The sequence below is a fragment of the Eleutherodactylus coqui genome, chromosome 3 (genome assembly GCF_035609145.1).
Source record: "Eleutherodactylus coqui strain aEleCoq1 chromosome 3, aEleCoq1.hap1, whole genome shotgun sequence".
Lineage (NCBI taxonomy): Eukaryota > Metazoa > Chordata > Amphibia > Anura > Eleutherodactylidae > Eleutherodactylus > Eleutherodactylus coqui.
Genome location: NC_089839.1, coordinates 148,179,794 through 148,323,972, shown reverse-complemented (window position 1 = coordinate 148,323,972; position 144,179 = coordinate 148,179,794). Strand labels below are relative to the sequence as shown.

At 44.5% G+C, this 144,179-nt stretch overlaps 3 protein-coding genes across 5 annotated transcripts; 2 read left to right on the top strand and 1 right to left on the bottom strand.

Annotated features, from left to right (window-relative positions):
• The first annotated feature begins 11,028 nt into the window (after positions 1-11,028).
• Positions 11,029-14,322, top strand: TST (thiosulfate sulfurtransferase). The gene is made up of 2 exons (XM_066596299.1): positions 11,029-11,719; positions 13,195-14,322. The coding sequence occupies exons 1-2, from the start codon at positions 11,131-11,133 to the stop codon at positions 13,488-13,490; spliced, it is 885 nt and encodes a 294-aa protein (XP_066452396.1). The 5' UTR covers positions 11,029-11,130; the 3' UTR covers positions 13,491-14,322.
• A 22,753-nt stretch (positions 14,323-37,075) lies between these two features.
• CIMIP4 (ciliary microtubule inner protein 4) lies at positions 37,076-66,942 on the top strand. 2 transcript variants are annotated; one of them, XM_066596298.1, is made up of 6 exons: positions 37,088-37,162; positions 42,269-42,449; positions 43,241-43,515; positions 43,600-43,750; positions 59,929-60,048; positions 66,076-66,942. In XM_066596298.1, exons 3-6 carry the CDS (start codon positions 43,321-43,323, stop codon positions 66,342-66,344), a joined length of 735 nt encoding a protein of 244 aa, XP_066452395.1. In that variant the 5' UTR covers positions 37,088-37,162; positions 42,269-42,449; positions 43,241-43,320; the 3' UTR covers positions 66,345-66,942. The 2 variants fall into 2 exon arrangements, with proteins under 2 accessions (XP_066452394.1, XP_066452395.1); XM_066596297.1 differs by lacking the exon at positions 42,269-42,449 and having other exon boundaries at positions 37,076-37,162.
• Positions 66,943-68,104: 1,162 nt separating this feature from the next.
• CSF2RB (colony stimulating factor 2 receptor subunit beta) lies at positions 68,105-138,638 on the bottom strand. Of its 2 annotated transcripts, none has more exons than XM_066596295.1 (15): positions 138,541-138,638; positions 130,854-130,885; positions 130,668-130,740; positions 125,049-125,178; positions 121,895-122,064; positions 116,820-116,974; positions 112,659-112,824; positions 107,308-107,464; positions 106,264-106,424; positions 103,937-104,067; positions 101,986-102,178; positions 100,818-100,908; positions 92,555-92,621; positions 91,580-91,665; positions 68,105-71,522 (listed from the first exon to the last, which is right to left on the bottom strand). In XM_066596295.1, exons 3-15 carry the CDS (start codon positions 130,732-130,734, stop codon positions 70,766-70,768), a joined length of 2,331 nt encoding a protein of 776 aa, XP_066452392.1. In that variant the 5' UTR covers positions 130,735-130,740; positions 130,854-130,885; positions 138,541-138,638; the 3' UTR covers positions 68,105-70,765. The 2 variants fall into 2 exon arrangements, with proteins under 2 accessions (XP_066452392.1, XP_066452393.1); XM_066596296.1 differs by having other exon boundaries at positions 130,854-130,882; positions 138,540-138,636.
• Positions 138,639-144,179: the final 5,541 nt, after the last annotated feature.

Genomic DNA, 144,179 nt, shown 5'->3' with positions numbered 1-144,179 from the left:
GCCTACAGTGTAATCCAATTAATTTTTTGCCCACCTGCATAAAAGCTGACGTTACATCAGCTGTGTTGGGCACTGCAATGGGATATATTTATGTACCGCCGGTGGGTTCCAGGGAGCCACCCATGCCGTGGGTCCACACGGAATTCCCATTTCGGAGTTGTACCTGCCTGTGACTTTTTATAAAAAAACGCGGTCTGACTGGGGCATGCAGACACCTTGACAGAATGAATAGTGTGTGGCACATAGGTTCCCCATTGCTATGCCCACGTGTGCAGCTCCTGATGGCGGTGGCACAGGATTATATTTCTCATTGCTTCTGTACAGCATTGTGGGCTATCGCCCTGCCCCCTTTTAAAGAGGGTCGCTGCCTAGCCGTGCCCACCCTCTGCAGTGTGTGCCTGCGGTTCCTCCTCATGGCAGACGCACTTATAAATAGACATGAGTGTGGCGTGGCATGAGGGCAGCTGAAGGCTGCGCAGGGACAGTTTGGTGTGCGCTGTGGAGTCGTGCGGGGGGGGGGTTGGGCAGCATGTAACCCAGGAGAAGTGGCAGCGGAGTGTCATGCAGGCAGTGATTGTGCTTTGTTGGAGGTAGTGTGGTGCTTAGCTAAGGTATGCATTGATAATTAGGGCTTTTCAGAAGTAAAAGTTGTTGGGTGGGGGGGCCCACTCTTGCCGCTATTGTGGCTTAATAGTGGGACCTGGGAACTTGAGATGCAGCCCAATATGTAGCCCCTCGCCTGCTCTATCCGTTGCTGTGTCGTTCCCGTAACTTTCTTGAATTGCCCCGATTTTCACAAATGGAAACCTTAGCGAGCATCGGCGATATACAAAAATGCCCGAGTCGCCCATTGACTTCAATGGGGTTCGTTACTCGAAACGAACCCTCGAGCATCGCGATAGTTTCGTCCCGAGTAACGAGCACCCGAGCATTTTGGTGCTCGCTCATCTCTAGCTGGTACCTTTTGGTTTAGAAGGTTTTGGTATGCAGATATATGGCCACCTGTTGGAATGCTGACATATGGTAATTTGTATGGGCATAAAAAGGTCCTATCTTCTCAAGTTAAGAGGGAGTAGTAGCTTTTGGAAGCTATGAGGAGAAGTCTTGGAATCTCTGATGGAATGATGAGAAGCTCTTGGTAGTCTGGACACTTCAGCGACAGAATGAGGATGTCATCTGTTGAGCCCCTAGAAGTGAGGGAACTTTTGGTGATGGTAATATGCGATCTGTAACCTTTTAGGTAATAATGTAACTTGCTATTTTTATACTTTGTGATGTGACGTCTGCAACCTTTATGTTTTGTATATAGCTATTATCATTTGTTTATAGATATTATTCTTTGTATATAGATCCAATAGTTTACAAACATAGGACCATTATTCACCACTATGCTCAATTATCATTTGGTTTTATTAAATTCTTATTGTTAAACCTTCCAGAGTGTCTTACTCTCTGTAAAGCGTAATCTGAACTAAGTCTTGCTCCTTGCAGCAATACACTCACATAGCCAGGGAAATAAAAATGTTCTGGGTCTTTAATATGTGTTCTGTGTTTTCATTATGCAAAAGTGGAAATAAAATCTGTATAAGCTTGGTATTGTAGTAATTGTACTTAGCCAGATAACAAATTTTTGTTATTTATACCGATTAGATAATGCTGAAAAAACAACCCCCCAAAATAATGGTGGAATTTCTGAGTGGGTTTTACATCTCCAAGCAAAAAAATGTAAGAAAAGAAGTTATACAATACATTATATGTACCCCAGAGTAGTGCCATTAAAAAATACATCTCATCCCTCAAAAAGCAAGGTGTCATATAGCTATGTCAACGAGTTATGGCTCTTGCAAGGTGACTATGAAAATGGCTTGATTCTTATGGCATAAAACAGGCTGGTCACTATGGGTCTAATATGTCTCTGCAATCCTCTCAAATCCTCTTCAATCCCCTGAGATCACCACTTATTAGGGGCAGTTTGGCTTTGGGCTAATCCCAAGGGCATTATCCTGGTGGTTCCCCGTTATTTGCTTTGTACAGGGATCTGGCCTTTGCTGCGGGAACCTGAGCAGGCTGCTACCTCCTGGAATAGTCCCAGTATAGTTGACAGCTGATCGACGGGAGTCAGAGACACCAGTGCAAAACACCACAAAACAGTTCGAACTGCAATCAGAGTTTGGTCCAATGATGGGGCAGGCAGAGTGCAGACTTAATCCAGGTAAAGTCCAAGAATCAAGGAAAACACAGAAGTCAGAAGCTGGAGGCCTTTGCTAGGTGACTACGACAAACTAACATCAATAATCAGGCAAGGAGGAGAATCCCCAGCTCAGCTAAATAGGAGGGTAATAGCCAATTACTCTGCAGCTGGTCTGAGAGCACTGAGAGGATTAACTCTTGCAGTGCTGATGAAAAGTACACAGCTACGAGCCCATTCATACAGGAGGAGCAGAGCAATGCCCGGAACAGCGAGAGGGCGGCAGACACAGGTAGCCGGCCTAACACCACTGAACCGCTCGCATCCTCTCTGATCCCCTGAGACCACCATTGATCCTCTCACATTCTCTCCAATCCAGCAGAGATCACCACTGATGCCCTACCATCTTTTCCGATCCCCTGAGATCACTACACATCCTCGACATGGATACGGCATTTTCATCATGTGTATCTCAATTAATCATCTTCCCTGGCCCTGTCTCCTCCTCTCTCTTGTTCCTAGCCATCATATTGGAGAAGACAAGGCTGAGGAGGCTTTATTGACATGCACATAATGGATGCACAGGATGAAGATGCTGCAGCCGCGCTGGATGGGAGGGGATCAGCAGCACTGAGAATGTAAAGGACATAAACGCAAAACACTCATTACTTTTTAGTGTGGCGAAAGGGGCCTGTGGGTACCCCATGCTTAGGTGCCCAGTCACAACTCCAACTCCTATAGCTATGCTACTGATTGTATTAACTATTGTTTGTTTTCATACCAGCGATGATCTGCTGCATGTAAAGGGCAGTAACAAGTGCCGATCGGCATGTTATATCAGCAGTGTTAGGGATAATCCAGGGACCCCAAATGATATGTTGCCGAGTTCCAAATTATTATTGTATATCCGGCTGGAAGGAATCAATGAGATGCAGATAGTTCTCTGTATTCCAAAGGCAAAAAAGCCTTGCATAGATTCTGTGAAATTGCGATCCTGTCGTTCGTGTTTTATGCGTGATAAAGGTTCACAAGTGCTTCCCATTGATTTCAATGGGAAATATTACATCGCATGGCATGCAAGTGCCATACAATGTCTTTAAAGCTCAAACTGAAAACAATGGGTGATGCATTCCGAGGAACGTGAAAAAATAGGACATGCAGCGATTATTTCCCATGCAACATCACTCATGTGTATGACTTCATTCAAAAGAATGGAGTTCATATTTGCGCACGTTTTGTATGTAGCTTAAAGCTAAATTTCACACAGGTGAGCCCGATATCTGGCTGTGAAACTCTGCCCGATATCTCGCTCTGGATAAGTTTTCAATGGGAAATTTTGTATTGCACTCACGTGCATCTCGCACGCCGTACAATGTTTTTTTCTGGCCGCATTGAAAACAATGGGCGAGGGGTTTCGAAGAAACACCCAAAGATAGGACATGCCGCCATTTTTTACCACACCATGATGTGGGAAAAAGTTGCTCATGTTTATAACCCCAATCAAAAGAATTGAGATCATTTTTGTGTGTTTCGCAACGCACAAATCTTGCTCAATTTTTGCAGCCTAGGGAAGGTAAACTGGGAGCAAAGATCCATTTTGTAAGGTGTAAAATCCTAACATTGGCTATCAGAGTACCAAAAGAGTTAAACATAAACACAGATTTAATGTATTTACATTGATGTGATATGGAAATTGTGCATAAATTGTACTACTTCCCACGTAATTTATACCATCATATGCACTCAGTGCCATATAAAATATGTGGGCTGCACAGAAAGAATGATATGTAAGAGCGTAGTGGAACCCATTTTTGATATTAACAGACTTCAGCGGTCTCTCGTCATTTTATTTCAATACATCAAAGAACTACTGGCAGTTTAATTGTATCCGGTACTGAATATGTTAAAAACCAAAACTACAGAGAGGTGGTGATTGGGGCTGGAAGGGTCCAAGGGAAGCAATCTGGATCCTAACATTGGATACTAGAGTAACGAAATAGTTAAACATTTACACTAATGTATTTATTTTGTTATCTCAGTGCAATAAGGTCCAATGGAAACTAATTGGACAAAACTTGAGTAGATTAAGGCCCGGTGAGAAAGTTATGTGATCATGAGATACTTGGTGCTGGAATATTCAAATTTTTATTAACCCTTTCCAATCCACTGTCTGACGTCTTCCTACATTTTGATTGAAGCTTGTACAGCTCCAATATTAGAAAATGTCCGACAGGGTATTCTTACCGTCTATTGCCAGCCACTCCGCTGTCAGAGCCTCTCTGATTCACACACACTGGTTTTAGCCAGCAGATGGCACGGTTGTGTAACAGCAAAAAGAGAAAGTCTTTTAGGAAACGCTAAATCCAAAATTGGATTGGAAAGGGTTAATAAATTCCTAGAGTATGCATAGTCATAAAAGTCTGCTTGTGGTCTACATTTTCCCCCCTCAATGCATTTACACTCCAAGTCTGTATTGTGACTATAAACCATAGTAGTTTTTACCCCAAGGATTGAAGTTGTATGGCATGGATTCGTACGCACGTTGTTACGAAGCAGTAATTTGTGGGCAGACAATTCAGGACGGAGCAACACACCATCCAGACTGTCTGCAACCTCCGCTTGTTCTTCTGGGCTCTGAATCGACAAGAAGAAGTTGTTTATACTACTTCCATAATAAGTACAGATAGTCCCCTCCGTTCCAGGAGCCTGTTAGCAAGTCCATTTGTTCGCAAGTCCGAACAAATGGTTGTATGGAGAGGATCGCGGGTGGATCCAGCTCCATACAACGTCGGGTGCAGGCTGTTCTTACAGCGGACACCCGGCGGCAGCAGTTCCGACGAGCTGCGCCGCTCGTTGGAACTGTTAACACTTTAAATACTGCTGTCAGAGTGGTATTTAAAGTGTTAACAGTTCTGAAGAGCGGCGCAGCTCGTCGGAACTGCTGCCGCCGGGTGCCCGCTGTAAGAAACAGCCGGCACCCGGCGTTCAGGGGGTCCATACAGTGTCCCGCGATGAGATCGTGGGACGCTGTGCGGTTGCTAGACAGCCGGGGGCCTCCTGAAAGGCCTCAGGGCTGCCTATGCAGAGTGCCCATCAAGTGCACGGCTTGATAGACACTCTGCATAGGCAGCCCTGGGGCCTTTCAGAAGGCCCCCGGCTGGCTAGCAACTGCACAGTGCCCCGTGATCTGACCGGACAGGCTTCTATCAGGCTTGATAGAAGCCTCTCCGGTCCCTGCACAGTATGATGTAATGCCATAGCATTACATCATACTGTGCAGGACAGATTGTTCGTATCTTGCAAAGTTCGTAAATTGAATGTTCGCAAGTCAGGGACTATCTGTAGTCTAAACCAGCCAAGCCGAGAGAGCAGCATCCCATTTCCATTAGTTTCCATTAAACAAGTTTTATTGTGGAAAAGTGGAGAAAAAAAATAATGATTTTGGCATCACCATAATCATACAAGCCCACAGAAAAAACGTCATTAAGGCCCCTTTCACATGGGTTACAAAATCGTGTGATTTTCTCGTGATGTGACAGTGCTACAAATCACATGTATGTGAAGCCCAAGTTTTCCAATGGGTTCCTTCACATTAGCAATGTTTTGTAGGCTGCTACATTGCAAGAATACAGAATCGCGGCAATTGATTTGCTATGTTTTGAAGTCCATCTTTCCCTATGGTGAGTTCTTTTGTGTTGCATCGCACGAAAACACAGTTTTTGTGCGGTGCGATGCAACTTTTACAGTAGGAAGTCTTACTGTTTTAGCTCTAAAATAAACCCTAGCTGAATTTAAAAAACAAACAATAAATTACCTAGCACGCACTGTCTACTCCACCCCACTTCTTGTTTGTAGTCTTCAGCCAGTGCTTCCTGGTCAGGAGTTTCAAAAATCCTGCCTCCAGGAAGCGCTGGCTCTGATTGGTTCTCGAGCACCGCGGCTCAGCCAATCACTGGAGCACTCGATGAACCAATCTCAGCCATTGCATTGAATGGCTGTGATTGATTCAACGAACGCTACAGTGATTGGCTGAGCCGCAGCACTGGAGAACCAATCAAAGGCAGCGCTTCCTGCAATATTGCTGGGGTTTTCTCGCTGCGATATCACTGACGCCCGTGTGAAAGAGGCTTTATGGCCAAAACAGACCTTGTGCTTAAGGGGTTAAACAGTTATGTAAAGCACATTTTTTTAAATTAGTTCTTTGGAAATACTGTGCAAAACTTACCTATTAGGGCGCCTACCCACTTGCCTTGCCGATTTTCGCGCGTGAAAAACGCGGCGTTTTTGCACGTTTTTTGCTGCGTTTTTTGCAGCCCTCCATTGACAATCATGGGTGCATTAAGAGAAAAATAAGGAGACATATGCAACTGACAGTTCCTATGTGAAAAAACCCCACGAAAGGGAAAAAAAACCCCAGATGGACAAGAACACATTCTATACTAATTGCTCTTGAGAAAAACCGCAAAACATCACAGGAGAAAAAATCGCAAGTGGGTAGGCACCCTAAAAGGGAAGTTTCATTCTTCTGCGCCACATGCAAATTCCAGGTGATCGGTTCGGTAAGTGGGCCGGACTGTCTCTGGTGACCTGTGTACCTCCCCAAGCTGCACATTTATCTGTGCCAGTGACATGGAGACGTCCTCCACATCATCACCACTAAGGTCTAAATCTTGCGCGTGCTTCTGCAATAAGATTACTACCTCTCACACCACTGATCGTAGGACTGGAAGACGGGGATTACCAGTGCATTTGCATTTGCCTACAGCAGGGATTATTCCGATTGCCAGATTAGAGTCAGGAAGGAATTTTTCCCCTAAATGGGGAAAATTGGCTTCTACTTCATTCTGGTTTTTTTTTTTGCCATCCTCTGGATCAACATTGGGGGGTAATAGGCTGAAATGGATGGACATATACCTTTTTTCGGCCTTACATACTATGTTAACAGGGATAAATGAAGTGCACATGCAACGGTTCCAGAGTTAATGGCACAAGATTTAGACCACGACATTACTGGCATTGAGTGGAGCAGTGCTTGAAGAGGCACACAGGCCACCAGAGACGGTATAGCCAGCCCACAATGGACTATCTGTCTTGCCCACTGGATTGATCACCTGTAATTTGTATGTGGCTCTGGAGAATTAAAATACTTCCTTTTACAGGTAAGCTTTGCACAGGATTTCCAAAAAAGTGAAAATGTCCATTCTCTGATTATTTAACTGGTGCAGGGGGTTTAGTAGCTGAAAAAGTGATGACAGATTCCCTTTAAGTTTTATGAAGACGTGCTGGATCAGCATGCTTTAATACTAGATTACCTGACTACTGGCAGGAGGCCAGTGTTTTAGAAGGTGGAGCAGCTTGTTGCAACTAGGTAAAATGTTAACTCCTCACAAAAGAAAAAACAAGTTGTGTTGGTTAGGCCGGATTCACATCTATGCTGGAACTGACCGTCGCAGATCCAGCACAAAATACCCAAAGAAATAACACTGCATGTAGGACTTTTTCTTCTGGTACAATGCTGGGCAGCTGAGCCGAATACGAATGGACTGCATTATAGTCAATGGGGTCCATTCGGCACCGTTCGGTTCCACCATAAGATGGATCTGTTCTGTCCAAACGGAGCAGGAAAAGGGAACCCCCAACGCAGATGTGACGGCAGCCTAAGCCCAGGCTTACACAGGGTTTTACTGCTGTGGAGCCGGCGGTAAGGCAGCCTGTCGCCGCGTATGTCAGCGATATTGTACTGCACATGACAATGTATGTCACGCACAGTCTTCCGTTTTTTTCATTGTTTAAGTTTTTGACGCTGTCACTTTGCAACAGCGTGTATATACGCCGCCCATATGCAATATAATTGCGTGTGGGCGGTGTTGATTAGGCGCCCATAGAGAACAATGAGCTTTCTTGCATGTTATATGCGGCAAAATAGAATATGCTGCATTCTTTTCAGCGCTCACGTTTTATGCAATGCATACACACAAATGTAAGTGAAACAGCATAAGGCAATGTATTTGATTGCCTGTTAAATACTGCATATCTCACACATAATATGCGGTAATCTTACGCTTGTGTGAGCCTGCACACATATGCAGAACATAGGTTGGATGTCAGACCTCTGTCTTGCATACTGTAATATATATTAACTAGAGATGAGCGAGCGTACTCGGAAAAGCACTACTCGCTCGAGTAATTTGCTTTATCCGAGTATCGCTGTGCTCATCCCTGAAGATTCGGGTGCCGGCACGGAGCGGGGAGCTGCAGGGGAGAGCGGGGAGGAACGGAGGGGAGATCTTTCTCTCCCTCTCTCCCGCCCGCTCTCCCCTGCTCCCCGCTGCGACTCACCTGTCAGCCGCAGCGGCACCCGAATCTTCAGACCCGAGCACAGCGATACTCGGATAAAGCACATTACTCGAGCGAGTAGTGCTTTTCCGAGTATGCTCGCTCATCTCTAATATTAACTCATCATTTGAGTTCATTTTTATATGTTTCTGTTAAGTAATTCCAAGGAATCCACAACGCGCTTCCCACCCAAAATAAATAAGAAGTTGGATCGGAAAAGGTTAATTGCTAAAAGTGCGACCCTAGCAGAAAGCTAGATACCCTATGCCTCCTTAAAATAAAAGCTTAACATGTGCAGAGTTTATGCCACTAGCCGTAAGTGCTAGTTGCACCTGAGAGACTCCGCCACTACTTGCATCGCACAGCACATGGACCGGTCTGTTATGCTGTCCAATACACGCAGACACAGCACATTCATTGGCGTGCCCTGTTTCTCATACAGGAATAGGACATGCTGTCAGTTTTTTCACGCAGACCATCGGTTCACATACAAAAAAACATCCGTGTGAATATCCCCATAGGCTATAATGGGGCCTTGTGCGGTCCGTGAAATTACATGCTAATATATGCTAGTGTGCTGGAGGCTTTAGACTTGTGTCTGCATGCACAGATCCTCATAAAATCACCAGAAATGGAAAGGCCAAAAATGTGGTTTTAGGGCTCCTTCAGATGTTTGCGCATATTTTTGAGCACGCAAAATCTGCATGCACGAAACCCATTGATTTTAGGGTGGCCTCACACAAGCGCATTTGAGGTTTCCATGTTGGCTACAAAATCTGTGCTTGCAATGCGCAGTATATGGAATCCATTCACTACAATAGGAAAAAATGCAGCATGTTCTATTTTTCTGTGCATGGAAGGCCCCTGTGTGCACTAAATTGTGCAGTTCTCACAGGCTAAATTCAAAGCACCTGTCCCTAGTGTGTCAGTTCATCCACCTCCCAGTTAGCTGCCCTGCTTACTAGTAAGCTGCCATGCCTACTCAATAGGCGGTCTGGCCCACTCCAAAATGGCGCTGTTGTGAACACGCTGATGTAAGCAGTCTCAGTAGCGCAATAAAACTACCTTAGAGGTATATGGCAGGGGCAAAATTATGCAGGAGTTGTGACAACCAGCAAAATGCAGGTAAAGAAGACAGCTGGACCTCTTTTAGACTTTAATAGCCAATCAACTCCACGGAAAGGGAGTGTCACGCGTGCGTAAAAAGTTCAGTAATAAGTGCTGACACGCACACACCATAATTACCTGGCTCTTGAAATATCGTTCATAAGCAAATACACTGCAGCAAGCGTATTTGCACTAATGCTTGTCTGAAGCAGCCTGTAGGGCTCCTTCACACTGGGACGAGGGCGATATCCGGGCGTGAATCACGCCATCCATGTGAAAGCCCCGTGGATGTTTTTTTCATGTGAAAGCAGCCCTGCATCGCTTCGGGGGTGAAGAAAATCCCCGCCGCGGCTGTCACAGCGACACAAGAGGAGCACGGGTTCATCCATTGCTCCAAATGGGGCTGCGATGCAAGATCACGCAGCCCGAAAAAACATACTGCGATTTGTTTCCTGCGTCGCATCGCTGTGCCTTGCAGGAAAACATCCCTAATGTGAATGACCCAATTAAAAAGAATGGGGATCATATTTGTGCGTCTCACAATGCACAAATCTTGCACGATTTTCACGCCAGTGTAAAGGCAACCTCAGGGTACATTCAGACATGTCTGACCATATGGTTTGGCGCAGATTTGCTGTGGATGTCATTCCCTTATTTGAAGGCGTGAAATTTATGCTGAAAATGTTTAGGATGAATTAACATAATGTGGATTTGAATCTGCAGCACTGATCAGTGTATACTGTACGGTATGTAACCTGTACATTATATATGACCCTTATATATTATAAGCGCTGCGGAATAAGTTGGCGCTATACAAATAAAGATTATTATTATTATTATCACTGCAGACCTGTCATGTAGCTGCTTTACTTTTAGAGCCGCAAGCAGCTTTGGGGCTCCTGCACACCTGCGTTTTTCTTGCACAGTTTTTTCACGCGATTGTCAATGGGACTTTCTAATGTTAAAAACGCATTGCACAAAAATCACAAAGCACCAACTTGCAATGCGCTTTTAACATTAGAAAGTCTCATTGACAATCGCGTGAAAGAAATGCAGCGATATCGCAGCGTTACAAAAACGCAAGTGGGTGTGAGCCCTTACTGCGACTTCTGCAGTTACTGTAAAACAAAATGCAACCTCATCGAAAGCCATATTTTTTGTAATGCAGTTTTGACTGCATATCAACCGCACTGCCTGAATACACCATGCATGAAAAAAGTAAGTTATGGCTGGTCACAAAACAGAGGGCAAAAATTCACGAATCAGAGATGAAGTAGTTAATAGAACTTGCATAACACGTAAGGAGGAGTGGTAGGAGGTGCACATTTCCAAACTAGAATGTGTAACTGGTTTCAAAAAAGTTTGAAATAAAGATTGGCAAATCCAGAGCTGAAGTTCAGCCTACAGGAAGTAAACCAAGTGCTCTCCGGACTGTCACACATTCCTCCATGTGCTAGAAGAGCACTGCACACTGCCAAACTGTAGCAAGAGCTGGCAGCATGTCTCAACTTCTCTCCAGAGCTCTGGTGTCCATAAACTGGCTTTCTGAGGCCTTGAAAACCTGCAAACCGGGCCCTGCTCTACGAGTTCTGGATGCGTCCTTCTACTACCCCCCCATCAGAGATGGACGCAAGGAGTATGAAGAAGTACATATACCAGGAGCTTTATATTTTGACATAGATGAATGCAAAGACCTAGGCTCTCCATATGAAGTGATGGTCCCCAGTGAGGCCTACTTTGCCAAATACGTGGGCAATCTTGGCATAAACAACGAGACCCACGTTGTGATTTATGATGCTGACCAAGTGGGTGTTTATTATTCTGCAAGAGCATGGTGGATGTTTAGGGTCTTTGGCCACAGTAAGGTGTCTGTTCTTAATGGGGGTTTCAGAAACTGGGTAAAGCAAGGCCTTCCTGTGACGTCAGAGGTGGTGAAGCCAAAGCCGGAGCTTTTCCAAGCGGTGCTGAACCCTTCGTTGGTGAAGACGTTTGAGGACATTCAGAGGAATAGGAATACTAAAGAATTTCAGTTGGTAGATTCACGTTCTGAAGGGCGATACAAGGGCACCGAGCCAGAGCCCGGAGAAGGTGAGACTTATCTTTTTGTTAAGACCATGTGAGTAGATACATATAGAAGCACAAACTAAAGTTAAGGGCTCATGGTTTTTTCTTTTCAAACTCCACCTCTCTCGCAGAATCCACAGCCTGTCTGCAATATCAATTGCGGACGGGCCGTGGATCGGACGGCTTCCGTTGACTTCAATGGAAGACATCCATTCGGGAACTGCACTAAAATGGAGCATGCTGCAATTTGTTTTCCACATACGGAACCCAGAAAACACATCCGCATGTGTAAATTGAAGTGCAAACGCTCATGGTTCTCTATGGGCGGCTTGAACTGCAGATCAATTCCACAATTCAAGCCCGCCCGTGGACATTGGGCCTTAGACTGTATTTGAACAGGGAGTTTGAGGTGTAGTTAAAAGAGCATTGCAAAGTGCAGCAAAAACACACATTTTTTCTGGTAAGTTTTTGACAAATTTCTTACTGCATCTCTACCACCCTGTGTGAATACAGCCCTACAACTTCTATACTGACCGCATAAGGGGAGAAAGCAATGTTCATTTGAATCTGTCCTTAGAGCAAGTAGCTACTGTGCCGTATATAGGTGATAACTATGTACAGTCCTAAGAAAAACTAAGTACACCCTCTTTGAAGTCTATGGCTTTACATATCTAGACATAATAAAATTGCAGATGAATGTAAACATATATACGCTCGCTAGAGTGTGACGTGATTGTACTGTGATGGGAGCACTGCCTACTGTTCTCTTTTGCGCTACCGGGACTGCTCACATCGCTGCGCCTTCATTGATGTCAATGGAGGTTTCTGACGCGCAGCCCATATGCAATTAACACAAACAAAAACAAAACCTGTACTGTGCATGACTGCCTGCGAGCCTTCGCGGTCACTCGCAATACAGGTTAGTACCGTAAGCAGGGCTCACAGTCGGAATCCGACCCGCTCATGTGAGCCCAGCCTTAGGCCTCATGTCCACTAGCAAAATTGAATTGCGGATTCCGCTGCAGAATCCGCATCCAATTTTGCCCATAGGGATCCATTGGCCATTCGCGGGCAATTAAATTGAAATTTGCACCCGCGGATGGCATTTTATTGGATTTGCGTTTTCTCCCGCACCTGAAAGAAAACGCAGCATGCTCCATTTTTTTACGCATCTCCCGCCGGCTTCCATAAAAGCCGTCCGGTCCCGTGGTACACCCGCAGCTGAATTTCTGCTCTCTGGCGACGGAGAGCAGGAGTTCAAAAAGAAAAAAAAAAGTGCACAGCGCATGCGTGCCGCGACGGACGGGAACCCGTAGCGTCCGGACAACTAAGAAAAATCTATTTTCAGGCCTCATGTTCCCGGGAAAGGAGGGCCCACTGCGGGATTTTGCATGGAGAATCCGCGCGGGTCTGAACTTCCTAGTGGACATGAGGCCTTAATGCCCTGTGGTTTCACAGTTCTACAATATGTTCTCATTATCTCTATTTATTCCTTCTAGTGATATTCCCTGGTCATATTCCTGGATCCTTAAACCTCCCATTTACCAGCTTCTTGACAGAAGAAGGGTTCGAGAAGTCCCCAGATGAGATGATGCAACTTTTTCAGGAAAGGGGAATTGATCTGTCCAAGCCTCTGACAATTACTTGTCGGCGCGGTGTTACCGCGTGCCAGCTGGCATTGGCTTCATTCATTTTGGGCAAGGAGGATACCGCTGTCTATGATGGGTCATGGTTCGAATGGTTCCACAGGGCTAAACCAGAAGATAGAGTCACTTTGTGGAAGGATAAGAAGTGATGAATATATATTTTCTCTACATCTGGTCAAGCCTTGTTCTTGTCCTTTACATCTTCTTCAGTGGTGGTGGACACTGTTCTATTTTATGTTCCAGATTTTGTGTTTTCTATACCTATTGGTCATTGACTCTGTACACAGAAATGGGTGCCTATGTAGATGTGAATGCATATTTGTATGTATACACATATATACATGGATATTGCACATGTACTGTCGGTTAGCCAACAGTTATAGCTTTTTGAGATATGTTTATTGAGTCTCTGTTTAAGGGAGCATTCAGACGACCGTATATCGGCCAGGTATTCACGCCGGCCGATATACTGCGTCTCTCTGCAGGGGGAGAAGGCTAGAAGATCCAGGAGCAGTGCTCTGAGCTCCCGCCCCCCTCTCTGCCTCCTCTCTCACCCCTCTCCGCCCCTCTGCACTATTTGCAATAAGAGGAGGCGGAATGGGGTGGGGCTAAGGTCTGGGAATTAGCTCCGCCCCATCCCGCCTCTCCTCATTGAAAATAGTGCAGGGGGTGGAGAGGAGGCAGAGAGGGGCGGGAGCTCAGAGCACTGCTCCTGGCTCTTCCAGCCTCCTCCCCCTGCAGAGAGAGACGCTGTATATCGGCCTATATACGTTCTTCTGAATGCTCCCTAAGACTCAGGTTATTAGTACTTAAGGCTGGATTCACACAAGCGTATGAGTATTTGCGTTGTGTCTTTGTGCATCAGACATTGCATATTTGCGTTCAAAACTTTTTTTTTCTTTACTGTATTTGTGCCCGCAAAAAAAAAAAAAAAATGTAGTGATGCTTTCAGTCATTAAAATGGCCAATTAGTTTAATGAGTTCAAGATGTGTTCTTTCGTTGCATGAATGGGCATAAAAATAGAGCATACTGTGTATTTTTTTGTGTGTGTGTGATGGAATTACACAAACCGAATATGCGCAAGTGAACAAACCCATTGGGTTCTAATTGCATATTGTGCATGCAAATGTTTCATGTCCAAATACGTTTGTTGTGTGATTGCAGCCTAAAGGCCCAATTACACGGGACAACTGTCGGGCAAATAATGCCTAACACTCGTCCCTGCGTCTCCGCGCTCCCGTGCAAGAGCAGAGCAGGCTGGTCCATGGAGCGGCCAGCAGGGGGTGGTGCAGTGCAGGAGATTTCTCTCCTCTCGCTCCCCCACCCCTCCATTCACATAACAAAGCGGCCGTTCACTACTGAACGGCTGCTGTTTAAACTGCACGATGAGCAATGAGCTTCATCGCTCATCGTTTATGCTGCATGAAAGATCAGCGATGAAGCTCATCGCTCAGTTTAAACAGACGCCGTAATGAATGGCGGCTGTATTATGTGAATGAAGGGGGACGGGGCAGCGAGAGGAGATAAATCTCCTGCACTGCCCCGCCCCCCTGCTGGCCGCTCCGTGTGCGAGCCAGCTGTGCTAGCTCCCGTGCAGGAGCACAGGATTGAGGAAACACAGGGACGAGTGTCGGGCATCGTTTGCTGTGTAAATGGGCCTTAAGTCTGTTAATTACTTTGAAAAAATTTCAATAAAGAAAAATGATTCAAAAAAGAAAGTGATAGATAATACTGTACTATTACAGTGAATGTCGCATGTTCATCTGGTACAGTACGTATCAGTATAACAATGGGGAAAGCAAAAGAAATGGTCAATGAAAGTAAATTTTAAAGGGAGTTGTCAACCTGAACACACGCTGTCCAAACTGCAGGCATCATATTATAGAGCCGAAGGAGCTGAGCAGATGGATAAATAGCTTTACGGGGAAAGATTCAGTAGGACTTGTAATTTATTCATTAATTGGTCTGCTTATTCTGAGCTGAACAGTCCAATGGGCGGAGCTATCAGTGATTGACAGCTATCCCTGTATGTACAACCACTGATAAAACCGCCCACTGGATTGTTCAACTCAGAATGAGCAGAGATCTAAATGAATAAAATACAAGTTATACTGAATTTTTCCCCATATAAGTATATATCTGGCTCTATAACAACAGCTCCTCTGGCTCTATAACATCAAGGCTGCAATTTGGACAACATGTTCATGGCTGACAGATTCACTGACAGAATCACTTTAAAATGGATTTGTACCCAAAGCTTCAGTAAGTCACAAGATAAAGGGGTTGTCCAGGGAGGCGGAATCCTTATCTGGACCTGCAGTATGTGAGTCTCTACATTTGGTCCATATCCAACACTGGTCACATATTATGGTGTGTGCCCATCGTGAGTTCTATGTGGGCTGGCTGTTCCACTCATCTTAATAGCCAAGCCTGCCCCTTTTTCCATTTTGCCCAATGTAGAGACAGAGAAGTGCAGTGTCTAAAGAGCAGGTCTTGGCCGAGGAGACGGTAGGCATTGAAGTAGGGCCTTGTCACGGTGGCACTACTGTCTCCCACCCAGAGGGTAATCAGAGACACGTCCCAGGGGTCGAGGGCAGGCTATTAAATGGGGTTTATAGCTTACTTGTTTCCGTAGTTGTCCTGTGTGACACCACCATTCCTTCCTCTTCGGTGAAACTGAAGGTGTAATAAAGTCCACACACATGGATAGTAGTGAAAACACACAATTGCCTGCAACGGTCAGCAACTGGAACTTTACTTGGATAATCGTGGATAAATACAGGGTATAATAGCTTGACAGAGTTTCAACGAAACACGCCAGTGCAGGCAGAATTGGTGGTGAGGACAAGGAGGCAGACACAGGATGACACCAGGCCCACAGTCCAAGTTATCTGTGCAGCAACGCTCCTGGAAAGTACTCCTTAGCAAAGCACAAACTCTCTACCGGTCACTCACTCACTTCTTACGACTTGAACTCTGTACCACGGACTCCACAATTCAATCACAATTTCGGGGTAGGGGTCCTAGGGAAAACATCTAGGCCCCCCTCTGCTTCTTCCATCTTTACCACATGCAGGTTGAAGGTACCTGCATGTGGCCAGCACTCCACAGCACAATTATCTTGCCACCACTCTACACTAGACTCTCACTAAAAGAAGAACCCCCCCCCCCCCATGATCCACCTTGCAAACACATGTATGAAACACGGTCACATGACTTACAACAGATACATTTCTAGACATGACCCAGACAGTAGCCCATTCAGTACTGCAGCTAGGCAATATACTCCATATTCATCCACATATAACACACTGACAATACACCTAAGCACGAGACTACATATATCAATCAGAACCTTCCAGAAACTTCCATACGTGAACTTCTGTACATTACAGAAGAAGGGGGTTTGCTTACTAATTTGAGCGAAACAGCTCATCTACTCAAAGCACAGGACAGGCACAGAGTTCATATCATGTGACCTGTGTTGGAAATGGGCCTGAAGTAGAGGTTCACTCCCTGAATAAGGCCGCCTGCAGACGGGCGGGTCAGATCCGGCGGCGAGAATTCTCGCCGCGGGACCCGACCCCAGCGCCTGCAGGGACAAGCGCGTACTCACCCACGCTTGGCAGCCCCGGCACTTTCATGTGCCGGCTGCCTGGCAGCCGGCGCATGCGCAGACCGGAGCCGGCGGCCGGGTGTGCGAGCCCCGCACAGAAATAGGACATGCCGCGGTTTGTTTGCCGCGCGACGTTTCGCGCGGCCAAACCGCGGCCGTCTGCATAGGAGTGCGTATTGTAATGCACTCCTATGCAGACTTTCAGTGGCGGAAATCCCGCGAATAATCCCGCCGCGGGAATTCCGCCCGTGTGCAGACGGCCTAACCCTTTTAAAATAATAGCCAAAGTTGGACAATTTATGTTTATTTACAAAGATTTTGGCATGTTTCTATTTAACTATGGCAGCCACATTGCTTGTCACCATTGAGATAAGCTGGAAAATTGTCCACCACAACCTGAATTACAAAAGAGAATATCTTAATTTCTAAAACATAATATTAAACTTTTGGCTTCTGCTCCAAATTCTGATTTACTAGCCTATCACCACTTTTACATTTAGGCTGGGTTCACACAGGGCAGATTTGCTGCGGTTTTGCCGCGGATTGCCGTTGCATATCCGCACTGCGGCAAAACCGCTGCGTTTGCAGTACAATGCAGCACAAATGAGATTTGCCAAAAAGCTGTTCTCACAGGACGGATTTTTTCCGCACAGCCGCAGTGCGGAAATGCAACTGCGTCGCTGTTTTAAAAAATGCAGCATGTTCATTCTTTGGTCTTTTCCGCAGCGCTTTTTTGTCCATAGACCTCTATGGACGCAGCCAAAACCGCACCAAATATGCGACAAAAAGAAAAAAAACGCTGCGGAAAAAAACGCGTGCAGATTTTTCCGCACGAAAATCGGCAGCAAAATCCGCAAGCCCAAATTAACCTTTGAAGCAGTTCTTCTGTGGCAAAACCGCAGCAGAAAAAACACGGCAAAACCGTGACAAATCTGCCCTGTGTGAACCCAGCCTAAGGGTGGAAATCTTTAAATCAATCTATTAGTCTGTAAGTAGTAGTAGATATTTAGTCAACGGTCATTTCTCTGGTGTTGGAGATATTTGGGGTGCTTTATTACTCACATGTATCTTGCCTTCAATACTAATGAGTGATATGAATAAATATACACTTTAGGCCGCCTGCACACGGGCGAAAATCCCGCGGCGGGATTTCCGCCACTGAAAGCCTGCATAGGAGTGCATTACAATACGCACTCCTATGCAGACGGCCACACGAAATCTAGCGCGGCAAACAAACCGCGGCATGTCCTATTTCGAGCCCCGCACAGAAACGTCACTCACCCGGCCGCCGGCTCCGGTCTGCGCATGCGCCGGCTACCCGGCAGCCGGCACATTAAGGGCGCAGGTAAGTACGTGCTCCTCCCTGCAGGCGCTGGGGTCGGGTCCCGCGGCGAGAATGCTCGCCGCCGGATCCGACCCGCCCGTCTGCAGGCGGCCTTATGTGACCCGGGGAAGATGGTTGTTTTGTTTGATTTTTTATTTTTTTTTATACACCATCACCAAGGAGCTTCTTTTCCTCATTTGAAGTGGTTGTCCGGTTACTTTCTTAAAATTTAATGGCAGGTACAGCTGTCAAGAAATAACAAACCCAACAGCATTAACCCGTCCTCGGCCCCAGCGCTGCAGACCCGCTATTCACCCAGTCTCTGATGACAGCCGAAGTCAGATATATTAACAAGTAAGGATTTCGGTACAGCTGGCTTTATTGCACAAACCTCAATAAATCAATGCCAAAACCATAGCGAACACAGGTACTTGTACAGGGATAGATCTCCGTGAAAGACAACCAATATGATCCCATGCTGCACAGATGCAACTACTCCACCTCAGGGCGACACTAGAACTATTAGATCAGCTCAGCACCTCCCAGCAGGTCATGTATACATGAGAAATAACCATCTTTGTGCCCATTATATATATCCCCCCCCCCCCCCCCCCCATTTCCACTGTACATGGTATATATCAGTTCTTCTCAGTATTGGTGTGGGGAGCTGCTGCTATGCTGTGTGTGCTATAGCCTGTTCTTAGAGAACTACAGAGATTCTTGCTTTCTAAATGCTAAATACACACACAGACATAATCTCATCAGGCAGGAATGTACAGAAAGACTTGAGGGCCATTTACATGGGACCATTATCGCTCAGAATCGTTCAAATTCCCACGCTTCTGGGAATTTGAACGCTAATTGTCATTTATAAATGCCTGCAGCGACTAAACGAGAATTGTTCAGTCGTTGAGTTTCGGCATGTAGAAAACTGAACGATGAGCCGTTCATTGTAAACCGCAGTCGCTCAGTATTAAACTATCTGCTTACTGTAAATGAAGGCGGGCAGGGGGAGAACGCTCTCCAACCGCTCCGCTTCCATTGGGGCAGGACGCTCCCCAACCGCTCCGCCTCTATGATGGCAGCGCTTTCAGCGATGCCAGCGATACTCACTCCTGTGTAACAGCATAGGAACGAGCATCACTCGTACGAGTGTCGGCCATCGTTTGTCCAATAGCTTGTCCCATGTGTACCTGTGTATAAGCAGCAGATGATAATAATCTTTATTTGTATAGCGCCAACTGATTCAATGCACAAGGGAAACAGAAACAGTACGACAGTTATATGTTGTGTACAATTATTTAGAGACAGATGGGGTGGGGTGATACAGGAGGTACAGGGGCAGGAGATGAGGCATGGGGGAACACAAACAATACGAAGATTCCAAGTGGCATTTCATTATTCGGAAACAAAACGGAGGGTGTGATAAGGAGGTACAGGGGCATAAAATGTATACAGGGGCAAGAGACGTATTGTGTGGGATTAGATCAGGAGATTTGGTATGCCTCCCTGAAGAGATGCGTTTTTTAAGGCGCGTCTGAAGTTCTGTGTGTCAGGGATTTCCAGATGTGTTGGGGTAGTGCGTTCCAGAGGACCGATGCTGCTCTAGAGAGGTCCTGGAGGTGAGCATGTGAGGATTGAATTAGAGGGGCGTTTAATCTAATGGTGTTGGCTAATCGGAGTTTCACCAATATCTCCACTTGCAGCTCTCCATGAGTGCCTTTCCCTCCCCCTCCTCTTTGCTCCCTACATGCAGCTCAATGAGCACTCATGATTCACCCCCTGCTCTGCTCTCCTAGGGTTCCCACCTGTCAAACAAGAGCTAGCAGACAGTGGACAGCAAGTCAGGGCAGGAGAGAGAATACTTCAGAGGGATTTTTCAGCACAAAAACATCATTTTATGTAAATAAAGTACATAGCCTGTGTGATAATCAGCAAAACTACTATCATATAAACACAAGTAGTTTTAAAAGTTAGTGATCCTTTAAACACAAATTGAGTTACTACAACTACACATAAGGAGTGTCGGGCAAACGATGCCCGACACTCGTTCCCGTGTATCCTCGCTCCCGTGCTGCTGCACAGGAGCGAGCATCTCTGGATCGCTGATAGTGTGGCCAGCAGGGAGGCGGGGGGCTGGAGGAGCATTCTCTCTGGTCTCCCCCCACCCCTTTCCACCCTTTCAGCTCCTGTTTACACCGAATGATGGGTTGTTCAGATTTAAAGCTTCCTAACCCCTTCCCGCTCCAGAACGTACATTTACGTCCTAGAGCATCGTGGTATGTATGAAGAGAGGTCCCAAGGTGTCAGCTGTTTCTTACAGCTGACACCCGCGGGCAATATCCGCGATCGACTGTACGGCCGATCACGGCTATTAAACCTTTAAATGCTGCTGTCAATTCTGACAGCGCCATTTAAATCCCCTGAACGATGTTCGGGAGTCCCATACGCCCCCCCCTCCCCCCCGCCGTGAGATCGGGGAAGCCGTGCAGGTGTAATGGCTGCTGGGGGCCTTCTGAAAGGCCCTAGGACTGCCTTGAGAGACTGCCTATCAAGCTATCCCCTTTGGGTGCCTTGATAGGCTGCCTGTCAGAATGCAGTATGATGTAATGCTACAGCATTTCGTCATACTGCAGCAGCGATCAAAGCATCACTGGTTGTAGTCCCCCATGGACTTAAAAGAAATATCAATAAAGTTTTATTAATTGTAAAAAAAAAAAAAAGTTATACAAGTTTAAATCACCCCACTTTTGCCATATCTATATTTAAAAAAATCAAAATCATAAAAGAAAAATATGTATTTGGTATCACCACATCCGTAAAAGTCCAATCTATCAAAGTAGCACATTATTTACCCCGTACGAGGAACGTCGTCTGAAAAAAAAAAAAGAACCACAAAAATGCCCTTTTCCAGTTACCCTGTCTCACAAAAAAAACGCAATAATAAGTGATCAAAAAGTCAGATCTATTCTGAATTGGTACTAACGGAAACTACAGGACATCCTGCAAAAAATGAGCTCTTGCTCAACCACATCGACAGAAAAATTAAAAAAGTTATTGCGCGTAGAAGATGGGGGCAGAAAATAATTGGAAAAAATTAAATATGTTTGAAAAAAAATAGTAGTACAGCAAAAAAAAACCTATACAAGTTTGGTATCGTAGCAATTGTACTGGCCCATAGAATAAAGTTATCATGTCGTTTTTGTTGCAGTTTGTGTGCCGTAGAAACAAGACGCACTGAAAGATGGCGGAATGTTTTTTCTTTTTCATTGTACTCCACTTAAAATTTCTAAAAAGTTTTTCAGTACATTATGTGGTACATTAAATAGCACCATTGAAAACTACAACTCATCCCGCAAAAAACAAGCCCTCATACAGCGAGGTCGATGGATAAATAAAGGAGTTACGATTTTTTTAAAGGGGGAAGGAAAAAACAAAAATTGGGGTAAAAAAAGGGCCGCGTCATTAAGGGGTTAAAAGTGAGCAACTTGAGTCGTTCAGTTACTGCATGCTGTTACATAAGAAGATTATCGTGTAAAAGGGCCTTAATCGCCTTATGTAAAAGGACCTTAAGATAATGCTGCCTAAGGCCTCATGTCCACCACGGATTCTCCATGCAGAATCTTGCAGCGGGTCCCTCCTTTGCCGCGGACATAAGGCTAAAAAGAAGACTAAACTTACCTGTGCGGAAGCTGCGAATCTTCCCTCCATCACGGCTGGATCTTCTTTCTTCGGCCCGGCGGATGTGCTCGGCATGCCGGCAGCGTGCTGCGCGCATGCGCCGGGCACTCCATTTTTTTTTAAAAACTCCTGCTCACCCGCGCTCCCACGCCGGAGAGCAGGGGTTCAAGTGCGTGTGTGCTACGGATCTGGACGGCTTCCATAGGCTTCATGAAGCCTGTGGAAGCCGTCCCAGCGGGAGACCGCACTAAAAATGGAGCATGCCGCGGGTGTTTTCCCGCACACGCAATCCGCGCCTCAGAGGAAAATGACATCCGCAGGTATTTAACTACCTGTGGGTGTCCAATGCATCCCTATGGGGCGCGGATCACGCTGCGGATTTTAAATGACAATTTAGCCGTGGACATGAGGCCTTAACCCACAATCAATTAAGCAGCCTCCCTTTTATGGAGGCCTATGGGCTCGCCACAGAGTTGCATGTTTTTTATGCTGACTGAAAGAGAGCGATAACACAAAAGTGAACGAATTTTGAGCAATAATCATCCCGTGTAAATGGCTTTTTACTGTGAAGCTTGGGATTTTCAAAGGAGTAATAGACCTTGCTTTGCTGATAACAATATGGTGACACCTATTAGACCAAGAGTAAAGAGCTTAGAAACAAAATACATACTACACCTAAACAAGAATCACAGCCCAGCCAATCATAAAATAACAAGGCAATCTTTATTATCAAACTATTTTAAAAAATAACCAGGAAGGTATAAAGCCATAATGAAAAATCAGACTAAGGGCTTATTCACTGGAGCGTATATCAGACGCCGTTTTCACGAATGGACTATATACGTTACCATCTGAGCTGTCTTTTAGCAAAATGCTGAAACAATCCTGCTGCTGCGATTTTTAATCCTCGCATCGCAGCTTGCCCTTAACCCCTTAGTGACGAAGCCTGTTTGCGCCTTAGTGACGGAGCCAATTTTTGAAATCTGACATGCGTCCTTCAACGTAGGACTTTACTTATCCAAGTGATTCTGACATTGTTTTTTCGCCACATGTTGTACTTCAATTTGGTTGTAAAAGAGACCGATATAATTTGTGTATATTTATTAAAAAGCGCCAAAATTGGGAAAATTTTGAAAAAATTGTCATTTTTTCACATTTTCAACTGTAATATCTCAAATATGTCCAAACATACTGTACAGATTTTTGATAAGCTATATAAATTTTCCATGAAGGCGTTTTAGGCCCCATAGCATTTTTGTAGAGCTCTTGAGAGGCCAAAATCAAAGAGAACCCCCACAAGTGACCCCAGTGAAAACTAGACCCCTTAACGAATTTATCTAGGGGTGTACTGCCCATTTTGACCCCACAGTTTTTGAATGAATTCAAGCAAAGCAAAGGGAAAAAAAATGTGATTTTCGTTTTTTTGGCAATTCAATCATTTTAAAAACTGCTTTTTTTGTACAGCACACACATGAATGAAGACTTGCACCCCAAAATGGATACCCCTGTTTCTCCCGTGTTCAGAGACATACCCGTTGTGGCCCTAATCTTTTGTCTGGATGCACAATGGGGCCCAAAATGTAAGGAGTAGTCGGTCGCTTTCAGAACTGAAATTTAGCATGAAGGTGATTTAGGCCCCATTGCCCAATTGTAGAGCCCTTGAGCGGCCAAAACGACAGAGAACCCCAACAAATGATCCCATTTTGAAAACTAGACCCCTTAACGAATTTATCTAGGGGTGTACTGTGTATTTTTACCCTACAATTTTTGAATAAATCTAAGCAAAGCAGTAGGAAAAAATTACAATTTTCATTTTTTTGGCAGTTGTATCAATTTAAAAACTGTTTTTTTTGTACAGCACACATAGGAATGAAGACTTTCACCCCAAAATGGATACCCCTGTTTGTCCCGTGTTCAGAAACATACCCCTTGTGGCCCTAATCAACTTAAAGGACACATGGCTAGGCCTATAATGGAAGGAGCACCCGTTAGATTTCAGGGTACAACGGAAAATTCCAGGCCCCATTGCCCACTTGTAGAGCCATTGAGCTTCTAAAACGATAAAGAACCCCCTCAAATGACCCCATTTTAAAAGCTAGACCCCTTAACGAATTCATCTAGGGGTGTACTGCGTATTGTGACCCAACAGTATTTGAATGAATCTAAGCAAAGCAGAAGGAAAAAAATTACAATTTTCATTTTTTTAGCAATTTTGTCAATTTAAAAACAGTTTTTTTTGTACAGTGTACAAAGGAATGAAGACATCCACCCCAAAATAGATCCCCAAGTTTGTCCCGTGTTCAGAAACATTCCCGTTGTGGCCCTAATCTAATTATAGGACACATGGCAAGGCCTATAATGGAGGGAACACCCGTTGGATTGCAGGGCACAACTGAATAAATTCCAGGCCCCAATGCCTACTTGTATGGAATAAAAATTGACACCTTAAAAAAATCCCCCCCCCCCCCCACACACACACACACACTCCGCGCCCTTTTCGGCATTCCCCAAATCTTAGATAAAAGTAATAATGTAAACTGTGTAGGAATTCCAGACAGGGGTAATTACGGAGACTGGTTAGGATGGGTACATGGGGCAATAAAACCGGGTATCCCCCCTCCTCATGCTTTTTGGGGGGTATTTCGTGTCCTCAGTGGCGGATATGGGGTGTAAAAAGTGGTGCTCTGTGAGTCTCCGTAAGCTTGCGGAGGTGCGGCGGTCTCACACAGAAGACGCTCAACAAGCTGCTCCTGGAACTGCAGGAAGGCGAGCATTCCCGGGGCTTCTTGTAAATTGTGTATTACAGGTAGCGGTCTGAATAACGCCGGGCTCACACGGCCGTAGGTGGAATCCGCTTGTGGAGGCCCGCAGCGGATCCCAGCTGTGAGCCGGCCGTGAACCTGCGTACGGCCGCGTAATGTACTGCGTATTCACACAGGCGGTCATGTGCAGTACATTTCTTTTTTTGTTTGTATTTCCCGCACCGTCGCTTAGCGATGACATGGGTACCCGCAACCCGTATACAACGTAGTGGCTTATGGGCTGTGGGTATATCCACGACCATGGAGCACAATAGGCTCTATGTTGCGGATATCCCTGGTAAAATAGAATCTGCTGCGTTCTCTTTTCTGCGAGTGGATTACGCAATTCCGACCCGCTAATGTGAGCGGAATTGTGTAATCCAATGCGCTTCATCTGCGTATTACCGCGGGTCAGACGCATGCGGAATCCATAATTCCTATCCGGTCATGTGAGACCGGCCAAAGGTAGATCGCTACTTTTTTATCACGCGACCGGGGACCGCTCAACGAGGCCACCTGTCACTGCTCCAGGCTCTCGGCGACCGTTGGTCGCTGGGAGCAAGGAGATTTTAAATTTCCTGTGCTCCCCGATTCTTGCGCATGTGTCCGGTGTTTTGCCGGCGGTCACATGCGCAGAATCCGGGAAAGTTCACGGAAGAAGATTGCATCGGTGAGGGGAGATGAACCTTCACCTTTTTTTAACTTTTACGTGATCGCCATTATCCATTGGATAACGGCGAACACGTGATCAGGAACCGCTCACCGCGGCTCTCCGTGAAATCTCCAGGCTCTCGGCTAAGTTTTGTAGCCAGGAGCAGGGAGATTTTAAATTACGCTGGCAATCCACAGCTTTTGCGCATGCGTCCACTTTGGCAACGGGCGCGTGCGCAGAAGCTGGGGTAAGGTCCGCGGATAAATCCGCGGGCCTTAGGTACGTCATTTCATCCTCCCTCACGGATATGATCCGTGGGGGGTGATGAGACGTAAGATTTTTTAACTTTTACACTTTTTTTAAAAACTTTTTTACACTTTTTTTTACTATACATGATCACTGTCATCCATTGGATAACAGTGATCATGTCCCTTTGCTCCGGGCTACACATGGCAGCCAGGAGCAGAGGGATTTTAAATTTCCCGGGGCTCGAGCTCCTCTGTGCACGCGCCCGATGTCAATCATCGGGCGCGCATGCGCAGAGGGAGACTTCGGGTCCCGGAACACCGATCCATGAGGGGAGGTGAAACTGACACTTTTTTTTTACTTTTTCGCGATCGCCGCTATCCATTGGATAGCGGCGATCGTGAGCCCGGGGACCGCTCACCGCGGTCCCCGGTAACATTTCCTGGTACCCGGCTACCTTCAGGAGCCAGGAGATTTTAAATTTGCCGGGGGCTCCCGGGCTTCTGCGCATGACGTCATCGTCTGCGCAGAAGGCCGGCGGCGGGTCCGGGAGGACCAGATTCTTCGGGGGCAGCGCGGAGAAGGCAGGTGAGTATTTTCAGCTGCCCTGATGGATCCAATCCATCAGGGCAGCTGAATCTTTACTTTTTTTCACTGTTTTATTTACTTCATTGCCGATCGCAATGCCGGGGGTGACTGCCCGCATCCTGGGATGACAGCTCCATGCTGTCGGCTACCTGCGGGCACCGACAGCATGGAGCTGTCACGTTCTCAGGCAAGTGGGCATTAATCCTAAGAGGATGAATATGTGGGAGATTTCCAATAGATTCACCATTTTGTATGTATTTTCTGTTGTCAACTGTGAATATACTGTATTCTGTCTATGGTCTAATCCTTTGGGGGAAGGGAACATCACCCCCCCCCCTCACCTCCACAAGAATTGGAGGAGCAGTGCGGTGTGTCCAAGAATTGGTCAAACCGGTTCTAACTGGCAGAAACCTATCTAGAAATGTCTTTGTCTTCGACAAGCAGAGAGGAGAAACAGGATGTTCTTCTCATGAGACCAAATTCAAGAATGAACTGAGCATGCTCACCGAAGTTCCTCCCAGATGGATGACCTCACAAGCTACCTCACAAATACCTCCCTCTGAGAATGACCTATCAGCTCACTAAATAATGTAACTGTATCCTAAATTACTTCACTTCCTGTGTTGAGATTTTATTTAAACTTTACGTGCGTGAATAAAGTCAGACTCTTTTGGGACACATGATGTGAGACATGTGGTCTTTGAAAGGCTCTCCAGGCCTTTACATATTATCTAAATTTGAAACACACAGTACATCTGATATAGCGAATTTTGCGCTAACAAATTTGGAGGCACCGCTGGGATAATGAAGATACAGAGATATGAAGATATTTTATCGTTATCCGGACACAAGGGGACTTCGAAGCAGAGACGGACAGATAATGAGCTTAAACAAGGTAATAAGTTATTCTTGTACCTGTACCATCTCTACCTCTCTGCTATGATCCGCCCCAGGCCGGGTGAGTTGAAATATGATAAGTCTGTATCAAAAGAACAATGAAGTAGATATGCTGTGTGGTTTTTATGTTGTCTGTAAAGTAATGTCCTGAGTGTAAAAAGGTGTGAGCTATGGGGGGTTTATATTGTCCCTACAGTAGTGAATGGTGTGAGCAGACTGTGCAGGTTAATAAGGAACAAAGAAAGTAGTATAACTTGTTAAAATAAAGTAAAAAGGAAAGTTGATGTAAGCAATTTTAGCTGAAGGTTATAGTAGTGATTAAAGTTGCTGGTTAAAAACAGAGTAGTGTGTCCATGAGGTGAGCAACATGTGGCTGAAGAGGTCTCCCTTTGTTATGTGGGGGGAGGGGTACACATGGAATGCTTTCATTTGCCATGCTAGTAATCATCAACTCAAAGGATTTTGGCTTGGAGTAATTGGTACCAGACAGCAGAGAGGCCTGTCTGATGGAAGAGTGAGCCGACCGAGATACCTATCCAATTGTATTGGGCCCAACAAATTTTTTGAGGACTAGTGCCAAAAGTAAAAGTTTGTGCTACGAGTTGTGGGATGAGAGAATCTCAATAATAATAGGATTTTTCCAATTACGACATAAAAGAGCAGGGTGGAAACTGTAAGCGCTTATTAGTGAGATAAGCCAAACCTGCGTCGTGAGGTGTGGGAAAAATCAAAGACTCGCAAGCAAATTCAATGAGATGATGTTTAAAAAACAAACAAACAAAAAAAAACAACTAGACACACAAAATGGGGAAAGGAAAAAGCAAGTCAATGAGTTAAGGAAAGGTAGGTGTTTAGAGTTTGTTGGTTTGCATAGACCTCTTTTCATGTTAGTTGGAGGCGTGGCTTGAGAAATAAAAAAATTAAAATAATTTTTAACACGCCAAGAATATGAAAAACATTGTTTTATGAAAGTAATTTTGAATATTTGGATACACCAGAAGTAATAATAATAATGGAGGTAAACATTTTAATAGTCATCTACTCGGCTAGAACCACGCCTGATTGTAAAACTAAGTTGAGTCTCTATGAAGGTTTTGTTTGGGATGGCTGCTGTAATAGGCCTACGCTTATTCAAGGCCAAAAAGGAGGGCCTCACCTCCCATGTGAGTGCCTTACATCAGGAGTTATATCATCTGTCACCCATTAATGTGCATTCTCCTTGTTTCCAGATCAAGAGTTGCATAGTTTGCTTTCAGGTGGTTGGGTTGTCCTAAAAAGACACAAGAAAGAGCTTGGACTGAAGAACAATTAACCCTTTCAAGTGCTGTTAATCACAACAATCTCAGTGAAACTTGAAGAAAGCTAATTTGGGTTCATGTCAGACATTCAATAAAGATTATCAAGGGAGGAGACAAATGTGGCCCATATCCTTCGTTATATGTAGGACCCTTGCGGTCATTGGGCTGTCATTTCTTTTCTTCCTCATAAGGGTAATAGAAGACGTACATCCTACGAAGAGGGTTATTAATGTTTCATATGTAATGTGCAGAGGCGTAACTTGAAGCTCCCGGGCTCCGATGCAAAACTTGGAACAGGACCCTGAACTATAATGCCTTACTTATAGTATTGGGTTCCCTATATGGAGAAGAGAGGCCTTATGGGCCCCCTAAAGGCTCCTGGGCCCGGGTGCAACCGCATCCCCTGTATCCTCTATAGTTACGCCCCTGGTAATGTGTCAGAGATCTGAGAAAATGTCAACAGATACAATTAGGTAGCAGAGATCGGAGAAAATGTCAACAGATACAATTAGGTAGCAGTAAGACTACCAAGGATTCAGCCATATTGTGTAATCAGACAAATGTTAACATGTAACAAACAATATAACCTGAAATCACACCTTGGTAAGCCAATCACAATAGACATGTTATGGCATCTAAACTATGAACAAGGTGGCTTATGCAGAAAATGTGAAATAAAGATCAATCTTTCAGGAGCCATCTACCTAGAATACCGTTGGAAAACTGTAACGTGTTGTGTGGTATTTTCCTTATCCTGGATATCACCCAGCAGTAGGAAGGGATAAGGTAGGAGATAGGGAAAGGGGGGTTGTCACCCTTGCGGGTGGCATTTCCCATGGCGGAGGTGACAGCTAGGGTACCCTGTAGGCGGTAGGGAAAGGCCCGAGAACACAAATAGGAAGGGAAAAAAAACTATCCAGGAGAATGAAAATACGCACAACAAAGGAGGGAATTGTGGGAGATTTCCAATAGGTTCACCATTTTGTATGTATTTTCTGTTGTCAACTGTGAATATACTGTATTCTGTCTATGGTCTAATCCTTTGGGGGAAGGGAACATCACCCCCCCCCCCCCACCTCCACAAGAATTGGAGGAGCAGTGCTGTGTGTCCAAGAACTGGTCAAACCGGTTCCAACTGGCAGAAACCTATCTAGAAATGTCTTTGTCTTCGACAAGCAGAGAGGAGAGACAGAATGTTCTTCTCATGAGACCAAATTCAAAAATGAACTGAGCGTGCTCACCGAAGTTCCTCCCAGATGGATGACCTCACAAGCTACCTCACAAATACCTCCCTCTGAGAATGACCTATCAGCTCACTAAATAATGTAACTGTATCCTAAATTACTTCACTTCCTGTGTTGAGATTTTATTTAAACTTTACGCACGTGAATAAAGTCAGACTCTTTTGGGACACATGATGTGAGACATGTGGTCTTTGAAAGGCTCTCCAGGCCTGTACATATTATCTAAATTTGAAACACACAGTATATCTGATATAGCGAATTTTGCGCTAACACATAAAACTACGTCCTCTAGGATTAAAGCCCACTTGCTGAGGACGTAGTTTCCGATGGGGCCGTCGTTAAGGGGTTAAACATCGCTAGTGGAAAGGTTGTCATAGAACAACATGTGCGGGACTTTCTTGCGAGAGCTCGCACTCTCGCATCGCACTGAAAACGTGTGATTACCTCGCTAGTGGAAAGGAGCCCTTAGGCCCATATATTAAAAGCAAGATCCTTGTCCATCTGGTCCAGACCTCAGGCTCTCAGTTAGGCCTCCTGCAGACGACCGGGTCAGATCCCGCTGCGAGAATTCTCGCAGCGGGATGCAAGTTGTACCCCTGCATTGACCACTGCGGCTGACCTGCTCCGGGCATCTCCCCACTCTGCTTTGTGCCGGCTGCTGCCTGGATGGGGTTGGACCATATATATTATGGATATTGTGGACTGTTTGGTTGACATGCATTGACATGATATATATATGTATATATGTCTCCACTCTATAGTCTTTGTTGGGAATGTGTTACAGATTGTTTGATATATGTGCCACACATGTTGTGGGATACATGTTATTAATAATAATAATCTTTATTTGTATTACCCTATAGAGAATGTCCAAATTCCATTAGGGAAAATCATAAAATTGGAACATATCATCCATATCCAGGTAAGAGTTTTATGATATGGACTATGATTTGTGGGATGTGATCGGTGGAACTAGGTGCTGCGATTCCATATATATGTACCATGGACAACGGACACCCCTGCAATATATCCGTAGTGAGACACAAACATTGCGGCATGTATACGCGTTGAAGAGATTTGGACGTATGCCCGGTGATCTCATGGGGATGTATATGCAGTACTCATATAGAGATGACAAGAAAATGGCGGCACACATGTGCAGTAGAGATCGTCTGATGCATGCGCAGTTGTGATACTTTGGCGCATGCGCAGTGGACTTATGAGGACGCCGAAAATATGGAGCCGTGGAGTGCATGGTGGACACGCGGAACGCCATTCAGCTACACGTTTAGGTTCTCCTGCTGGTAACCAATTATGACATGTGCGGTGGAGGTATTGTAACATTGTGATTGGTCAGTGTGAATAGGAACTATGCTATATATTACCTGTTTTATTATATGTTTGGTGAGCTTGAAGAAGGCTGTTAAGCCAAAGCATTGCTGCTATCTGTGGTGATAGGATACTAAAACATCATTTTTACTGCATCCGGATGTGCTGCCAGTTTTTCTTCTAAAGATTGGACTATCTTCAGGATAGGTCATCAATAGTTGTTTGGTAGGGGTCTACGGCTCAGGATCCCCATGGATCAGCTGATAGTTGGGTCTGTTATCAGTGCTCATAGTGCTGTCCACACTGTAGTGGCCCAGGTTGGTACTGCAGGCACAGCTCCCATTCAATGAGAGCTGGCCCTGTAGTACCAACGATGGCCACAGCACTGTCAAAATTGTAATCTGCTTCTATAGCCATCCTCACTGATAGAGGGCCTGCTGATCAGTGGAGATACCAAGCAGTGGACCCTGCCAATCAACTATTGATGACCTATGGAGAGGATAGGTCATCAAAAGTAAAAGTCCTGGACACACCCTTTAATGTGGTCTTTTACTTAAAGGGGTTGTCTCGCGGCAAACCTCAAAATTTTACCTTACCCCATTCCCCCTGTCACCCCCCTGGCATAAAATAGCAAATTAAAGCGGTTTTTAAACCGCTTGCTACTCACCGATCCGATGAAATAAGGACTTTAAAAATCTTCTCCCAAAGATGGCCGCCGGTCCTTTCCCAGGGATGCACTGCGGTTTTCTCCCATGGTGCACCATGGGCTCTGTGCGTTCCATTGCCGATTCCAGCCTCCTGATTGGCTGGAATCGGCACACGTAACGGGGCGGAGCTACGATGACAACGCGGTGACCAGCTCTCCGGCACGAGCGGCCCCATTCACCAGGCAGAAGACCGCACAGCGCAAGCGCGTCTAAAAACGCCAGAAGACATCAGAATTAGACGGCACCATGGCGACGGGGACGCTAGCAACGGAGCAGGTAAGTGAATAACTTCTGTATGGCTCATATTTAATGCATGATGTATATTACAAAGTGCATTAATATGGCCATACAGAAGTGTATAACCCCACTTGCTTTCGCGAGACAACCCCTTTAATATATATTGTAGTCACCTGAATCTATAAATGTTTTACATTGAGATGTAAATAAGCCGATCGTACAGTGATGGGATGCATGTCTGTAAAAGCCTACATGTCGTAGCCACATGTTTTCATGTAGAAGACTTAAACATGCTTGGGAACAACATATTAACTAATGATGTTGGTGCTTTTCTGGACACTATTCTGTACCCTTCTCTAGAATTCTTGCTAATCTGTTATTTCTTGCCATTAAAGGTAAATGCTTCTTGACATTGTTTTTAACTTAATCGAATTGTGAGCTGCACTGAAGTACCAAATTGGGCTTCACTGGCTTAGTATTCAATTACTTGTTAGCTTCATACAATAATTGCCTCTAGTTTTACTTTGGGCAATATTATAAGCTCAATTTAACATCCATTGTGAATACCTCCTTTGTCTTAGACTATTGCATACAATATCTGACTGTTCATTAAAGTTGGCGCAATTACTGCAGTTCCTCTTTGTCTTAATACGTTCTCATACAGGGATTGATTTAATTGTGTGGAGGGATACTGACGGCTAGCATCTAGCATGTAATATAGTGTTACCTGACAAAGGCTTCCAAAAAGCTAAAGTTTTTAATTACATCTCCCAGACTAGCTGTTAAATGAAGGTCTAGAAACAAAATCATTGACATTTCAAAATTTTAGGTAAAAGCAAAAATAAGAGAATTATCATCTAAATAGTGAATAAACTCTGGTATGGCCACTGCTGTCCATGAATGCGACGAGGAGCCGGGAGATGTATATTTTTTATATTCACTCGGTCCCCTGTTCCTGCAGTGTCTCCCAGCACGCACTTTGACATAGACTTCTATGGGAGAGTGCACACAGCACTGTAAGAAGAGATTTTTGTACCATTTGCGGCCTTTACCAGGGAATGCAGTGGAAACAAGAGCACTTTTCTTCTCCTCCCTGAACAGCACCATAACTTACTTTATGGTACTGTTCAGAAGTTCCACGTTCCCTCTAAACCCCCTTAACATGTTCATGCCCTGTTGATAAATATACGTCAGATCACACAAAAATGTTGCCAAAAATAGTACTAAAAATAATAGGTCCTGAAGACCCTAATTCATTTGGCTGGGGCCTGTCTAGGAGGGGTCTTGTGGGCATTTGATATGAGCACTGGGTGCTAAGGAGTGCTGGTAAGCCACTCTTCCTTACCAAGACTTTTTACATACTATTAAAAGGAGTTGGAACAATACCTCTGCAGCGCCACCTATTGGAAGGCAGCATGTGATATGGGTCAGGAACGCTAACCTTTCTCCTTAGGGAGAGCACCTAGAAGGTGAGTGAGTGAAGAGACTTATCAGGCCATTCATGCTCCTCTGGGTAATATGAAAATAAGGGAGATGGAACAATACCTTTGAAGTGCCACCTATTGGAAGGCAGAATTCCTGCAAGTCAAGGTTAGACTCTTTATACAAGTCTGTGTATGGATTCTGGCTTGCCTTTCCCAAGTCATTGTTACCAGGCTTGTGTAAATAGTCTAACATTGACTTGCAGGAATGCTGCCTTCCAATAGGTGGCACTGCAAAGATATTGTTCTATCTCCCTTATTTGCATATTACCCAAAGGAGCATGCATGGCCTTATAAGTCTCCTCACTCACTCACCTTCTTTTTACATACAGTGATGCCTCAAGTTGCAATGGCCTCTCAGGGTACAATATTTTCAACATATAATGGTCATAAAGCACTGTAACTTGAAACCCCACTTTTCTGTAATCTAAATACAACTAAATACCTTGCAACATTCAACTTGGCATTTTCCATTAAAATATTGCCATTTGCATACTCTTCTCCTCGTCTCCTTCTTTGGTTTTTATGGTCCACATTTATAAATCATTGTATGCCTATTTTTTGGACGGAAACTGTACTGCTAAAATGTTATTAATTATGACTTGCACCATTTTAGAAGTAAAATTTGTGGCATTTTCTCATGCCAGTATGTAAATGTGGGGCAATACTTTCCTGTACTGGTGACTATACATGGAATAGATGCCAATCTCTGTGCTCATCAGTAGTCATGCTAGGTAGTGTAAGCTTGGGGCTGGAGCCCACCTCAAGAAGGCCACTATGAAGAGATGAGCCGCACTGTCACTCTGACTCCGCCATCCCTTCCCTTGCCCTTATGCATTTGATCATTCATGCTGCAGATGCAGTGTCAGACCTGAAGAGCAGCAATGGTACTGTTAAATACACCGGGCACTAGATTATGCCAGTGCATCACCAATGTAAAAGAGGTGGCAATGGCATTGGATGATGAGCAGCTAGCACGAGCATCTGGTGCCTGGTCATTACATGAGTTGGGAGGATAGGCTCTAGGCCTAGGGGCAGGCACTAAACCAAGAGTTTCTGCTCTCTAGTGGCAAAAAGTGTCTAGAGTTAAGCTAAAGTCTATTTTGCTGCATATGAGGAACACGCCACCAGACCTGCTATTTTTCAATATGGTTCCACCCTCATATAAATAAAAGATAAAGAAAATACATTATATGTATGTCAAAGTGGTACCATTAAAAGTTACAACTCGTCCCACATAAAACAAGGCCTCATCTAGCTATGTCAGCGAAAGATTAAAATTCTTATGACTCTTTGCCTAGTCATTAAGGCTCAAAAAAGGCCAGTCACTAAATAGTTAATAATAATTTTTTAAAGCTCTCCGCATGGCTGTGAATCCTCACTGTGAAGTAAATTGTACTAGGATTAATGACTCTAAAAATAAAGATTTCTTTAGCCAAAGTTTTGGATTATTGCCTGATGATTTAGGATATTCTGGCTGCAATATCACGGACGACTTACAGCAATTGAAATTAATAATTTGCAGTGTCATATGATAGTTCTCAGAATTCCACTGATACAAAGGTGAATGGGGTACTGGGTGGTGCTTTGGCCCTCGGGGGTTACCCGATACCTCGATGATCCAATCCGATGCTTTCTGGGCATCTGAGAAATTTGCCAGCTGTTCCAGGAGGCCTGCAGATCGCTTTTTCTGGGAGAGTTGGTAAGAATGGCTTGTAAAGGTTAAACACAGTATTCATGGAGCCCAGGTGCCAATTTTTCCGACTTGTCTAGAAATTTGTGAGGGGCTTGGGAATCATAGTCTGTGCAAACCATGTCTTAAGATTTTCTGATTGGAAAAGTGGTGGCATAGCGGGGCTGTTGAAAACTGCATATCATACTCATTAGCTAAACATGAGTCTCGTCAGAGGTGTTGCTACGGTCTGAAAGATCAAAGGCAGAAGCCCAAAGCACATGTTGTGCTCACCCCTTCCCCCCAAGCAAATATTACCAGCATACATTCATTCAATATTATCTACATATCCATTATTGAACTGTACACACTATATAAAGACCAAAGTTACCACTATACAAGGCCAAAATAATACCGTCACACCATTAACACTACATAGTGACTGAATATTACTCCCATACTGTTATAAAAACCACTGTAGAAAGATTAGCATTACCATAATACAATGACCATATGGTGGTGGCTACTGGTTCTACACAGGCGCTCTGCAGATTGTAAAAGTGATTAAGGGTGACATCCATTCTGACTAGAGTTGTTCACTTTTTCTGACTTTTCTATCCAGCCCAGAGCATCATGATCACTTCTTCCAGCCACAGCTTGTTTCTGCAAGTTTTCACACAGACATCTTTGGCTTTTCCAGCCCCCCAAAAACGTTTACTAACTTACGCCTGGACTCTGGCAGTGCAGGAAGGAGAGAAGAACTACACTCATGGAAAGTTAGGCAAGTTTAACACTTTTTTTTTAAATCTACATTTTGTGTGATTCCCTGGCGACAAAGCATGGAAGAGCAAGGAGCGAGCCTCTGACTCACTGCTCTACAATGGTTATCACCTATATCGGCACTCGCTAGGAGATTCGGGGCACTGCACTAGAAGTCTGTGGCATATACCCCGGATCTCCAGTGTTAGTGATGTCCCTGAGCCCTGTTGATGAATATAGTTCATATCACACAAAAACGTAGCCAAAAGAGTACTGTATTTAAAATTATGACTATAATTTTATAATATTAGATTCCGAAGACCTTAATTGCTGTGTCTGCGGAATATCTGGAAGGAACTGGCAGGGCATTTGATATGAGTGCTGGGTGCCAGGGAGGTGCCCATAAGCCACTCTACCTTAGCTTACGGTTTTCACATATATAGCTAGGGCAGCGAACTGAATCTTTGCTTTAGTTAAGGGCAGGTGCACACATACTGTTACACTCAAGTTGCACTCAAGAGACATCGAACACAACAAGGGCACTTGTCTGTGGGTTGTTTGTATACATGGACTGCCTGCACATTGACGTGCATTTGCATATCCTAAATCTAGTCTGCAATATGGACAAGAATAGGATATACAGTGAGATTTTTGATGCGGACTATTGGTCTGCATACAAAAACCAGCAGTGTGTATAGCCGCATAGACAGTAATGGGTGCATGTGCTGTTTATGAGATAACACGGATAGCACATGTACCGAAATACGCTAGTGTGTTGGAGTCTAAAGATAAGGGAAGCCTGAATCCTGGAGTTGTCGTTGCCCACACGGAGTTTGCAGCAATAGATTTTGACAGTAACTCTTACTGCAGTGTTCAAATACTGGATGCAGATATATGAGCGCCTGTGGGGAAGTAAGTGTTGCTTGAATTCTTTTTTTCTTTAGATTTCTGTCATTTTCCTAATAACGAATAGAGAAAATGGTAACTTTTATTAAAAGCGACTTAACTTTTAATAAACTTTGGGGTTGCAATTCCCAGAACAATCTAGAGATGTACGAACAGCTGATAACAGACTGGGCTTCTTCCTGCTATGAGGCAGCGCCATCTAGAGGTAACTGACAGAATTGTACTCACAGACATTCAGGCCTTTTCTTTCCTTCTTGCCATAACAACCACAACAAAATGGTTCCTTAGCAACAAGTGTAAAGGGTAGAAGAAAATGAATATTGTGTGATTCATTTCTCTGCTGAATGTCCACAGACGTCTTGAATGGAGACTAAAAGCTCAGGTGAGATAAGACTCTGAATGACAATGACCTTCTCCTCTTGTCTTTATATCAAAGTCTGGGTATGATGAGTAAATGGAATAAGTTGCAATTCTGCATATAATATACACAAAGAAATACATTGTGCTAGAAAAAAAATTAAGGCAAAGATTAAATGACTCATCGGATCTCTGTGGACAAAAGGCTCAAGTGGGAAATATTTACTGATATAATATGTCGTTTGTTGAGAACAAAGTCATGTGTCAATGGAAACTCAAATTATGCAAAGAGAACGGGGTGCCGATGGTAGACCGGCCAATTCTGCTGTTCCCTGATAAAGGAGAACTGTTTGATGCTGGGCTGTGGGTACAGGTCCCACTATAGGATGTCATGCCCTCATGCCACCTTCATGATCGCTGTTTCTAACAGTCTGACCAGAAACATGTAGACAGGTAGCCCGTTGGAGGTCATATTGTATGGCTCTTGCAGTGGTCATCCTGTTCCTCCTCGCACAAAGAAGCAGATAGCGGTCCTGCTGTTGGGTTGATGGCATTCAATGGTACAGCCCTCCCAATGTACAGCCCTCCCCGTATAACGGCTCATGTCCTGGTGCCATCCTGGAGCAGAAAGACTACCTATGCAACCGGATTGGGCTGCAGGTATCTCCTCATGCTTCCATTATTGACAAGGACACTACCAAAATGCAAAACTAAAGAAGAATCAGAGAGGAAGGGTTAGGAGAAGGTTACCGTTCTCTTTTTGGGTCTGTGCGGCTGTCGCCCCTCCAGCGCACCTCTTGGCACTTTCATTTGAACCATAGCAGGTGAAATGGATTTACAATGGTTTATGCTTCCTAACTGGACAGAATGATATCCCATGTAAGTTCGGCCTGACGTAGACACAACTTATTGGTCGTGTCCTGTTCACCTGGTTCATTCTCTATAGAACTGCAAGAGATTGCCAAGTGCTTGTTCTTAGCTATCTCCGTCAATACCACAGAGGTAAATGGAGCACGAGCGGGTGTGCTTGACCAGCACTTCATTCACTTGAAGGGACACAGGTAGGATTGCCAACTGGCTGGTAGATGACCAACATGGCCAGTAGTTTTGTGATATGTTGCCATGGCGGGATTCAACTGCTGTAACTCACTATGATGCTCCAGTCGAGACAGGACGTCGCTGCAGCCCAGAAAAGATCATCACTCCTCCCCCAGCACCTGCGTTCGTGTACTAATTGTACGCAGCACAGACACTGGAGTGGAGGAGTCAGGATCTTCTGTAAGCGCTGCAGTGGTGTCTCGTCCCGACTGGAGCTTCACAGTGACTTACGGTGCTTCATGATGATAGGGTTGCTGCTCAGCCAGAGGTTGAGGGTGGGCAGGACATCAAGAGCGGGGCTATTATTACTGGGGACACAAAAAGGGATATTGTTATTACTATTGGGGCCACTAAAGGCAAGATATTACTATTGGTACCACAGAGAGTGAGCAGTATTACTATTGGGGCCAGTAAGAGGAGAACACTATTATTACTAGGGCCACTGAGAGGACACACTATTACTATTGGGGCCAGTGAGAGGGGAGCACTATTATTACTAGGGCCACGGAGAGGACACACTATTACTATTGGGGCAAGTAAGAGGGGGGCACTATTATTACTAGGGCCATTGAGAGGTAGCACTAGTAATACTGGGGCCACTGGAATAATAGACGTAAAATATATGTTGTGATAGGCCATGGCCTTGAACACACCCACAAACCATGGTCCCCTTTACTTTGGCTGGTATTTTTTGGTGACAAACTTGCAACCCTTGACATGGGACCCCAGATCTTGTGATTAGTGGAAGCCCCAGCGGTCAAAACACATGCCCTATCCTTTGGATAGGGGTAAGTTTTAAACTTCGCAAACCCCTTTTGCTGTGACATTGGCACAAATCTCAACATACAGCCCAGCATAGAATGTAAGTGCAGGTTGGGCTCTGGTAACATCTGTGACTGTCACTGTTAGGGGCTATCGGTGGCTTGCACAAATATTAAAGGGTATATGTATGTGTAGGAGGGCACCATCCATGTGGCAAGGTGAGGTCCTAGGGTTGCACCTTTTGTGGCAGTGCCTGGATACATGGTGTTAATCTTTATGTAGCTGGTGCCTGCCATGGCAAAGCACCGAAACAGACTTTAATGCACAGAGCAGCACTTTTGGATGTTAAACCCTTTATAACAATAGAACAAATTGGTATTTTTTTTTTTTTTCAAATCCGAATTTTTATTAAGTTTTAACAATTTTAACATAAGGTACAGACAAAGTACAGGTCGACATGACCTGAGTAGACATCTACTGGCTAATTAGCAGGTGAAATTCACGGTAAATAGCAGTGTAACAATTTAGCTCTTTATACAGCTGCGTGATCATGTCTGGACAGACGGGGAGACAAACAGTGACTTACGTATGGGGGGGGGGGGGAAGGAGGGTCAGGGATGAGTAGGGGAGTAGGGGGGGTGTAGTAAGATTTGTGCAAGCCTGCACTCTCCAAGGGGGAACAAATTGGTATTTGAGAGGCTTCAGCACCATATGTCATCTCATCCACGGTCTAGTGCATTTGTGCATACACGTATCATTACTATAGAACAAATAAACATTCCCCTGAAATATCCCTTTAAGTGCCCTGGGTCAGTAGCTGATGGTCACTAGAAATCACTTAATATATAGGGGGTCAGAAACGCTAGTCTCCTCACTCACCGTATATAGTTCCTCTCCCTAAGGAGAAAAGATAGCGTTTCTGACCCCCATCCCAGGCCTCTCACTAGCAAAGCAAGACTCCTACTGTACACTGATGAAGGGCAAAAACCCTGAAACAGCTGTCTGTGCATGGAGTCTGGCTTTGCTTTTAATTCCTGGTCATTGTAACAAGGCTTGTATAAAAAGTCTGACTTTGGCTTGTAGGAATGCTGCCTTCCAATAGGTGGCACTGTGGAGGATTTATTCCTTCTCCCATACTATATATATATATATATATATATATATATATATATATATATATATATACATAGATAGATAGATAGATAGATATATTTATATATATATATAGGTCGTTACTGATTAACTATGGAATAAAAACTGCATGAAAAGATATGATGGAAACAATGACGTTTTGGTATTCAGTGAAAATTGAATACTGTACGTACAATCTATTAACCCCTTAATTACATGGCTTATTTTAGCCATAAGGATACAAAGATTTTGGGGGGATTTTCATCTCCACTTTTCAAAAGCTATAAGCTTTTTATTTTTCCATCGACGTGGCCGTATGAGGGCTTGTATTTTGCGTTTTGAACTGTAGTTTTTATTGGTACCAATTTTTTTATAGTGTTAGTCATGCAGCATAAATGACATGATTATTTTTTTTTGTGGGTTGGAATGATTACAATGATGCGAAAATTATTATTTTTTTTTTTTTCCACTTGGGGTAATACAAATTCTTTTCAGTGGAGTTTTTTTTTTTAAATTGTTGCATTAAAAGCCCCATAACTTTTTTATTTCTCCATGGACGGTGCACTGGGAGGCCTTGCTTTTGTGCGTAACAAGTTGTAGTTTTCATTTTAGGTTGGTAACATTTTGGGGTACATACAAATTTTTTGATCTCTTTTGTGTTTTTTTGGGGAGGTAAAATTAACAAAATCATTTTCCCTTTGGTTTTTAGGGAGGGGAAGGAGGTTACGGGTTTTGCCCTGCAGTGTAAATAGTGTATTTGATTTATTGTACAGGTTGTAACAGATACAATGACACTAAATATGTGGGGTTTTTTTAGACTATTTTTTTATAAAAAGAGGGGGAAAGCGCGCAAAAAATTTAAAAAAAAAAATTTAGGGGACTTGAACCATAAAAGCTCTGATCGTTATGATAACGCAATGCATTATCGCTCACAATAGCAATCACAGGCTATATTAGGCCCTGATACCAGTGCCTGGTGTTTAGTTGCCAGGGCAACCCATCGTCCCTCCACGACATAGCAGAGGGATGATGGCATCACAGAGGGAGCTAGCTCCCTCTGTTAACTCCTTACATGCCGCGATCTACATTAATCGCAACATGTAAGGGATTAACAGTAGGGATGGGTGTTCTCAGTCACAGTCGTCTCCAACTGCAGGATTGTGCGGGCTTAGCCAATACTGTCCACAGGACGTAAGTTCACATACTGTTGCATTAACTACCACCCTGCCAGGACATAAACTTGCATCCTGTGGCATTAAGGGGTTAAACTAAAGTCAGTTCAGTGCAGAATAGCATTTTATCATTCAGTACATGTTTATCAGCACTCCCATAGCTGTCAAGGAAGTTGCATCGCTTAACAGAGAATGGAGAATGTGCTGCAGCTGTGAGTCTCATTACTCATTACATGACTTTTAGATGCCGATACTTTAAACGCATTGTATTCATAATACTGGGCGCAGCGTTGCCAGATTTCAGTTGTGCCTTAAAGGGGTTTTTTCATTAGAAAAATAAAACTCTATACTTACCTATTCCTCCCCTGTCAGTCTTCTTACTGCATCTTCTTCTCGCTGATCTCCAGTCGCCGGGTCACCTTACCTCCAGCCGGCTGGATCATCTTTTTCTTGTAGTTGAGCGTCCATTCTCTGCATTCTACGTCCGGCAGCTCAGTGTAGGTTACATCACTAGTGATGTAACGTTCACTGCCTAGGAAGGAATGACGATCTATTGCCAAAACTGCCCATGTGCGCTGTCTCACCATGAGAGTTTATATACTATTGCAGAAAGACAGCGCACATGCGCAGACTCGGCACTTCCTACTAGGCTGTGAATGCTTCGTCACTAGTGATGTAGCGTACATTGCCCTGTAGGAAGCAGAATGCTGGCAATGCACGCTTCATCATCACCAGAAGATGAAGAATCGGCCGTCTGGAGGTGAGGTGACCTGGGGGACTGCAGGAGCCAGGAGAAGATCGTCGGTGAGAAGATGCGGTAAGAAGACTGACCGGGAAGGAATAGGTAAGTATAGAATTTTTTTCTAATGACAGAACCTCTTTAATGAATATTTTCTGAGTTAAAATGTAATTTTTTTTCATGCTGTCCATGTTTAAAAAAACAAATAAGCCTACTCTCATCCTTCCAGGTTCTCCCCACAAGCGGTCTGTTTACAGGCTCTATTCTTCATTCTCTGTTCCGCCTGTTGAGCTGAGTTCTGTGATTGGATGCAGCAGCCTCTGACATTCCTTTAACAGGTTGACTCCGCAGCTTGTAAACAGACCCGACAGGGAGAATAGAGGTGTGGTGCTAGAGCTTGAGAGACCCAGGTCAGGTGAGTATATACTCATTTGTTGTTTTTTAACATGAGCAGCATAAAAAAAAGTTATATTTTACCCTGGAAACCTATTCAAAGAATGCATTAAATATTTTATATATTTATTAGACTCCTATTATCCTTTGTAGTGTTGAGTGAACCAAACCAGAAGACCCCTGTTTTAAGTAGAACTTTGCTAAAAGTTGAGCACAAACCCAAACCGAGCTTTTAGTTAAGTTCTAACTAGAGATGAGCGAACATGTCCGTTACGGACACATCCGCACCCGGACACCGGCTTTGCCGAACACTGCAGTGTTCGCGCGTAAAGGTCCGGGTGCCGCCGGGGGGCGGGGAGATGCGCGGCGGCGCGGGCGGCAGTAGCGGGGAACAGGGGGGAGCCCTCTCTCTCTCCCTCTCCCCCCCACTCCCCGCCGCACCCCCCCGCGCTGCCACGGCGGCCCCCGAACTTTTTTCGCCCGAACACTGAAGTGTTCGCAAAGTTCGGTGTTCAGGCGAAAAAGGGGCGGGGCCGAACGTGTTCGCTCATCTCTAGTTCTAACCAAAACAGGGTTGTACTAGTTTGGTTCTCACAACACTAGTCCTGAACATTGGTGCATAACACTGTCTAATGTCTTGTACAACAGTCAGGCTTTTTTGACTCTTAAACAGTATTGTTCACCAACTTTAGGGGTTTTGCTGAACTTGCAGTTCAGTTCAAATGATTTCGGACCAAATAGAAAGTTTCATGAACCGGCTGAACCAAACTTTTCAAAAGTTCACTCATCACTAATCTTTTGCTTTCAGTTATCAAGTACCATCCATCTTTACCTACCCCAAGATCTGCACCCTCTCATACAGTCCATCTTCATATTGCGAAGCGTCAAATGAGTCCAACAGAATTGTCCAATTGGAATCACTGCACTGAGAACCACCAAAATGGAAAGTTTGGTAGAAGACGAAACGCACCTCAGGCACAAATAAATATTCAACAATCAGATAGCAGCAACCTGGAGGCACCAGCTAACAGTAGACATAAGAATAGCAGCTCTGTAGTTGACCAGCTTATAACTCCAGAGCAGGTAAGAAGACGTGTGGTGTAGTAAATTCATATGAGTTCTGCTCCATATCTCATTCAATGAAGCCTTTCTTCTTGTCCCACACAGGTAAGAAGCTGTTTGACGAAAGAGGAGAGAACAGAGTGCCACCAAGGGTATCGCATACCCAAACTGAGAATGAAATCTTGTTTCATAGAGGATTATCCACACCAGATATATTATGATCTAGGATGTTGTCTCCGCAGTAATCTATTCCCAGGTCTTGTTCAGTCTCCTATTGCTTACCTTCTTTAACTTTCTCTTTTCTTGGGGCTTCTTCTAAATATTTTTTACTTTGGAGTGATCTTACAGTTTGTTTGCTTGTACAAAATTATGTAGAGGTAATAGATAGAGATGAGCGAGCATGCTTGTCTGAGCTTAATGCTCGTTCGAGCATAAGCCTGCTCGATGTACTTGTTACTCGATCCGAGCACCACACGGTGCTTGGGTGTTGAAAAAAATTTCACCCTCTCCCCCTGAGAGCAGTGCAGGGAGAAGAGTCGACTGGACGCGGCTGAGGCCCGGCAGCTGAAGAAAGGTGAGTATTCTTTTTGTTTAAATTTTATTCACCATGTAAACTTATGTTTAAAGCCCTTCCCTGAAAAACAATTACCGGGTGCCGGCAGCAGGATCCTCTACCACAGCTGTCATCTGTGACAGCTGTGGTAGGGAATTCTTTAGGGGATGAATAATTTCTTTGCTGCATCTGTCACAGATGTGGCAGGGGCAGCAGGGAATTTTTTTTCCTCGCTGGGATGAAGGAAACATCTGCCGCATGTGGCAGATGTGTTCTTCATCCCCGCGGGGGCATGGCAGCGGCGGACAGGTACGTTTTTTTTTACACTAAAATTATTGTTTTTCAGGGAAGGGCTTAAAGCCCTTCCCTGAAAACCAATGACGAGGGGCCGGTAGCAGGATCCTCTACCGCAGCTGTCATGTGTGACAGCTGCGGTGGAAAATTGAAGAATTCCTTTGCTGCATCTGTCACAGATGTGGCAGGTGCAGCAGCAGGGAATTCTTTTTACTAGCAGAGATGAAGAAGAAAAAACACCTGCCGCATGCATCAGATGTGTTCTTCATCTCCACGGGGGACACGGCCACGGCGGAGAGGTAAGTTTATTTATTTTAATTTTTTTTTTACACTAAAATTATTGTTTTTCAAGGAAGAACTTATATGTAAAGCCCTTCCCTGAAAAACAATTCAGGGGTGCCGGCAGACCATTGTGTTCAATGGAGTCTCCAGCAGCAGCGGCTCCATTGAAAACAATGCAGAGCATGGGTCACCTTGAAAAATGCCTGAGTCTCCCATTGACTTCAATGGGGTTTGTTACTCGAAACAAAAAGCATTACAAAAAGCTCGGCTCGAGTAACGAGCATCGGAGCATTTTGGTGCTCGGTTATCTCTAGTAATAGATCTAATTTTAGGGAACCAGAGGCTAGAATATTCGGTAAGTTTCATTAGGATACTAGCAAAATAAATGGTCAAGGACCATGCAGGGACAGGCTACATGCATGCATGGACCTGTAGTCAGTAATTGGAATAATGAGTAGCAAGTAGAAAAAAAACAAAGTCAAAGTTACCTGCAGGTACAGGGACAAAGATTGTGCAAGTTTTGTTGTAAAGATTAACCCAAAAACATATGAGTATTGGAAATCCAACGCTAGCTAGAAACATGAGAGTTCAGTACTCTACCTTATACAGTAAACGTGTCCTCATCACACATTTCCAACAATAAAGTAAACTATTGTTGGCTGTTCAGTCAACACAAGTTCACTAATTGCTTCATACATGTCTGGATGCTTCCAAAAAGAACTGATTGGCATTTGACATTTTCCTTCCTCCAGTAGGTATGCATGTTCACTTCAGTTATATGCCAAGTTGTTCTCCATGGATACTAAGCAAGAACAGCTGAAGTTGAACCGTGAACAATTTAAAAAAAAAACAAAAAAACCCACCAATTTCATCAAGGGGAGCATCCAGCATTTACTGTAGGTGAAATGCTGCCCTCTCTCCCTAGGACTGTAGTTACACGGGTGAGTGCGATATAGGTGAAAGAAAATTAGACCTATATCGCACTCATGAGCCTGTGATTTTGAGGCTTCTGCAATGCATTTCTGCATTAGAAAAGTGCGATTCACATCACTGTACTATGTGTTTTTCATGTGCGTGAAAATATTACGTTATTCTAATAGATAAAATGTGGAAAAAATGCATCGTACTAACATGCAATTCTCATGGTGTGCAAGTGCAATTTTCTTTCATGCTCCCATAGGAAAGAATGGATAATTCTCGAAGTGGAATTGCTCAAAAATAGAACATGCAGTAACTTTTCGATTTCACACTATTTGTTACGATCGTGTGGGCAAACTAAGCACGGGGTCCACACAATTGTGACCAAGAGAGGACTGGGTACGCACACGGGTTTCATGCAAACTGACTATGTTCTACATGGTAGGATGGCAGTGCCCTACCTAAGCGGGGACATTGCCCCACAAAGGGCAGCCCAGCAGTCTTCGGATCTGGGCCCTAGCTGATCCTAGGAGTCACGCACCAGAACAGGACACATTCACATGCCACATGACAGGGACTGAACCACAGGACACACAGAGCCAGAATACGCAGCATACAGCAGCCACAATCCAAACACTAGTAACAGATGATAAGCTGAATATAAATGTGAGGTGTTAGTTCGTACATTGGCCAATGAACTTAAGCTGCAAGCCCCAGCAAGGCCCCTCGTATCTTGCAGATCCTACACTAGCAAGACACATCTCATAGAGGGCCTTAGGGGCCAACCTAGCGCAGACATAGCAAACAAACTCACCAGACCAAACTGACACAAAATAAACGTACAAACGGACATGAACCACAAGGCACAGATCCCACAGCAAGTTGCAACAAAACAGAGAACAGGTAACAGGACACATGTCACAGATACATCCAAACAGTGCAAAACCAGCTTCAGACTGACCAGGAGCTGGGTTTATATGTGAGCACAGACCCAGGGGATTGGCTAGCAGGAAGTACCACACCCAGCCAGCTCAATCAATTAACCCTGTGAGGGCTGTGCTGCTAGGAAGCTTAGAACTACAGATCCGAGCAGCACACGTAACACTATTGGTATGAGTGAAAAATTGCTCATATAAATGAACCCATTTAAAATAATAGCTTATTTTAATGTGTGAGTTCTGTGCATCTTGTGGTCCTACAGAATTCATGAGTGAACATCGCCGTGTAAATACAGCCTAAATTGGAGATGGGAAACTGCAGTAAGGGTCCTATTACACAGCGATGTTTCTTCTCTGAAAAACACAAGAGGAGAAGCACTCATTTTGGCTGGCACCTGGACCCATCTTAGTGATAGCGAGGGGTTGCCAGTACCAGAAACACAAGCATTTTGTCTTACAGTCGCTTAAATTTGCCATGACTAGGAATATTTTTCTGTTTAATGAGCATGTCTTCCACCAAGATCAGGGGTACCGCAATGGGGAATCTCCGTGCCTTGTTGTATGCTAATTTGTTCCTGGGTGCAAGGGTATGTATATTTTTGTAGAACCAGCAGTGGAGGGTACGGATCACATTGGTCTGTAGTTAAGATATGTAGATGACATCTTTGTACTCTGGCATGGCAATTGAGATGACTTCCTCCTATTTGTAGAGGGATTGAACTACAATAACGTGGGTTCACCAGTGAAATTCACAAGGATAAATTCCCTTTCCTGGATGTCTGTATTACTAAGGTTGGGAATGGTAAACTACACACTACCAATTGTCAGGAAACTTAGCCCCGCCCCGGCCCGCCTCTCCCCATTGCAAGTAGTGCAGAGGGGTGGAGAGGAGGCAGAGAGGGGACGGGAGCTCAGTTTCTGCTCCTGGCTCTTCCATCCTCATCCCCCCTGCACACGAGGACAACGTATATCGGCTCGGCGTGAAAACCGAGCCGATATACGTTCGTCTGAATGCAGCCTAAGGCCCAATGTTCACTGGCGGATTTGATTTGCGGAATCCGCACGGGTCACCCACATGGAAAATCCACAATTCAAAGTGCCAGTAGGGAAGCATTGGCATCCACCACTGAATTTAAGCAGATTTGATTTGTGAACCGTTCGGTGCGGAAAGCAAATCGCAGCATGCTCCATTTCAGTGCGGATTCCATGCAGATGGGCTCAATAGACGTCAATGGGTGCGGACGATCCACAGTGCACCTGTAAATACAATTGCGGATGCACTGCGGATTTGAAGGTTAAAATTAGAGATGAGCGAACACCAAAATGTTCGGGTGTTCGTTATTCGGAACAAACTTCCCGCGATGTTCGAGGGTTCGTTTCGAACAACGAACCCCATTGAAGTCAATGGGCGACCAGAGCATTTTTGTATTTCGCCGATGCTCGCTAAGGTTTTCATGTGTGAAAATCTGGGCAATTCAAGAAAGTGATGGGAACGACACAGCAACGGATAGGGCAGGCGAGGGGCTACATGTTGGGCTGCATCTCAAGTTCACAGGTCCCACTATTAAGCCACAATACCGGCAAGAGTGGGCCCCCCCCCCTCCCAACAACTTTTACTTCTGAAAAGCCCTCATTAGCATGGCATACCTTTGCTAAGCACCACACTACCTCCAACAAAGCACAATCACTGCCTGCATGACACTCCACTGACACTTCTCCTGGGTTACATGCTGCCCAACCACCCCCCTCCCCCCCACAGCGCACACCAAAGTGTCCCTGGGCAGCCTTCAGCTGCCCTCATGCCACACCACGCTCATGTCTATTTAGAATTGCGTCTGCCATGACGAGGGACCGCAGGCACACACTGCAGAGGTTGGCACGGCTAGGCAGCGACCCTCTTTAAAAGTGGCGGAGCGATAGCCCACAATGCTGTACAGAAGCAATGAGAAATAGAATCCTGTGCCACCGCCATCAGGAGCTGCACACGTGGGCATAGCAATGGGGAACCTATGTGCCACACACTATTCATTCTGTCAAGGTGTCTGCATGCCCCAGTCAGACCGGGCTTTTTAATTCATAGACACAGGCAGGTACAACTCCCTATTGTGAAGTCCCTGTCGACCCACAGCATGGGTGGCTCCCTGGAACCCACCGGCGGTACACAGAAATATCCCATTGCATTGCCCAACACAGCTGAGGTAGTAATGTCGTGCTTAATGCAGGTGGGCTTCGGCCCACACTGCATGCCCCAGTCTGACTGGGGTTCTTTATAAGTGTACAGATGTAGTAAAAACTCCGTGTGCACCTACAGCATGGGTGGGTGCCAGGAAGCCACCGGCGGTACATAGAAATATCCCATTGCATTGCCCAACACAGCTGAGGTAGTAATGTTGTGCTTAACCCTTTCCAATCCAATTTGTATATGGTTTTCCTAGGGGGCTTACTCTTTTTCTGCCGTTATACAACGGCGCTATATGCTGGCTAAAGCCAGTACTGCATGAGCTGACACGTAGGATAGGCTCCGACAGTAGAGAGGCTGGCAATATACAGTAAGAGAACCCCGACGGACGTCTACCAACAACGGAGCTGTACAGCCTTAAACCCTAATGTCTTCACAGGTCACACAGTGGACTGGAAAGGGTTAATGCAGGTGGGTTTCGGCCCACACTGCATGCCCCAGTCAGACTGGGTTTCTTTATAAGTGGAAACAGATGCATTTATAATTCCCTGTGGACCCACAGCATGGGTGGGTGCCAGGAAGCCACCGGCGGTACATAGAAATATCCCATTGCATTGCCCAACACAGCTGAGGTAGTAATGTCGTGCGTAATACAGGTGGGCTTCGGCCCACACTGCATGCCCCAGTCAGACCGGGGTTCTTTACAAGTGGACACATGTAGGTTAAACTCCCTGTGGACCCACTGCCTGGGTGGGTGCCAGGAAGCCACCGGCGGTACATAGAAATATCCCATTGCATTGCCCAACACAGCTGAGGTAGTAATGTCGTGCGTAATACAGGTGGGCTTCGGCCCACACTGCATGCCCCAGTCTGACCGGGGTTCTTTACAAGTGGACACATGTAGGTTAAACTCCCTGTGGACCCACTGCCTGGGTGGGTGCCAGGAAGCCACCGGCGGTACATAGAAATATCCCATTGCATTGCCCAACACAGCTGAGGTAGTAATGTCGTGCGTAATACAGGTGGGCTTCGGCCCACACTGCATGCCCCAGTCAGACTGGGGTTCTTTAGAAGTGTACAGATGTATTAAAAACTCCGTGTGCACGTACAGCATGGGTGGCTCCCTGGAACCCACCGGCGGTACATAAAAATATCCCATTGCATTGCCCAACACAGCTGAGGTAACGTCAGCTGTCATGCAGGTGGGCTAAAAATTAATTTGATTACACTGTAGGCGAGGGCCCACAAAAATTGCTGTATCAACAGTACTAATGTACATCCCAAAAATTGGCCATGGCCAGCCAAGAGGGCAGGTGAAACCCATTAATCGCTTTGGTTAATGTGGCTTAAGTGGTAACTAGGCCTGGAGGCAGCCCAGTGTAACGAAAAATTGGTTCAAGTTAAAGTTCCAACGCTTTTAAGCGCATTGAAACTTATAAAAATTGTTCAGAAAAATTATTTGAGTGAGCCTTGTGGCCCTAAGAAAAATTGCCCGTTCAGCGTGATTACGTGAGGTTTCAGGAGGAGGAGCAGGAGGAGGAATATTAGACACAGATTGATGAAGCAGAAATGTCCCCGTTTTGGATGGTGAGAGAGAACGTAGCTTCCATCCGCGGGTGCAGCCTACGTATTGCTTACGTATCGCTGCTGTCCGCTGGTGGAGAACAGAAGTCTGGCGAAATACAGCCTTTGTTCATCTTGATGAGTGTTAGCCTGTCGGCACTGTCGGTTGACAAGCGGCTACGCTTATCTGTGATGATTCCCCCAGCCGCACTAAACACCCTCTCCGACAAGACGCTAGCCGCAGGACAAGCAAGCACCTCCAGGGCATACAGCGCTAGTTCAGGCCACGTGTCCAGCTTCGACACCCAGTAGTTGTAGGGGGCAGAGGCGTCACCAAGGATGGTCGTGCGATCCGCTACGTACTCCCTCACCATCCTTTTACAGTGCTCCCGCCGACTCAGCCGTGACTGGGGAGCGGTGACACAGTCTTGGTGGGGAGCCATAAAGCTGGCCAGGCCCTTAAAGACTGTTGCACTGCCTGGGATGTACATGCTGCTCGATCTACGCACATCCCCTGCTACCTTGCCCTCGGTACTGCGCCTTCTGCCACTAGCGCTGTCGGCTGGGAATTTTACCATCAGCTTGTCCGCAAGGGTCCTGTGGTATAGCAACACTCTCGAACCCCTTTCCTCTTCGGGAATCAGAGTGGGCAGGTTCTCCTTATACCGTGGATCGAGCAGTGTGTACACCCAGTAATCCGTCGTGGCCAGAATGCGTGCAACGCGAGGGTCACGAGAAAGGCATCCTAACATGAAGTCAGCCATGTGTGCCAGGGTACCTGTACGCAACACATGGCTGTCCTCACTAGGAAGATCACTTTCAGGATCCTCCTCCTCCTCCTCCTCCTCAGGCCATACACGCTGAAAGGATGACAGGCAATCAGCCGGTGTACCGTCAGCAGCGGCCCAAGCTGTCTCTTCCCCCTCCTCCTCATCCTCCTCATGCTCCTCCTCCTCCTCCTGTACGCGCTGAGAAATAGACAGGAGGGTGCCCTGACTATCCAGCGGCATACTGTCTTCCCCCGCCCCCGTTTCCGAGCGCAAAGCAGCTGCCTTTATGGTTTGCAGGGAATTTCTCAAGATGCATAGCAGAGGAATGGTGACGCTAATGATTGTAGCATCGCCGCTCACCACCTGGGTAGACTCCTCAAAATTACCAAGGACATGGCAGATGTCTGCCAACCAGGCCCACTCTTCTGAAAGGAATTGAGGAGGCTGACTCCCACTGCGCCGCCCATGTTGGAGTTGGTATTCGACTATAGCTCTACGTTGTTCATAGAGCCTGGCCAACATGTGGAGCGTAGAGTTCCACCGTGTGGGCACGTCGCACAGCAGTCGGTGCACTGGCAGCTTAAAGTGATGTTGCAGGGTGCGCAGGGTGGCAGCGTCCGTGTGGGACTTGCGAAAATGTGCGCAGAGCCGGCGCGCCTTTACGAGCAGGTCTGACAAGCGTGGGTAGCTTTTCAGAAAGCGCTGAACCACCAAATTAAAGACGTGGGCCAGGCATGGCACGTGTGTGAGGCTGCCGAGCTGCAGAGCCGCCACCAGGTTACGGCCGTTGTCACACACGACCATGCCCGGTTGGAGGCTCAGCGGCGCAAACCAGCGGTCGGTCTGCTCTGTCAGACCCTGCAGCAGTTCGTAGGCCGTGTGCCTCTTATCGCCTAAGCTGAGTAGTTTCAGCACGGCCTGCTGACGCTTGCCCACCGCTGTGCTGCCACACCGCGCGACACCGACTGCTGGCGACATGCTGCTGCTAACACATCTTCATTGCGAGACAGAGGAGGAGGAGGAGGAGGGTGCTTTAGTGGAGGAAGCATACACCTCCGCAGATACCACCACCGAGCTGTGGCCCGCAATTCTGGGGGTGGGTAGGACATGAGCGGTCCCAGGCTCTGACTCTGTCCCAGCCTCCACTAAATTCACCCAATGTGCCGTCAGGGAGATGTAGTGGCCCTGCCCGCCTGTGCTTGTCCACGTGTCCGTAGTTAAGTGGACCGTGGCAGTAACCGCGTTGGTGAGGGCGCGTACAATGTTGCGGGAGACGTGGTCGTGCAGGGCTGGGACGGCACATCGGGAAAAGTAGTGGCGACTGGGAACTGAGTAGCGCGGGGCCGCCGCCTCCATGATACTTTTGAAGGACTCCGTTTCCACAACCCTATACGGCAGCATCTCAAGGCTGATGAATTTTGCTATGCGGACAGTTAACGTTTGAGCGTGCGGGTGCGTGGCGGCGTACTTGCGCTTGCGCTCCAACAGTTGCGCAAGCGACGGCTGGACGGTGCGCTGAACTACACTGCTGGATGGGGCCGAGGACAGCGGAGGTGAGGGTGTGGGTGCAGGCCAGGAGACGGTAGTGCCTGTGTCCTGAGAGGGGGGTTGCATCTCAGTGGCAGGTTGGGGCACAGGGGGAGAGGCAGGGGTGCAAACCGGAGGCGCTGAACGGCCTTCGTCCCACCTTGCGGGGTGCTTGGCCATCATATGTCTGCGCATGGTGGTGGTGGTGAGGCTGTTGGTGTTGGCTCCCCGGCTGAGCTTTGCGCGACAAAGGTTGCACACCACTGTTCGTCGGTCGTCAGGCGTCTCTGTGAAAAACTGCCAGACCTTAGAGCACCTCGGCCTCTGCAGGGTGGCATGGCGCGAGGGGGCGCTTTGGGAAACACTTGGTGGATTATTCGGTCTGGCCCTGCCTCTACCCCTGGCCACCGCACTGCCTCTTGCAACCTGCCCTGCTGATGCCCTTGACTCCCCCTCTGAAGACCTGTCCTCCTGAGTAAGCGTTGCACACCAGGTGGGGTCAGTCACCTCATCGTCCTGCTGCTCTTCCTCCGAATCCTCTGTGTGCTGCTCCCTCGGACTTACTGCCCTTACTACTACCTCACTGCAAGACAACTGTGTCTGATCGTCATCGTCCTCCTCACCCACAGAAAGTTGTTGAGACAGTTGGCGGAAGTCCCCAGCCTCTTCCCCCGGACCCCGGGAACTTTCGAATGGTTGGGCATCAGTGACGATAAACTCCTCTGGTGGGAGAGGAACCGCTGCTGCCCAATCTAAGCAGGGGCCCGAGAACAGTTCCTGGGAGTGTTCCCGCTCCTGAGCAGGTGTTATTGTAGTGGAGTGAGGAGGCTGGGAGGAAGGAGGAGCAGCAGACAGAGGATTCGGATTGGCAGCAGTGGACGGCGCAGAACTGCGGGTAGACGATAGGTTGCTCGAAGCACTTTCTGCCATCCAGGACAGGACCTGCTCACACTGCTCATTTTCTAATAACCGTCTCCCGCGTGGACCCATTAATTGGGCGATGAATGTGGGGACACCAGAAACGTGCCTCTCTCCTAATCGCGCAGCAGTCGGCTGCGACACACCTGGATCAGGAGCTTGGCCTGTGCCCACACCCTGACTTGGCCCTCCGCGTCCTCGGCCGCGTCCACGTCCTCTAGGCCTACCCCTACCCCTCAGCATGCTGTATTACCAGTGATTTGATTTCACAGGCAGCTAATAAATTGGCGCAAGACTGCAGGCCAAATATAATTTTTTCCCTTTTTTGAAAACGAAAGGCCCCACTGCCTCTAGTGAATGAATAATCTAAGTTTAATAACTGTGCTGTTTTCCTGCTAATGTGTCACAGAACGTGAGGGTAGCAGAGTTATTAACTGTGGCAGAGCAGGTATTTTTTTTCCCAATTAAGGAAAGCAAATGGCGAAGCCAGGAGTAAAACGTAGCTGGGTGCGTCTGATTTTTACAGGTTGCACACGCAGCCGACACGTGTCCACCGCCCTTAGGACGGACAGAGGCAGGACAAATAGAATTATTTTCCGTTTTTTTGCACCAAAAGGCAGCACTGCGTATATTCTATGAACATGAGAAGTTTAATAACTGTGCTGTTTTCCAGCTAATGTGTCACAGAACGTGAGGGTAGCAGAGTTATTAACTGTGGCAGAGCAGGTATTTTTTTTCCCAATTAAGGAAAGCAAATGGCGAAGCCAGGAGTAAAACGTAGCTGGGTGCGTCTGATTTTTACAGGCTGCACACGCAGCCGACACGTGTCCACCGCCCTTAGGACGGACAGAGGCAGGACAAATAGAATTATTTTCACTTGTTTTACAAGCAAAAGGCAGCACTGCGTATATTCTATGAATAATAACTGTGTTGTGGCCCTGCCTATACAATTCTTTCCCTGCAGTATCAATGGAGGGTGCAATGGTCTGCAGAGGCGATTTTGAGAAGCAAAAAAAAATGCAGCACAGCTAACAGCAGCCTGGACAGTACTGCACACGGTTAAATATGGCCCTAGAAAGGACCGTTGAGGTTCTTGAAGGCTACACTCACTCCTAACACTCTCCCTGCCTATGCAGCACTTCTGTCCCTAATGCCAGGTGCAACGCTCTGCAGAGCCGATTTTGAGGAAAAAAAAAATTGCCACTGCTAACAGCAGCCAACACACAGCTATCAGTGGCCCTAATAAGGACCTTTGGGGGGTCTTGAAGCCTACACTAACTACCAATTCTTTCCCTACAGCAGCTCCGGTACAAACAGCACTGTCCCTCATCTAACTCACACGGCATCTGAGGCGAACCGCGGGAGGAGCCGACTTTTATGTTCGGGTGACACCTGATCTTCCCAGCCACTCACAGCAGGGGGGTGGTATAGGGCTTGAACGTCACAGGGGGAAGTTGTAATGCCTTCCCTGTCTTTCAATTGGCCAGAAAAGCGCGCTAACGTCTCAGGGAAGGAAGTGAAAGTAACCAGAACACCGCATGGTGTTCGTTACGAATAACGAACATCCCGAACACCCTAATATTCGCACGAATATCAAGCTCGGAAGAACACGTTCGCTCATCTCTAGTTAAAATCAATTAGGGAGGTGGGGAAAAGGCTGGGAGGTGGGGTTGAGAATTTTTTTCCATGCGGATGATTTGCAGTGCATCTGTGTACCTCCGTGCGGAAAAACCATTACATCCATGATCTCCCGCAAATGGTTTGCGCAGGTCTCCCACTGTGGAAATCCACATGCAGAATCTGATCTGCCCGTGGGCATGAAGCCTTAGGCCGCCTGCACACGGGCGGAAATCCCGCGGCGGGATTTCCGCCGCTCAAAGCCTGCATAGGAGTGCATTACAATACGCACTCCTATGCAGACGGCCGCGGTTTGGCCGCGTGAAATGTCGCGTGGCAAACAAACCGCGGCATGTCCTATTTTTGTGCAGGGCTCACCTGGCCGCCGGCTCCGGTCTGCGCATGCGCCGGCGGCCTGGCAGCCGGCACATGAAAGAGCCGGGGCCGCCAGGCGCGGGTGAGTACGCGCTCGTCCCTGCAGGCGCTCGGGTCGGGTCCCGCGGCGAGAATTCTCGCCGCCGGATCCGACCCGCTCGTCTGCAGGCGGCCTTAGTCTTCAGGACCTACTAACCACAAAATACTCTCACTCATTCATATAGCAGCAGATCACATGCAATCATCAGCATTGTGATACCAGCTTTAGAGTTGGCGCAGGGAGACATTGGTAACTATGGATGTGTCTCCCTGACACACTAGCATCATCTAATCTTGTCGGAAGTGACATTTTGGGTGATCCGCTGCACAATAGGTAGGTAACTTTACACACACCGTCACACTCTGCTATTGCACTACTCCACCACACTCAACGATGGTGCATAGTCGCTAGGTTATACTGTTGTATGTGACGTCTCTTGTTTGTTGCTATGTGTGTCGCAGCCATGTTCCAGTGATTGGCACGGCCACTATATATAGGAACAGCTATGTGTGGCAGATTTTATCTTTGTATATCCCTATCTACATTACAATCTTCTTGTTCTGACATTTGGGACAACTAGTGACAGCCTATTTATCCCCTGATTAATCCATTTCTGGAGGAAACACATCTGAGTGGCTGGAGGGACCTCTAATACAGGATCATAGCAGGGACCTAACATAGGGATTCTGTGGAGCTGCTCTTTTCAGGGTGATCACCCACTTTACCATCTATAAGGGCATAACTGCTGGTAGGGTTTACCAGGGATAGTGTAACATCGGGGTCCCTTTCCTCTAGCTGCTTTTCTCCTCCCTGTTCTTGGTTATTGGCAACCTTCAATGAGATTACCACACTGATTTACTACAGGAAGCGGTAAGGTTGTATCATTTTCATGTGGCGGTATTTGTTTGATCTCATATAATTATCTAGGCGTAGATGTGTGCACAGGTTTTATTTGTATTTGGCGCCATTTATTTTAAAATATCTACTAAAAGTTATGTTTTAATGGATTCATGATTCGCCTTTTCCTTCCCATACATTATATTGGTGATTTGTGTATAAGGACTGCTGTGATTTAATATATGGGTGTGCCTTTCAGCTTGCCGTCTTAGTGATAGAACTGAGGAGTCCAAGTGCCGACCGCAATCAGCATTTCTTTGCCTGCGTTTGTGTTCTGTCAATCTCTCTCAGGCAGAGATGGTACAGTCTCTAGCTGTTCATGTGAAATTGTGCTAATGTATCATGGGAGTGATTGCTTAGAATAGTGAAAGAGAAAGCAGGGAGGAAACTCAATATCGAGACGGTGCCTGATAAGTATCAGACAGGATGCTGCACTGCATGGAAGTGGCTGCAACATACTTAGTAGAGGTCCAGAGTGTGTCAGACAATCAGCGGGGTAGGGATGTTTTTTTACTGGAGTGGCACTTTAAATAGGTTATACGATCTTTGCAAAAATTAAAATAAAAACAGCTACCATTTTTAAAAACAAAAAAGAACCAGTAATCACCTCTCATTTCTCCAAGCGATCCAGCACTTCATCTGCCAGGTTTTAATTGGTCTTTATTTATAAGCAGGAAACATGTAACAAAGGCTGGCGTCAGCACCCGACAATCCCGGGCAGATGCCAGGGCCAACTGAGCCAGGGAAGCCCACTCCACTTGTTAACCAGAGATGGTTCAGAGGGGACCCGGGCTGCTGGGTCAGGCACAGCAGTTGGGCATCCTTGGTATTACTTAGAAGTGTTCCTAAGTAAAAATAAAACAGCTGACACTGACCTCCTCTATCACTACCTGGCATCTCTAATGAGCACACTGTACACCGCTGACTTCCGCTTTGTGCAATCATATGACAAGCACATGATCACTAACTCGATGTTAGTGAGATCAGGAAATGTCCGCAGCAATCATTTGCATGTCATATGATCACACAATGTGGAAGTCAGCGGGGGACAGCGTGCTCATTACAGCTGCCGAGGAGCAACAAAGCTGGTGAGCATGGATTGTTTTTTATTTTATTACATACAAAAGGACATTGGGAGCATTACTTCTGGAAGGAGGTAAACGGGGGAATTGTTACTAAAGGGGGTATTATAAGTGAATGGGTAACATGGGGTTTTATTACTGAGTGGGGACATAAAAAAGACATTATTGCTAAATGTGGGCACTTTTACTGTATGAGGATCACTAAAAGCTTTACTGACTGTGTGAGGCCTACAGGGGGCACAAAAATTGAGTTAGTACTACTTTGTCGGGTACCACAGGTTTATTACTACCTTAGGTACTATAGAAGGAAGATTGCATAAAAGTGTAGATAACATAGGGAGAGTGATGGAAAAATGAGGAGACAAAGGTGTCTGCATGTCAAGTTCCACAGAGACAAGTTGTGGCCAGGAAAAGTCGTCATGGCGATCTGGACTGGATATGGAAGAAAAGGGAAACTGAACGACTCCAGTCAGAGAGGATGTCACCTCTGATCACTGGATAGAATTGTACTGTAATCACTTTTTTTGGTCTGCAAAGCCCTGTGTGGAGCTGCTATATACTGTTATATGGTCACTATATGCACAGTTACAGATTTACTGTAGTCGTGACACACTGCAAAGGGGGCCATTGAGACTCTGTCGTCCAAAGGGCCTGAATAAACCTGGAGCTGTCCCTGCATGTGTTGCAGCTAATCAATAGCAGTCACCAAAGAACATGGAACATCACTACTGCTCGCAGCAGTAAAGAGAGACTTGTGGAGGACCATTGAAGGTGCAGCGTTGGATTGCCAGGTGAAACAAGAGGTGAGTACTGGATCTTTTTTTGTTTTACACAAATGGCAGCTGTTTTTATTTTTCTAAAGTCAGACAACATCTTTGAGATGACACTGGTGTAATATGTATGGTCGTCTTGGTAGATGACACTGGTGTAATATGTATGGTCGTCTTGGTAGATGACACCGGTGTAATATGTATGGTCATCTTGGTAGATGACACCTGTGTAATATGTATGGTTGTCTTGGTAGATGACACTGGTGTAATATGTATGGTCGTCTTGGTAGATGACACTGGTGTAATATGTATGGTCGTCTTGGTAGATGACACCAGTGTAATATGTATGGTCGTCTTGGTAGATGACACCAGTGTAATATGTATGGTCGTCTTGGTAGATGACACTGGTGTAATATGTATGGTCGTCTTGGTAGATGACACCGGTGTAATATGTATGGTCGTCTTGGTAGATGACACCGATGTAATATGTATGGTCGTCTTGGTAGATGACACTGGTGTAATATGTATGGTCGTCTTGGTAGATCACACCGGTGTAATATGTATGGTCGTCTTGGTAGATGACACCAGTGTAATATGTATGGTCGTCTTGGTAGATGACACCAGTGTAATATGTATGGTCGTCTTGGTAGATGACACTGGTGTAATATGTATGGTCGTCTTGGTAGATGACACCGGTGTAATATGTATGGTCGTCTTGGTAGATGACACCGATGTAATATGTATGGTCGTCTTGGTAGATCACACCGGTGTAATATGTATGGTCGTCTTGGTAGATGACACCAGTGTAATATGTATGGTCGTCTTGGTAGATGACACCGGTGTAATATGTATGGTCGTCTTGGTAGATGACACCAGTGTAATATGTATGGTCGTCTTGGTAGATGACAGCGGTGTAATATGTATGGTCGTCTTGGTAGATGACACCGGTGTAATATGTATGGTCATCTTGGTAGATCACACCGGTGTAATATGTATGGTCGTCTTGGTAGATGACACCAGTGTAATATGTATGGTCGTCTTGGTAGATGACACCGGTGTAATATGTATGGTCGTCTTGGTAGATGACACCAGTGTAATATGTATGGTCGTCTTGGTAGATGACACCGGTGTAATATGTATGGTCGTCTTGGTAGATGACACCGGTGTAATATGTATGGTCGTCTTGGTAGATGACACCGGTGTAATATGTATGGTTGTCTTGGTACATAGGCATCTCAGCCAGGAGTTTGAAAAATCAATGGAGCTGAGCAGAGGTAAGGAGAGGTGAATGTGAAAATCATCAATCTGCAAAAGTGATGAGTGAATAGTTTCATCCCGGGCTCCAGGCCCTCAGTGCAAATTCTGTAGCCTATAATGTACCATTTCTAATACTGGTGGATTCCTATACGGCACTGGAACCTTTGGCGTTTGCCCTAGTAACCAGGTACGACTGCCAGTGTTCTTTAAAACAGGATCAAACTAGTAGGTTACAGATCATTATTGACAATTATGAGGAATTGCTTTTTTTCGCTCAGTTGTCACTTTTTGCTTTGCAGTGTTATTTACTTTCTCTGCCAGTGTATGAAAAGCTGCTGCTTGTCTGACTTGTACTCTCAGATCTTGTAAATCAGCCTCTGTTCTGACTTCCCAATTTGGTCACTATCAACAATCTCGACTCTTGTAATATACGGTGTCTCACCATCTCTTGCAGGGGCGTCTGTAAAACAGAACAGCTTGGTGCGTGATTCCTACACACCAGAAGTGAATGAAAAGGGGAGACTGGACAAACACAATACTCACCAATGGTATGGAAAGAAGACGGACGAGTTAGGTAATTATTATTTATATTTAATAACAATATATTGGAGAATTTACCTGTGTCCGGAGGTATAACCAGAAGCTCCTGGCCTAAATCCGTACCTGTGTGCAGCTGCAACCTTGGATGTCACATAGTTATACCATTATGTTTGACTTTATTATGTCCTCTTTCAGCTTCTCTAATTATATTGATAATACACCTGTGTATAGCTGTCTATTCAGTTTGTGATAATTGAAATGACTGGCTTGATAGCGTGAAAAAAAAAGTAGCCAAAAGAAAATGGCTAGAAAAAGCGGCTATTGTAGAAATAATGGTTACTGCTGTGGTGCACTCATGCCCCTTTGCATATACATATATGTGGCCATACACATTCTTCAGCTGAAAGCTATTTCTACTGACTCATCCCTAAACATGCATGCTCAACGTGGCTCAGTGTATACGTTTGGTTCATTGGGCACATGGAAATAACTTTCCACCAAACCTCAACATACCCAATGGCATTGAGTTGGGTAGCCCTCATACGCATTCAAACATGCCTGATGTTGGCATTGAATTGGGTAGCCCCCATACACATTCAAATGTTGGGCGATCCCATCAAGATCAACTGTATGGGCACTTTAAAGGAGTTGTCTAGTTGTAAACTATTCATGGATTCAGGATAAGTCATTGGTAGTAGATTGGCAGGTGTCCATTGCGCGGGACTTTCACAGATGAGGTGTTTGTCAGGCCAGCATGCTTGTGCACTTAGCTGATTTCTGCAGGAAGCAGACACTCAGTTCTTATCACAGTGGACAAGTTTGGTATTGCAGGCAAAGTTTACATTAATTTCAATGGCAACTTGACCTGCAATGCCAAACCTAGCCACTACAGTAATAACGGAGCTGTCTGCTTTCTGCAAAGTTCAGTACATGAGTGCATAAGCCCGGTGAACAGCTAATCGGCATGGCTCCCGGGCAATAGACCCCAGGCAATTTACTATTGATGACTTATCCCAAGGATAGGCCATCAATAATTTACAATCAGTAAACCCCTTTAGAAGGATAACTATATAAGAGACACAGTGACTTATCATGCTAATTATATCATGAAGTAATCATAATCACACCAAACATATCATTGCTTCATGTTTACATCATACACCAATCATAAATGTAATGTACAACAGCACATGAAGTCATAAACAATGAAGTCGTTGAGCTTTAAGTAAGGCCATATTCACACCACTATGTTCATGCTGCTATGACAAATGGGTGCAAAACACATCAGAAAGCACATGAAATGGGCCCTTTAAACGCTGAATGCCAGTACAGATTTTCAGAAGGAAGACTATGCTGGGGATTGCTTTATCTGCAACACAAAGGTTTTTTTTGGCAAAATTCAATCCTTGAGGAATAAAGTGTGCATATAGGGAGGGTGGTCCACACTGGGGCAAAAATTACATATAGCTCAATCTCAGAGTAGAAAATATCTAGTTTATGGCGGAGGACCACAAACACTCCATGTTCCCTGTATGTAGATTGTTGCTGTTATTTTCAGAACAGCATTAAATGGTGAAATAGCCAATAACTGTTTTTAAATGTGTAGAGAATAAGTGATTTTTTTTTGTTATATGACAAAATCCAGTATTACTAGTTTCACCGCGTCCCTATTCACATAACCTTCGTATAATGGGAGGTATTTTCAGTGAGAACCATAATAAAGCCAACCAGCATTGCATTCTCTACAATGGTCTCACATATTACGGCTGCCTGTTTGTATAGGCCTACGTAGGATGGAAATGCTCTACAGTATAGCAACCACACAGCTGGATGACTGTGTATATGGCAATTATATTGAGGCTGACTAGTGTCCTCTACTTTTCCAGGCAGGTGGCATGAGAGGAACCTTAATTACCTCAACTTAAAGAAGGCTGTAGAGCAGAGAACCAGGGAAACGCAGAAGTGATAAATGACAATAAAAATGCTTTTCTCTCAATCTGACTCTTTTTGTATAATGAAAGCACCAGATTTTAACTTTGAATTAACTTTTCTCCAATATTGTTTTACTTTTGTTTTTGCATCCTAATACACTTCTCATATACAGTCTAGTAGTTTCCTTCATTTTCAAGTTTGATTTTCAGTTTTCCTTGTGGGACTGATCTTTCCCCCTAATCCACAAAGAATACTGTGTTTTCCCCGAAAAAAGGACACTGTCTCATATTAATTTTGGCCCCAAAAGAGGCACAGTGTCTTATTTTTGGGGAATGTCTTAATACTCACCTAGCAGACGGCATTTGGATCCCTCACGCTGGGCTGCGGCGATCCGGCAGTCTTCCGTGTAGTCCTCAGCGTTGGGAGAGCATTCTCTTCTTGGTAACGGGGCTTGAATACCCCACCTCCAGCAAGAGATTGCTGTAATTGGATCACAAACGCCGTGGCTCAGCCAGTCAGAGCCTGTGCTCAATGAACCAATCACAGCTATTCAGTGAATTACATCATTTTTTTTAGGGTTTATTTTCAGGGGATGGTTTTAATTTCAAGCCCCCCCCCCCCCCTGAAAATCAGGGTAGGGGTTATTATCAGGGTAGATCTTATTTTTGGGGAAACACGGTAGATGCAGCCTGGCTGTACAAAGTAAGCCTTTATATGGGATTATAGTAACATCAAATTCCAGTGATAGTCGTTCCATGAACAAGAAGCTGCCCACAGGGCATTGTGCGATAAATCACTCACATGTCAGAGCTGCTTGGATTTTAGCTCAACCAAAAACCAAGCAACTATCGGCCCATGTAAACAGGAGTCACTCAATCTTTGAAAAACTGCCTGTTTACTGTAAATGGAAGAGAAGAGATCTCCGCTCCACCTCCATTCAAGAATGATTATCGATCCTGCGCAAAAACATAGGAATGATAGTCACTGAGACTGCTGTCAGACGCTTATGCACTCAGCAGTCAGCCTATGTAAAGATTAGAGATGAGCGAGCGTACTCGCTAAGGCAAATTACTCGAGCGAGTATTGCCATTTTCGAATACATGCCCGCTCGTGCCAAAAGATTCGGGGGCTGGCGGGGGTGAGCGGTGAGTTGCAAGAGTGAGCAGGGGGAAGCGGGAGGGAGGAAGATTCTTCTCTCTCTACCCCCCGCCAGCCACCTGAATCTTTTGGGATGAGCGGGCATGTACTCGAAAATGGCAATACTCACTCAAGTAATTTGCCTTAGCGAGTGCGCTCGCTCATCTCTAGTAAAGATACCTTAAAGGGGTTTTCCAGTCACAAAATACAAACACTAATAATGCTGAAATCTAGGAGGTACAGCCAAGTAGCAGCAACCTTTTACCTGCCGCTCTGGACCCTCTTTTACCCGCCGATCTGCCGCTGTGTTTACATGCGGCACTTCTGCAGTGAACACAGCAACAGACCATTACCCACAACTCCCAGCTTGCATAGAGCTTGTTTACCGGCCAGCACTGTAGCTCCGTCCACAGCTCACAGGTCCTACAACTTACCAGCACCAACCTCCCAGCTGAAGCAAACAGACAGGAGCTTCCGGGACTCTGAACTGCATATGAGCAATACAGTGCAGTGCTTCCGCTCCTGTACTCCCATCATGCACCGCTCACAGGATGTTGGAGGTTATGGACAGGGGAGGAGGTAGCAAATGTGGACAAGATGTCAGAGGAAGTGGAGATATTTTCAGGCAAAGGGTCATGTTTCATAGATAGGAAATTAAGGAAGTATCTAGACCAGGTACAGTGAGCCTATTACAGGATGACTAATTGTGATGAGGTACACGAGATCTTAAAATGTTAGTCTGTGTCTGGAATACTCTTTTAAAGTTTGGACATGTTGGATGTCAGCTTACTTGATCCTTTGTCCCCCTTTTTGGTTTCCCAGGCTATCAGTACTAGCAGAGGTGTCTGGAAGAGGCTTGTCGCCTTCTCCTTATGGCAGTAAAAATTCAACATTCATGTTTCTTGCAGAATAAGGGACGATAAAAGCTGTAAAAACTATTGAAACTTTGTCAGACAGCTATCATATATGTTACCAGTTTTACATATTACAGGGTCCTTCAGTGGTCCCCTATACAAAGGATGATGCATGACATAACAGTGAGATTGTCATTGTACCAAGGAAGGCAACAGTACAAATCTATGATATTACTGCACTTAGGGGCCCCATGTAAACAACATTTTGGAGAGGAGAGATATAACTTTTAATCAGGCTTTTTAATTTATTGGGGTTGTCCGAGCCCCCTATGTGCTATCAATTAAACTATTCCAGTAACCACTAACATTTTTGTAATATTTTTACAATTACAATGTTGACCTATTCTACACAATCACATGTCCAGCATGAACATGTGACCATCACGCAGATCAATGGATCAGGGCATGTTTTTAAAAATAAATGTATTACAAGTGCCAATGGACACTGTAATAGTTTATTAATAGCATATATAGGTCTTGGATATCCCATTTAAATAAAAGTTTTGCCAAACTTTTTGTCAAGGTCATGGAGGCTGATCACTTTTGTTAATATATTTTTTACAACCAGTATATGTATTTGAGGTTCTGTAGTGTCTACTATATGTAGAAGTTGTGAATTTCCTTCAGAAGTGCAGACAAGTTCTAGCACAACTCCAGTTATAATCACAGGCTCTAGATTTAGGCTGGGGTCACACAGGGCGGGTTTGCCACGGATTGCCGTTGCATATCCGCACTGCGGCAAAACCGCTGCGTTTGCAGTGCAATGCAGCACAAATGAGATTTGCCAAAAAGCTGTTCTCACAGGACGGATTTTTTCCGCACAGCCGCAGTGCGAAAATGCAACTGCGTCGCGGTTTTAAGGCTGGGTTCACACAGCGCTGATTTGTTGCGGTTTTGCTGCGGTTTTTCTGTTGTGGTTTGACGCAGAAGAACTTTTTCCGCAGCGCTTTTTTACTTTTGTCACGTATTTGTCGCGTATTTGGTGCAGTTTTGGCTGCGTCCATAGAGGTCTATGGACAAAAAAGCGCTGCGGAAAAGACCAAAGAATGAACATGCTGCATCTTTTAAAACCGCAACGCAGTTGCATTTCCGCACTGCGGCTGTGCGGAAAAAATCCGTCCTGTGAGAACAGCTTTTTGGCAAATCTCATTTGTGCTGCATTGCACTGCAAACGCAGCGGTTTTGCCGCAGTGCGGGTATGCAACGGCAATCCGCGGCAAAACCGCGGCAAATCCGCCCTGTGTGACCCTAGCCTAAAAGATGCAGCATGTTCATTCTTTGGTCTTTTCCGCAGCGCTTTTATGTCCATAGACGTCTATGGACGCAGCCAAAACCGCACCAAATACGCGACAAAAGTAAAAAAGCGCTGTGGAAAAAAACGCTTGTGGATTTTTCCGCACGAAAATTCGCAGCAAAATCCGCAAGCCCAAATTAACCTTTGAAGCGGTTTTGCCGCAGAAGCAGTTCTTCTGCGTCAAAACCGCAACGGAAAAACCGCAACAAATCCGCCCTGTGTGACCCTAGTCTTAGGCTGCTGTATATGGTGTCTGCATACTGGAGACCCCAAGCAGCAGATCTGATAAGGTAGGTAGTCACCAATAAATATGGTGAACTAAAATCAATATTACTCACTAATCCTGTAAGACTATATATTTCTTAGTGAAAGAAATTCAGTGGTTAAAAATGGACATGGGGGACTGCTAAATCCACCATTGTGCGGGGGCCCTTCATACAGCTGCATAGATCTCTGCTTCCAGTACCTCTGTGTGTATCACTGACCAATGGGTCATATTGAGCTTCTCTCCAGTCAACCCTTAGTTTTTTAGCTGGAGGGTGTTTTAAAATCAGGATATCCTTTGGTTCTGCCAGTTGAGGTTGGTTTGTAGAACTGCCATTTTACATTCTAAAAAAATGATTAAACAGATTTTTAATCGTATGTGATGAAGTTGGTGTATGCGTTAGCACTTCCGATTCCTTCCCTAATTGGTTTTATTTTTCCTGTACACTTCTTCAGTGATCTTGCTACTTATTGTTATCCAATCCCATATTGCTAACTGCTCTTATTCTCATTGTATAAGCCACTTTGTCTGAAATATTAGTGAAGAAAAAGGCCATAGCCAAGACCCTGCAAAACCAGCCTAGGCCACCCCGTGCTCTGGCAGTCCCCATCCAGACTAATGCCCCCGATGATGTTCCTGCTCCTCCTCCACCATTGGAACCACCAAAGAAGCCAAGAATACAGCGCCACCAGGCAAAGAATAAAAAGCCAGAGATGCAGCCTCCTTCAGTCTCATCGCCCAAAGAAAATGATGATTTTTGGAACTTCTATGATAAACTCATTGAGTGATGTCAGACAGCGAAGTATTTTTGGACCCGTTGTCATTAAAGGGATGTTATAATATCAGATTATGATATCAGCGAAGTAATACACTTTTCCAGTGTACTTTCTGTATCAATTCCTTGTGTTTTTCAAGATGTCTGCTAGCTGTCAATCACTGGGATCCATTCTTTACTTCACATGGATAAAAATTTGTCTTGGACATGTAAGTGATACAAAGGTGCCCGACTCATTAGAAGACAGAGTTCTAATAACTGTAATGCTAAGACTCTGTTCACATCACGCTATTGCCTTATATTTGACATATCTCCCAATACGTGTGGAGAATATAAACCCCATAATATGTGCAAATATATGCCATACAGTCAACTTGCATAAATAGTTTATAGGCTTTCATGTGACAGCAGATTTGCTTTATGTAACTGGCAGCATGATGCAGGGACTAACCGGCCCTCCTATTAAACTGAACGGGACAAAAAAAATTATTATGCCATTTGGTGAATAGGAGTGAGAAAGAAAAGGGGTGGAGGAAACCCAATGGTATCAGGGGCTTGGGTCCCAGGTGAATAACCCCGTATATACCGGCGTATAAGACGACTTTTGAACCCCGAAAAATCTCCTCTGAAGTCGGGGGTCGTCTTATACGCCGGTAATACAAAAAAAAAAGTGTCAAAAAAAATCAGTACTCACCTCCCCCGGCGTTCTGTCGCGCTCCGGCAGGCTGTCGCTCCCTCCTGGTCCCCGGCAGAGCATTGCTTTCCGGACGCAGGACTTGAAATCCCCGCCTTCAGAAAGCTAATACTGTGATTGGCTAACTCACACAGCGTCAGCCAATCACAGCCATTCAATGACATCATTGAATGGCTGTGATTGGCTGAAGGCGCACGTGTGTTAGCAATCACACCCATTCAATGATGTCATTGAATAGTGTGATTGGCTGAAGCCACGTGTGTTTTAGCCAATCACAGCCATTCAATGATGCCATTGAATGGCTGTAACTGGCTGACAGCGTGTGTATTAGCTTTCTGGAGGCGGGGATTTCAAGCCCCGCATTCAGAAAGCAATGCTCTGCCGGGGACCAGGAGGGAGCGACAGCCTGCAGCTGCGCCGCAGAACGCTGGGGGAGGTGAGTAATGATTTTTTTTTTCTCCACTGTATTACCGGCGTATAAGGTGACAGTTGGGGGGTCGTCTTATACGCCCCGTCGCCTTATACGCCGGTATATACGGTAAAAGCCAAAAGCCTTAGGGAGGGTTGTGAAAATTAGGTGGGTAATGGAGGCACTACCATCCAGAAGAACCCACCAGCGGTGGGGAAGCCAGATATGTGAGGACCAAAAGGAAAAAAAAAACTGGCAACTAGGCGCAACTCTCCAATAAAGGTTGTAAGACGGTAGGACGTAATATCCAACTTCTCTTTTATTAACTAGATTAAAAACCAGCATAAGAATGGTTTTTAATCTAGTTAATAAAACAGAAGTTGGATATTACGTCCTACCGTCTTACTACCTTTATTAGTCACGACTAATTACCAGTTTTTTTATCTTTTGGTCTTCACATACTTGGTGAATGGTAGCATACAAAGGATAAAGTGGATTTAAGTCCACAGTGTCCATGAGGGGAGCACATCGCCAACCCCCTTGACAGTGCATACTCAGCAGCCAGGAGTTAGCCACTAAATAGACTCATGACTGCGCAATATTTTTTTCTCCCTTGAAAAATGATCTTTTTTCATATTATGACAAACAAAGCATGGAGATCACACACAGAAAAGTTTTTTTTATTGTATTGTACATTGAACTTACTGCTTAAACTGTTCAAAACAGAATGTGAAAAATAGCGCCAATATGCATATAATAGATTACACTGCATGGCTATTTATTAAGGTTGGCACGCCATGACTGACCCTTTATTTTGGTGCATACACATTCATATAGTGAATGGACATTGCTATCATTAGGTTGTAGGAAGAAACCAATGTGCAGGAGCATTATGCAGATTCTGGGTGACATTGGAAGGCTAAGTGATATATTCATTGTGACTATATGTTCATTGCTGATCCATAACTGAATATGATTGGTGAGAATACAATCTGATGAAGTTTCCAAAGTGCCTTTTCTGTCTAATATATGTACATCTTACAGTTGTTTCACACGGGCGAGAAAATCGTGTGATTTCCGCCTGATGCCTGAGTTTGCGTTCTTTTATCTCCCATGTTTTTCTATGGAGCCTCCTTTTTTTGCAACGCAACAAACTTGCGTTGTGATGCGATTTTAACATTAGGAAGTCCTATTACCTTTCGTGTTGAATGCACAATTTTCTCGTGTGATTTTTAACGTGGGCAGCAGCGATGCAAAATTATTTTTTAAAAAAACATCACTGAGGTCAGTAGATCTTTTCTGTTTAAGGAGTTACTGAGTACCTATCAGGGCTGTCCCTATGCTCTGAAGGTCCATTTACACGCAAAGATAATCGTTCAAAAGATAGGTTTTAAGTTATTGTTTTGCATACACTGCTAATGGACACTAATGTCCATTAGCAGCTTATCACCTTCATTTGCATATAAATGAGCCTCCATGACCTGTATGCAGAGAACAGCAGGTGGCCCGTTTTCTGAAATCAGCACCTTTCTTCTGCCAGGGGCTGCTGTGGGCTTTCTGATGAATACCATGTAATCAGCACCTCCAGTGGAGAATACAGCACCATGGACAGCAAGCACAGCATGCGGTCTGTGTTATCTCCTCTCCGGCTGAACTATGGAGTTTATGCTCACCTCAAAATCATCGTTCAGCCAAAGAGTGAAATATGGGAATATTTACACACAACAATTATTGCTCAAACGATGGCTTTTGAGCGAATTTTGAGTGATAATAGTTGCGTGTAAATGGGCCTTTAGTGCCTATTATCTCTATGTAAATTACAGAGATAAGAGGCCAGATTGTAGAGTTGCACCCTCTTTACTCAGCAGCATTTGAGTTGAACAGGACAGATGTAGAAGCCGAAAGCAAACTGAAACAGGTGGGGGAAACAAGGTATTGAACAGCATGGAGGATTGAAGAAGGAGGAATTTGGGAAGGGAAGAAGGCAACAACTAGCATAGTTGGATGAACTGTGCAGGGAGGTTTTTATGGTAACTCCTGCAGCCTATACAAGGGCAGCAGGTGTGTGCACATTCAGGATGTCAATCAGCAGGTGAGGTCTTACACAGAAGCTACAGAGGAGGTAAACAGTAAGATGGGAACACCCCTTTAAGTTCTATAAAATGTCCAGCGAAGAGGAGTGCAAGCAGAGAGAATGAGATAACAAAGGGTCCTCCATGTTGGATTGCTCTGGGTATTTTGTGCATTCCAAATAGCTGATGTCTTTGCATTATAACTATTATTCCTAATTACACTGAATAATTTTCCTGATCCTGTATATATATATATATATATATATATATATATATATATATATATAGATAGATAGATGGATAGATAGCAATCGCCATAGGACGGGCTTTCTACTAGTTTCTTCATACCGGCAATACCTCTACAGCATCATTTGCACCTGAGGGCTTATTTACATGAGTGTATATCAGCCGCTGTTTTCACGGCCGGCCCACATACGATACTATCTGATGCATTGGATTCCAATGCATCAGATTACACAGGTGTATTCCCGCGTCCCACCTCCTTCTATTGCAAACAGCCGGAGGGAAGGAGAGAGGCAAAAAGCTGACAAGGGGGAGGGAAGGGAAAGATGGCTTAGCAGAGCTAAACCATTCCCCTCCACCCAATGGCATTGCGGCCTCAGCATATATGCGCCGGGCCTGTGCCATCTGAATGGGAGCACAAACGTTAGATTTGTGCGCTACTTCATGCGTTTTTTACGGCGTCGGCGGAACACGTAAAAACACCTACGGCCATGTGAAAGAGCCCTATTGTTCATGTTATTAGTGAAATGCATTATTCTTAATGTCCACAGATAATAACTTTGTTAGAAAGGTCCCTTGAGAACAAGCTGATCAGAGGGTGTCCTACTGCTGGATACCATGTGTTTAGCTTAAACTCAGTAGGTTCTGTCAACAAGTGTTCAATTTTGCTACAGCATCACCACAGGGGAAAATAAGTATTTATCACTGTGCATAAATGATAATAGTAATGAATAGGGGAACCCCTTTATCAACTCAAAATTCTTTAATAGGGTGTTTTTAACCAGACAACCCCATTTTACTGTATATTAACTAAATGGTCATTAAATGTGAGTAGTTGCATTTTCCAATGTAACTGCCCATTAAAACACTCATGTAGGAGATAAGTGATATGCCTTTGAGTAATGCCAGCAGTGGCATAAGGTAATTGCCTGGAGCTATACCACTTTATGAAATGCATTACTCATTCTTTGCTGGCTCTGAGCATACAGCACACTATTTTACCATAAAGCAACTTCCTAATTCTGTGGTAAAGCGAGGTAGTCTCTTTGCATCACTTTGAACGCTTGCACAACAGGAATAGGGGCATCTTTCGGCATCTGTGGATTCATTTTGACATTTGCTGTTGCAATCTTCCTTTCTAAATTCTCTTGACTTCCATGAATTCCAGGAAAGAAGCAATATTCCCCCACCTGCTTCAACACAATTGGACCAGTCCCATCAGGATTAATGATCATCAAGGGTCCTTCTTGGGGGACTTGGACGTCAGCAGGTGATGGAATAGTAAAGTAACTACTTTTCTTAGACTCATATTTATTATCATTGTCCTTCAGGGGTGTCTGCAGAGGAGGGCGTTTTTCCATATTCAACACGTAACTCATTTGACTTCCAATGGGTATAGCCTGGCAAGTTGGGATGAACTCCTGGGGAGCACTGAACACGTTACTCTTACATTTAGGCAGCATAAAATAATCTGACAACTTTGATTCTTTGGCAATGAAATCTGACATTGATTGTGCTTGAGTGAAAATGAAGTAAGGGCTTTTGTGACCCATCTTGGCAGAATGTCCTGTAGGCTGTGGTAAGGATGCTCCTTTTAAGTCATGAGTTTCTACAATGCCTGGCAATTTGCAAGAGGCTTGGTGATTCTGGACTTTCTCTGCTGTAGGTGGACTCATTGAGTATGGTCCCAGTGGAGATGCACTAGGGTTTGATGGTATCTCCACTACAAATTCCTCTGAAACATCACATGTAGACTGCGGTGATTTAATTGGACTGTGAAAAATAAGTACAAGATATGTTTTTTAAAATACTTTTGAATTGCAAATACATGGTAATGAGAAAGGAAATTACATGATTACAATTAAAAAGCAATAAGTAATGTAATTATTGGTAACTAATCTTTTTGATGTTTCTATAGTTTACCAAGCAATACATCACCTTTTGCACTATTTCATTGAAATCTCATTAGTGTCAATTTATGTCTTTTATTAGGTCACTCTACTTTTTGCATCTTAAGTAGTATACTACTTGACCAGGCCACGATAAAGTTATAACATAAAGAATATTACAAACTTTGAGCTCATTTTGTGGTTATCGTGAAGCCTTCTCATGTGAAGTGAGGCAGGCATATTATGACAGCACATCCTGCTGAGGGTTACACAGAAAGTGATTGCGTGCCAGAGGTATTCTCGGGTTGCACAGTATGTATGCATGCTTTATGATAGTGAACAATTACATGCTCTTCACGTAAAACATTCTAAAAAAGGCCTAACTTGGGTTCTAGTGAGTGTACACTGCTTTCCCCGCCTTTACAGTGATAAGCAAAGAAGACGCAAAGTTTATAAAAAGATTTGAATGGCTGGCAAGAGGCCATTTTACCTACATAACATGTAGTCAGGGCTTTTCTAAAATTGCAGGTGGTACAGGTACAGCGATTGACTGATGGTAGAAAAGCCTTAAGTGTTTGAACACCATCCTTTTCCCCATTCTATCTTCTAACTTACTTGACACATGTATTCATATATTTTGGCAAACAAATAGGGAAATCAAAAGTTTGCAAGGCCTGAAGAACAAAAGCTGGGATTGACCTTTGCTCACACAAGAGTCTACTTAGGAGAAGAGGGCTGATAAAAAAAATGGACTTTGTCTTCTCCTTCAAGTGACAAAAGGAAGCTGTCTAATGCTTGGGGGTGTTGGTCCCCACAGACCACAATCAATTATTCTCCTTGAATTATCAGACCCTCTTGGAGAGAACACTAAAAGTTTTTCTTTAAATGCAACAAGAGACCTCTCATGGTTTGGGTGGATAAACACCCTTAAAATTGACGTGCTACCCAAATTTTTATACATTTTCCAGGCGGTTCCTATCATGCGACTTACTGCGTTTTTTAGATCATTGAGGTCAGCTGATTAAGTTTGTGCTGGTCCACACAAGACCCCCCTGGGAGTCCAAACCCTTTTCCACTCCAAGACGAGTTGTGGCATTGATCTACCAAACCATAGACTATACCACGCAGCAGCAGTCCTAACAAATTTTCGGGACTGGCACTTTCACTCTGCTCATTAACAATCGGTGGTGTTGGAACAGACTGACTGCTCAATCTCCCTAAAACTCCTTTCCTGGATCTAACCATGCGACAGGGCACGGACCCTTTCCCCAAACTTTCTTCTAAAAGGGACACTGAGGTTATGGGATACAAAAACGTGGAAACAGATCTTATCGAGAGTAGGCGAGACCCAGGAACACTTTATTAAATTGGAGGCAAGAGAGGATCCAAGACACCACAATATCCTTAGTGGTTCTTCAATACCGTCATTCCAGAAACTAAAAATTAGATTCAGCGAACGTAATCTTTCCTGGCTAGAATTCTACCAACTGCATTCTTTCTTTGCTAATCAAAGTGACAGAAACGCTTTTGAATCCTCCTCTATACCCTTTGAGACTCTGTTTACCCAAGAGTCCCCTCGACACATACAGTAGCCCTAATATTCAGCCCTGTTGATTCAAGAGACCTTCATGACAGACCCTAGCTTCAAACAGGCTTGAGAGTAGGAGCTAGGGGACATAATCTCACAAAATGACTGGCAGAAGGCATTTATCTTCATACACAAACTATCCATGGCTTGTGCCGCTCAAAAAACCCCTACAAAATATTGACTAGGTAGTATAGATATCCAACTCGCGTACTTGCCATTTTCACTTCTGTGCCTGAGGTGTGTTGGCACTGTGAAACTGATAAGGGCACTATGATGCATTTCTGGTGGAGTTGCGACCTGTTGCTGCCCTTTTGGGACAAAGTATTTTCTACATGTAGCTGAATAAGCCAGAAAAAAATAGACAATACCCCCCATGTGGCCCTTCTTTTTTATATTGCCTGGATCGATTAGTGTACAGAAAAAAGGCTTACTTCGCTTTTTCCTGGCTGCAGCTAGAACAGTCATCCTGCACCATTGGTAAAGCACCGTTGTTCCCTCGATGTCAGAATGGCAGCAGGAATTGTCCCACATATGCCACATAGAGGAACTGTGCACAGAACACTCCAGATTTACTGATAAATGTCTGTCGGTGTGACAACCATGGATTGACTTCGAGTCACCACCAGAGTTCCGTAACCTATTTTCTTAAAACTCACATAAGACTCAAGGTCATCCAGCATCCTTTGCTAGATGACAGGGGTTCTTATCTTAAACCCCCTGCCTCACCCTCCCCTTCGCCCCCTTCTACTCTACTTATATATCTGTTTTTTTTACCCCCCACTCTCCTACCCCCCGTCCTGTCCCATTCTCTCTCTTTCCCTTCCCATCTTCGATCTTCGTTTTTCCTCATTTATTTTTTTATTTTTTTTTGGATGATACTAAGTTAGCTGCCCATCTCAATGTTGGGATACACTAGCACACCACACCTCTGTAAGAGATCGGTTATGTAGTTAGTTGCTCCATCTTTACATTGCATAGCTCAATACTCTGTGATTGTTAGAAGGAGTTAAGGATGGCACTGGATCCAAGTTTCTCAATAATGTCTTATCCTGTTAGATGTTCTGTTTAAGAGTCCTGCATGACCGACCTTTTAATTTGTACATATTTTTATTTGCTAAAAATCAATAAAAAATGATTAAACATAAAAATGGACTTTGTCTTAGAAATGTACTCTGCTTAGCGAATAGTAAAACAGATGCTAAAACTGTTTTTTTATTTGATCTTCTAGACATGTATTTAACTATGTAAGCATTAACTTTGCTCAGGAATGCTAATAGATTACCAATTAACGATCTCAGACAGTTATCAAACAGCATGTGACTACAGAAGAGTTTTGCCCAGAGACTGACGTCACTGCACATGCTAAGTAATAGTAACCAATAATAAAGAATTGTAACAAGTTATGCATATGTATAAGTCAGATGTCCACTAGCCTTATTTTTAATGTATTTGTCAAAAAGGACTATAAATACTTTGTCTTGTTAACAAATAAATTGAATCATTTGTAATTTACACAAATGCTGTGCGACCTGTGATTCTCCGATCAGCTCGTCCTTAACCCTGGAACACTAGAATATACCTGTAGTGCTCCATGACAGTTATTTTAATGAAAGGGTTAGATGGTACTGGTGTGATAGGGTTACAGGTGTTTCCTTTAACGCTCATGAAGTTATTATTTTTAGCCTTTACTTTAGACACAATGGGTAATATTTATAAAGACTAACATTTCATTGTCTTAATTTTAGTCCAGTCTAAAAAAAACATTGTTGGCGTCGTTTAGGATACTATATTGAAAAACACATGCTTGTTAATAAAAAAAAATCTGGTCCATTTGGGACTGCCTGAAAGTCAGAAGGTGACATACTGTATATGCCTGGTAAAAGCAGCATGGAGGTACACCAAAAGATGCACCATTTACTGGTTTTCAACTTAATAAATTTATCTTAAACATGGAGACTATATTGACTTCATAGTGACCACGCCCACTTTTTCACATAATTTTCAAGATTTGGATGGGTCCAAAAGGAAATTTTTGTGCAGCCAGTAATTTGCAAAAATTGGTGCAGTTTACACCAAAAAACTGTCACAACCTACACGAAGGAGTTGTGATTAAAAGTTTTTCTATATCCAGAGTGGATAACAGGAGTTCAAATTAGGAGTTATTTTAGGAGGATAACAGGAGTCCAACTATCTCTGGTGGTTCCTGTGAAATGAATAGAGCAGCAGCGCGCATGCAGACTGTGCTGCCCTTGCTGCAGGATGCACTAGAGCCCCATTATTAGAATTGTTGGGGATTCTAGCTTTCAGAGCTCCACCGATCTGAAAGTCATCCCTGAGGCTTCTTTCACACAAGCGCATATCTGCCGTCTGTTTTCACAGCCGGCCAATATACGCTACATTGCTTGTAAAAATTCTGGTAAATGGGCGCACAAATCAAACGCTTGTGCGCCCGTTCATATGGCCTGGTGAGGCCAGTGCAAATGTGCCGACCTCACCAGGCTATCTCCCATTTTTCCTCCCTCCTCATTGTAGGCTTACCTGTCTTCCTCCTCTCTTGTTCTGTGCAATGGGAGACGGTGGGGCAGGGGTGGAGCTGAGTGCCGATCCGCCCCGCATCCTCCCATTGATGGCTATGGACAAGGGGCGGGGAAAGGGTGGGCACTTAGCTTCACCTCCATCCCGCCCCTTGTCCATAGCATCAATGGGAGGAGGCGAGGTGGACCGTCGCTTAGCCCCGCCTCCGCCTTGCCCCTCCTATTGCACAGAACAAAGGGGAGGTAGACAGGTAAGCCTGCACGGGTGGGAGGGAGAACTCCATCCCACCTACGGCCACTGCCATGGGCTCCCATAGGAGCCTGTGCAGCGGCTTGACATATTCCGGACAAAGCATAGTTCCAGAACTATGTTTTGGCTCCGACGTAAAAACGCCCGGCACTATATTGGCTTGGCCGGGTGTTTTTACGTCTCACAAATACGCCCATGTGCTCTGATGCATTGGAATTTAATGCATCAGATCACAGTGCATATTGGCCGGCCATGAAAACGCCGGCCGATATGCGCTCATGTGAAAGAAGCCTTATCCTGCGAATAGAGAATAACTTTCAATCACGACACAACCATTTAATTTAATGAGCTTTATTTTTATTTTTTTTACGGAAGACGTATTTCATAATTATTTTCTCTTATGCAAATGAGAAAAGGCACTAATAAAAAAAAATAAAAATAAACACAATCACATTGTGTCAGTGTGAGTCAGAACCCATAGAACATCATGTAGTGATTGCTAATATAACAGCCATGGCTTCCTAGGGAAAGAAGATAGCGAGTCTGGTTATGTTTTGGTCTGTTGCCCCCGTACCCATGCAACTACTGTATATTTTCATGCTTATGTAACCTTGGCAGGGATACATTGGCATTTATGGAAGTTCCATCTGTTTACCCAAGACACTGTGTGCCCTGTGTTTGGGTTCTATGTACAGAACATGTGTAGTTGGCATTCTTCGGCTGGGAGTTCAGCCAGCAACAGGAAATCTGTTCAACAATCTAGATAAACTATAAGCAGTAAGGCTTGGAGAAAACTGAGATCTACAACAATGGCTTAATTTATAACAGATGTTCATTATGCAATGTGGGTAGAGCGTACATCTTTTTCCAAGGATACATCCATAGCTCTCAATAACTCTTTATAGACCTATCCCACATCTAGCCCATAAAGCCACCTGTTCAGATGAGAAGTAAGAAAATAGATAGTTTTCCAAGCAACCAAATTTTAACAGAGTACATTTAAAAAGCGTGAACTCTGAACCCATTGGCATCAAGCTCTAAAAATCCAATTTAAAAGCTATGCGCACATTTATATCTTTTTATTGCTCTGTTTTTGGCTCTTGAGCCCAGTGCCAGTGTGAATATAGTATTTCCTAAGGTGGCATATTTCTAAAGGTTGGAGCAAGAACTGAGCAGGGATGTCTTACTGCATGATAAAAGTTGCAAATGAAATGATTATGAACCCAATGTTTTAGGCCCGGTAAGAAGATGTCAGATTGCAGAAGGCCACGATGAAGCTATAACAAAGAATGTTACAAACTTTGAGCTCCTATTGTAGTTTGATACACTTTTTAGTTTTATTTTTCTACAGCCAAAGCTCCCTGTAGATCCTAAAAAGAGGAAAAGTATAAAGGGAAGAATTGTATTTCTCGTCTTCTTTTAACATACTCTAGTTAATTAGTAGTTTATATTGGAATGTGCTGAATCTATAGATTTTTAGAGAAACCCAAGTAGAATAAGCTGCTTTCTTCCTCAGTCTACTTTAAAGGCCTGCTTATTACAAGCACGTAAACGCAGTCGCAGGGCTCCTTCACACGAGTGTATGCACATTTGCGCATGCCTGGGCGCTGTGTTTTCGCACATTGAACAATTCCTTTTTGTGTGCTCATCGTCATATTTTCTACTGCAGGGCATGTTTATATGCTCAGGGCCAACAAGAACGCACCACTTGAATTGGCCAAGTCGTCTAATGAGTTTCAGATGTGTTCTTTTTCCAGCAGAATTACGCAGCATATTATGCATGTCCTTGCGTATTTCCTGTGTATTTGTGCACCCCCATTGACTTCTATGGGGACCTTTGGTGCGCAAATGCACAGAAAAGTAAAGCAGGATGCATTTTTTTTGTGCGACCGAAATACGGAAATGCGGACAAACCCATTGAAAACAATGGGTGCTATTATCTGCGTATTGCGCATGCAAGTACGCCCTTGTGATGGAACCCTAAACCCATTTCTGTACGAAACCTTGAAAAAGGCGAAACGCACATAAGGGGTACAAAAGGGCGTTTTCACTCCAATTGTCATTGCTTTATTTGTCAATATGCTTTCAAGATTTGATGGGTTTGGTCCTTATTAGAGATGAGCGAACGTACTCGTCCGAGCTTGATACTCGTTCGAGTATTAGCGTGTTCGAGATGCTCGTTACTCGTGACGAGTACCACGCGATGTTCGAGTTACTTTCACTTTCATCTCTGAGACGTTAGCGCGCTTTTCTGGCCAATAGAAAGACAGGGAAGGCATTACAACTTCCCCCTGCGACGTTCAAGTCCTATACCACCCCCCTGCAGTGAGTGGCTGGCGAGATCAGGTGTCACCCGAGTATATAAATTGGCCCCTCCCGCGGCTCGCCTCAGATGCATTCTGACATAGCTCAGGGAAAGTGCTGCTGGTGCCGGAGCTGCTATAGGGAGAGCGTTAGGAGTATTTTAGGCTTCAAGAACCCCAACGGTCCTTCTTAGGGCCACATCTAACCGTGTGCAGTAGTGTGGAGGCTGCTTTTTGCAGTGTTGCCCTTTTTTTCTTTTGTATATCGGCCATGCAGAGCATTGTGCCCTGCAGTAATTTTACATACTCCAGGGCCAGTAGTGGTGAGGCAGGGACAGAAGACATATTTATTGAATATAGGCAGTGGGCCTTTCCAAAAACATTTGGGGAAAAAAATCTATTTGGGCTGCCTGTGACTGTCCTCAGTGTACTGGGTCTGTGCTGGGGGTAGTTGTCCTCCTAATTCATACGCAGCCAGCTAAGTGTTACAGCAGGCTTGCGCAAAATTATTTCCTGGCTCTGTGTTGGCTGTTACATCACCGCTGTATTCCAGTCCACAGTGCAACAGTCTGCAGTTATTTTACATACTCCAGGGCCAGTAGTGGTGAGGCAGGGACAGAAGACATATTTATTGAATATAGGCAGTGGGCCTTTCCAAAAACATTTGGGAAAAAAAATCTATTTGGGCTGCCTGTGACTGTCCTCAGTGTACTGGGTCTGTGCTGGGGGTAGTTGTCCTCCTAATTCATACGCAGCCAGCTAAGTGTTACAGCAGGCTTGCGCAAAATTATTTCCTGGCTCTGCTGTGCGTTCCGTAAGCGAAGTCAGCCTCCAACCACAGGCCAATAAGCGGCACATTTAATTACAGCGTTCTGTTTCTGCACTACTGGTAATACAGCATGCTGAGGGGTAGGGGTAGGCCTAGAGGACGTGGACGCGGGCGAGGACGCGGAGGCCCAAGTCAGGGTGTGGGCACAGGCCGAGCTCCTGATCCAGGTGTATCGCAGCCGACTGCTGCGGAATTAGGAGAGAGGCATGTTTCTGGCGTCCCCACATTCATCTCACAATTAATGGGTCCACGCAGTAGACCTTTATTAGAAAATGAGCAGTGTGAGCAGGTCCTGTCGTGGATGGCAGAAAGTGCATCCAGCAATCTATCGAACACCCAGAGTTCTGCGCCGTCCACTGCTGCAACTCTGAATCCTCTGGCTGCTGCTCCTCCTTCCTCCCAGCCTCCTCACTCCATTACAATGACACATTCTGAGGAGCAGGCAGACTCCCAGGAACTGTTCCCGGGCCCCTGCCCAGAATGGGCAGCAAGGGTTCCGAATCCTCTCCCACTGGAGGAGTTTGTCGTGACTGATGCCCATCCTTTTGAAAGTTCCCGGGGTCCGGGGGATGAGGCTGGGGACTTCCGGCAACTGTCTCAAGACCTTTCAGTGGGTGAGGAGGATGATGACGATGAGACACAGTTGTCTATCAGTGAGGTAGTAGTAAGGGCAGTAAGTCCGAGGGAGGAGCACACAGAGGATTCGGAGGAAGAGCAGCAGGACGATGAGGTGACTGACCCCACCTGGTTTGCTACGCCTACTGAGGACAGGTCTTCAGTGGGGGAGGCAAGGGCAGCAGCAGGGCAGGTTGCAAGAGGCAGTGCGGTGTCCAGGGGTAGAGGCAGGGCCAGACCGAATAATCCACCAACTGTTTCCCAAAGCGCCCCCTCGCGCCATGCCACCCTGCAGAGGCCGAGGTGATCAAAGATCTGGCAGTTTTTCACTGAGAGTGCAGACGACCGACGAACAGTGGTGTGCAACCTGTGTCGCGCCAAGATCAGCCGGGGAGCCTCCACCACCAGCCTCACCACCACCAGCATGCGCAGACATATGATGGCCAAGCACCCCACAAGGTGGGACGAAGGCCGTTCACCGCCTCCGGTTTGCACCGCTGCCTCTCCCCCTGTGCCCCAACCTGCCACTGAGATCCAACCCCCCTCTCAGGGCACAGGCACTACCGTCTCCTGGCCTGCACCCACACCCTCACCTCCGCTGTCCTCGGCCCCATCCACCAATGTCTGTCAGCGCACCGTCCAGCCATCGCTAGCGCAAGTGTTGAAGCGCAAGCGCAAGTACACCACCACGCACTCGCACGCTCAAGCGTTAAACGTGCACATAGCCAAATTTATCAGCCTGGAGATGCTGTCGTATAGGGTTGTGGAAACGGAGGCTTTCAAAACTATGATGGCGGCGGCGGCCCCGCGCTACTCAGTTCCCAGTCGCCACTACTTTTCCCGATGTGCCGTCTCAGCCCTGCACGACCATGTCTCCCGCAACATTGTACGCGCCCTCACCAACGCGGTTACTGCCAAGGTCCACTTAACAACAGACACGTGGACAAGCACAGGCGGGCAGGGCCACTATATCTCCCTGACGGCACATTGGGTGAATTTAGTGGAGGCTGGGACAGAGTCAGAGCCTGGGACCGCTCACGTCCTACCCACCCCCAGAATTGCGGGCCCCAGCTCGGTGGTGGTATCTGCGGCGGTGTATGCTTCCTCCACTAAACCACCCTCCTCCTCCTCCGCAACCTCTGTCTCGCAATCAAGATGTGTCAGCAGCAGCACGTCGGCAGCAGTCGGTGTCGCGCGACATGGCAGCACAGCAGTGGGCAAGCGTCAGCAGGCCGTGCTGAAACTACTCAGCTTAGGAGATAAGAGGCACACGGCCCACGAACTGCTGCAGGGTCTGACAGAGCAGACCGACCGCTGGCTTGCGCCGCTGAGCCTCCAACCGGGCATGGTCGTGTGTGACAACGGCCGTAACCTGGTGGCGGCTCTGCAGCTCGGCAGCCTCACGCACGTGCCATGCCTGGCCCACGTCTTTAATTTGGTGGTTCAGCGCTTTCTGAAAAGCTACCCATGCTTGTCAGATCTGCTCGGAAAGGTGCACCGGCTCTGCGCACATTTCCGCAAGTCCCACACGGACACTGCCACCCTGCGCACCCTGCAACATCGGTTTCATCTGCCAGTGCACCGACTGCTGTGCGACGTGCCCACACGGTGGAACTCTACGCTCCACATGTTGGCCAGGCTCTATGAGCAGCGTAGAGCTATAGTGGAATACCAACTCCAACATGGGCGGCGCAGTGGGAGTCAGCCTCCTCAATTCTTTACAGAAGAGTGGGCCTGGTTGGCAGACATCTGCCAGGTCCTTGGAAACTTTGAGGAGTCTACCCAGATGGTGAGTGGCGATGCTGCAATCATTAGCGTCACCATTCCTCTGCTATGCCTCTTGAGAAGTTCCCTGCAAAGCATAAAGGCAGACGCTTTGCGCTCGGAAACAGAGGCGGGGGAAGACAGTATGTCGCTGGATAGGCAGAGCACCCTCCTGTCTATATCTCAGCGCGTTGAGGAGGAGGAGGATGAGCATGAGGAGGATGAGGAGGAGGGGGAAGAGACAGCTTGGCCCACTGCTGAGGGTACCCATGCTGCTTGCCTGTCATCCTTTCAGCGTGTATGGCCTGAGGAGGAGGAGGAGGAGGATCCTGAAAGTGATCTTCCTAGTGAGGACAGCCATGTGTTGCGTACAGGTATCCTGGCACACATGGCTGACTTCATGTTAGGATGCCTTTCTCGTGACCCTCGCGTTACACGCATTCTGGCCACTACGGATTACTGGGTGTACACACTGCTCGACCCACGGTATAAGGAGAACCTTTCCACTCTCATACCCGAAGAGGAAAGGGGTTCGAGAGTAATGCTATACCACAGGACCCTGGCGGACAAACTGATGGTAAAATTCCCATCCGACAGCGCTAGTGGCCGAAGGCGCAGTTCAGAGGGCCAGGTAGCAGGGGAGGCGCAGAGATCAGGTAGCATGTACAGCACAGGCAGGGGAACACTCTCTAAGGCCTTTGACAGCTTTCTGGCTCCCCAGCAAGACTGTGTCACCGCTCCCCAGTCAAGGCTGAGTCGGCGGGAGCACTGTAAAAGGATGGTGAGGGAGTACTTTGCCGATCGCACGACCGTCCTCCGTGACGCCTCTGCCCCCTACAACTACTGGGTGTCGACGCTGGACACGTGGCCTGAACTCGCGCTGTATGCCCTGGAGGTGCTTGCTTGTCCTGCGGCTAGCGTCTTGTCAGAGAGGGTGTTTAGTGCGGCTGGGGGAATCATCACAGATAAGCGTACCCGCCTGTCAACCGACAGTGCCGACAGGCTTACACTCATCAAGATGAACAAAGCCTGGATTTCCCCAGACTTCTCTTCTCCACCAGCGGACAGCAGCGATACCTAAACAATACGTAGGCTGCACCCGCAGATGGAAGCATTGTTCTCTATCACCATCAAAAACGGGGACCTTTTAGCTTCATCAATCTGTGTATAATAATCATCCTCCTCCTCCTGCTCCTCCTCCTGAAACCTGACGTAATCACGCCGAACGGGCAATTTTTCTTATGCTCACAAGGCTCAGTCATATAATTTTTGTAAACAATTTTTATACGTTTCAATGCTCATTAAAGCGTTGAAACTTTCACCTGAACCAATTTTTCGTTAAACTGGGCTGCCTCCAGGCCTAGTTACAAATTAAGCCACATTAACCAAAGCGATTAATTGGTTTCACCTGCCCTCTTGGTTGGGCATGGGCAATTTTTCTGAGGTACATTAGTACTGTTGGTACACCAATTTTTTGGGGCCCTCGCTCAGCTGTGTTGGGCACTGCAATGGGATATATTTATGTACCGCCGGTGGGTTCCAGGGAGCCACCCATGCTGTGGGTCCACAGGGAGTTGTAACTGCATGTGTCTACTTCTAAAGAACCCCAGTCTAACTGGGGCATGCAGTGTGGGCCGAAGCCCACCTGCATTTAATCGGACGTTACCTCAACTGTGATGGGCACTGCAATGGGATACATTTATGTACAGCCGGTGGGTTCCAGGGAGCCACCCATGCTGTGGGTGCACACGGAATTCCCATTGTGGAGTTGTACCTGCCTGTGACTATTTATAAAAAACCGCGGTCTGACTGGGGCATGCAGACACCTTGACAGAATGAATAGTGTGTGGCACATAGGTTCCCCATTGCTATGCCCACGTGTGCAGCTCCTGATGGCGGTGGCACAGGATTCTATTTCTCATTGCTTCTGTACAGCATTGTGGGCTATCGCCCCACCCCTTTTAAAGAGGGTCGCTGCCTAGCCGTGCCAACCCTCTGCAGTGTGTGCCTGTGGTTCCTCCTCATGGCAGACGCACTTATAAATAGACATGAGTGTGGCGTGGCATGAGTGCAGCTGAAGGCTGCACAGGGACACTTTGGTGTGCGCTGCGGACACTGCATGCGGGGGGGGGGGGGGGTCGGGCAGCATGTAACCCAGGAGAAGTGGCAGCGGAGTGTCATGCAGGCAGTGATTGTGCTTTGTTGGAGGTAGTGTGGTGCTTAGCTAAGGTATGCATTGCTAATGAGGGCTATTCAGAAGTAAAAGTTTTTGGGAGGGGGGGGCCCACTCTTGCCGCTATTGTGGCTTAATAGTGGGACCTGGGAACTTGAGATGCAGCCCAACATGTAGCCCCTCGCCTGCCCTATCCGTTGCTGTGTCGTTCCCATCACTTTCTTGAATTGCCCAGATTTTCACAAATGAAAACCTTAGTGAGCATCAGTGATATACAAAAATGCTCGGATCGCCCATTGACTTCAATGGGGTTCGTTACTCGAAACGAACCCTCGAGCATCGCGATAATTTCGTCCCGAGTAACGAGCACCCGAGCATTTTGGTGCTCGCTCATCTCTAGTCCTTATGGCATATTCCCTTGTAGGTTCATTTTTATTTTTCCTGCCTGCTATTGCATGACCTTCATTTATAGTAGGGACAGCCATTCCTAATATGCGGTGAATGGAAGCTATTTTACGGTTAATTTATATAGGTTAGCCCTTTGGAAACATTTTTTTCTGAGTATATGATAAGTGTACATTGTAGCACCAATTATATTGTCCTTGCAAGTATATGTGGTTGAAATGCATTGGAAAGACAGGGCCATATACAGTAATTTATTGCCACTTTGTGTGTTAGTCCACATGAATGCACTGCAGAGGAAATATCTTGCTGGACACTGCTTCCCCAGGCAACATCAGCTATTGGGGTGCCAGGAGTGGACCCCACATTCTGAAGCATGTTGCACATGTTGGCACAACTTTAATATACTGATACTTCAGGAGCATATGGATGCTTTACCTTTACCTGCGAATCCCAGATAAATAATATTTAGACCAGTTTCACACAGTTTTTAGTTTTAGGCACCCTGCACACTTGCGTTTTTCTTGCATGTTTTTTTCACACGATTGTCAATGGGACTTTCTAATGTTAAAAACGCATCGCACAAAAATCGCAAAGCACAAACTTGCGATGCGTTTTTAACATTAGAAAGTCCCATTGACAATCGCGTGAAAAAAACGCAGCGATATCACGTGAAAAAAACTTGCAAGAAAAGCGGAGCCCTTAAATGAAGACAGGTTGCTACAGTCGCTATATCTCATGCCAATTTATGGAGGCACCAAATAATGACCGATAGAGTGCCTACAGGATAGTAATACATGAGTCATAGTATAGTTTAATGCATTGAGCTTTGCTGTGTGCGTTGATCACAAGACAGGTTCCCCTCTATGAGCCCATAATACAGACAAGTGACCTGGTACAGCCAACAGTCTGCTGACCCAAACTCCAAGTATGATAGATTCCTATGAAGCTCTGAGTTTGGGTCAGTAGATCCATAGTCAAGGTGGGACACTTGTCCATATCATGGGTACATCAATTGGTCAGTAATACACTCATGTCAACCTGGCCTTGTCATCCACGCACACAACGAAGCGCAATGCATTGAACTATACTAAGACTCATGGTTCAAAATCCTGTAGGCACTCTATGTGTCACTGTTTGGTGCCTCCATTTAATGGCATGAGATATAGCAACTTCAGCAACCTCCATATGTCTCCATGTAAAACTGAAGGGAAATGATGGTACAGAATGAGCCTATAGCACTTTATGGATGCCGTATTAGGGAAGAGGAAGCAGGTTTTCTCTTTCTAACTGACTGCTAGGGAAATGCAAGAGGTCCTTGGGGTATCCAAATAACAGAGAAATAATACACCTTTAAAGTGCAGTTAAGAAAACTTAAAATAAATTTATACTGTACTTTCTTGCAGTTTAAAACAAATATTCAATTAAATGAACAGGACTTGTAAAATCATTGCCATTGCTTCACAGTATGTTTGGGAATTGTATGCATTATTCGGCATCTGTCCATCTGCATTGCACCATAGGACATGTTGCTGTTCGCATAGCAGAGAGCCATATGACAAGCTCACTTCTGCATATTACATAGCAGAACATTTTTTAGAATTACTCAGTTTGTAATAGGTCATGCACTGCTGAGTATGCGCTTTCACTTGAGACTAGCAAAAAAGTACAAAATGTCACACGAGAAACGGAGTCGGGGACAAAAAGGGGAACTTTTATAAATTTCTTAAAATGAATCTGAGCTTAACAAGTCCCTAATGAAATGGATGTCAAGTTTCTGCCAAGTCAAGTGCTGTAGTTCGCTTTACTTTATTACATTATGACACAAGCAAGGGGAAGATATAGACTATTAAAAACAGGTGCAGGCGAGATGTTTGCTTTGGAAAAAAAAAATTCCAATTTCAAAGTGAAACTCTACCGATGGGTCATGTTATCGCACAATAAGCACCTACATAAATAGCAATCCCCAAATATAATGGACTTAAATAATTCCTCTGCTCTAGTATCAGAAATCTCAAAAGTACACCAGCTTATAGGCGGTAGATTCTAGATGAAGAATAGGTCACCATTGATGGGTCTAAAGGTCAACCAAAGGAAATTTGAAATTCTCCTCTATTTATACACTGAAAAATCACTGAATTAGGTAAAGCTGGCGTGTGACATCTTAAGATCCATGGTGCGCATCACAATCTGCTTTCAGATAATGGACTGACCTCTCCTGTGCGCAGTAGAAAGCAAAATGTGTCAGTCATGGGTAAATGTGGTGACTTCAGTGACTTTGACCATGGACAGATTGTTGGAGCCCAGAAGTGTGGTGCCAGAATTTCTGGAACAGTCGCACCTGTTGGCTGGTCCAAACCCTTGGGCAGACATCTGACAGAAGATCCCACAGTAGCCACGTGTGGTTGATCCTAGAGGCGATCGTTGGGAAACATGTCTGGTATCTCAGGAAACAAAGAAAAGCGTGCTCCATAGTGCAGAAGCACTTGAATCAGGGCACAGAGGAAATTATTGAAGGAACGTTGGTACCTCTGATGGTTGTGTGACAGCACAACACGTATGTTTGCAAAACACTCTTGGTGCTGCCAGCACCTACCGCATGATAAGCACCTCCATGTGAGAAACAGCAAAGATGATCAGCAGGGGAGTTGGACTGGAGAGCCAGGAAGGTGCTATAAAGAAACTTTATAGTGAAGAGGCTATGGGTTTTTGTGTTGGACCGGCACCTTCCTTTACATATTGTAACAGGATAATAAAAATATTTAAAAGCCATGGGCAATAGCGGGTGGGTGATGTCCAAAGATCGTATGACAGCTGTCACATGATGTAATATGCACAAAACTGAATCCTCCAGGGAATATTCAACTAAAAAAGGCCAGCCAATAAGAAAAAAGGACAACAAATAGTTACATGTACATGGAAAAAATCAATACTCTGTATGGAAATCATGCATGATACATGTTTAAAATATAAACAATGATATACGGTAAAAACAATTATCAATAATTAGTCTGAGACAACTGTCTATTACTAAAATTGATGGATATATAAAACTGACCCACGGACATAATAAAAAAGGGGGTTGATAAATTGATAAGTGAGTAATACATTATCAAAAAAAAAGAATAAAGATAAAGGGATACTGAAACTGCCGGCCAGGACAGGTGATACAGCGCTGAAACAATATAAAACTAATGAACTAAAAAATGCTGGTAATGGGGAAAAACAATGCAAGGCATTATCTGTAAAGCACATGAAAAATCAATATTTAAGTCACAAAAATAATTGATTACTAGTGAAGAATCAAATAATTGATTAATATGTTGATATGACCAATTTGACAACACGAACAGTAATACCAATATGATAATGGGCTCTAAGACCAAACAATACTGTAACAGATGATATCATAATTATAAGCTGAATTTTCACATAACATAATGACTATTAGGTCCTATTTAACCAATTAGTCAAAGATAAATTAATTAGCAGCAGTTCAATAAAAATAATAGTAAAAATAATATTTTTATTGTCATATTTATTTTTATAGACAATGCAGGTAAGGGATGAGATGTGACCAAAGCATGCCACATCAATGGGCAGCGATGCAGAATGATTGTATATATGTACCTATAGGTCTGAAGAGTGAAATGAAAATGTACATAAAGGGAGATGGGAACAATGAATTAATGGAAGAAAATGAAAGTTCAATAATATACATTAATTGAAAGAAGGAAATAGTTGCAACCATGACTAGAGACGAGAGATGAGTGGAGTAAAAATGAATGGATGATGCTTCCGATGGTTAAGAGGTTCTTATGGGAAAGTAATAAATGCTGACATTGGTTAAAAATATATTTTAAATAAATTAAAAAGAGGATCAGGGTACAACCAGAATGCAGATGAGCTATAAGAGCTAGGCAGAGAGGAGGGAGAGGGGAAAAAAAGAGGGATTATATGTGCATATGCATACATACACACACATGTGGCATATGTATACATATGTAGACAACGATTAGGTTTAAAATTTAAAGGATCAGACAGACTCTGTTGTGTTTATTGAGACCATTAGGGGGATAATGTGCATAATTTAAAAATCCAATAGACTTTTCACTGTTTTAGGGCTCTTTCACCTGAGCGTAGCTAATTTAGGTTGGCTGTGTCATGGCCACAACAGCTCTCGGCAAGGGAAGGGGGCCTGTCCCGCCGCCTTCCATTGCAAACAGCCGGCAAGGGGCGGAGAGAAGGAGGGAAGGGGAGGAAGTTTAGCAGACACACTGCAAAACTCCCTCCCACCTCCCTTCTCCAGCAGCTCCTATAGGCTCCCATGAGAGTTTATGGGAACCACCACCGCATTCCAGTCAGAAGATAGTTCAGGAACTATCTCTCCTGCTGGACATAAAAATGCCCAGCCGAATGCGCTATCTTGGCCAACCAGGCCCTTTTACGTTGTGGGAATATGCCCATCTGAACTGGTGCATTGTAAACCAATGCATCAGATGGGCAGCGTATATCAGCCGGATGTAAAAGCACAGTCGATATACGCTATTGTGAATAAGGCCTTAATTGGTGGAACCTATTTGAACAATTGGCAGTACCCTGCTTGATAGGAGTGATAGCAGGCTGAAATCAGACTGATGGGCTAACAGAAAGTGATGGGATACACCATATAATGTAAACGTGTAGACCTAGGTTTATTGAGCTTTATTGAGTCAATTATGTGGGGACTGTATAGTCCAGCCTGCATACTGAAGTTTACATGAGCATTCAATCAACTACGCTACATAACCAGAGTTACAATTCAGAAAAGAAGTAATCTTAAAGGTTTCAGAGGAAACAAAGAATGAAAAAGAATTGCCTTGTGGCAGATGCTATGATAACATAAGCAGTGAGGTTTCTGACACTTGTAGGACCACACTACAGTAGGTAACATACTAATGGGACATGGTTGTTTCTTCCTTAAACAACTGCGGTCAATGATATTTTTCAAAGTGGTACCCCTCCTAAAGGTTGTTTTAGGCAACATCCCTGCTAGCCAAGGATCACTCAATGGGAGAGGCCAGTGTCTAGTAAAGATCTGCTTAAATCAATCGATCATCAGTATTAAAGGTGGTTATGAAATTGTGAGAAAAGGAGTAGCAGCTAGAGATGAGCGAGCACGCTCGGATAAGCCAGTTACTCGAGCGAGCCTCGCTCTCCTCAAGTTAATGCATTCTTGTCCAAACATGCTCGGGGGGGGGGGAGCGAGGGAGAGAGTGAGAGAGATCTCTCTTTCACTCTCCCCCCCAACTACCTCCCGCCGCCCACCGCTCACCCCCGCCCCCCCCCCCCACCGAGCACGCTCGGACAAGAATGCAGTTACTCGAGAAGAGCGAGGCTTGCTCGAGTAACTGGCTTATCCGAGCGTGCTCACTCATCTCTAGTAGTAGCCGTAGGTTTCCTCTTTTGTAGACACTCCATTTAAGAAATGGTGGTGGCCTACAAGAAAGCATTCTTTATGACGGACCTAGGAAAATGCTTCAGCCTAAAGCTGTTAGGGAGTATTATGACTTGCTAATAGAAGACTTTGTGATTAGGACAATTTTTTCTCATCCTTTTCAACAGTCCAGAGGGCACATTTAGCAACCATGGTTTATAATGTTCACATTTGAAGTCAAAGTAACTGTTGACATCCACTTGCTTAAAGTGGGTCTTGGTCTGTATACTATTGTCAGCATCAACATAATCACATAGATCTAGAAAAATCACTTGCACAGTGGACAATTGATAGGAAAAAGACAGGCCAAAATCATTTGAATTGAGCTACGATGGAGGAGTTTAAGAGGGGACTAGACATCTTTTTAGAGCACTATGATATTACAGGCCATAGACATCAAATAAGCAGCGGGGTTATTGATCCAGAGTCAGGTAGGAACTTTCAAACGTTGATCCAGGGAATATTCTGACTGCCATTATGGAGTTGGGAAGAATTTTTTTCCCCTCAAATGGGCTAAATTGGCTTCTGCCTCAATGGTTTTTTTTGCCTTCCCCTGGACCAACAAGGGGGGGGGGGGGGTAGAAACAGGCTGAACTATTTAGACATTGTCTTCATTCAGCCTAACATGCTATGTTACTATGCTATGACACAAAATGTGAGCCTCATCTTTGTCTCCTGGTCACAAGAAAAAAGGTCGTCAGTATATCTTGGAATAACAGACAATTTCCCCTTTAAAATGTGCGTTTATATCAAGGAATTTATATTCAAAATACCGATTTGCGTTTCTGTTATCTCAACAATGATGTGCTACAGTGGTGCAACAGATCCAGCAGTGCAACAGCAGGGAAGTTACACAAATTTTTTAAAATGACCATGTGGTGTACTTTGCATTGATTGGGGTTCAATAGCCAAAGACAAACTAGGGTGCTCTTGATGACCCAGCATCATCACCAACAACGCCTCATACAGGTCCAGGAAACTCTGAATTCTCAATACTGCCTTGGTCCCCAAAGTCACCACACTGTAACCCCATTGAGCATGTTTGAGATATGTTGGAAAGGGCTGTGAAATCTGCTCCCACTTATCCACAAAATGTGCACCAACTGATGGAGCTGCTGGAGTGGGCATGGATCAGAGTTGAGTATGGAGGATGTTTTGACACAGTCTCGGGTGGGGAGTTTACCCCATTTCCATTTACAAAACTTGTATGATATGGAAATATAAGCAATGCAATGGTGAGTTTTTGGCCGGGTGGCAACCCTACATAAATTACAATAGGTAACTTTTAGTTTAGCTTTAGGCTTCTTACCCAAGAGCGTATATCAGCCAGACGTTTTCATGGCCGGCCGATATACGCTGTGATTTGATGCAGTGGATCCCAATGCATCAGATCACATCGCTGTATTCCTGAGATGTAAAAGCGCCCAGCCAGGCCAATATAGCGGCAAGCGTTTTTATGTCAGGCAGAAAAGATAGTCCTGGAACTGTCTTTTGGGCCAGAATACGTCGGCCGCTGCTATATTAGCATACGATGGCATGGCTGCTAAACGCCCTCCCTCTGCTCTCCTCCCCGCTTGGTCTTTGCAATGAGAGGGGGCGAATGGGGCAGAGCTAGGCTCCGCCCACACCATGTCCCTTGTCCGCAGCCAGCAATGGGAGGAGGCGGCACTTAGCTCCGCCCCCGTCCCCTCCGATTACAAAGAGTGAGCAGGGAGGAGAGCAGAGGTGAGCCTGCGAGGGGGAGGTAGGGGAAAGGGAAGGCCAACGGCATGGTGACTTCGGCGTCCATATGTGCCGGGGCCTATGCCGTGTGAATGGGCGCACAAACATTAGATTTGTCAGCCCGTTCATGAGCTTCTACGCCCCAGATGGTAGCGTATATCGTCCGGCTGTGAAAATGCCGGCCGATATACGCTCGTGGAATAGAAGCCTTTTGCTGTATACTGTGAGCCCCAGTGAAAACCATTACTTATAGTATACAGAAACTCCCCAATGTTTGTTTCTTACCTGATTTGCAAAGTTACCAAGGGCCTTTCCATTTCTGTGTAGAACTCTTGACTTATGAATTGAGGAAAATTTGGATCTTGATATCCCTTACAAATATAGAAAAGAAGTGTTATTATCCATACTATGATCCTTTTTTGCTTTTTACTTTACCATTACCATATTTATAGGCTGTTTTAGGACTCTTGCATCTTATGTGCAAGGTGCAGATGCATATGTATTGAAATGTAATTACAAATTTCAAAAACCAATTCTGAAACATCATGAACATGCCTATTAAAATCTATTACACATGGGAGATGACCCGTTATTAGCTGAGACATTACTGTGTCAAATGAGGGACAGGAAGTAAAGTGATTATCCAGGGAAACTTTTCAAAAACTGTCTCAGTCTGCACTAGTAAAATAAAAGAAGATACACTCATCTTCACTGCTCCCCTTCCTCTTTTATTCCACATGTGCCCCGTCCTTATTCATCTTTAATTTTGGGTGCAGAGTGACGACGTCTCAACGCCAAGTTGTGTGACTGCTGCAGCTAATCACTGGGTGAAGAAAACCGGTGATTGGCTGCTCTAGTCCCATGGTCCCAGTGTTGGTGATGTCATGGCTGGCTCCTTGCGCCTGAAGTTGAAGATGAGCAGTGACCGGGCGCATCGGAACAGACTTGTCTGTTTTTAGTAAATTGGTGACACCCACTTTTCAATTATTCATAAATTTCTAGGAGGAATAACGGAGGAAGTTCACAACATTCTAGAATAGAGGATTCAGAATTTTGGGCCCCTCATCGATCAGCTGTATGAAGTGGCCATGGCACATACTAGGCATAGTCCTTGTTTTATAGCAGCTGTGCCTAGTATTGCAGCTCAATTCCATTCACATTAATGGGACTGAGCTGCTCTTACTCCACGTGAGCCATGAATGTGGTGTCACAGGCCTCCCTCCTTTAGGAAGTGCTACTCATCTACCGTCCTATACTTACCAGTGGAAACTTGCTGAGTTTACTTTTTCCAGGGTCAGGGATAGAATTTTCCCACTGCTGCTTCAATCTAAAGAAGAGAAAACCCAGTTAAACCTGGATTATGTAAACCCTCACGCGCCAGTACTTGGATCAGTATTTGTAAGCCACAAACTGGAACGGCTCCAAAACCCAGAAGATGCCCAATTCTTTTCATTATAGTCTTTCTCTGTTTATGCTCAACTCCTGGTTTTGGCTTACAAATATGCAGGCCAAGAATCATTGGATCATTCGAATTTAAATAATAATCATTCAGTGTAAACGCAGCCAATGATTCGCCCGCTTATCATTCATTTCATGCAAGCATGAAAATCTTGGCTCTTTCACTAATCGTTCGGTTTAAATACCAATCGTTCAGTTGTTCTCATACACTGAATGTGAATTACTGAGCAATTTGTGAGCGCATGATTTATCTGCCTGTATAAACAGGCTGCACGAGCAAACTCTGTCATCATTCGACGTGTGAACGATAAATTGCGCTGTCTAAAAGCACCCAAACTGCTGACAGGAATATTGCTATGTAAAAGAAGCCTACAGCACATATAGTTCAGCGACCAGAAGAAAGTGCCATTTAGTGCCCTAACAGTCCAACGCCATACTAACGATTGCAGCCATCTAAACATAAAAATACTTGTACGTGTCTGCTGTGCCGCTGGCAGAATTGCTATCTTTTCTGCTTAGGGAGAGCACCTAGATGGTGAGTGAGGAGACTCAAATGGCCATGCACGCTCCTCTGGGTAATATGGGTACTGGGTACTTAAAAGTTGCTTATGCAAAGCCAAGCAACAGAGATAAGTGAACTTTTAAAAAGTTCTGTTTGGCCAATTTGTTGAATTTGAGAAAAAACTTCGGCTTGATTTATAAACTAAGCTTATGGGCTCATAAGACAGGGAGTGCTGTGTGCAAGATATGACTTTCATACTAACCTGTAATGTTGAGAGAACCGAACGAGTAAAACCCTGTTTTGGGTCAAACTGTGCTAAATGTTCGGTTGAACATCAACTGAGCTTTTAGTAAACTCCTACCTGAAACAGGGTTGTACAGCTTTGATTCGCTCAATACTAGTCCTGAAGAATGGTGTGTAATTGTTACGGCACTCTGCCCCCCGAGCGCCAGATGGGGTGCCCTGAACTTCCCGCACCCCACTGTCCCTGCCTATTTGCCTCGGCCCTGGCTAACCCCAGGCGGACAACTGGGCGGCGATCCCTGTACTGGACAAAAGGTTTCAATAAAGACTTATGGAACACCCTGTGAACCCTCCATGTAGTTGGCAAACCCAGTTCGTAGGCGAGCGGGTTTACCACCTGTGTGATGACAAACGGACCCACGTAACGTGGCGCTAGCTTCAAGGATGGGACCCTCAATTTGAGATTTCTAGAAGACAGGTATACCTTCTGTCCCACCCTGTACGGTTCAGATACAGACAGACTCTTCCCACTACGCAACTGCATACGAGTCCCCGTTGCTTCCAAGTTTTTCTGTACCTCTTCCCATACTCCCCGAAGCGTATCTGTGGCGACATCCGTTGCCGGACAGACCGAAGGAGTAGGTATTGCTGTAAGAAAACGAGGATGCTGACCGTATACACAAAAGAATGGAGATACCCCAGTGGAAGAACAAGGGCGGTTGTTTAGTGCAAACTCTGCCAACGGCAGGAACTCTGCCCACTGATTAGCCTTTTCGCTAGCAAATAACCGTAAATATTGCACTAAATCTTGGTTCTTCCGCTCAGTCTGACCATTAGTTTGCGGGTGGAATGCTGACGAGAAGGAAAGCGACGTTCCCAGGTTTCTACAGAAGGCACGCCAAAACTGCGACACAAACTGAACCCCGCGATCAGATACAATTTTTTGGGGAACCCCATGTAGATGAATTATTTCTGTTACAAAAATCTTGGCAAATTCTTTTGCCGAAGGTAGCTTCTTTAACGCCACAAAATGTGCCATCTTTGAGAACCGGTCGACAACCACTAAGATAGTAGTGCACATCTGGGATTCTGGTAGATCAGTGATAAAGTCTACCGATAACTGCGACCTTGGACTGGAAGGAACCGGTAGCGGTCTCAGGGGACCCTCCGGAGGACGCCGTCGACTCTTGTTGCGAGCACAGACCGAGCATCCCCTAACGAAGTTGCGGATCTCCTGAGCCATGCCTGGCCACCAGAAGTGTCTGGAACAAAGATCCAGGGTCCCCTGAAACCCTGGGTGCCCTGCGAGAACCGACGAGTGAGATTTGTCCATGACTCGAAGACGTAAGGTCTCTGGCACAAACCATCTGCCCTCCGGCACCCCCGAAGGAGCGTCCTGCTGGGCATTCTGTAGTTGGGGGACGAAGTTAGACTCTACAGCTGCCACCACCACGCCAGGTGCCAAGATATTCTCGGGAGTCATAGTCTCACTTTCCGGCACCCCGAAACTCCGTGATAGGGCGTCCGCCTTCACGTTCTTCTCCCTTGGGATATATGTCACGACGAAATTAAACCTGGCGAAGAACAATGCCCATCTGGCTTGACGAGCTGTGAGTCTTTTAGCATTAGCGAGATATACCAGATTCTTATGATCAGTATACACGGTAATTGGGTGTCTAGCACCATCAAGATGGTGTCGCCACTCTTCCAAAGCCCATTTGATAGCCAGTAATTCACGGTTACCTACGTCGTAGTTGCGTTCTGCTGAATTAAACTTCCGCGAGAAGAACGCGCATGGGCTATACCCAGATCTCCCACTGACCTCCTGCGACAATACTGCTCCTGTCCCCACCTCAGATGCGTCTACCTCAATGAAAAAAGGTAGTCGTGCGTCCGGCTGTATTAGCACCGGGGCAGTCGTAAATGCCCTCTTTAGCTGACTAAAGGCCTCAAGGGCTGCCGGCGACCATTTTACCAAGTCGGCCCCCTTCTTAGTCAGGTCGGTCAGGGGTTGAGCAATAACAGAGTAGTTTCTAATGAATTTGCGGTAAAAATTTGCAAAACCTAAAAACCGCTGGAGAGCCTTAAGGTTGTCTGGTCTGACCCAATGGGAGATTGCAGCTACTTTATCAGACTCCATCTGAATCTCCGTGGGTGAAATCACATAACCAAGGAAAGATACTTTTTTAGAACCAAAAGTACATTTCTCGGACTTGACAAAAAGTTGGTACTCGCGCAAACGGGTCAGAACCAACCTCAGGTGCTGCACATGTGTATCCCAGTCAGGAGAATACACCAGAATGTCGTCAAGATAGATGACCATAAATACCCCCAGGAAGTCATGAAAGACAGCGTTCATAAACCCCTGAAACACAGCGGGAGCGTTACAAAGTCCAAACGGTATGACCAGACATTCAAAGTGTCCTAACGCGGTGTTGAACGCCGTTTTCCATTCATCTCCCTCTCTAATCCGAATTAAATTGTAAGCCCCCCGCAAGTCCAGTTTGGAGAACCAGTGGGCCCCTACCACCTGATTCAACAAGTCAGGAATTAGGGGCAAGGAGCACTGGTTCTTCACTGTTATTTTATTCAAGGCCCGATAATCCACACAAGGCCTTAGTGTCCCGTCCTTCTTCTCTACAAAGAAGAGACCTGCCCCAGCAGGGGACCTGGACGGCCGGATATGTCGGTTGGCCAGAGCCTCCGAGATATAGGACTTGAGGGCTTCATGCTCACGGCCTGACAAATTGAAAATGGCTCCCTTAGGGATGGGACTGTCGGAAATCAGATCAATACCACAGTCCCACTCCCTATGAGGAGGCAGAGCCTTAGACAGTTCTCTGGAGAATACATCCTGAAAGTCTGACAAATACTCCGGAATGAGCACAGTATCTGCGGAGCACACAGCTATGGTAGACAGGTGATTATGACAGGATGATCCCCAATGAGTCAATTCTCGGGTGGACCAATCAAATTGGTGGTTGTGCAGTGCCAACCAGGGCATACCAAGCACCACATCAACCAACATTTTTTCCATAACCAGGAAAGACAGTTCTTCCGAGTGGAGAACCCCCATCGTGAACTGTAATCCTGGGGTCCTCCTGTAGAGAGAGGGGTAGCATCAATACTGGTAAAATGAATTGGCGTCTCCAGCGCCACAAATTCTGCCATCAAAGGTTTAACGAAACTCATGCTTATCAGGTTAGCGGCTGCTCCGGAATCAATAAACGCCTTCCCGGGTCGGGAAAAATTCCAGAATCTAACCTGACAAGGTACCAACAGTTTAGGAAGTACCTGAAGTCCTAGGCGATCCTCCCTGTAATCGCCTAGAACTCGGAGCTCTTCCGCCGGTTCGGACTGTGAGCGCTGAAGCCTCAGGGGGCAGGTGATCACCCGATGTCCAGCTTTCCCGCAGTAGAAGCAGAGATGATGTGCCAAACGAATCCGGCGTCGCTCTTTGGGGTCCAGCGGGTCCACCTCCATTGGCTCAGGAACAGAGACAGGTACGGAAGAAGAGGGAACAGGACAAATGACCTCCCTGACCCTACGGGCCTGTCTATTCTGCTTCCTAGACCTGAGCCTCCTATCTGCCTTCACCGCTAGCTCCAAGGCCTCCCTTAAGGACCCAGGAACGGGATGGGAAATCAACAGGTCTTTTACCGCATCCGAGAGGCCCTGCAAAAAGATGTCCTTCAGAGCGCTATCGTTCCATGCAGTATCCCCTGCATAGCGTCTGAAGTTGGAGCAATAATCCTCCACACAAAGCGACCCCTGGTGCAACTCCAGCAACCGCGAAACCGCCAACCCCGCTCGGTCCGGTTCGTCGAAGATACCCCCAAGTTCCTGAAAAAACAAGTCCACGGACTGCAGGCAGGAGGAACCCTCGGGGATGGAACAGGCCCATGTCTGGGCAGAGCCCCGCAGCAGGGACATTATCAGCCCGACCCTCTGAGCCTCCGACCCGGAAGAACGGGGACGCATCCGAAAAAACAGGCGACACGCTTGTCGGAAAACAAAAAACTTGTTCCTCTCCCCAGAAAATACCTCGGGAAGAGGGCACTTGGGTTCTGGGCTGGTTGAGGCGTCCGGCCCCTGCGACACTTCCCGCTGCTCCTGGGCCGCCATGCGGGCGGATAAATCCTGGATCACAGGCCCCAGGGCCTGCAGCTGGTTCGTGAGGGACCTGATCGCCTCCATGACAAACAGTTTTAAAGGGCCAGTTATTATGTTACGGCACTCTGCCCCCTGAGCGCCAGATGGGGTGCCCTGAACTTCCCGCACTCCACTGTCCCTGCCTACTTGCCTCGGCCCTGGATAACCCCAGGCGGACAACTGGGCAGCGGTCCCTGTACTGGCTAGGGACCTGGCGACTACCACGATGGAACTAACGAACGGGGGACAGAGTGCCGACAGAAGAGGCAGGTGTAACAGACCAACAAAACTTACTAGGTAAATCAAGGCTGGAGGTGGAGCTCACAGGCAAACGAAAGGATACTGACAAGCAACTAGGGCAAACTGGAACAGACCTGACTAGAGGCTAGCAGAACCAATAACTGGCAGTGAGCTCAGGTCACTGCCAGCCTTTTAACTTCAAGCCTCCGCCCGGGGGCGGAGAGTGGGAGGAGCCGACTCTCCCACTGTGCATAAGGAAGGTGGGGGGGAGCGGGCAGCACCCTTCGGGCGGACACGCCCACGCCGCCGCACGCTGGCTGCCCCACGCCGCCGGGAGAGCCCCGACTGCAGAGCTCTGGGACGCCAGAGCCAACATCGGAGCGGTGCACGCCGGCCGCAGGACCCAGCGCCGTCCTGCAAGGTAACACTAATACTGTCTAAGAGCCATAAAAGCCCTGTGTAACATTCTACGAGGGTTATACAGGGCTTTTATGGCTCTTAGATGGTATTATGCAGAAGTTTTAGGGATTTGGGTGAACTTCTGGTTCGATTTGAACTGATTCGGCCTGAACAAAACTTTTGCAAAATATCTGTGAATCGGCCGAAGCAAACTTTTTAAAAGTTTGCTCATCACTACTCACCTGCCTCTCCATTTCCTACTCTCTGCCCACAAAGCTGCTGCTCTGTCCACTGAGTTGACTCTCTCTTTACTGTGCACACACTGTCCATAATGAGAATACAGTATGTGTACATGTGTAGTGGCCCAGAGTTGGTAGGACACCTCTATAATGGTCTGTATCTGTCTCGTATCAATGTTTTGTCAGTGTCTTGCTTGAGAATTGAATGGTTGCAGGACTGAAAGGGTTACCTGTCTAGTATGTCCTGTCTTGTCTGGAAAATGTATAGAGTTTGGTGTATCCTTTTATTGAACGGGAGGATGTTAGATATATGTGTCTGCAGAAGTTAGAAAGTGAGTCGGGAGAGTTGAGTATGAATGAGTGAGTCAGCGAGTGGAACAAGTCTGGCAGAAAGTCAGTGAGGTTGTCGCGTGTGTGAATAATATGGAGGAAGCCAAGCGACTTCTTTACGCTTAACCTGGGTATAATCTACCCAAGAGCTCTCAGTTTTTTTACTGAGCACGGAGAGAAGGACGAACCGCTTCACAGTGAGAAGAAAAAGAAGCAACAGTGACCAGTAGAGAGAGAGATACAGTTTGATAGGAGAGGGATTGCACAGATAACTGGGACTGTGGGTTACCCAAATACTCAGAGAATCCTCCCTGTTGCACAACTCTGACTTGTTGCTTCTGTACCAAGAATGTTTGTTTGGATCTGCATTCAAGAGTTTACAGTAAAGGAGCAGAACTGACTGTTCCCGGTTCTTGATCAGAAAGTTACCCTGTGTGTGGACTACTTTATTTCGTCTGAAGGATCTGCCACAGAGGATTGAACGGTGGCATCATGAGTGACAACTGGATTAAAGGTAACCCCCGGTTACAACCCCTGTGATCTCCCCCAGCAGTAACATGCTCGGGTCCCGAGCTACCCCCAGGGGAAGAGATGGTAAAGCCCCGTGACAAAGCCTTTCTCTACCCTGCTTTTTCCTCAGCTGTGGGCCTGCTCCTCGGACATTGAATGTGCATGAAATGAAGAGAACGAGTCTGCTCAACCCACCAAGCACTAACTTTACTAGCAAGCAGCAAGAGAACAGGGAGGCAGGTAAGTATGAAAGTCACATCCTGGACTCATCACTCATTTTTTCCCTTAATTGGGGAAAATTGGCTTCTACCTCATTGTTTTTTTTTTTGCCTTACTCTGGATCAACACTAGGGGGGAAAATAGGCTGAACTGGATGGCCGTATGTCTTTTTTCAGCCTACAATGTTACTTTCACTCAATGTCCTAGGAGCCCATAACCTTAGTTATGGGGCTCACAGGGCGTGACCGTTACCCTTCAAATCCTCAGTGAAAAAGAAAAAAAACTATTTATGATTGACTCTGATGTAGTTTGAGTCATTGTAAACGAAGTGATATTTCCAGTATATGCATATAGTAAATGTTCCTGCTTGCTTTGAATTCCATTTAGAGATTGAATAAATATTGACATATTATTGTAAGTTTTTGCAATGACCACAATGACTCTACTGCTTTTTGTGAGCTCATTACACTTCCAAATTAATAGCTTAGAATTAGTGCTTACAACTGGTTAACCTTTTTATGATCTAAAACCAGGGCTGAAATGGGTTTTATTGCCTGATAAATTCACTTTCAAATGCTTAACTCGCAAATTATAATTGCTCTATATGCCGCCTGATGCACACGATGTGATACGGCTTTGTTCAACCTCAGAGTTGTATGGTGCTGTAATATGACACAAATAGACTTCTATCGCATTTCATATGATTTTGACAGAAATAAATTATAGCATGGTGCAAAAATTGCAATTGCTCCATTGGACACCATGTTACAGAACAGTTCTCTAGAAGCAATTCATTCTATAATGAGGTGCCATACAGAATACCATACAGTAGCACAAGGGTGCTTACAGCTGCAAAGTGTGCAAGTACAAAGACTCTGAGACAAAAGAATATCTTATAAATCAAAACTTTCTTTCATTTTGAATTATTATAAATCCAATCCAGTACAGCAGAAGATGCCATCAGGTCTCAGGATCTAAGGCCTCAACCACTATATGTGGGCACCTATTGGACTAACCACCCAACTTCCCAACTCTGTGGGGGAATCAGAATTACTTGAATTCAGAGTTTCTGCCCAATTGATTTAGGACCACACATAAACCATTCAGTCACAACTCTTTATCATCTAGTGTTAGTCTTATATATGGGTATTTGTTGCTCAAGAGATTAATTCTGCTACATTTTGATTGCCTGTGTCAAAGTACTGATGTCTAGAATACTAACACGACTCACCTTTTGAGACACACAAACCCAAGATATATACAAAGCAAGAATCCCACTGAAGCAATAAATATAGCAATGCTTATGGCAACTCTATCCACACCTGGAAGAAAATAAAAAATGTGATTTTTAAACAAATTGACAAAAAGTTTAAGTCTGCAAGCAATATTAAGATTTGTTCTCGTATCAACAATATTCAGCTGTGTAGCATTACTGGTGCATTATGTCTCTACCGAATGTATGGGTGGAGACATGGGTTGGCCGCTATCAGTGACAGGGAACTCCCAGGGCACGCGGGTTGGCCGGTGTGCCAATGAAAGGGAACATCCAGGGCACGCCCCCTCAGCTCCCGCATCCCCCTGACATGGCCCTGACAGCTCGCGTGGGTCCCCCCAGCACCGCGTTCATACACAAATAAAGGGATTTTAACTGTGGGACACTAAGGGGGCATTGTTATTTTTTGGTGGGCATAATGGAGAAATCAGTAGTATGTGGGAGTGCTATTACTCTGTGGGGCATAAAAGGAATCACTGCTACTGTGTGAGGGGCACTAAGAGGAGCATTAGTAGTGGCAGGATGAGGAAAGTGTTCAGAGATGAGTCATGGCTGGAATACATCAACATGGTGGTCTGCACCCAGATAGAGTAGTAAAATGAAAGTAGATTACACCAATCAGAGGAAACATCATCTGTGATCACTGAAGGTTACTGCATTGTAATCATTATCTATTCTGTTAAAACTCCAGTAACACCCCCAGCTGTATGGAGGGGTCACTTCAGAGACACAGAAATGGTTGTGAACGAGTCAAGCTGGCAGCCTGAAGAGAAGCTGTGGGATGCGCCAAGCTGAAAATGTGCACCATGCCCATGAGCCTTTAGCTACACTCCTTATGTCCTCCAACAGCTTCCATTTGTGGCCAATGTGGGGGCTTTTATACACATTAAATTTAGTATTGGGGATAAAACTGTCTATACACATTAAAAAGGCCACATTTACACTTCTCATTTCCAGTAGGACGTGGCCTGACCTACTGTAGATTTGGCCACCAATGATTTTTTGTGCTGTAGGTAACTCATGTGATAAGAACGCTGACAATTGTTATTTATATTATAATAAGATGCAGAGTTGTGAGAGCATTAACTAGAGGTAAGGAGGAAATTATGACAGAAGATAACTTCACCTTTGTCAGTTTTCCATGAAAAGCTTTGACTCCACTCACTCCATGGCCCATTGTATCCAGAACTATTATCAGGCTTTGCTCGTACCTTCACTGTGTAATTAGTAGAACTCATCAGTTTAGAACTTGGAATGTAATATTCAGCCACATTACCGGACACATTAATCAGTAAGAGATCAGGATATTCTTCGTCACCCTACAGGTATTAAGGCAATAAACAGAGTTACCCTACGGGTATAAAGAGTCAAATTCTAGGTATATTAACAATAGCTAGTCACCCTACAGGTGTATTAACAATAACTAAAATCAGAATACACTATATACACAATATAGGCAGAATGACAATGAAAGGGCTCCAGATGATCCAAATGGTAACCAATGCACTTATAATTTTGCAAATGTTGACAATACTTTTTAGTCTTGTTGCCATTTGCTATCAGCCCTGCGCTAAATAGCTGTAGTAAAAACTCTCCCCCTGTCAACACACGCTGTCTTGCTGTCCTGAAGGAGCTGAAGAGGTAGTAGTGTAAACCCTGCCTGTCCTGCTTTCATTGTGAGGAGTACCTACCTACTGCTGCTGTAGTGATGATAGTGGAGGAGTACCTCTGGCTGCTGCTACTGTAGTGATCGTGGTGGAGGAGTACCAGGCTGCTGCTACTGTAGTGATGGTGGTGGAGGAGTACCTCTGGCTGCTGCTGTAGTGATGGTGGTGGAGGAGTACCTGGCTGCTGCTACTATAGTGATGGTGGTGGAGGAGTACCTGGCTGTTGCTATTATAGCGATGGTGGTGATCACAGCTGTGGCACCAGTCCGTGATGATATCCCATGGCTCTCAATGGGGTCAGCACTACTGCAGCCCCATTGAAAGCAGAGGGTTGCAGGCAACCCCCGCAGCAATGATTTTCGAGGACGGGCCTGAAATATAAGCCCTTCGCTGAAAATCATCCTTAGCTGCAAAAAAAGTTTAAAAAAATTATACTCACCTAGTAGAGCCGTCCGGCTCTTTTCTCCAGCCCCTTCAGTCTTCTTCTGGAGGCTGGGGATTGAAAAATCCCCGCCCGCAGAAAGCGCTGGTGTCATTGGCTGAGCACTCAGCCAATGACAGGCAGTGCTCAACCATTGAATGATAGCTGAGCGCGGCCTGTGATTGGTCACAGCACTCAGCCAATCACAGGCAGTGTTCAGCCATTCATTAAAGTGAATTCAATGAATGGCTGAGCACTGCTTGTGATTGGCTGAGTGCTGTGATCAATCACAGGCAGAGCTCAGCTGTCATTCAATGGCTGAACATTGCCTGTGATTGGCTGAGTGCTCAGCCAATGACACCAGTGCTTTCTGGGGGCAGGGATTTTTCAATCCCTGGCCTCCAGAAGACAGCCGGGGCCGGAGAGAAGAGCTGGATAGCTCTTCTAGGTGAGTATAATTCTTTTTTTTCTTTACAGCTAGGGATGATTTTCAGGGAAGGGCTTATATTTCAAATCCACGCTGCGGGGGTTGCCGGCAACCCACTGCTTTCAATGGGGCCGCAGCAGTACCAACCCCATTGAAAGCAAATGGATAGCATCACAGACTTCTGCCACAACTGTGACAGCTGTTGCAGAGGATTCCTTCATCCCCACGGTCCCCAAGGGGATGAAGGAATCCTCTGCCATAGCTGTGACAGCTGTGGCAGAAGTCCGCGATGTACTTCTTATGTTTTCAATGGGGCTGCCGCTGGACACCATCAGGAGGCATCGGGGTGCCACGGATCAGGTAAATAAAAGTCCCCACCCCCTGAAAATAAGACACTGTGCCCTTTTTGGGGCAAAAAAAATTATAAGACAGTGTCTTATTTTGGGGGAAACACGGTATATAGTGCATGAGTACAGTCACCCTACAGGTATAAAGATAACAACAGTGTCACAACCCCAACTGGTAAGAGAATAGATAACATGATAACAAACGGTAGCATTACTTCCTTCCAATAGCACAACTGGTATGTCAGCTTGATGGTATTATATGGAACTGCTGGTGGTCTCCATCCAAATTTGTATTTATAGTTTAACTGATCCTTTATATGGAGATCTGTTGGAGGGTCAGTCTGAACTGGAACACAAGAAAAAACAATGATTTTTTAAATTAAAATTAAAGAGGTTTTCCAAGTTATTTCTGTTATATAGTTTTGGGCTCCCCATGTCTAAAACTATATAAAAGAAATATACTCAGCACAATGCTAGACCGATGTAACCAGAGACCAGAGGATGAGAGCAGCAGTGGGGGAGCAAGCGGTAAGTATAGAGGTTATGTGATTGGCTGATTCATCAGTGTCATTTACATGTGTTTGTTGCTCCTCTACTTAACATTCTGTCTGTCTGCATGTCAACCCTTTCCAATCCACTGTCTGACGTCTAAAGACATTCTGATTGAAAGCTGTACAGCTCCGATATCAGAAGACGTCCGGCAAGGTATTCTTATGTATATTACTGGCCGCTCTGTTGTCGGGGGCCTCTCCAGCATTCCCCATACCGCAGTACTGGCTCTAGCTAGCAGGTCATACCGTTGTATAATGGCAAAAAGAGAAAGCCCTCTAGGAAACCCTGAATCCAAAATTGGATTGCAAAGGGTTAAGGGATAAGTGGTGTATATACCTGCCCTCTTGTATCAGTATATCAGTAAGTATATGGCTGTTTTCTGTGATTTTTATTATTATAGTGCCATTAACTTTTGGGGTACTGTATACGTACAATAGATAATAAATACATTATATATAAATGCACATATAAAACAGTAAAATAAGAAAATACAACAGATAAAAAAAGAATAAAATAGAGTTGATAGAAAAGGAGAGAGGGCCTGCCCAGACGAGCTTGCAGTCTATAAGGAAAAAGGGGAAAGAGGCAGATTATAGGACAGCAGAACAATATAAGAATTATATATTGAGTTAGTGTAGAGAGGGTTATGGTAGGTTGTAAGTAGCATTTAGTGGACTAAATCAGTAGTTTCTGGTTGAGCTTTGCTAAAAATTTGGTTTGGCTAGTAGAACCTCAGGTGATGCGTTTCTGGCAATCCGAAAGTTCATAAAACCCCTAGAACTAGTATTGAAACAGGGGCGTAACTATAGGGGAAGCAGGGGATGGGGTTGCACTTAAGCCCAGGACCCTTAGGGGGCCCATAAAGCCTATTTTCTCCATATAAGGAGCCTAGTACTATGAATAAAGCATTCTAGCTGGGGGGCCCTGTTATAGATTTTGCATTGAGGCCCTGAATCTTCCAGTTACGCCTCTGTGTTGAAACACTGTCTACGAGTGTAGTATTGGTTCTTTAATAGAAATACTGTTGCCTTGCAAAACTGTGGTCCTAGGTTCAAATCTAATAAGGGACAACAGCTGCATGGACTTTGTAAAATTTCATGCAGATGTTATCCTCGGTCAGATTTCAACCTAGGACTTCAGCACTGCAAGTCAACAGTTCTAAGCACTAAACCACCATGATTTGACTTCCTTCTTCTTTCTCTGGAGGAGGAAAAGAAGAAGAAGCACAAAGAGAACATACAAACTCCATGCAGATGATGTCCCTGGTCAGATTTGAACTTGGGATCTGGCACTGCAAGGCAATAGTGCTAACCACTGAGGGAGGAGGAGATCTTCTCTTTCTTCTTCTCATTCACCTCCTCCTTCTGAACAAGGTAATATCTGGTGACCTGTGGTTTCTGTGAAGTGCCTTGTATGACATTGCGAGAGGTTTGATATATAGTATATTTACTGCCCATTGGGTGATTACCCAGTGCTGAAGGGTGAAGAGGGGTGAAATGAGAGGCAGTAGAGTAGCAATAGGAGAGAGGAATAAGGCTGCCTGTCCACGGGCGTAGCAATATCCCGCGGCAGATCTCTGCCTGGGAGCTGCCACCTGGGAGCAGGTGAAAGCTGACAGCTCTCCACGCTGATAGCTCTCCAGCTATCTGTCAGAGAGGCTGACCGTGGAAAATCGTGACAAATCGCAGCATGCCGCGATTTTGAATCCCGCAATGATCGCTATGATTCTCTGTTCGTGGACTGAGGAGTTGCGCTTTCCATAGCAATGCTATGGAAAGCGTTCACTGCGTTACCCACGGCCGGGTTATCGCCCCGGATAATGCAGTGAACAATCGCCTATGGACAAGCAGCCTTAGTTGAACAGTGGAGATGCAAGTTGTTGTGGTAGTCTAAGCAAGATATGATTAGGGAGAGTACAAGCATATATTATAATATTTCACAGGTTTTCTTTAACTACAGCATAGTAAGACATGAGTGAAATATTACACACCTGTTTTAGAAGCGTTGAATTTTTTCAATTCCTCTTCTGGTCGGACTTGAATGTGGAAAGAGCTGTTTGCTTGAGAAGAGGGGACTTGGAACGTACAGCTGTATAGTACATAAGGTGTCCCATCTATCATTTGACTTGATGGACTATTACATGGCTTCTCACTGCACAAAAACATACACATTCTCTATTAAAGAAAAAAGTACAAGTTTTAACACTCCTAATTTCTAAATCTTTAAATGGGCACTAACGGTTCAAACAGTTCGTGCTTATATGATTGCCAGTGTGATAATTAGCAAAACTGCTACATACTTTATTTGCCTAAAATGACGTTTTTGTGCTAGAAAAATCTCTCTAAAGTGTTGCCTCCCTCCGCCTTGCTTGCTGTCCATTGTCTGCTAGCTCCTGAATGACATAGGAGGGCAGAGCTGAGCGATGAGTAATCAGGTCCACTGAACTGCACTTAGAGTAGAGAGGAGAGAAGAGCTGCAAGTAGAGTTAATGATGAGATCTTTTACAGTTTATACCAATGTACACTGCTAAATCTTTCTGCAGATTCCTGCCTGATGAGGTTATGTCTATGTGTAATAGGATTTAGAAAGTAAGATCTCTATAGTTCTCTCTGTACAGTCTATAGAACACTACACAACAACTGCTCCTTCTGCCAGTCCTGAGAAGATGGAGAATCAGATATACACCATGCACAGGGAAAAATGGGGACAAATGCGGATACAAGTCAAATAATGGCCAGAAATAGTGTTATTCCTCATGTATACACACATGACAACTTATTCTGAAAAGGTAAATGAAAACTTATCAAAAAGGGCAGCACTTATTTACAAAGATGAATAAACTCAAAAGCATGACTCAAAGCTCCTAGGCTGAATACAAAATCTGTATCAGTATTATCCAGCTACAATACACCATTTATACTATTGGCATATACGTATGTAGCAAAGGGGCTCTTGTGCTCCCCTCAAGCACTAAAGCCTAGATGCTACCTCTGCACCCCATTTGGCTACGCACCTGAATAAACTAATTGCTTACCCATGAATAGATGTCTTGGCTGTACCATAAGCTGTGCCATCTTTGTAATACAACATGTAGGACATGGCACTCAGCTCTTTTCTCACTTCCCAGCTGCACTTCATCTGTGTAAACCCATCATATTCACAGCGTAGGTTTAGAGGTAAAGCCGGGTCCTCTGGGGAAACAGATTATGAAGAGCTGTATAGCAACAGATCAGTCATCAGATACATTCATGTTTTAATTTGGGCTATACTTCTAGACGTTGCTATGTGTACTGTATATATTATGTCTTCAGTACTATAAAATAATCCAGCATTTTCTGAATCCAGTTCTTTACATCTAAACCACAAGCATGTTATAAGAAGTATTATTTTTATATTATAGGTTTTATGTAGTGTTGTTAATTGTGATTGGTCGGGTGATAAAATCACCCTGTTTTTCGCTAAACAGGATCAGATGAGTACAACCCTATTTTTAGTGAAAATCATGGGAAAGTTGAATTTTCCAAATGCCTGGTTTCTTCCATCCATCATTAACGCCAGCTATTCTACGTGGATGGTGGAATCAGACATAGGATATGCTTAGGCCTGAGGAAGTCTAACAGAGGAATGGCATAGCAATAACACAAGGTTGGACTGATAGTCACAGGCAGCCTTTATTCATGATGGTCCAAGAGTATATCAGCTCTTACATGGATGTACTCAGACATGGCGTTGGCCCCTTTGACTTGCGGATATCTAAACTAGTTTAGTGGCAGGAGCTTGCACAATGTGCTTGCTTGCTATGCTACCAGGGTGCTATCAAAAAGGGTGTCCAGCACAGCTGGAGGTGTGATAACTAACAGATGCATCTGCCTGTCCACAGACAATGTGGATCACCTGAAGTATATACAAAATGTACCAGCCATAGATTTCACCTGACTTCTGCATCTCCATGGCAGATTCCACTAGTTAGTTAGCACATTACTCACATATGACTGAGCATAGATTTATATCAAAGACCACACTGTGCCCTCAAGGTAAGGTTGGGACATCGAAAACCGATATATCAAAATATCAATATATGGCTAATGCTTTGGCGATACTTTTCATCGATATTGTTATGTCTGATATATCGGTAGTTTAAGGCGATATAATATGGATTTTTGTAAAAAAGAGACGTGTCTTGTGGTCCGGTGACCAGATCTTCCTTCTTTACATTCTGCCCTTTCCTTTGTGTTGTACACGATGTAGTTTTGCTCGCGGCACTAAGGAACTTATAAACAAGTTCTAGAAACTTTTGGAAAGTGTGAGGTGACTCTTTGTCACCAATAAGGTTTGTTCCAGGCAAAACGACTCTCAGAAGAAGTGGGGTCTTAGGCCCCTTCTCCACATGCGTTTGTTCATTGCGTTAGACGCAGGCTCTGAACGCTTGCGTCTAACGCGATGGCTATGGGCAATGCTTTCTAAATGAAAGCCTTTCCACATGCAGATGGAGGGTTGCGGTGAACGCACGAAGGTCGTGTCCAGAAAAGGAGACGCGACATGTCGTGCGTTCAGCGTCTAACGCAAATGCAGTGCCCATAGAAAAGATAGGAGACCCATCTAACACAATTACAATTGTGTCCGGGGCAGTGCGTTTGCATTACCAGGCCCTGCGTTGTTTACAAGTTGATATGGAGACCTTGGTCCCTCAGCAGCAATTTGCAGGACACGCAGCCCCACAGACACACACACACGGAGATCATGCTCACATCCCGTCAGGTCCAGCGTCCATATTCTTGCTTCCTTGTAGCTGGCAGGACCTTGTTTCAGTGTGTTTACCTCCAATCATCTGTCTGCACTCCCGGTCATGTTATATTAATAGTTATAAGTTAATAATAAATTCAACAGTTTAAAGTTATAATTTTTTTTTGTTGATTGTGTTGCTTTATTAACCCTAGACCTGTTTTATTTTTATACAGCGTTTAAAAAATTCAATATATTGAAATATCGATAGTTTTCCACCGATATTTTACAATAATTGATAGCTTGTTCAGCGATTGTCGATACTATCGACTATGGATATTTTTGTGTCGATGTCCTAACCTTACCTCAAGGTGCTGTTACTGGTGGTGCTGCTGCTGCTCTCCTTCTGCTACTGCCATGTTTTCTCCTCCTCCTCATTCCCAAAACCAACATTTTCTAAAGCAGAAGAACCAGCTGTAGCCCTACAGCTGTTCCTTGGAGAAGGCTCGTGCTTGGGTGTTCTGTTCACCTGGTGGAATTTGTCCGTTGCAAAATTTATGACATTGCTTTTAAAACAAGCACCACACCTGTTTTCGTTGGCATAATTTTTGATCGAAGAGACCCTACTTGGACCTTATTTTGTTTTCAGTGACACCCGTGTGCTACAAGTGACCCCCACACTACTGTACACTACTTTTACAAATTTTTGGGAGGAGCACAGTGTTCCCCAGATGTGTGGCTGTATTCACATGCAATTAGGGGGCTTTCCCTGCATTAAGGACCTTCTGGTGGGCAAATTAATTAACCCATTTTTACTCCCATTGACTTTAAGGGGAGTGGGAATTAGTTGTCCCGATTCGCAATGATTTTTGTGAAATTGGTCCAAAGAGATTATTCCATTAGTTGCTTATCACTAATTATATATTATTTTAAACTCAATAATAATATTGTTTATATACTAATTTTAAAATCATATTTCTGGATCATTTACATGCTTTTATTTATTGTTTCCCAGGACTTAAATATTGATGACCCTCCATTGGAGGGAGTCTGAGTGTTCCCTTCATTGTTTGCCTAGGCACAGCGGGAGTGTCTGTGTGGTAATGTAAATGATCTCATTTAACTGAAGGCTTATTTACATGAACATATATCGTCTACTGTTTTCATGGCTGGTCGATATATGCTACAATCTGATGCATTGGTTTCCAATGCATCAGATCACACAGGCGTACTCCCACGGTGTAAAAGCGCCTGGCTGGCCAATATAGCACTTTTACGCCAGGCAGGAGAGATAGTCCTGGAACTATCTTTCTGCCCGGAATACGTCGGGCACTGCATAGACTCCTATGGGAACCTTTGACAGCGGCGGGAGAAGGAACGTGGGAGGGAGTTTAGCAGCATGATTGCTAAACTCCCTCCCCCTTCTCTCCTCCTCTTTCCAATGGCTGTTTGCAATGGGAGGGGGCGGAGCGAAACTCTGCCCCATTCCGCCCACTCCTATTGCTGGCTGTGGACAAGGGGTGAGGAGGGCATGGGAGCTTATCTCCACCCCTGCCCCACCCCCTCTAATTGCAAACTGTCTCCCCATGCCCAACGGCATTGAGGCTTTGGTGCATATGTGCCGAGCCTGTGCTGCCTGAACGGGTGCACAAATGTTAGATTCGTGTGCCCGTTCACGCGTTTTTACAGCGCCGGCGGGCACTCATTAAAATGCATATGCCCGTGTGAATCCAGCCTGAGGTTGCTGCAAACTAATTAAACCTTGAAAGCCTATCTTAAGGATATGTTATCAATGTCGATGTCCTGGAGATCCCCTTTTAACAACTGTTTATACAGAAGTACATAACACTGCCTATACTGTAGTCTATTATTCAAAGTCTAGTTGCTTTAAAAAAGGTTTACTAGGAGGAGCACATAGAACAATTATTCGTGGTTCTCCAAAATCTATGGGCCACTATGTCTCCCAGTCTGGTGGGAAGTGTGGCTGTATTCAATAAATCTTTTTGGCACATTTATTACTGGTGTTGCAGCAGAATTCCAGTGTAAATTGCGGCTCTTTTGGCACAAATCAATTTCAACAAATTTACTCTCGATTTGTGTCTTAAAGAACAGATATTGCACCTCTCACTCCACTTTTGAAAAGTGTCTGGAACAGAGTGGTGGGGTTCGAGTGAGGTGAAGTTTCTAGACAGATATAAGAATTGTAAGTTTTTAAAAAGTCATAAAATTTATCACAATCTCACTCCAGTAGTTAGGTGGCATAAAAAGTGACTGCAAATCTCCAGACGCACTTAAACATGAGACACATTTATAAACATTGTGCAATACTTGATACATTTGTTGCATTTTAAACTGAGAGAAGGGATGGAAAGCTGCCAGAAAACTGGCACCAATAATTCTGCCTATGTGTTTTATGTATTTTGGGCCATTTACTTTTTTTTAAAATCATTTTAATACAAATTATGTTTTAGCAGATACTTTGTGCCCACATTCTCCTCCCAACTGATTTATTTTAATACTGCATCATAAAAAGGATCTGTCAGCTTTCCTGACACATCCGTTTTAGTAAATAACTGTATTTCACATGAAATCACAGTTCTAAGGGCTCCTTCACACGGGCGTTGCGATTTTCAGCCATGACCAAGTCACAGCTGCATCACCTGTTTAAGCGTTCATTTAGACAGCCCAGGTGTGGCGAGTATACGCCACAGCCCAGAATACCGTTGGGCGGGGAGAGAAAGTTTAGCTCTTCCTTCCCTCCTCCTCTCCATCCCTGGCTGACGGCAATGAGAGGGGTGGGGGCTAGTGTGCTAAACTCCCACCACCTCTCCGCCCCTTGCCGGCTACCTGCAATGGCAGGGGGCGGGACAGGGTGGGAGCTAATGTGCTAATCTCCCGCCCCCTCCCACCACCTCCCTTTTCAGACAACCGGCAGGGGGCGCAGTGGGGGCGGGAGTTTAGCAGAGCTGCTACTAAACTCCCTCTCACCTCCCTTTTCCGGCAGTTCTCAAAGACTTCCATAGGAGTCTATTGGACCGGCCGGCGTATTCCGGACGAAAAGATAGGTCCAGCCGGACGTTTTCACATACTGCCATGATAAAAGCTTGTGTGAATAAAGCCTAAAACTGTCAGTACTCTACTATACTCCTTCTAGAAATTACTACGTTGACAACTGGGCATTACTATTCTCTTTGTTAACAAGGTTCATCAATATACACTTTCACTGTTATCACTGATGTTATCACACTGTGTATGGGCAAGCCCTTGGACATGATAATGGTAATACTCACTTGTCCATTTAGCCATATATGTGTGAAGGTATAAGATGCTCTAGAACGAATTCTCCATTGGGAATGCAAAAATTTACTAAAAAAAAACGACATAATGGGGGCTGACAGATTCTACTTAATTTTCCTTAATAGGTCCCTCATTTTCTGTTTCGATGTCTGCAATAACAGCCATATTGCTAGTCTCTCAACATTCCCAGAAGCATATATAACTTAGTACCAGCTGAATAAACTGCTGTTCATGATTGTCTATGTGCTCCAGAATATAAAGGTTCTCATAATAGAGAATAAGGTTAAGAGCAGCAATTAGTTTTCTGCACTCAACATAGTGGTTGAATAAGTTGCCTATCGGTAATTCTGTTTTATCCAAAAATACCTTCTTCAGGCATCGTCCATGCTACATTGTTACTCCAGACACTACGGTACAGATGATCTTTGTCTGGTACAGAGCGGACTCTGAACAGGTAGGTGCTCCCTGGAACAAATAGATGAGGACTGAAGCTGACTTCTGTCTTTCCCATAACGATAAGTACAGCAGCATCCTGAAAAGGAAAGGTAAAAAAATTACATCTATATCCAGCATAAACGTACGTTCCAGCAGGAGGTCGTGGACGGCCTCCATTGAAGTCAATGGGGGCAAGTGTTCTGTTGTCCATACGCAATTAACATTGCGAATGAGCATCGGAAACACTCGTTACTTCATAGGAAAATAGAAAGAATAGCCGCAATGCTGGCTGGAGAGGAGCGAGAGATCTTTCTTCCATGTGGACAATACGCTGTGCATTGTGTACATCCACGTGAAAAAATGATCGCATCCACGGCCATTTGCAATTACTTTCCGCTATGTATCACAGGACTTCCACTGCGGAAATCCGCATGTGCAATCCGACCCGTTCGTGTGCGCCCAGACTTATACTATCTATGCGCTACTCTAGGTCTGGTATTATTATTGCTCTGGTATTATCTATGCATTGTCTCTAGTACTGTTATCTATAACTAGTTAGTACTGTTATACGATCTATATACTATTATCTATGTCTGGTACAATATGTTTACAATCCATAAGCTATGGGGCTTATTTGTTTAAACTGGCGTTTCATACACCAGTCTAAGTAAAGCCAGCGCCTGGCTATAAGCATGAAATATATCAAGATGCGCTAGTACTTCCATATGCCAGCTCAGAGCTGGAGTAGGTTTTATGCTGTAATCTACTACAGTTTATGGCATGGATTATTGTAAATGTGATGGTCTGTGCACAGCCACACCACTATTTAATGCTGGGTCTTGCCCACTTGTTTGAAAAAGTGTCAGAAAGTAGTGCAAAAGCTCTAAAAGTTGCAATTTTGGTGTATACACCAAAATTGTAATTTTTGAACACCAGAATTAAACACTGAGGTAGCAGATAACACCTTTAACCGTTTAGGGATGGGCCCATTTCATGCGCTAATGAACAACTCATTTTTCCATTTTGTTCATGTTGGCATTCCTAGAGCTATAACCTTTTAATTTGTACATTGACTTAGCCTAATTTAGGAGATCTTGTTTTGAGGGACAAGTGGTATTTTTTTATTTGCATCATTTGGGGGGGATGGAAGTTGGGAAAAAAAGAAATTCTACCATTGGTTTTCTTGTCAAATTTCATTTTTACGGCATTCAGCATGCAGAAGAAATAACATGATAACATTATTTTCTGGGTCAGCACATTTCCAGTGGAAGCAAAATCTGCAATTTTGGCTTGGTTTTATAAAGGTGAACAGACATCACAATTTAGGCAGAACCATCCTACTTTGGGACTCTGTGTCCTGCCTTCCGCCAAGACCCCAACGGAACAGCCATTTGTCCCCCTTTCGGCTGACGTCTGGTCACCATTAACCCTTTCCAATCCAATTTCTATCCTGGTTTTCCTAGGGGGCTTACTCTTTTTCTGCTGTTATACAATGGTGCTATATGCTGGCTAAAGCCAGTACTGCATGAGGGGACATGTTGGATAAGCTCCGACAGCAGAGAGGTTGGCAACATACAGTAAGAGAACTTCGACGGATGTCTTCCAACATCGGAGCTGTGCAGCCTTAAATCATAATGTCTTCAGGAGGTCAGACAGTGGATTGCAAAGGGTTAAAGTGATTACAAGCCAAGGTGCCGCAGCTCCCCGTCAGTGTGTGCTTCCGCGATCCTCCTCCCCTCACCTGTCCTCTTTTGTTCTGCCAGAGAGGAGAGGGGAGGAGGTGCTGCTGCGGGTGCACAAACACTACCAGCAGCAGCAGCACTGAGAGGAGCGTTGGCGCTGTTAAGACCAAGAGGGTAAGTATATGGGTCACTGTGCAGGTCACTATTGTTGCTGGGGCTGGTAGAGGGGGCCACTAATACTATAGGGGGCACTATTATTGCTGGGACTAGTATAGGGGAGCACTATTACTATGGGTCACTGTAGGGGCAACTATTTTTGCTGGCTAGTATAGGGGAGCACTAATACTATGGGGCTACTGTGGGGATCACTATTATTGCTGGACTGGTACAGGGGGCGCTAATACTATGGGGCTACTGTGGGGGTCACTATTATTGCTTGGGCTGGTATAGCAGAGCACTAATACTATGGGGTTACTGTGGGGGTCACTTTTTTGCTGGGGCTGGTAGAGGGGAGCACTGATACTATAGGGCGCACTGTTATTGCTGGGGCTAGTATATGGAAGCATTAATACTATGGGGCTACTGTGGGGGGTCACTATTATTTCTGGGGCTAGTATAGGGGAGCACTATTACTATGGGGCTACTGTAGGGGTTACTATTTTTGCTGGGCTGGTATACGGGGAGCGCTAATACTACTGCGGCTACTGTGGGGGTCACTATTACTACTGGGGCCAATATATGGGACACTATTACTACTGAGGCCACTCTGCACGTGGCAGCATACCTCAAGTTGACTTATGAGATGTTTACACATGTGGAAATGCTGCAGAATGTCCGCAGCAAATTCTGCATCTTAAAAAAACTGGTAAAATCTGTACCATTGGTGCGGATTTTGACTGGAAATCAGCCGCGTATCTGCAGCTTATTTCATACTATGCAGCGCTCCCCCTCACCTCCTCCAAAGGTTTCCTGCAGTCAGCTCTGCCCGGCTTCCAGTTCCCAGCGTCCTGGTCAGGTGCGATGCTGCTGGTCAGGTGTGATGCTGCTGGTCAGGTGATGCTTGTCAGGTGAGGCCAGTACATGCCTCTGGAAACCGAAAGCCAGGGAGCACTGACAGCGGGAAACTTTTGGAGGAAGTGAGGGGAAGCGCCACATAGTATGAGATCAGCTATGGATATGCGGCTGATTTCCAGCCAAAATCTGCAGCAATGGTACGTATTATGACAATTTTTTGGATGCAGAAATGCAGCGGAATTTGTTCCCTGTCTCTTTTGAATCGACCCTGTACTTTTTATAACAATGGAGGTAAAATCATATGTCGTGATAAGCCCGACCCTGTCCACACCACTTTGCCCCGCTTTGATCCTGGGAAAATCTGATCACCTTCGTTCTAGGCTTATTCTGTGTTCACCGTGTGGTATAAATAATATGTTAAATTAATTCTGCAGGTCATTACAATTACAATAATACTACATTTCTATAGATTTTTTAATATTTTGCAACCTTTTCACACTTTTTTTTAAAAGATGTTTTTTGTATTGTCGCATTCAAAGACCCCTATTTTTTTCAAATTTTTAATTTTGTGGGCCGAATTCTACTTTTTATCGTTACCATTTGGTGATCCATATGACTTTTTGATTGCTTTCTATTCTGTTTGTTTGTGACGCAGAATATACAAAATTAGCTATTTTTGCAATGTTTTTAGTTGATTTTTTTCTTCATGGCGTCTACTGTATAGTAAAGTGGGAAATGTGGGGTATTAATGTTTTTATTTTTTCTATATTTTCTTTTTTTATTTTAACACTTTTTAAAATGTTTTATTATGTTTTATATCCCTCTTTGACGGTTCTTATAATACACTAAGTGACAGGGGAAACCCCATCCTTCTGTCCCCCTTTAACATACTGTGGTTGCATTGACTGCGACATGTAAAGCGTTGAAGAGTGTGGATCAGAAAGTTTCTTCCGATCCCTGCTGTTACAGCTGTGGTTGAGCTGTCACCAGACAGCCCAATTCACATTACTACCGGCACAGATGATCTATGTCATTATTCTCATGCAGCGCTGTAAAAAGGCGCTGCATCCCAATAAAGCCCATAAGTGACCACAGTCAAAAGGCATATGGGTGGTCACTAAGAGGTTTTGGGAGGACATATCAGTATATCTGATATTGTTGTATCTTTATACTGTTACCAATATTGATGTAAATCTGTCCACCATTACTGTTGCTATTATAATATCTCTGTACTCTGTCTCTTAGTATTACTGCATCTATGTATTTTGCCTGGTAATGTTATTGTATCTTTGAACGGTTTCTAATAATTAGGGGTATACCTCCTATGGTTAGTACTGGTTTAGTTCAGCACCACCTGCTGCCAATTTCCCAGACCCCATAGAAGTTCTAAGTATACCTCCCAAGACTCCCAGTCCTTTCTACAGTATGTGACTTGGAATAGTAGATGTCTAGAGTTGGAAATATTATCAGGCATCCTCCAGCGTAGAGTTATTGAGTCATTCTTTAAACCAGACTTCTGGACCATTAACCCTTCTGGTGGTGGTAGCCGAACTGGAAAATAAATAAAACACTACTCATTACTCATGAACAATATATAAGGGCCTGCTGCTTTTTCTTACAGTGTTCATTTACAGGGGGTGGACAAAAATATGGAAACACCACACGAAATACATGGGATTTTAATCATTAGGAATAAGCTGCCTTTTCGACCCTTGCTTGGCTAAGAGCTTTCCCGTTAAATTTGTGTTCAATTCACATCTTGCCCTGCTCTGGGTGGCTTTGGAAGTTAGCTGGTAACAACAGCTGAGTAGCTCAAACCCCTGACCAACTGAACCTTGTTGCTCGGTTAGATGTTCACTTCTGCCCGCAGCCTCTGTGTCATATTACCTCCACTTAAAATCAGTCTCAACATGTCTTATTGAACTATATTTTATAATCCCACTAGCTTACCCGTCGCGCGTTGCTGCGAAGACAGAGATACATACATACATACATATTCGTTTTTATATATCTAGATAACAACCAATCACAGCGCAGCTTTCATGTTACCTCAGCTTTATAATATACTAGCTTACCCGTCGCGCGTTGCTGCGAAGACAGACAGACATGCATTTGTTTTTATATATCTAGATAACAACCAATCACAGCACAGCTTTTTTAGGTTACCTCAGTGGTATAATAAATAACAACCAATCACAGCGCAGCTTTCATGTTACCTCAGCTTTATAATATATAACACCCAATCACAGTGCAGCTTTCATGTTACGTCAGCAGTAAGAGAAATAACAACCAATCACAGCGCAACTTTTATTCTGCCTCAGCAATATAAAAAATAGCAACGAATCACAGCGCAGCATTCATTTTACCTCAGCGGTATAATATATAGCAACCAATCACAGCACAGCTTTTATTTTACCTCAGCATTCTCAATATCCAGGAATTGTCTTGCAAAACGTTCGGCGGATGCATCATTTTGTAGTTGAACACGCATCCCGTTGCTCGTAATGCCTTTTGCTTTTGTGCTTGAGATGCAAATCAAACGATCTTTGTCTGGGGGGCATAACTGTCGACGACGCTCGCACGCGCGCGCGCCACCTATCGTAGGATAGATGTACTATGCCAGTAATCTTCCCAGGAGTGTACTCAACAACTTCCCATTAACTTTTCCTATTTATGACATAATCAATGCTCGTGCCAAATTTCAAGTTTCTATTACATCGGGAAGCGAGAACATTAGATTCCGTACGTCAAATTTGGACGCTAATTCTTTGGCGCTTAGAATTGAATAATCGAGTTGGGACCGATTAGCTTTTCCTTTTTATGACATATTCAATGCTCGTGCCAAATTTCGAGTTTCTATGACATTGGGAAGCGAGAAAATTCGATTCTGTACGTAAAATTTGGACGCTAATTCTTTTGCGCATAGAATTAAATAATCGAGTTGGGACCGATTAGCTTTTCCTATTTATGACATATTCAATGCTCGTGCCAAATTTCGAGTTTCTATGACATTGGGAAGCGAGAAAATTAGATTCCATACGTAAAATTTGGACGCTAATTCTTTTGCGCATAGAATTGAATAATCAAGTTGGGACCCATTAGCGTTTCCTATTTGTGACATATTCAATGCCCATGCCAAATTCAAGTTTTTATGTGAGAAAATTACATTCCGTACGCAAAAGTTGGACGCTAACTCTTTTGCACATAGAATTGAATAATCGAGTTGGGACCCATTAGCTTTTCCTATTTATGACATAATCAATGCTCCTGCCAAATTTTACGTTTCTATGACACCGGAAAGTGAGAAAATTACATTCCGTACGTAAAATTTGGACGCTAATTGTTTTGCGCATAGAATTGAATAATCAAGTTGAGACCCATTAGCTTTTCCTATTTATGACATAATCAATGCTCGTGCCAAATTTCAAGTTTCTATGACATTGGGAAGCGAGAAAATTAGATTCCGTACGTAAAATTTGGACGCTAATTCTTTTGCGCATAGAATTGAATAATCGAGTTGGGACCCATTAACTTTTCTTATTTATGACATAATCAATGCTCCTGCCAAATTTCACGTTTCTATTACATTGGGAAGCGAGAGAATTCGATTCCGTACGTGAAATTTGGACGCTAATTCTTTGGCGCATAGAATTGAATAATCGAGTTGGGACCGATTAGCGTTTCCTATTTATGACATAATCAATGCTCATGTCAAATTTCATGTTTCTATGACATCGCGAAGTGAGAAAATTAGATTCCGTACGTAAAATTTGGACGCTAATTCTTTGGCGCTTACAATTGAATAATCGAGTTGGGACCGATTAGCGTTTCCTATTTTTGACATAATCAATGCTTGTGCCAAATTTCAAGTTTCTTTGACATTGGGAAGCGAGAAAATTAGATTCCGTACGTAAAATTTGGACACTAATTCTTTTGCGCATAGAATTGAATAATCGAGTTGGGACCCATTAACTTTTCCTATTTATGACATAATCAATGCTCCTGCCAAATTTCACGTTTCTATTACATTGGGAAGCGAGAGAATTCGATTCCGTACGTGAAATTTGGACGCTAATTCTTTGGCGCATAGAATTGAATAATCGAGTTGGGACCGATTAGCGTTTCCTATTTATGACATAATCAATGCTCATGTCAAATTTCATGTTTCTATGACATCGCGAAGTGAGAAAATTAGATTCCGTACATAAAATTTGGACGCTAATTCTTTGGCGCTTACAATTGAATAATCGAGTTGGGACCGATTAGCGTTTCCTATTTTTGACATAATCAATGCTTGTGCCAAATTTCAAGTTTCTTTGACATTGGGAAGCGAGAAAATTAGATTCCGTACGTAAAATTTGGACGCTAATTCTTTGGCGCTTAGAATTGAATAATCGAGTTGGGACCCATTAGCTTTTTCTATTTATGACATAATCAATGCTCGTGCCAAATTTCAAGTTTCTATGACATTGGGAAGCGAGAAAATTAGTGGCAGTGATGGAAATCGAACGATCTACGTGGGGGGGGGGGGGCATAACTGTCGACGACGCTCGCACGTGCGCCATTTATCGTAGGATAGTTGTACTATGCCTATAATTTTCCCAGGAGTGTACTCAACAACTTCCCAAAGTTTCATGGCGATCGGATGAATGGTGTAGTAGCGCATAAAGGACAAACACACAGACACACAGACACGCAGACAGCCACGCATACATTCAATTTTATATATATAGATAACAACCAATCATAGCGCAGCTTTCATGTTACCTCAGCTTTATAATATATAACAACCAATCACAGCGCAACTTTTATTCTTCCTCAGCAATATAAAAAATAGCAACCAATCACAGCGCAGCTTTCATTTTACCTCAGCATTCTCAATATCCAGCAATTGTCTTGCGAAACGTTCGGCGGATGCATCATTTTGTAGTTGAACACGCATCCCGTTGCTCGTAATGCCTTTTGCTTTTGTGCTTGAGATGGAAATCAAATGATCTTTGTCTGGGGGGCATAACTGTCGACGATGCCCGCACGCGCCATCTATTGTAGGATAGATGTAATATGCCAGTAATCTTCCCAGGAGTGTACTCAACAACTTCCCAAAGTTTCATGGCGATCGGATGAATGGTGTAGTAATGCATAAAGGACAGACAGACAGACATACATTCATTTATATATATATAGATGACATCAGGAAGTGAGAGAATTAGATTCCGCATGTAAAATTTGGACGCTAATTCTTTTGCGCTTAGAATTGAATAATCGAGTTGGGACCCATTAGCTTTTCCTATTTATGACATAATCAATGCTCGTGCCAAATTTCAAGTTTCTATGACATTGGGAAGTGAGAGAATTAGATTCCATACGTAAAATTTGGACGCTAATTCGTTTGCGCTTAGAATTGAATAATCGAGTTGGGACCCATTATCTTTTCCTATTTATGACATAATCAATGCTTGTGCCAAATTTCAAGTTACTATGACATTGGGAAGTGAGAAAATTAGATTCCGTACATAAAATTTGGATGCTAATTCTTTGGCTCTTAGAATTGAATAATCGAGTTGGGACCCATTAACTTTATTTATCATAGGATAGTTGTACTATGCCTATAATCTTCCCAGGAGTGCACTCAACAACTTCCCAAAGTTTCATGGCGATCGGATCAATGGTGTAGTAGCGCATAAAGGACAAACAGACAGACAGACAGACACACATACAGACACGCATACATTCAATTTTATATATATATAGATGTAACTTAAGGCATGCATTTCGTATGGTGTTTCCATATTTTTGTCCACCGCCTGTATATCTACAAGCACTAGTGTTTTGTAAACTTTAGCAAGTCACTAACAGTTCTGCAAGTAAGAACAGATAAACTGCTAGGCAGAAGAGACATCAGTGGACCAATCATGCTACCAATTTGGTACAGTTAAAAACGTGGGTAGCATTACAGTTTTTTTTATTAAAGGGAAAGTCTCAGCACAAACACTGAAGGTGTATTGATAAGATATGTCTGATTGGTGGGGTTCAATAGTCAATGCTAAACCATACGGCTTCCTAAATATTCAGAACAGAGCCGACAAGAGAAGGAGTGGCATGTTGCTTTCCTGTCAATTGGTGGAGGCCATTCTGGTTGTCAGAGTTTGTTCTGAGAGTAGTCATTTATGCAAATGGGTTCTGAAGTTTACATTCATGAACTCATTAATTTAAGGTAAACTTTCTACATATAACTATCTCTTTGAGGGCTTTACCTCTGATGTAGACTAGCTTAGTTCCCCTAAATTCTTGTACATTGCCCTTTGAGAGGACTAACCCCCTCCCCCCAAAGACCATTTTACACTTGGTATAACGTAAACTGTTCTCACTGCACTGTTTTAGGCATTGTAGCTCCATTTCTGTAATACAGTACTCTCAATCTTGCAAATCCTATTTGTCGTCAGCCCATTGATTTGTTATCTATTAACTTACTTTTAGAGTTTGGGATGATGTAAGTATTTTTGCTCACATTACGCTTTGCTTGAAAGCTGTATGAGGTAATCATTGAAAAAGTGAACCTATCGTTAAATTGACAGGTCAAATACACTTCTCCATCTTTTATCTTGCCAGAATCGTCTGGTTCGCAAAGTTGACTTCCTCTGCTGCAATTAGAACAAAATATAGCAATTATTATCAAGGTTCAAATAATCTCCCTGATTAACAAATTGTTCATGCTTAAAGGGGTTGTCTCATGAAAGCAAGTGGGGTCATACACTTCTGTATGGCCATATTAATGCACTTTGTAATATACATTGTGCATTAATTATGAGCCATACAGAAGTTATTCACTTACCTGCTCCGTTGCTGGCGTCCTCGTCTCCATGGATCCGTCTAAAATCGCCTCTTCTGGCGATTTTAGACGCGCTTGCGCTGTGCGGTCTTCTGTCTTCTGAATGGGGCCGCTCGTGCCGGAGAGCGGCTCCTCGTAGCTCCGCCCCGTCATGTGTGCCGATTCCAGCCAATCAGGAGGCTGGAATCGGCAATGGACTGCACAGTGAAGATCCCGGCGGCCATCTTACTAAGGTAAGTAAGAAGAAGGAAAAAGTCGCCGCAGCGCAGGGATTCGGGTAAGTACTACCCGTTTTTTTTTTTTTAACACATGCATCGGGTTTGTCTCGCGCCGAACGGGGGGGCCTATTGAATTAAAAAAAAACCCGTTTCGGCATGAGACAACCCCTTTAAATGAAAGTTCCACTCTTTGTCAAAAAAATTCAAGCGCCCAGAAAAAGTTGTCATTTTGCTGCAGAACTCGGCATGCAGTTCCATCTCAAGCAGACATGTAAATGATTAGAGTTTTGGTGTGATTAGATGAACGGTCTTGTCACCTGAGGCCCTAAAAGTGGTTTCCCCCTATAGAAGATTGTCAGAGGCTCCTTGTGTGTAGTGACCTCTTATTCCACTTGTGTAGAGCTTGCTGGCCACTAGATATCTCTACAACATAGAGAAGAGATTTCACCCCGTGACCAGAGTCTGAGAGGGGGCATTATTGGGATGTGAGAAGCTGCATGGTCGTATCACCAAATTGCTTGCCACCTGGGCCGTTCTGACCAGACTGTTAGGAGGTGTTGGGACTGGTGGATATGTGAGGGCACACAAAGCGACTGGGCTCAGACCACCAGTAGAAAAATTATCTAATGGTGCAATAAGCACAATCAGCTCCAACTGTTTTGTTGTCCACCATCCAAAGACAGATCTCACCATTGTTACAGGCTACTGTGTCTGTCAAAACCATTTCTAAGCACTTGGCTGAAGGACACTTGATCTCACGGCGCCTATTATATGTACCTACCCACCGCCACCTCCGTTTGCAGTGGTTGTTGTGAACAATAATACTGGATGCTGCGGAGTAGAATCAGATGAATCCAGGTTTAGGACACTGACCATGGCCATGTTGTGTGTACAGACCTAGAGGTGAGCGCTACAATCCTGCCTTTGCTGTGCAGCGGCACACTGTCCCCACATTGCTACTCCCACAGCCACACTCCCTTATATTTGTTCCCTACTTCTTGCTATTATAAGGGAGTATCTGCTTAACCAAGTAATGCCCCCACTGCTGGTGTGATGGTCTGGAGGTCATTGTATACAACACTACCACCTAGCAGTGGTATGAGGGACAATGACAACTCAGCAATATACCCAGGGCATCCTGCAGCCACATATGTTCCTCTCATGGCGGCTTCCAAGAGGCATTTACCAGCAGGATAATGCTCATTCACAAACACAAGGGGGTCACAGGAATGCCTCCACAACATTGTCACACTTCCATGGCTGCCCAGCCACCACATTTATTACCAACAGAACTTGTATGGGACCATCTGGGACACCAACATTGACAGTCTATGAATTTGCATGATCTAGAGGCTCCGTTACAGCAAATGTGGAGCGATATGCTGCAGGATACCATATAGAACCTGTATGCCTCCATGCCCGCCCAAATGACATCTTGTTTCCATGCCGGTACTTGATATTTTTTCAACAATGAGTGTATTTCTTGCCACACGCTGTGCAACTTGGTGGTGCATTCACACAGAATAGTTTGGAAAAAAGTGTAGATTTTTTTTGCCACAAATGCATGCCATTTCTCCCACATCCAAACCACCTGGTATAAATGCACTCTTAGGCTAATTTCACATAGACGAGTGCGGTATCGGGCCACGAAACATAGCCTGATATCGTACTTACCAACATGCGATTTCCGCATGGATGTGAGGCATTTTTGCATCAAAAATGTCTTGCATCACTTTGAGGAAGTCACGATCCTAGGATCACAGAGGGTCTCCCATTGATTTCAACGGGAAACCCTTCTACCGCACTCGTGTGCACCTAGATGCTTTGCCATCTTCATTGAAAACAATGGGCGATGTGATGCAAGGGCACACCCAAAGATAGGACATACCATGATTTTTTCCCCGAATTGCACCGCTCATGTATATGACCCCATTCAAAAGAATGGAGTTCAAATTCATGTGGGATTTGTGCGCCTCACATACGGACAAATCTCGAGGGGGAATCTCAGCCGCGTGAAACCGGTCTTAGAGTTCCTTCACATGGATGTATTTGAAGGCATAATAATAATAATTATGAAGAAAAAAATTAAGGAAAAAAATTAAGATAATAATTAAGAAAAAAAAGCTTATGTGAATATTCATATTGAAGTCAATGTGTTCTGTTTACCCCGGATTTTTCGGTCTGAAAATTCGTTAGAAAAATGGTTCATATGAATATACCCTCAGTTGTGAGAAATTGTTAGCATAACATAGCTGTCTACAAAGGAATTACTAATTCTCTGACCTCTATAGAATATAAATACAGCCTGCTATTGACAACAGTCTATACTCCGTGAATGGATGGTAGGAATCGCAGAGTTGGATCTTTAACCCTCCCAATGGCTTCTTCTACAGTGAAAGCCCTAGATCCAATACAGTTTATATTTGCTACTATCTAATCATTCCGTCATAGAACAAGGTCATGTTTGCTCAGGGGGATTTTCTGGCACTAAGATATTGATACCCAACCCTCAGTGTAGACCATTAATATCAGATCGGATGGAGAAGTACGCTGGTTGTCTAACCCATCATGGAAGTACCTGGTCACACCACTCCAGTGTATCAGATTCATGGGGAGCAGTTTATGAGCTTCTGCGCTTAATTTCCATTGACATCTCCAACGTGTTTCGTAGTTGTTGACACAGATAAGCGAATCTAGGAGTGCAGAACCTAAAAGAGTAACATACGACAAGTGTGTAAATGAGAACCAATTACAAGATCTGGCTTGTTTTAATCAACAATACATAATGGAGTAGGCAACGTGATGAAGATACAGCATTCACCTAGTGAACTTTGCAGAATAACCCATATAAATCAAGAATCTCATTGATATACATTTCCAAGGAACTGTTCCAAATATTAGGCATCAGAATGGACAAGATGAGCAAAGTACATAGTACATGGTCCAAAATATGACATACAGATTTAGAATGTCCATTATTTGGTTATGTTGAGTGTATATTAATGATAGGATTGCTTCGTCTTCCGTTTTCTGGACAAAATAGATTAACTATTGGAAGGAAAACACTCTGGTCCAGGTCCTACACCTCTATAGGGAGGTCGATCCACTATGTATTATTCCTCTATGGGAAACCTACATATTTAGTGCAAAGGTGATTCATTAGAATCTGTCGGACTCCCTAATGTACTATTACAGTAGGAAAGTATGAACATTACTGGGGTCTCGCTTTCCTTTCATGTCCTCTCCCTAACATTTCTATAGTTCATGTGAACAACTATTATCTTCTTATACTGTAACCAAGAAAGGACTGTCAGAAAGACTACAGACAAATCATAAAGCTTAGGTTTTATTCACACGAGCGTATAACGGCCGCGCTTTCATGCCCGGCCGATATACGCTCCCCATCTGGTGCATTGGTTTACAATGCATCAGTTCAGATGGGCGTATTCCCGTGGTATAAAAGTGCCTGGCCAGCCAAGATAGCGCATAGGAGTGCATTTCGGCCGGGCTCTTTTACACTGGCCAGGAAAGATAGTTCAGGAGCTATCTTCTGGCCAGAATATGGCAACGGCTCCCATAGACTCCTATGGGAGCCTACGGTAGCTGCCGGAGAAGGGAGCGTAGCAGTGTGTCTGCTAAATTCTCACCCCTTCCCTCCTTCTCTCCGCCCCATTGTCGGCAGCCAGCAATGGGAGGGGATGGGAGCTTAGCACACTAGCTCCCAACCCTTCCCCTTGCCAAGAGCTGGTGAAGGGGCAGATAGGGGGAGGCAGTTTAACAGAGCTAAACTGTCTCCCCCGCCCAACGGTATCAAGGGGTTGGCATATATGTAACGGACCCGGGCCGTCTGAACAGGCGTTAAAATTGGAGTTTTAACGCCCGTTCATGTGATTTTTGGCTGCTCTGTGACGGTGTCATGGCCAGCCGAAAATCGTCACACCCATGTGAAAGAGCCCTCAGTTGCAGGTTAAGAGTAAAGCTGGCTATACACCTGCTCAGCTGAACAGTACTTCTGGCTAGCAGCTATCTCCTCCATCCTCCCCATAAACATGCTTAATCGGTTCAACCAAACCTTTATGATTAATCCAATGTGTAGAGGAAGATAAGGCTTTGTTTGACACTTTTGGCAGTGGCTTATTTATAAGCAAAGTAAAGAAACGTGCCTTTAAAAATTTATTGTGTACAAAGGCGGCAACAAAAGTAATAAATGGAATGGGCGGACTACAATGCCCAGAGAGGTTATCAAAATTGGGATTATTTAGTTTAGAAAAAAGCCGGATGAAGGGGCGACCTAATAACTATGTATAAATACATCAGGGGACAATACAAGGATCTCTCCCATCATCTATTTATACCCAGGACTGTAACAAGGGGGCGCTCTAATAACTATGTATAGATATATCAGGGGACAATACAAGGATCTCTCCCATCATCTATTTATACCCAGGACTGTAACAAGGGGGCGCTCTAATAACTATGTATAGATATATCAGGGGGCAATACAAAGATCTCTCTCATCATCTATTTATACCCAGGACTGTAACAAGGGGGCGCTCTAATAGCTATGTTTAAATATATCAGGGGACAATGCAGAGATGTCTCCCATCCTCTATTTATACCCAGGACTGTAACAAGGGGGCGCTCTAATAACTATGTATAGATATATCAGTGGACCTATACAGAGATCTCTCCCATCATCTATTAATACCCAGGACTGTGACTGTAGCGAGGGGGCGCTCTAATAACTATGTATAAATATATCAGGGGACAATACAGAGATCTCTGCCATCATCTATTTATACCCAGGACTGTAACAAGGGGGTGCTCTACTAACTATGTATAGATATATCAGGGGACAATACAGAGATCTCTGCCATCATCTATTTATACCCAGGACTGTAACAAGGGGGCGCTCTAATAACTATGTATAAATATATCAGGGGACAATACAGAGATCTCTCCCATCATCTATTCATACCCAGGACTGTAACAAGGGGGCGCTCTAATAACTATGTCTAGATATATCAGGGGACAATACAGAGATCTCTACCGTCATCTATTTATACCAAGGACTGTGACTGTAACAGGAGGCCACGCTAATAACTATGTATAATAAATCAGGGGTCAGTACAGAGATCTCTCCCATCATCTATTAAAGCCAGGACTGTAACAAGGGGGCACTCTAATAACTATGTTTAAATATATCAGGGGACAATGCAGAGATGTCTCCCATCCTCTATTTATACCCAGGACTGTAAAAAGGGGGCGCTCTAATAACTATGTATAAGTATATCAGGGGACAATACAGAGATCTCTCCCATTGTCTATTTATACAAAGGACTATAACAAGGGGGCGCTCTAATAGCTATGTAATATATCAAGGGACAATACAGAGATCTCTCCCATCATCTATTCATACCCAGGAGAGGGGGCATCCTCTACATCTAGAGCAGACCTGGGCAAAGCACGGCCCACGGGCCACATCCGGCCCGCTGAATAGCTCAGACTGGCCCGCAAAGAGTGTCCTGGTGACTCACCAATGAGTCCGGTGTCAGCAACGGGAAGCAGCGAAACTAAGGCCTCATGTCCACGGGGAAAATCGGGCCCGCTACGGATTCTACATGTAGAATCTGCAGCGGGTCCCTCCTGCCCCGCGGACATGAGCGCTGAAAATAGGAATAAATAAGAATAAACTCACCTCCCACCCGCTCCGTTTCTTCTCTTCGCGGCGGCGTCATCTTCTCTCGTCGCGGCCGGATCTTCATTCTTCGGCTCGGCGGATGTGCACGATGACGTCGGTGACGTGCCCCGCGCATGCGCCGGGCCGAAGCAAAATGATCCGGCCGCGGCTGAGAGAGGATGGCGCGGCGCCGAAGAGAAGTCCCGGAGCGGGTAAGTAAAATGTGATTTTTGTGTCCCGCGGATCCGGACGGCTTCCATAGGCTTCAATAGAAGCCCGCGGGAGCCGTCCCCGCGGGAGACCCGCATGAAAATGGAGCATGGTCCAGATTTTTTCATGCTCCATTTTTTTTTAAATCCCTTTTATTGACGATCCGCGGGTATTTATCTACCCGCGGGTGGTCAATGCATCCCTATGGGGTGCGGATCCGCGCGCGGGAGAAGAGTTAAAATCCGCTGCGGATTTTAATTCTTCTTTTCCCCGTGGACATGAGCCCTAAGTGATGCCACTGTAACTTCTGAGTGGAGATGGGAGTGCTCCTTACCGCTCCCCTCTCCATTGGCAGACACGGGGGCCGCGCCGTAAAACGGGGTGAAACACCGGGTGTTCACCGCGCCGTATTACAGCGCCATTCATTTTCAATGGCGGCCGTATTCTGGCCGCAAATCGGGCGGCTGGAATACGGCCCCATTAAGGCAATGTGCATGGAGCCTTCGTATGTTGGTCTGGCCCTCTAAAACCATTCCAATTTCTCATGTGGCCCCATGGGAAAATTAATTGCCCACCCCTGATCTAGAGGAAAGAAGGTTTCTACACTGACATAGAAGAGGGTTCTTTACTATAAAAGCAGTGAGACTATGGAACTCTCTGCCTGTAGACGTGGTGATTGCGAACGGGTGATAAAAGGGTGCAAGAGGGGCCTGGATGCTTTTCTTGAGTGTTAGATCACTGATTACTTCAGAAGGGTCGGTGATCCGGGGGATTATTACGATTGCTAGATTGGAGTAGGGAAGGAATTTTTTCCTCCTTAAATGGGGAAATTGGCTTCTACCTCATTGGTGTTTTTTTGCCTTCGTCTGGGTCAACATTGAGGGGTAATAGGCTGAACTGGATGGACATATGTCATTTTTTGGCCTTACATATTATGTTACTATGATCCTTGTTTAACCCTTTCATGGCCAGGGTCATTTATGTGCCTGCGTCCAGCTCACGTTCTTCAATTTTCGTATTCCCACTTTCAAAAAATCATAATCTTTTTTATTATCTAGTGGCATATCTACACGAGGGCTGGCTTTTTTGTGGAACAAGTTATATTTTTCAATGGTACAATTCAATGTACCGTATAATGAATTGGAAGGCTTTTAAAAATGTTCAAGTTGACAGAAATGGGAAGTATCGCAATTGAGGAATTTTGAGGTGGTTTTATTTTGATGGTATTCATGGTGCAGTTATAATGAAATGTTATCCTTTGGCCTTATTCACACGACAATATATACGTCTAAACATTGCCACCATCCGACCATTGGATTCCAATATATTCAATCAGATGAGCGATTTGTAGGCAATATTTAGGTCTTGCCCTATCTTTTGCCGAAACACGCAGGAAGCTCCCATAGAGTTCTAAGTAAGCAGAAAAATAAGGGAGCAGGAGGGAGTTTCTCTGCTGGCCTGAATTGAACATTATTATTCATTCTAAGCATTTTACAGCGATTAATGGTTTTCATCGCTTTAGCATATTTTTTTGCCAATACGCTACAGTCGCCCATGTGAATGGCATGAAATACGCTAATTAAGATCGGGACTTGATCTCGGCAATTCTTCATTCATGCGATTTTAACAGCCAAATGGGCAAACATAAAAACGCGTATGATCGTGTGAATAAGGCCTTACTCTGTGGGTCAGTATTAATACAGCAATACCAAATTTATATAGTTTTTTTAAACATAGTAATATTTTAAAAAAATAAATAAATAACTTTTTTTAAATTGCTTTCTGTCACCATGTTTTAACCCCTTATAACTTTTTTATTTTTCCATCGGTTGGGCTGCGTGAGGGCTTTCTTGTTGCAGGTCGACCTGCAGTTTGTATTGATAACAATTTGGGGAACATATAACTTTTTGATTATCTTTTATTCAGTTTTTTCTTCAAAAAGAGTGACTAGGTTGTCTTGATACAGTAGACGGCACCCCTGCGAGAAGATCACGGTGGGGTGTGGGGGTTGGCAGGGGGGGGCGTTCGGGGCATTTAAATCCAGATCTGAATTGACAGTGGTATTTGAAGGGTTAACAGCTGCGATCAGAGTTATCTCCGATTGTGGCTGTTACAGGCACATACCCACCGTGTATGGAGGGGTTTGGTCCCGAGCCCGATCCGTACACAGTATATGCTATGAGTGTGCTTGGGATATAATTGGGAGGCCTCCATGTACATTACATTGTCAGCAACATCTCTAATCCTTCTGCTTTGGTATAAATGAGCTATATCATTATTGTTAGTACAGCGAAACACTATACATACCTTGCATACCCCGTACGTATTGTAGGATGCAGAGTAAGACAAATAACCCTTGTGCTCCCATTTTCATCTCATCCTTGAAAGCAAGAAAAAAACTAATATCAGACTACAAAATCAAAAGACAGGGAAAAAGTAGAAGAAGTAATGATTTTACTAATATCTTCCCAGTTTACATAAAATTGTCTTTACCTTCTGGGTGTTTGTTGATTATGGAGAATCTAGTAACACAAAAACAAGAAATAAATATCCATTACCCCTTAAGGACACGGCCCATTTTCACATTTTCGTTTTTCCTCCTCCCTTTATAACGTTTTTAATTGTCCATTGACTTAGCAGTCTGAGCGCTTGCTTTCTGCAAGACGAGTTGTATTTTGCAATGGTACTATGTAATGTACCATATAAAGTACTCAAAAACTTTCAAAAAATTCTAAGTATAGTGAAATAGAAAAAAAACAACAAAATTCCGTCCTCCTTGTGCGTTTGTGTGGGAGGGGGTCTTGTTCTTATGGTTTACACACTGTTGCAAAATGTCGTGAAAACTTTATTCGATGGATCAGTATGATTATCAAAATATTACATTTATATGGCTTCTTTTGATGTACTACTTTTAAAAAGTAAAATATCTTTGGGGAAAAAAATGCCCATAGGGAATCATTGGGCACCCGCACGTAATTAAATACCTGCGGATCACACGCACGGGCAAGCATGCTCCATTTTTCTGCGGTCTTCCCGCACGGACGGCTCCCATGGCTTTCATTGAAGGCAATGGAAGCCGTCAGGATCGGCGGCACATCCGCAGCTGTCTCTGCGCTTGTGCTGCGGACCGCAGGAAAGCAGGAGTTAAAAAAAAAAAAGAAGGAACAGCGCAGGCGCGTGGCACGCCACTGGTGTCCCGAGCGCATCCGCCGTGCAAAAGAAAGAAGATCCAGCCACGACGGAGGAGAGCCCCACAGCGTCCGGACAGGTGAGTATAATGTATTTTTGGACCTCGTGTCTGCGAGCCGGGTGGAATCTGTTGTGGGATTCTGCATGGGGAAACCGTGCGGGCCTGTGGACATGAGGCCTTTTAGGTTTCCGTCATGGTGTTGTGTGAGGGCTTGTTTTTTGCTGCAGTTTTGGAGTACATATGACTTTTCTGATCACTTTTAATTCATAGAATCATAGAATGGTAGAGTTGGGTCATCGGGTTCAACTCCCTGCTAAATGCAGGATTACTAAATCATCACAGACAGATGTCTGTACAGCCTCTGTTTGAACACTTCCATTGAAGGAGAACTCACCACGTCCCGTGGTAACCTGTTCCACTCATTGATCGCCCTCACTGCCTAATATCTAATCTGTGTCTCCTCCCTTTCAGTTTCATCCCATTGCTTTTAGTCTTTCCATGTGCAAATGAGAATAGGGCTGATCCCTCTGCACTGTGACAGCCCTTCAGATATTTGTAGACAGCTATTAAGTCTCCTCTCAGCATCTTTTTTGCAAGCTAAACATTCCCAGATCCTTTAACTGTTCCTCATATGACATGATTTGCAGACCACTCACCATCCTGGTAGCTCTTCCCTGAACTTGTTCCAATTTGTTTATGTATTTTTTAAATTGTAGTGCCCAGAGCTGGACACAGTATTCCAGATGAGGTCTGACTAATTACTTCACATGATCTAGACTCTATGTTTAACCAGTCTGGTTCTGGGTTTTAGCCTCTAGTGTTGTAGCCCATTCAGATCGAGAGCATAGTCAGAGGAGATCCAGCAGTTGGTAACGGGTGGTCAGAGTCAAAGTATAAGGTAGGAAGCTGTTAACGTAGTCAGGAGGAAAGCCAGGGGTCGGTAACAGTAGGTCTCAATTTGGTTGCAGAGGAGCAGGCAGGTAGTGGAGCTTGACTATGGCTGTGAGGCACAATAATCCTGCACTGGAGCAGAGGCAGGGACAGGCTTTTATAGTTTGCCTAATCAGAAGCAGGGCGGGGCCAGGATAGGGAACTAGACCAGGAGTACAGGATCCTGGTTTAAGCTCAGCAGTGGAGCTGCCCATACAGCTGGATGGCTCAGCAGGTAGAAATGCCCACTGGAGTACAGGAGTTCCTGGATTCGATCCTTGACACTATGCTTTTCTTAATACATCTCAGAATTATGTTTGCATTTTTTGCTGCTGTATCACACTGTTGACTCATGTTCAGTCTATGATCTATTATTATACCCAAGTCTTTTTCACATGTGTTGCTGCTTACTCAATTCCTCCCCTTCTGTATGTGCTTTTTTCATTTTTGTTGCCCACATGTAGGACCTTACATTTCTTCTTGTTAAATATCATTCTGTTCAAGCTTATCTACATCTTTTTAAATCCTCTCTCTTCTCTAGTGTTAGCTAACCCTCCTAACTCTCTGTCATCTGCAAATTTGATTAGCTTCCCATCAATTCCCTCCATCAGATCATTTATAAAAATGTTGAACAACACTGGGCCTAGGGCAGAGCCTTGTGGTACCCTACTTGATACATTCTTCCACTTGGATGTGCAGCCATTTATGACCACTCTTTGAGTATGATCACTCAGCCAGTTGTGAATCCACCTAACAGTTGCCTTGTCAATCCCATATTTGGTCCTTTTTTCAACAAGTATAGCATGAGATACTTTGTCAAATGCTTTACTAAAGTCAAGATCTACTATATTTACTGCATTTCTCTGATCAACCCAGTCAGTGATTCTGTCATAGAAGGAAATTAGATTCTTCTGGCATGACTAGTTTGTTACAAACTCATGCTGGCTCTGGTTTATTACTCCATTCTTATCCAAATTCAATTTTTTCTTGAGGTTGGGGTGACCAAAAAGAGCAATTCCGGTGTTGTGTATTTTTTTTCTGACTATCTTCACCGTCTGGGATAAGCAATGCATTAGGTTTATTGTTTAGACTTTTACGGACGCAGCGATATCAAATATATTTTTTGTTTTGATTTTTAAAATTATAAATATGGGACAAGGGGAGGTTAAAAACTTTTAATACCTTTATTTTTTTTAATAATAGATAAAACTTTTTTTTACTTATTTGAATTTTTTTTGTAGTTACCAAAAGGGACTTGAACTTGTGATCATTTGATCGGTTATGCAGTATAATGTAATACAATAGTATTACATTATACCACGATCTGACAGGCAGTCTATCAAGCGACACCACAGACATGGCTTGATAGGCATTCAGCCATGGCAGTGCTGTGGGGGCCTTCAGAAGGCCCCAGACTGCCATGGCAATGAACGGCACTTTGTGATCTCATCCAAGGGGGTCATTGAGTACCCTGCAAAAGCGATCAGGTGATTTAAATGCCGCACAAAAAGACCACATGGTCCATCTAGTCTGCCCTTATATTATTTCCTTTTTGTTTCTCATTTAGGATAGACCTCTTCTTATCTCAGGCAGCTTGAATTCATTTATTGTTGAATTCCAAACCACATTTGTTGTATGTTTATTCCAACCTCCTACTACTCTATCACTAAAAAAATATTTCAGTTGCTTCTGATTTTCCACCCAACTAATCTCAGTTTGTGTCCCCTAACTCTAGTGTTTAACGTCTTAATAAACCTAAAATTAACTTCCTGAACCTAATTTATACCTCTAACATAGGTGAAGGTTTTGCTCATGTCTCCCTTCTCGCTTGTCTCCTTCAGGTTATAAATTAAGTTCTTTAAGTCTTTCCTGATAAGTTTTGTCCTTGAGAGCTTCCATCATTTCTGTAGCTCCTCCTTGGACTTGTTCTATTTTAAAAATGTCTTTCTGTAGGTGAGCAAGGAGAAACTGCTCAGCCGAAACATCCTTTCAAAGGGAATGCGATCAACTCTTCATGAGGTTTTGCAGGAGGGGCTATCTGGTTAGATGTTTAAGGGATGTATATAAAGGAGCTAAAACTGAGGATTGTTTAAGATTACTCAGGGCTCATGTCCATGGGCTTGTTTTCACTGCGTATTACGCGTGTGTTGCAAGGCCGCGTGATAAGTAGTGAATGGAGTCAATGAAAGTCAATGGACATTCACTGACCCATGCACATGTGTGTGTAGACTCTGTATCGCTACTCACAAGGAATAGATTGCGGCATGCTCTAATTCTCTGCGTACCATGCAGCATGAGCCCTATATATTGGCATAGGCTGCATATGAAACACTGTCAATACGCATTAAATTGCATATGGGCAGCATTTTCATAAGCATCCCTGCTCTGAAATGCGGCCATGTGCAGTGTACATGCAGCCATACATGGTTTTTGCTGGCTCAGCGTTTTACTGAAACAGCTGTGGACATGAGGCCTTATGAACTGGAGTAACCCAGCAAACTCAAAAACAGTGATCCTCTGTGTAGGACCTACAGTGGCTATAGTCATCAAGTTGTAAATATCATGAAAAAATATTGGCCAATTTTAACATCAGGTTCGGATCGAGAAGGGGCCATTACCCACTACCCAAGCATTATGTACAGAAGAGGTCAGAATTTATGCGATCATCTAGTACATAGTCTGTTTGTCAGTCCTCTTGCTCTAAATAGACAACTACCCCAGACCAAAGGTACTGGCTCTCATCCCTAGGGGAGATGATCTTTCTGTCCATTATCATAACCTCCTCTATATTTCTCAATCCAGTGGACAGCAAAATGTAAGATGCCCCTGCCCTACGATATATATTGGTAAGACGGTTCAGGAGCTTAGGAAGAGCATTTTCAAACGCCTGAGCTTTACATGCACGAAAACAGACGCTACCATTGCAAGGCATGTTAATGGATGTCGTGGAGGCGATCATACTCCACTAGTAGTCTAGGGCATTTGTCAGATAGAACTCAGTCCCCGTAAGAGAGATCTGGGTAAAAAACTGCTACTCAAGGAAGCGCTGGATTTTCCACCTTAGGAGTAAGAGCCCTTTGGGCCTAAATTAGGGATTTTCTTATTCAGCATTTATTTTAAACCAGCTTTTTGAAACACAATTCAGTTACTTCTGTGAATTGTATAACTATTGATAAGACTTTAGCTTTGTAATATAACACCACCATAATCAGCTAACAGCTCTTCATATGGCCAATGTAGTGTACTGAGGCCCGGTGACAGAAGGGCATAGTACTAGAGATGAGCGAGCGTACTCGGAAAAGCACTACTCCCTCGAGTAATTTGCTTTATCCGAGTATCGCTGTGCTCGTCCCGAAAGATTCGGGTGCCGGCACGGAGCGGGGAGCTGCAGGGGAGAGCGGGGAGGAACGGAGGGGAGATCTTTCTCTCCCTCTCTCCCGCCCGCTCTCCCCCGCTCCCCGCTGCGACTCACCTGTCAGCCGCAGCGGCACCCGAATCTTCAGGGACGAACACAGCGATACTCGGATAAAGCAAATTACTCGAGCGAGTAGTGCTTTTCCGAGTACGCTCGCTCATCTCTACATAGTACATATAGTATGCCTTAGGAGTCACTCAATATAAATAGACGCATAGCCTACAAACTAATAATGAAATGTACGCTTGGACTAAAAGGCATTCAAAATTATATAGTATACTGTCCTAATTATGGGGACCCATGAAGGTGTCTGTGGGAAACATCAGAATTACCCAACGGGCTTAAGCTACATTGAATTGTTCTGCATGAGTAACAGTTAGGATTGGAAGATGCAGAGTACCATGGAATACCCCCAGAAATTACTATGTTAGGGTCTGTGCCTCCCGCAGCACCATTGGTGCATAATGACATTATGTTTAACCCCGCCGCTGACCACACCCCTCTGTCCTGCTTTGACCCTTGGAAAATCTGGTCACCTTATTCATGCATAATGTTTGGATGTGAGCCTCACTATTGTCTGCTGGGTACAGTATAGAATTGTTTACTTCCTAAAGCGCAAGGTACTTTAGTGCAGCAATTTTTTTCATATAGAATGATCTGGAACCTAATTTGGCATAAAAACTTCGGTTTCCTTTTTTGATCTTTTCTCATTAGACTTACCTATGTGAACTGAATAATAAAAAAAGAATTTTCAATCTCCACAAGGTCAGGTAATTTCAGGTAAGCTGCACTGCAGGGTTTGGCATCTAAATTATTGTACCACTGTACCCAATTTAATGGTGTCCTCTTCTTTAAGATTCTTTGTACGATCCAAAAATAGCAAAATAAGGGTTCTGTAGGTGTATATTTTACTCATACTGTGTTTAGTTAAAGCAGATATTGATTTATGTACCTTGCATAGGTCAATGACTTAATTACCAAAGTAACGGGCACAGCAGTGTGGTCCAAATAGTAGGACCCTGTCTGCACTGTTTAAAGAGGTTGTCCAGTTGTAAACTATTGATGGCCTATCCTCAGGATACATCATCAAGAGTAGTTCACTGGGAATCTGTTACCAGGGACCTCTGATGATCAACTCTTTGCAGGGCTAAGGCACTCATGCACGAAGATGATTTCTGCAGGAAGCAGACAGCTCCATTCTCACTGTAGTGGCTAGGCTTGGTATTGCAGGCATTAAAATAAATGGGAACTTTGCTGCAATACCAAGCGTGGCCACTGCAGAGGGAACAGAGCTGTCTGCTTCCTGCAGAAATCAGCTCAGTGCACCAGCCTAGAAGCAGCTGATTTACTAGTGATGACTTTTCCTGAGGATAAGCCATCAAAAGTTTTCGAGTTGACAACCCCTTTAAGGGGCTCCTGGGGTAATGGACAGCTAGTGACTGGAATGTGGACAATGGATAATTAAAAGCAAAGTTAAGAATGGGAGGAAAAACAACAATAATCTTTCTTATCTCTCAAACTATTATGCCACTGACGGTTATTCTAATGGAATAGGGCCACATCTAAGTTCTGCTGTGTGGCCTCATGCTTACCTGTTACTCCACTACTTCAGGTGTCACAAAGTGAGCTCTGATTATTCTAAATATACATGTAAAACACAAATAAATTCATAAATTGTCTGTGACGCCTCCCACACTCTATATTGCCTTGCATACAAGCCCTTTGTGCAGGGCTGGTTTTAGAAAAAGTGTGGCCCTTGGCAAAATTAGAAATTAGGCCCCAAATACTAAAATCTACCACCATCTACCATTTAGTGCATTAACAACATAGCCACATTCAAGATATTCAAGAGGCAGCATGCAGAGCTCTAGTACTTCCAGTAGAGTTTCTAGGGTTTTATTGAAAAAAATTCATGTACATCTCTAGTTATCAAATACCAAGACTAAATATTATCACCACACAGTGATGAAATATTGAATCTATACGGTTTTTGAACAAAAAGCATTATATAATGACTGGGGGGGGGGGGCGTATTATATACTAAGTCCACTGAGGGATTTTCAACAGGTGACCTCTAAAGTGACAGGAAGAAGGCAGCACACTGTCTGTCATTTGTAAGTCCATATTAGTGGTACGAGTCCCTTGGGCCCCCTTAGCTTATGGGCCCTAAAATTGCGACCCCAATTGCTACGCCACTGCTCAGTGAGGGTGCCACAACCTGTCTGTACACTTTTACAATGGCAAGTCCAGTCAATGCCTCAGATTGCCTGGGGGCTCCCTTGGGGATGGAAGCCTGGGAAATTGCACAGCTTGCCCCCCAATGCCACCCCTGCCCTTGTGTGCAGAAACCATGCCACCAACCCACCGACTTATACCCTCTATAACTTGTCCTGATATCTAATACAAACACAACAGGTGGCAAGCTATATACAACTAGAGATTATGTATTTTGTATGTTTTCTGTAAGGTTTGCAGTTTCAAATATTTCACTAAATAGAAAAACAAGTTATAGATATAGATAGTATGTGATACAAATAACTATATACAATATATACTACTATATAGCAGCCAGCTGAGTTTACATATACTATATATTCTCATCCCCTCCTTTAGATATCAGTTGTTCCCTTATCCCTTATCTTACCTGTTCATCACATGATCCCGATGTTGTAGAGTCTAGATTTCTGTATACAAATGTAGACCCTCTAGTGAGAATGACGTTTGTCCAGTGTTTGTGTGCATGCTATGAGAAAGATGTGGTTGACTGTTTTCCTGTTTGTTGCAACCACTTCTAGGAATGGGGAAGTGGGTTTATGACATGATAGGTGGGAAGAATTCATAACGGGAAATCCCAAGTGGTATGGTCCTATTTAAGGGGCTTGTCTTATGATACTAATAAGGTATATAGTATATAGATGTTTTGGACCCCCAACCCAATGACAAGAGTGGCTTCTGCTCTAGTCGGACCCCATCTGTCCATGCACTACATGCTTAGCATTCATTTGAATAAGCAGAATGTAATGCAGCTGTTGCAAGGGAAATGTATAATGGGATGTGATTTTCCTCACTGATACAACTAATTGCTGTGAATAAAAGAAGTCAAGCCCATGGCGATCACCTATTTGATGCCTCAGCTTCTATGTAATGAGGGGTTTGTCTTTTTTAAAAAGCCATAACCCACACTGTTTGTCGTGGACTAGACTTAGATTCAGACTCTAAGGAATCCTCTGATTTTCATCCTTAACCCCTGCAAGGAGGTATGGACTTTTCAGCAATAAGATTCCCAGGTCATGGTCCACAGAATTGTCACAGATTGGCAGTGGTAGTGCTGATAGACCAGTAGTGCGATCAGGAGTGGTTCCAAGGGGCATGACTAGTAGATCAATCATGCAATAGGAGAGACCAATGTTTCCCAACTCCAGTCCTCACGACCTACTCAATGTGTCATGATTTGAGTATATCCTATACAAAGAAGACCTATTTGATGATGTCCTATACAAAGAGCACCTGTGGCAATGTCTAAGGCACTAACAAGAATTATATAACCTGTGCAATACTGTGGAAATCCTGAAAACCTGACTTGTTGGGGGTCCGTGAGGACTAGAGTTGGGGAACACTGGGCCAGGAACGTAGTCAGATTATAGCCAGAAGTCAAAACAACAGATACCAAACAGACAATCCAAACGATAACGCAAGTCAAACACAGTAGCAAGACACATGAACAGGAGCTGGAGAATGATGTACCTTAATCACCAAGTAATGGGCTGCAACTGAAGTCCCTCTAAGTAGGCCACCGGGACCTGATATCATCTTTGGATACCAGTTACCTTGGCAATCCAATAAGAGCTGGTCGAAGGATATAGGCAAAATTTATCCAAAAATTGCAGACAGACAATGATTTTTAAGGACGCAACGGAAAGCAATAGTGAATGAAAAAGATTATATAAGTGACATATGTTTATAAATATAATTGAGTTGTCAGCTTACCTGGTTGATATCATGGAATTCCTGTGGATGAAGTAGGAGAAAGATTCTGAACAGGTACATTCCTAACAGCACTCCAGCACCATAGATCCACAGTCTAAAAATATATAATCGTTTATTGAAAACCATATTAAAAACCATATTCATATATACAAGCCATCCAGGTAATTTAGCTTTAGTCCTTAGCGTGATTAAGGAGGTTTAGTCAGAAACGTGTAGGGTAAGATACCTGGGATGGCTTGTATATACAGAAAATTTTTTGGACTATAAGACGCCCCCAGGTTTAGACAACAAAAAACAGGAATAATTCAAATGTCTCTGGGGGGGGGGGTCTAACAAAGTGGAGGGATTCCCGTCAGTAACTTGATGTTCGAAAGAGGGTTAACAGTGAACAGACAGCTCCTATTAACCCTGCAAGCACATAAGTTCACATTATACACAGCGCTGCTCCACACACATTGTACATGCACACAACACACACAGCTCTGCAACACATAACTCTGCTACATACACAAATACAGCTCTGCTAAATACATGAACACACGGCTCTGCTATATGCACACACACATTTGCGGCTGGCTGTTAAACACTGATTTTACTGCCACTAAATCCCCACATAAACATGAAGTCATACATGACCCCCTCTAGCTGATTCCTGCTCACATGGTTATGATATCATCCATGGTCCTGCTGCTACTGTGTGTACAGAGGAGGACCTGCACCCCAGGGCAGATATGTGAGTGATCTCCATCATTATCTGCTGGATGGGACTGATTGGGCAGGGAGAGGGAGGACTGTGCAGCAGTATGTATGGCTGCAGAGTTCTCCCGATGATCGATCAGTGCACTGCTGGATCATTAAGGCAACAGTCAGGGGTCTCTGGATCTATCAGACCCCCCTGCCTCTGGACGATAAGGCACAGACACTTTTCAGCAAGATTTTATCCTGTAACATACATATACAGAACAGCCTCTGACATCAGAGCGTTGTCCCACATGCTGTTAGAAATGTGTGTCTGACCTTGTCTGACATCGGAGCTATGCAGGGAAATCTTACTGTCAGACGAGGTCTGACACTGGATTGGAAAAAGTTTAAGGGGTTGTCTGGTTAATGGACAACATCCCTTCAATAGTGCTCACTGTAGCAAAATTGCAAACAGAGCTGTACTTACCCCTCTGCCACCGCCGGGATCCAGATCTGCAGCCCTACTGTGGTCCCAGCATTTGTTGTGACAGCTGCAGCCAATCAGAGGCAGCAGTGTCATGTTCCCGAACTCCTGGCATCATGGTGCTTACAATGTGAGTGCCAATGCTAAGAAAATGAGAGGTGATGTAGCGGCCTCTGATTGGCTGCAGTGGCCACCTGACTTTCAGTGAGGTCAGTTGTCAAAAGAAACCCCGGGACCACAGCGGGGTTGCAGCGCTGGATCCATCAGCAGTGGAAGGATAAGTACAGCTCTGTTAGTTACTTTACTACAGTCAGCCCTACTGAAGAGATGTTGTCCGGTAAGCGGATAACACCTTTAATACTAAATGCAAATTATACTCACATGTAGATAATAACGTAGAACATCACTAATACTATATATGAAAACAGAAATGTTAACAAGAAAGCCCAACAAGCATTAGTGTATAAATGGCCAGTCACATGACTTGACACAGCCAATGATAAGGCTGTGTCAAGTCAGGTGACAAAGGCTGGACAGACATTGTCTGGGATGATTTAGTGATCCTGCATTGAGCAGGGGGTTGGACCCGATGACCCTGGAGGTCTCTTCCAACTCTACCATTCTAGGATTCTATGATGGCTGCAAAACCCCATTCACAAAACATAATTATTATCTCAAGTAAGAGGTCACGTAATATTACTTGGACCAATTATAGCCTAACTATGTGAATGAGGGTGGTGAAAATTTCCTAGCCATTGCTATATTGATTCCTTGGATGTGCAGGGTATAGATCTTGTTGGTTACTCACATAAGAGCCTTTCTCTTCGGCTATTTGCACACGGACGCTTTTTCCATTCAATTTTCAGACCGAACAATCAGTCGAAAAATCGGACTGAAATAGGACCCAATCTTTTTAATGGGTGTATGCAGACAGTTTTTTTTTTACTCGGACTGATAGTCTGAGTAAAAAAATTGTAGCATGTCCTATTCTTGTCCAATTTTCGGACGGGAACAGCACAAGTCAATGTGCAGTGTTCAGCACATCGGACAGCAGACGGATAGGATGTCCAGGTGCTGTCCAATCTGAGTTGCACCCAAGAATCTTGGGCACAACTTTTAAATCGCCCGTGCACAAGTAGCCTTAGAAGTGATGAAAATTACTTCTACGGCCTCCTCTACCATGTTGTCTTGCAGCATACACTATAGAAACAATTGTGATTATAATTTTCACTGATAGCTACAACAATATGTTTGCTTAATTGTAGAGTGAAAATCATTGCATACCCTAATTTCATTTTTCTTTTGCCTCCATTCTGGTTTATAGAGTTCCATTACTTTTAAATATTTTATTGCTTCTTTAATTTTATCTCACTATCATTTTTAGTATATTTGGAGGATAAATTATGATAATCATCCAATATTTTAAAAGTTTCTGGTGGTTAGTACTAGAGATGAGCGAGCATACTCGCTACGGCAAACTACTCAAGCGAGTAGTGCCTTATGCGAGTACCTGCCTGCTCGTCTCTAAAGATTCAGGTGTCGGCGGGGGAGAGCGGTGAGTTGCGGGAGTGAGCAGGGAGGAGCTGGGGGGAGAGAGTGAGAGAGATCTCCCCCCCCGTACCTCCCCGCTCTCCCCCCTGCCGCTCCCCGCCCCCCGCCGCCACCAAGCATGCAGGTACTCGCATAAGGCACTACTCGCTCGAGTTGTTTGCCTTAGCGAATACGCTCGCTCATCTCTAGTTAGTACCAATGAAATGTAGTGGCTAGTACCTACCTTAGTGGTTAGTATCTATCAAAAGTGGCCTAAGGAAAGACAACTGTGAAACTGGGAACAGGGTGGGTGTCCAAAGCTCACTGACGCGCATAGAGAACGAAGGCTAGCCCTTCTATAATCTGATCTTACAGAAGAGCTACTGTAGCACAAATTGCTAAAAAAGGTTTCTGCTGGCCATGATGGAAATGTGTTAAATCACATAGAGCATTGCTGTGTGCGGCATATTAGGCTGTGTAGCTGTGGATTGGCTAGAGTTCCCATGCTGACCCCTGTCCACTGCCAAGAGCACCTACAATGGGCATATGAGCATCAGAACTATACAGTAGAACAATGGAAAAAGGTATTCTAGCCTGATGAATCTCAATTACCTTTACATCATGTGGACAGTTGGATTCATGTGTGTTGCTCACCTGGGGAAAAAATGGCATTAAAAGGAACATAACAAAAAGTTCAAAATGTTGACTTGGCCTCCATGTACCCCAGACCACATTCCAATCGAACATTAGTGTAATGTGCTGATAAAGCAGGTCTGATTATGCCGGTTCATCCTCACAACCTACTTACAGGACTTAAAGGATGTCCTGCTAACACCTTGATAGCACAGGATGCCGGTAGTCGCTTGCTTAGTATAATAATGAGAATCAGACTGTTTTGCTAGCTGGATTAGTCATTCCCTGGTCATTGTAACAAGGGAAATGAAAATGATGTCTTTCTGAGTTTTAAGGAAGAAACTATGTTGGTGAATGAGTAATGTCTTTTTATTTCAGCATTTTCATGTTGCTACATAGGAGTCTATAAACAGATTAGAATTGTACTTGGTTGTTTTTTGGTGCTATTGTGATTTCACTCCCAACTACACCCCACTTTTTAGCTAAAATATAAAAGTATCTTAAGTAAGACATAGGCATTATATTAGCTTTTCTTTGTTTTTCCCAATTACCATCCATGTTTTTTACACCGTTTCAGATGAGTGTATGGAAACACAGCCACAATACAGATCTGTATTAGGGACATGTTCCAGATGACATTAGAACCATACATTATCAGTATTTTATCACTACTTGCCTTCGTAAATTTTTTTTTCTAATAGTCAAATAATGATCAAACACAAAATATAAGGTCATACTGCACTTTCAAAAAATTGGCATAAAAAATACGTTCATGTGAATAGATACATAGATTTACATTAGTTCTGTATCAAGGTTTGCAAAATATGGATCACATACGGAGTTAAAATACACTGGTCTAAAATGGGCCTAAAGTTAAAACAGGTAAAGCAAATATGCAAATCTTTCTAAACTAAACTCAGCCCCGTAGAACATCGGTCGTATAATTTCTGATATACTGATACAAGAGGG

Bases quoted from the DNA above. Each gene is read 5' to 3' on its own strand.
- TST (XM_066596299.1), top strand. From the start codon at position 11,131: ATGTCTCAACTTCTCTCCAGAGCTCTGGTGTCCATAAACTGGCTTTCT. The intron at 11,720-13,194 runs GTGAGACTTATC...TATTCCTTCTAG, and splicing joins CGAGCCAGAGCCCGGAGAAG to TGATATTCCCTGGTCATATT.
- CIMIP4 (XM_066596297.1), top strand. The intron at 43,516-43,599 runs GTAAGAAGACGT...TGTCCCACACAG, and splicing joins AGCTTATAACTCCAGAGCAG to GTAAGAAGCTGTTTGACGAA. The intron at 43,751-59,928 runs GTCTTGTTCAGT...CATCTCTTGCAG, and splicing joins CCGCAGTAATCTATTCCCAG to GGGCGTCTGTAAAACAGAAC.
- CSF2RB (XM_066596295.1), bottom strand. From the start codon at position 130,734: ATGAAAATGGGAGCACAAGGGTTATTTGTCTTACTCTGCATCCTACAA. The intron at 112,825-116,819 runs GTATACTTAGAA...TTTCCTTTTCAG, and splicing joins AGGACTGGGAGTCTTGGGAG to GATGCTGCTGTACTTATCGT. The intron at 91,666-92,554 runs GTAAGTATAGGA...TATATTTGTAAG, and splicing joins AACTCAGCAAGTTTCCACTG to GGATATCAAGATCCAAATTT.